The 144,179-nt window shown below is 40.0% G+C and overlaps 1 protein-coding gene and 3 non-coding genes across 4 annotated transcripts; 1 reads left to right on the top strand and 3 right to left on the bottom strand.

Annotated features, from left to right (window-relative positions):
- The first annotated feature begins 21,863 nt into the window (after positions 1-21,863).
- On the top strand, positions 21,864-112,546 carry LOC139213840 (contactin-associated protein-like 4). Its single transcript, XM_070844502.1, has 24 exons — positions 21,864-21,948; positions 47,767-47,877; positions 57,063-57,256; positions 61,290-61,437; positions 63,196-63,405; positions 68,824-68,999; positions 69,451-69,591; positions 71,621-71,888; positions 72,945-73,094; positions 73,472-73,643; positions 80,124-80,230; positions 82,221-82,340; positions 83,974-84,174; positions 86,322-86,484; positions 87,942-88,069; positions 88,383-88,553; positions 91,654-91,872; positions 98,794-99,033; positions 101,475-101,699; positions 103,430-103,563; positions 106,268-106,355; positions 109,431-109,649; positions 111,326-111,397; positions 112,227-112,546. The coding sequence occupies exons 1-24, from the start codon at positions 21,864-21,866 to the stop codon at positions 112,421-112,423; spliced, it is 3,939 nt and encodes a 1,312-aa protein (XP_070700603.1). The 3' UTR covers positions 112,424-112,546.
- Positions 73,879-73,961, bottom strand: trnal-uaa (transfer RNA leucine (anticodon UAA)). The gene has a single exon. It is a non-coding gene; the product is annotated as a tRNA-Leu (tRNA).
- On the bottom strand, positions 74,143-74,225 carry trnal-uaa (transfer RNA leucine (anticodon UAA)). Its single transcript has one exon. It is a non-coding gene; the product is annotated as a tRNA-Leu (tRNA).
- Positions 74,420-74,502, bottom strand: trnal-uaa (transfer RNA leucine (anticodon UAA)). The gene has a single exon. It is a non-coding gene; the product is annotated as a tRNA-Leu (tRNA).
- Positions 112,547-144,179: the final 31,633 nt, after the last annotated feature.

Below are 144,179 nucleotides of genomic sequence, written 5' to 3' on the forward strand. Positions count from 1 at the left end.
GATCAACATGAATATTAATGAATCAAATTACCACAATATGAAAAGGATCCTTCTTAGTGATGAACCCAGAGAGATTCATCACCAAACTCTGCTGCATTTTAGTCTCTTTTAGCTCATAGTTTTGAGTTTTATGACCCATTTATCGTATGATTCAGTCTCACCGCTCTCATTAACCCCATTTTACACCAGAGCTAAAATAGGAGTGAATGTTTGACTTAGGTGTCCAGAAATACAATTCCACATGAATCCCATTGTTACTCTGTGTCTACTGGCTGTAAATAACCTATAAGACATAAGCTTTAAAGCTGATCTAATCAATATTTTTATATTAACATTGGGTCAGATGACTGTATGTAATGTGAAAGGAGTCGCTCCTTGTGACAAACATCATCAATTCCCCTGCAGTTCCCCTCAAGTCTGAAAGACGGTAAAACTGAGCGTTTTAGCATCTTTCAGCTCATCGTTTTGGTCTCACGGCTCATAACTTTATTATATGGGTTCAGTGTTTCCAGATGCTGGAGGCAGCTGTTTTCGGCAGAAGAAGCTCTGATAAACACTTTGTACGGCAAACAGAAACAGTTGAGCAGCGAGCTGGTGAACACAGTGGAGCATTTAGCAGCTAAAGAGACAGATGCTACAAAGAGACTGAATATTGGACTTAGATTAATCAGCTGGACAGAAACACAACTTCAACATAACTCAATGTCTGATCCATGTGTTCATAGGTGATCGTTTGCTAACACATAACTGCATGAGGTGATGATGTGTCAGTGTTGTGTGTACAGCTTGTTGCACTCAAGTGTCAGGTGAGCAAGAGTACTTTTTTATTAACTAACGTCTACGTCTGATGGAGCTGCCTGTACACGTGCTATGAGTTGTTATTTTGTATTCTAGGAACAATCGTCATTATGTCAGCTGTGATTCATACTGATCATAGCAGCTTTTTCTTGTCGCCTCACTTGCTGCCGCTGCATGTGCAGCTGCTGCTGATGTCTCTCCTGCAGCGAGCTGCTGCTGGAAACAACTGATGCTGCTGGAGCTTTTGTAATGGAAGCTGAGTGCAGCGAGGAAATGTCCTCACCTGTTGTGGAATTGAGGTCAAAGCTTTCACAATGTTTGTTTTGTTCAAGACATTTGAAGCACATCAGCACGAATCAGCACGTACATATTACATCCTCGTCTCTGTCTCCCTCTCTATTTCGGCCCCCCCCCTCTTGGTGGTCAGTAATGGATGTTTACATGGAAGGAGAAATAGTTTGGTCAGATCAGTCCCGCTGCTGTCAGCAGGAGATCAGTGGAGGGGAAGCTAGTGTCAGCTGTGACAGGAAGAAGCCCTGCAGAGAAAAATGTCCAACGCTGACAGGAAGAAAGACAGAGGAGGAGTGAGACACAGAAAAGAGAGAGTGAGCTGATGAGAGATGGACAGACAGACAGATGGAGAAACATAGACAGGAAGATGGCAGCATACACAATGAGAGAGGGAAACGCCAGAGAAGGAAATTACATAATGTGACAGAGAAACTTAAATGGAGAATGTAGCCTGAGGCGGCGCTAAATGCATTAAGAGTTTGTGAAGAGCAGGAAATCATGTTATTACAGAGGACTGTGAAGCAGGTTATTAAAAATGAATAATTGTTCAAATGTATATGTGGGCAATTTCCTCTAATACAGGTTTGGGACCTAAAACCAGAACAGCAACACTGCAGTATTTTATAACATAACCAGTCAGACTTCAGCCCTGACTAATCCCACATTGTACTATTCAGACATTTTATAGTTCAGGCAAACCAAAACGGAACATGGAGAAATTAACTCACACAATGTGAAAAAAGAGGGGGATTTGGATGAAGTTTGCAATGTGCAATTTTTTTTATTACCACAGTCTAATAATTTTAATCACATACTGTCTTGTCTTCACCCTGTTTCCTCAGCCCAGCAGTCACCGCCGGACCTGCAACTCTTATAGTGGCTGGGCATAGGAAAGTTTTATAAAGGTCAAAGTCTAGGCAACGTGGAGGTGGAGAGATTTAGGAGAGGAAGTGAACACATTTAAATTAACTTTTAGTACACTGAATAAGCTGGAAAGGATTCTTGTTTCTTTTTCAGTTCGCACAGCTGCTGACTGATGCACCATCTAGTATCTCCGTCTAAGGGCTCTGTCAGACCAACATTTATAACAACAAAATTAGAAACCAAAATCAATACAATTTAATGTAACTGCTGTGATCACAGGATTGCCGTGAAAGCAAAGTGAATTCTTGTCTTGGCGGTGCTGATCTGCAGAGAGCACAGGAGAGTCAAAGATAGAGGAAGCTATAAGATGTGTGCTGTTTCGCACCATTTAGTTTTATATACGCCTGTTCTGGTGAATAAGAAGTAATGCTAGTTGAGCTTGTGTCCATTTTGCCATGAACCAATCTAACCAGAACTGACGGCAGCCTTTGTCACCACAACACAAATCTTCCACCTATTTTTCGAGACCAGTGGTGATAAATTTCTTGCTGGTGCAGTTTGGCAGCCAACCCAGACTTTTGATAGTGCCATCATGTCAACCAGTGATCTGTGGCTGGTTCACTTTCCTATTAGAAGGTTCACTTCTCAGTCTCGTCCAAATCCATCATTGTTGTCAAAGCGTTCAGTAATCTGTAGTCAGTCGCTCTGTCCTAATAGCAGGTTCAGTCCGCTGACCCTCTCCTCGTCATTTCACTCTACCGAGGCAGTTCCTCTCCTTTGGCAGCGTTTTGTTCCAGATGAGTGCGGCTGTCAGTCACAGCCGACGGTTTGGAGATGCTCAGAGGTTGTTAGGACTCTGGAGCCTCCCGCTGTGAAGCTCACGGTCTAATATCATGCTTCACAACACTCCTCAGGGATCCCCAGCTGGATAGAAACCTCGCAAATCAGTCATTCAAACAGGCGCTCACCCGCTCAGCCATTCACTGAGTCCTGCAGTGAATCTCTTGGCTAATGTCATGCTCCACAACACTCTCAGTGCCTCACAGCCAGGAAAATAGTCAGTTAGTTCATCAGTCAGTAAAACAGAGATACAGTCAGCCCGGGTGCTGAGACTATCAACCTTGAGTGCTTAACAATAGCGTTAACATCACACCAAAGGGCAAACAATTTGCTCTTTTTTTCTACACATAAGCACGGTGCTATAAAGGTAGGCAACTAAAGGATACTTTCCTCTATAGGAAATATTGTAATTGTGTGATATTACAATGCTGTTGCTTTACAATACAGGTGTGAATCCCTTTTACATCCTTTTTCTGCCATTAGTGACAATTCTGGCACTGATATAGTTCAATAAACATCCCTTTATTTCCTGCAGTGTTCCTAATGCACAACATCAGTCAGTCAGCTTGATGTCTTACTCACTGCTCCACAGTGAATAAAGCTGCTTCATGTTTAGTTTTGATCTTGTAATATCAATGTAGTTTAATAAAATACTGTAGCACAGTGTGTTGAGAGTGTTGAAGTTCGCCAAACTCCAAATCCACTACGGAGCAAACGCACTATAAGACAAGAGCAAATACGTTTTGTCAGCGCTCTTCGTGCAGTTTCATTGAACTTCACATGTAGGCGCCCGTCCCCTTCACACACACATTCAGGCAGCAGGCCTGGTTATTGAATTTAGATTTGCTAGGATTTCAAGCAAAATATAACTTGGCAGTTCTAGATCGACAACAAAAATGACTTCCAGCTGGACCCCTTTGCATAAATGTGCATGTAAGAAATGGCACCCATGCACCTTGCTGCTTCATTAATCAAACCAGAAAAAGTGAACCTAGATGTTCAGCAACTCCGGCAGCATATCTCTGTTTACCATTTCTTACCTCTGAGGAGACCTCTGTCCTCAGCTTGATTGGCCAGCAGTGCTAACAGACTCAAACATCCTCTCTGATGACTCTCTCTCTGTGTCCTAATAAAACATTCTGTGAAATTATTGGAACATCTTGTTTTCTCTGTGGTCAATTTCTGCAGGTAAACACCAGAGCACCTCACTGACTCACTCTCACTCTCACTGAACAAGATGTTTGTTTGAGCCTGCTATCACTTCAAAAGAGGAAAAACATGATTCATGGTGTATCCTCTGTTCCATAGAGATAATTTCCTGTTTGTTTTATACCTATATAGGTGTCAGCGACAGAACAGGGAGGATGGTGCTGTTTTGAGTTTGTCTCAGTTAAAACTTGATTCAGGATGCTATTTCCTTTCATTCTAGAAATAAATAAAAGGAATAACATAGAGATAAAGTTTTGGATCAACATTTGCTGAACACTCACTCACAATGTCCCGCTGTCTGATCAGAGATAAACAGAGGTTATACAGCCTTCATATGTTTGAGGGAGCTCTGCTGTGTCTGTATCTTACTGTATCTTAAAAGAGATGTTTCCACCTCTGTGGCTGTTGGTGTGTCAGGTGAGATAAACCAAACGCAGCCTCAAAGGTTCAAATAATTCACACTATTTTCATGTATATTTTTGCTCCTGTGTCATCGAGTGAATACATCTCATCTGAGTAAAGTGAACCGCTGCACAGCTTTATCAAAGAAAAAAAGAACATTTCCATTTCTGAGGCTATTGAACTTAAATCAGATACACGTCGAGAAGTGAAGACATTTCACGCTTTATTCAGACATTTTTCTTGCAAAGACTGTCTGAATAAGTGCAATAGTTATAAATAGTTTTTGAAAAAGAAAGAAATTATACTGGCTGTAGAGCTGAAGCATTTGTGTGTCGAGTGTCTACCTCACTTTGTCCTCTTCTTTGTCTCTTCATCTCCATCACTAATGGACCAACAGAGGCCAGAATAACTGGATCTTATATTAGGGGCCTAAAGCAAACAGCTACAACATTTTTCATGATTTTAGAATGAGATAAAAATGAAATAGCAAATATTTTTACGGTGGTGAAACAAGCAATGTACACATCCGACACAATACTACGAGCACAATGTAAATCCTAGTAAACCTGCTCCCATATCAACTGCCCCCCATCACCATATGAGTGTTTACTAATCAGCTGTACCAATGGTTACTTCATACAGTGTTAACTGTATGTCGTAGATGGGGTTTGTGCATCGTACAGTAAATTCAGTGTCTTTACAGATGGTCATTTACTTGGCTCGTCTATAATTTAGGCTCATGAGACACAAAGCTCTCAACTGAAACCAGCGCTGATGAAAAACTAGTAAGAATTACTTGTTCTATTTAGTTTGTCTGCACCAGAAGCAACACAGTGGGGTTTTTTATCAGCCCACACTGCTGTCATTTCAACTCATGCACACGTCACTGCAAACTAAACCACTTTTGTGGACCCAAAGCCATTTTTATACAACTTTCAGGCATAAATGTGCCATTACGTGTTGGCCAGATAATTCCAAACAAATGACCTGCTGCTTAAATGGTGTCCATACAGTTGATGACAGGGCCAATTCTGGGACACGTTAACACCTTTGAATGAAAAATAAATCTACTTATAAAACCAAATTAATGAATTCCCAACCGTGTAATTGCACACATGACTGACTGATATCCAGCATAGCCACTACCACACAAGTCTGACTCTAGTGCGCCTGGTTTTGTGTGGGTGGCTGCCTTTCTGTCCGCCTGTCTACCTGAACACAGTATTTCATTGCAACATTGTACTGTATGTGCCAAACTAATGATAAGATCTGGACTGGAAGTGAAAGTGTTGAAATGAATTCCTGCAGAATAATTTCGCCTTCCTCTGACTCTGCTGGCTGACCAGGCATCCATCCATCCTTCCTGTCTGCCTGCATAACACGTTCAGCAGCCAATATTCTGGATAATTGAGCTATTTTGGAAAAAGCTCCTCCTCTTCTTCTCTGCGCCACAGCATAGTTGTACTGATAGTGAGGAGGAACTGCACACTGGCAGCAATAACTGGAATGAGCAAACCAGTGTACACTCAATAACCTCACATTATAACAAAAAATAAATCTGAGTAAATCCATATTAAACTTGTGCATCATTAGGAATAATCACTCCCTGCTTTCTCTCTCTTTGGGCTGAAGGTTGGAGACTCAGAGGCAGATGCATACAGCCAATATTCAGGGTGGTAATTATGATCTGCATGATTAATTTCCTCACAAGTTGAGCTGCTTCCCTCCAATAATGGATGATTTTGGCTCTGATGAATTTCCTTTCAACAACATTTTTAATGAAGGAAGTGAATTGAAATGCTATTTTCAGGTTTAATGAAAGCCTGGTCCCTCTTTTCCTCAAATGAGGTCATTAACGAATAATAATGGTGCAGCTCAGGTGGAATCAATGTGCTCTCCTCGTAGCTGCACTGATCAATGATTTGATTAAGTCGCTATAGATGGAAGATATTTTCAAGTATCGATTGCTTATACTGTAAATGTCATGCCAGTAACATCACATATACAATTTATGGTCCTGATCAATAGATATGCTACTGTCTTCTCTGACAGTCCTGGCTCATTACACAGAGCCTCCTGAATTTCCACATTTAGATTAATGTGCAAACATCGTGGTCAATGAATGTGTAATTTCAGTCAAGGTAAATTCAGATGTGTTCCAGTAAACTGCCCAATGCTGATCTATGGATTAGCTGGTAGGATATTGTCATACTATAGTAAATGGGTGCTATGTGCATCACTGACAGTTCAATAGTAAATTCAGGAAAACAGTAAAACAGTACAGATGTTCTCATCTGTTATATCAAAATATGTATTATTAATATTACAAATTAATATTACAAATGAAAGAAATTAAATAAATTTAATTAAATGTGCTCTTGATTCGTGTACACACTGATTTTCTCTGTGAGTTTAGTCTTTGGTAATCAATTTTATCCCGTCATTACTTGTTGGTTTGCACCTGTAATCTGTGCTGCTACTGTAAATATAACGGTGGATGTGGATCTTTCTTTTTTTTTTTTTTTTAGTTTTTCTGCATATAATCTGCAATAATAACCAAGCTAGCTCTTATACTAGGTGTCATGAAATAAAATAATCTGTGACTAATACAACATTGCAGATTAAACAACTGCCAATTTCCTTTTGGGGTGATTCATGTATTTAGCTCCTCACTTAACTTCACTTAAAGTAACATAAATCGTTGTTAACTGATGTACCAGAAAAGTCTCGAAAATGTTGAAAAAAACATTAATTGACAGGTGTTTCATTTGTTTTTCATGAAAATATCATATCTTGCAATGAAACTTGTAGTGAGAAGAACAATATTACACTTTTTATGGCTACGTTTCAGGCACTAGCAGCACTTGGGTAAGGTGAGGGAGAGATCGTGGTTTTGTTTTAATACGGAGAAAGCCAAACCAAAGTATTCTGCTGACTAAACCTAACCACAGATGGGACTCTGGATTCAAACCCCAGTCTGTGGAGCCAAAATCCTGTGTATACATAGCCTACAGTATATAAATAGCTGTAGTGCTAGCGGATAAGGAAAGATCTCATGGATTGGACAGCTTGAGTCAAAGTTCAAGAGCAGTGAAATTTGAAGTTGACGTAGCATCTCTATGTAGTTTTTGTGGATTAGTAATGTGACTAGAGTCATTGGCATAAACCTCCTTCATATTTGTTGATATCTCAGACCACTGAATGCCTAGTCTATGCTTAATTTAATGTATTAACCCTTTGAAAGAAATCACTGGATTAAACTCATACTTGTCTTGGCAAAGTTCATGTTAACACTACAATAAACACTGATGCATATGCGCCATTTTGCATATTATGCTAAATAAAAAGGGACTTTTTTAGAGAAAGCAATGTTGTTTTTGTAGAATAACAAAAAGAAGAACAATATTTTACTCTGCTAATAATTGCATCCATTCCCGGTTTGATATTTCACGTTTAATTGTTCTAGGATTGCAAACGTGAAGATTACACTGTGACATCTTTCTTTTACGAGGAGTTGGTGAAAAGTTTTTATTCTATCATATGGATGTAAAAGCTGCCGTCTGTTGCTGTGTAATCCAGCAGTAAGCATGTTAATTCCTGGAAGAGACGAGGTGCAGTGAACCGACCAACAACTCGACTCTCTGAAGCTTCCAGGAGGCGGCTGCCAGTCCGATCAGCTTTGTTCCAAAACAACAAAAACCTGAGTTGCCCTGAAAGCCAACAGGATTAGTGAAGCTGCTGACTGCACTTGCCTAACATCAGTGTTTCAAGGATAAAACAAGAAAGTTATACTGAGCTCATTTTTAATTCCATTTGGATCTTCTTTGTTCTCAGACCTGCTTTCATAAATCCTGGCTTGTAAAAAACCTTCAGGCTGTATTTAACTGTTATTGGTCACTGTTAACTGTTATGTTCTGTAAAAACATTAATTTTTATAGCATCAGCCAGTATGAATCGCTACAAGGTGAGGGAAGGTCAGATAAGACAACTCACTCACACCCACAGATTTGGCCCAGCTTTGGTGCAGCTCCCTTTAACTAATGAGCTGCACTTTGAAAAATGACAAACATTTAATCTTAGATTTTTCTTTTTCTTTGTGTACCAGTAAGATAAGAAACACCTAAATGATTTCATTTGTAGTTTTGATGAAAGCTGTGACTTATTTCTTCAGCTCCAATGTAATAATCAGAACAGTCCTAAATGTAAGAAGATACTGATGGTATATGTTCAACATGTTCATCATCTTTGTTTTTAGTGTTAGCATGTTAACATTTGCTAATTAGCTTTGCAAACCAAAATACACAAAGGCTGGTGGATGCTGAAATGTAGCAGTTGTTCTCCAGCCACTCCAAGAGTTCAGGGATCATTAAATAATTCATACTGAAAGACATTTTACTCAAACCATGAGTATGGACTTCATGGTGGTGCTAGAGGAAAAGTCAGGGGATCACCAGACTCAGAGAGGCTCATCCTTTTGGGACCATGAGTGACTGCATAAAATTTCACATCAGTCCATCCAATAGTTGTTGAGATATTTCAGTCTGAGCCAAAGTGGTGGACTGAGCAACTGTCAGACCAACATTGCCGTCCCTGTAGAGCGACACCACCAGCGTGGATAAAAATTGTGATTAAATAGAAGGCATATGAGGCATGGACGGGAACCTGGGGAGCAAATACAATCACAGTCCATACTGAGCCATTTTCAATGATGGGTAGCTGTCAGGACATTAGGCATCACATCAGCACAGTTATATATAAATATGGTGAACATAATTTTGTTGCTGGGTCAAGATAGATGTGGAACATATGTCAGAATCACTGCCAATATTGCTCTGTTCTTTACTCAGCAAAGTCAATTTTAAGCAGGCATCTGACATTTAAAGGCAGCCTGGCAAGTCTGGAGCGGGATGGCTTCGCTCCACGTTTTCTATCAGCGGTGAGTCAGACAGATGGAAACACTTTTCATCATATTTTGTTGGAGAGTCTCTTTGTTTTCTGAAATTCAGAGTACAGCATGAAAAAATCCAGAAGAGCAATTTATAGAAAAATCTTGGGATGTACATTTTGCATTGTTGGTTGGAACGTTTGTTGCTCTAGCAGACACTTGATAGGCAAAAAGAAAACAATGTACGAGCACACAGCAACAAATTAGAAAGAAAAGCAGCAAAAGTGGAAATCTAATCCAAGACTGAGTGAAATAACTATTATCAGTAAACAAATGCCTCTGATAATGTCATCAGACATTAATGGATTTTCTACTTTTGTGCCTACAAATAAATGTGCAATAATCTTATGAATTTACCAAGTGTGAATTTTAAGTGATGCACAACATGTTATTTAATATTGTTTTGTATGTATGCATTGAAATAAAACGTAAAAACAAATCTCAAAAAAGCGTTTTCACTTGCATATTACAGTATTCTCAGGATCCAGCAGATCTAGCAGTGCTGATGTAGAAGACAGAGACGGAAAACCTGTAGTCCACCCAGCAGAGCCAGGAAGGGCCTCTCTGAGGAAGCCTGCTGCTGTCTTCATCATCTGACTGGCAGCCTGCAGGCATTTCACACCATCTGTCAGGTAAGGATTAAACAATGCAGGACTATCTGCTCCTGAGGCTCTCTAAATCTAGCACATACTATCAGAGTAAAGACAGGACTAAAATAATAAAAATGTCTTCATAGAAAGGTTTGATTAGATCCAAAACTGCAGCATCTATTAACAACTGTGTGTAAATAGCTGGACAGCAGCTATTCTGCTATTTACACACAGTCTGGTCCAAACTACGGCCCGCAGGAAATTCTAAAAATGTATTGTAATACGGCCCACACATGGAACCTGCACTGGACTGTGTTGTACTTCTTAGTCTCACCGCTAGGGGGAGTAACGGTCTTGAACGAGGCAGCTTCTCTATAAAATGAGTAATAGAAGAAGAAATGTGCTACAGGTGACCCAAAATGGCGGAATTAAGGAAAGAGAGCAAGTGAGTGTAGAAAGTTTCAGACGTGGTGTGCGATGAGAGCTCAGCTAATAACTAATGAAGATCACTTTTGCATTACGGAGGAGCTGCTTGATGTTAGCAGTCTAAAGAGCACCACGACGGGTGAGGATGTTTTTGAAGCTGTGCCAGATGCAGTTGGCATGATGGGAGTTAAATGGGACGAGCTGTGTGGAGGTATGACGGATGGGGCTCCAGCTGGGACAGGCCAGGGCAAAGGAAACTACGGTGTCCGCCGAGGGGCAAGAAAGTGGAGGTAAGACTGTTAATTCGAGCACCAGGTCTCTAGCACAGACTATTTCAAGCCTCCCTCTCTGGTGGTGGTGGTGGTGGGCTGCTCTACCATTCTCATGTGCGCTGGCTAAGTCGTGGCTCTGTGCTGCAGTGGTTTTATTCCCTGAGATCAGAAATGGACCAGTTTTGCAGAGAGAAGGACTCTTCATGAGCTCAGTGACTCTCTCTGGTTGGCATTTTTAGTGGATCTCACTGATCACCTGAACACACTGAACAAGAGCCTACAAGGCAAAGAGCAGCTTGTACCACAACTAATAAATGAAAGCCCACTAATGGAAAGGCTGTTTTTTTCTTGAATCATATTCAGTTATCAAGCAGAATTAACCTTCATTTGATTAATTTTGCCAACTTTAATCCACTAGAGGTGAGGCGATATACATCACCTCTAGTGGATTAAAGTTAGCAATATAGCTCACTTCTAGTGAGTGGCCCAGCTTTTCAGTTTTTAGTCGCAGTTTGGTTCGGTTTAGGCAACAAAACCTGAACACAAAAATAAATAAACAAGAAAGAATTGTGATATATTTCCTATATTGTTATAACTTCTATCATGTAAAAAGTACAAATAGCATTGTTGGCTACTGACAGTGGAGCAAACAGCATCTGCTTTATACTAAATATTCATGATTGGAGCTTATGTGCTCATATCTGACTTTTGTTTTTAAACACAAAAAGATATTTGAGTGGTTATTTTGCAACCCATGTCCAAGGCTGGATTGACACTTTGGATGGTGCATAATCCATCCACCTTTCTTCTGACTGCTATTTTTTGTTCTTCACTGTTTTATGAAACAGTGTCCTGTCCCGTTTAAGTTTTATGATCAACATAATTTGATTTAAAGCAGTCACAAAGCACAAGAGCTATGAAGCTAATAAATACTACAGATCCCAGAGCAGTGAGTTAAATTCTGAGTTTCAATTAGGTCCTGACATATGCTGCCAACCTGCTTCAGTAAATAATGGCAGCATTTCTACAATGCAGGAGGCTACAGATTATAAATTCAAGCTTTTAAACTGTGAATATGCTAAATCTGATCTAAGATGGAGTGCTGTGCTGTCAGTGAGGTCCGATGGATGCACACCAGGCCTCCCATCTGAGCCTGCACCTCCTCCTCAACTTGTTCTTTTAAGCAGACAATTCTAACTTTAGCGACAATAAAGTTAAAAAAACAAATAAAAGAAAACATTTCTGGCAAAGAAACCGAAATGTTTTCATGACTGAAGGCAGAATGTGATTTCATCGAAGTGTGCTGGCAGCCAACAGTATGGCTCTGGGGCACTGAGGCCCAGTGGGGAATAATCTGTGCTGCTCTGCCAAAATAAAATCTGTTAACATTAATAAATTAATTAACTCTTAATAAAATGGAATCAAGAGCGTTTGATACACATTTGCAAAACATGTTTGACACAGAATTACTTGTGACTATGAGGAAAAGTCTTAAATGGGCAGATCAATTTCAAACATCACTGTTTTTATTCTCAGCATGAGCAAAACACTATAGATCTTTGCAACATTTAAAAACAGAACTTTTGGTAACTGTAATGCCATTGGTATACTATTATAGCGTCATTTAATTGTGCAGTTTGCTTGTGAAGTACAAAATTAAGTATCTCAGTCTTTGTGGATTTAATCTCAGCAGGAATGGTTTCCAATTCAGGTTCAATTTACCCCCAAAAATTGCACTGCAACACTTATGAGCATGCTGTATTAACTTAAATTCCCTAAAGCACTGGGGCTTGCAACCCCTTAAAGCCAAGCAGTGTGGCCTTGTGGCTGGAGCCTTAGTGTGGACATGAGCTGAGAGAAATTAAACCAAAGACTGATTTTTACCTCAAATATTCTTTTATGTACAATTTTTAGATGAAGAGGCAACAATATTCCTTATTTTAAGAGAAACAAGTGAGAGTTAGAAAAATATCCTTTTTTCCTTTCTTAACCCAGTAATGGCTAAAATCACATTGAAGTGGCTGACAGGCTCCACTTACATTGCCTTAAATACCGTTAGACATGTGTCATTATCGGCCGTCTTTAACCTGCCTGGCTGCCACTTACTGTTCATTGTCTTCCTGGCAGGTTTAACACGTCACTCTGTCGGTGTCAGTGCTTGTATGTTTGACAGCCTGTAGTTAGTATCGCTTTGTACCCACTGTCTTTAAGGAGTTGCGTAATGTGCTCTGGCAGCTCAGTGTACGTTTAGAGGTCTCCCCTGACTGTTTAATATTTTATTTAGCACGAGCAGAAAAGCCTTGAGGGAGTTGGTGTATCTTCATCGCCGCTGTGTGATACAGCTGATGAACACGTGTGAGGGCATCATTGCCCAAAGCTTAAGTTACAAGCTTAGCCAGATAACCAACAAACAAACACCACACTTCTACTTCAACATAATCACCAATAACTACACTGAGTTACAGGTTTTTTTTGTCAAGTCTTTTGTTAAAAGATAAAACATGATACTTCAGTCTTCAGTTTATATTCTCTGATAAATTCGGCCTTCAGTAACTACAGCTGAGACTACACTCAAAAATCAACAAAATCAAAATCTGCAAAACAAATTTTTTTACTAATTTGCCACAGTGTTAAGAAACATGTTCTCAAATACTGTGATAACTTTAATTACTGGATACTACTACTAATATGACTACAAAATATAATAACCTAATAAATTCTGATGTAATATGATTAACCTACCTAGCAGTACCTAGTAGTGCTTTAAGTAGATGTACTCATCAATCCAGGGGAAAGATTGTCGATATCTAGCTAGTTTGCATATTTAGGTAATTAGCATGTACCAGATTAACGTCTCTCTTGCTCCCACTGTGTCTTCCTTCCTATCTCCCCTCTACCTTCCCTCCCCTTGTCCTGTGCACAAACACAAACATGCATGAGCACAAAAATAGACTGGACACAGTGGATAAGTGTTGTCTGGCTTGGTGTATTCACTTTGTTTGATTCCCATTTACAGAGCTGAGTGTATTTACTGATACTGGAATTTTTTTAATAATCGCTGAGTTTGACAAAAGGTATATGGGATAAAAATCGCTGATTATACATTTAAGTAAAATATCTGAACAGCTAGAAGTGGCTTGACACTTAGAGGTGTATGAAATCATTTTCCTTGCTACTGTGCTGCATCATTTTCATACCTTTGGTCTAAATATTTATGGTATCTTTTACTGATTTTTTTTTTTTTTTTTCCAATACTCATTCCATGGCTTCAAAACTGCTTTCAGGAAAAAAACTTCAAAAGGCCAACAGGAGTCTGCAACCTTAATTAGATTTGTGCTCAGCCTGCCGCATAGCTGTGCACCTGCACAAATAGTGTGGGCAGAAAGAGTTAGGGGACTAGCGAAACAGAGGGTAACAGCTCTCTATATTAGCAGCCAAGTGAGGAGGTCAGTGCCTGCCAGGCAGAACTGAGGGAAAAAAAACAACACCCTAAACACAACATCTTACCGCTCTTCAAATCTTGTCACCTGAAGTACACTCCATTCCCTCCATATGGTGTGTGCTATCATACTTAATTTCTCGTGAAAAAAGCGGCAGCCCTCACTACATAAAATGCAACTCCTCAGTGTGCAGTTCAGAGAGCAGTTGACTTCTCTCTGAAACTCGTTGATTCCTCTTGCTCGGCTCCCAGCAGCTTGATCTTTGCTCTGCTCTCAAAGAAACCCTGAGTGTCTTTTCTGTTTCAGCCAACTGGCCGGCCGGTCGGGCAGCAGGCCTCCAACAGCCTGCATCTGCTGCTGTGAATATAAAGTAGAGTCAGAGAGCATCGATCACCGGCTCGCTACATCTGCTATTCAGAGAGCGGACCGAAAAAAAAAACAAAACAGGGAAGACAGGGCTCAGAAACAGCTCACGTCATTTAGCAGCAAACTCACTCATCATGTCAGAGACAAAAAAAACACATTCCTCCTCCAGGCTGTGTCTTCAGTACTAGACACAATCATGAATGAATCATTTAATTTTTTTTTTTTTTGCACTGGTGAACTGCAATCAAACTCTAATACACTGTTTGTTTCTTTTTCTTCTTAAATTATTCTTCTGTACATTGCCTTTTTTTTTAAAATTTATTTATTTTTTATATTTATAATTGTTTTTGTCTATGTGGAGGGAAACGAGCAAAGTAAGATTTTCATTGTTCAGTGTTACCACCGTGTTTTTTTTTACTGTGCACATGACAAATAAACATCTTGATTCTTGAATCTTGACAACAGACATGATTATTGACATAATTCAGATCAGAGAGGACGCCACAGTAAACTGACTCAAATAAGAAAAAAGCTTTTGTTTCTTATCAATATTTATACACTGAATCCAACGGAATTGCAAACAAATCCTGAGTCAATGTTTTTCTCAAATATTCACGCTGGCTGTGCATGAATATTCAGCTCTTTCTCATTATGAGTTGAAAAAAGTGGCCCCAAATTCACTGTTGAAGACCGGGTGTGAGGGTTCAGTGAGCAGACTGTTGTCAGTGTGAATTGATAATTATTCATTGTCCAGATCAGTGGCTCCAAACCTTTTTTTGTCTGATGTACCCCCACAGCCCAGTGGGGATGGGAAGTGAGAAGTGGTTCCAGTTTAGAACTGGTTCCAAATATCCTTTTATCAATTCCTTTGATCGATGCCGACATGCTTTTCTGACAGCTCTGCACTGCTTGCTACTATAGAAGGAGACTCAACAGCTGACACGTATTTTTCTTCATTAGATCAGATTAACTATTTTGTCAAATTAGTTGAGCTGCTGTATACTTTTTCCATTTACCAGAAGAGCCCCCTGGGGTAGAGGTACCCCTGGTTGGGAATCAGAGGTCCTCATAATATCACTCACACGAAAGCCTATTCACTGCTGCTGTCCCATCTTTTCAAGAGACTCTCTACATATTATTTAGCTGTTATGACTTAATTGCTGGATCAGACAGCAGACATTTGCAACAGTTTATTAAATCTCTGCTTTTTTCCACTCATGCATTGTGGTGCATTTGGCCACGCGAGAGCGAGGTCGTTTGGACTCGGTGGACACAAATGAACAGTAAATTAAGCCTCTGCTCTAAGATAACTGCAGCATGGTTTGTCAGAGGTGAGAACTAAATCCAGAGAAAGGTGAGGATATCTGTGAGCCACCAAGCTTCCACATCTGACCAGATCAAAATGAACTGAGAGTAAAACAATTCACTCAAATTTAAATATTTACCCAGTATTTTTTGGAGAAAGACGCTGATTCTTACTCAATTGAGGTTTCTGATACAGATGATATCGAATTATACATCTCATTTAAGCCTCAAAACGTAGTTACATTGTGAGTTTTAAATAACTTAATGAATGCTATAAAAAAACTGGATGACAGATCATTTCTTACAGCTGAACGGAGACAAAACAGAAGTCTTTACTTCTGCTCCACCTTGTCCTGCTTCTGTTCCCACTTTGGTTAAGTTCTCTCTCTCCATAAGAGATCTAGGTGTCACTTTGGATTAGGCTCAGACTCTGGACTCCCTCTTCTCCTGCCGCAGCAAATCATCCGTGGATCATTTACAAGTGGTCCAAAACGCTGCTGCTCCCCAAAAGATTTCATGTGTCTCCATCAAATTCAGGATCAAATTTAAAGTCCTTGCGGTCACGTTTAGACGTCTGCATGGCCAGGCACCAGACTACATTAGAGGTCTACTGCAGCTCTATGTCACCAGCTGGTCCAGCAGGGCTCATACAGAGTAAAATTTAAGAACTTTTCAAGCATTTTTAAGGAACCTAAACCAAAATTTTCCACTCTAAAAGCCTTTATCATCACATGTAAATTGTTACAATAACTGCAACTGTGAAAGATAAATCAAGATCTTTGTTGTCTCACTTTGTTTATTCTATCAGCTGTTCATATTAACTTGGATTGTTTGTTTTGATCACGATTATTTGCTGCTTGCTAGCATTTTTCCCACGAGTCATTATACAGATGAGACACCAGACTATGCTGAAAATCAAGCACTTTTCAAGGATTTTAATTCAAGCCTTTTCTAAACCTTGTAAACATAAAAACTTAAGGAGCTCTTGAGGTTGTGGCTCCTAAACTTTGGGTCACGATCTGTGTGAACGCTTTTAAAAAGCAGCACAGGACCCATTCGTTTAGACTGACCTTTGTGCATTTTTCTTTTTATTTAGACTGTGTGCTGCTTTATAGCTATGCGCCTGTTGAATGCTTTATCTCTTCTGTGAAGCACTTTGGGATGTCTTTGCTCTTGAAAGGTGCCATGTAAATACAGTTTCTTACTTATAGTGAGCCAGCATGCACAATACCAACGAAGAATGAAGCAATCAAGTGGCATTTGGCCATCATTCATTTATTACCTGTGCTTTTTACGACTTTGACATGTCAAAATGTTACATGTTAAAAATTATTCCTGGTATCAGTTGGCACAATTCAGCTGACAACTATTTGTGCTCCCAAAAAACTGTCAGTCAATAACATTTTCCAGGATAATTATATGTCCACAATACACTTGCAACAAGACATACTGATCAAACAATGAACCACCTCAACAGGCTCTTTTTATTCCTCCTGGGTATTCAGGCTCCTCACCCCGAGCCCAGATGCTCTGTGAAAGAAATTCATTTTGACTGCTTGTATCTGTGATCTAATCTTTTCTGTCACCACTCAAAGCTCATGACCTTAACTGACACCAAGTAAATCAGAGCTTCCCCCTCAGGCTCCCCTCCCTCTTGACCTCAGCGGTCCGCCGAGACTGCCGCAGTTGATCCACCTGTCAGACTCATGCCTTGTGAATAGGAATAGATCATTAAACTCCTTCATTTGGAAAACAATTCATTATTGCACTTTTTTCTCCTGCAGAGAATAATGGCCTCACCTTTGAGGATACAAAGCAAAGATGTCCTGCTAAGACAAAGATCTCAATGACTAATTTCATTGGATTCATTTAATTAAGTCATTGCCTCAAGGTCTAATGGTGACAAAAACAATTTCTGCGAAAACACAGTTTGGTCAGCTACGATGAAAGGCACACTTTCTCTCTGACATGAAACAATTAGCCTTTCACATTGTTCTCATTGTGGCCCAGTTTTGCTCCCGACTGCCGGGAGACTGTCATCAAACATTTGATGCAGCAACAACTAATCTTCCCTTAACAAAACAGACATAGGATCACCCTACTGATTTTACTGTGAGTCATACTAATGACGGTGAAATTATTCGTCCAACAATGAAAGTATAACAAAAGTCACAGAGCAAGATGTGACATTGTGTTGTCACTGCACTCTGAAGCATTTTACTTAACTGAAGGACTTTTGGGAGCTTCAGAAAACAAAGCCGACCGAAAACTCCTCATTGTGACCAGTAAATAGCCTGTTGCATATCTCGGTCACTCGTCTGATTCGAACATTGAGCAGCCAGCTGGCTTCCCTGTGTGTGGCGTGTCCGCGGGCCACCGAGGTGTGTGACGCTCATGTTGAGTGTGTGTGTGCCCTTGTTTCTCACAGACTCTGGCTTTCAGTGTTATCTGATTCTCCTGCTGTGTTTGCTCTCAACAGGTTTTTTATCGTCCGATTCCCCTGCTGTCTATACTCTCAGTGGGTTTTCATTATCACGTTCCCCTGCTGGCTCTCTCTGCACGCCTTACTCTCCCCTCTCTGTTTTCAGGGCTTTTCCTTTTAAAAAGGTAGAAAACCTGCTGAATGCTTCCAAGAGCTCCTCTCCCATGTGGGCTCACAGTCACCCCTCTTGTCCACTGACAGGGGTGTGCATTGAGCTAACACAGAGCTGTTTCAGTCAGGTTTTCATGCCCAGTTGCGTGAGCTGCATGAAAAATGGGCCGTGTTTTGCATGCCATTACTGCTCCACACACTGAATATCAACTGGTATTCCTTTTAATGGTGGCAACTGTGCCTCTCATTTATTCTTAAGTGAATAAGAATCTTTTGAATGAGTTACAGTGTATGTAAGCAAAAACTTCAGATATGATGTCCCCATTTGGAGAAAAGAATAGATAAGGTGGAAGCCTTAATCCAAAGCACAGTGGTGTTTCTTCCATAGAGTCCATTATTTTCTACTCTGGGAACCCTCAGAGTGAATTCCTATGCTTCTACCATGGCCACATATTAGGGGTGTAACTATCATTCCCAGGGTGTCAAACACTGATGTTGTAACTCCCTTTGGCTTATGACACTGATACACAAGGCACCCTTCGGAGACACTCAGAGCAACTGTTCCAGCCATCGGTTTCACATCAGGACTCTGCAGCAGTCCTTCTTCTAAGATCCATTGTAATTTCATTAGTTTTTTTTTTTCATAAAAATTAACTAGTTTGCAGAATCAGCAGATCCGCTGACGCTAACAATGAAAAGCTTGGTTCGCACTCCACTCTGTTTTTTTTCTTGCACCGCTGATGTTCACGTTTTGGTGAAAACCACATACAGCCAGCAGCTTACCTGAGTGCAGCTGAACAATGTTGACATGCTGGTTCTTTATGGCAAAAAAAAAAAATCTTGCCAAATCACTTCATTTTTTCATAGTTTTTCATCATTTTTACCTAAATACTAAATCAAAAAGACCTCTTTGTTGAGATCTCACTGTTCCTTTTAAGTCTCTGTGCTGGAAGCAAGTCTAGCCATAGTTTGGTGAAACTGTGACTGTTAAGCAACAGGTAGGTGGCAGAACTGTTGATTGCAAAGCTGGAATGGTTTGAGACATTTCTTTGGATGTTTTGCTTCTTCTCCATCAAACAGCTACTTTTCTCCGTTAATATGAAAACTACAAGCTTTTGGTCGAGGTATCCACGTGAATAATGCAATGTCCAGATTTCCCCAATCTAGCAAAGATTGGTTTTGTCTGATGTCAGCTTATGACTCGATATTTGTTCAGCTTTTCTTTATTGTCCACTGAATAATTCTGCCGCTGTCGCCTCATGATGCCCTGCCCTGATCTCATGTGTATACTCGCTGAAGAGAGTTAGGTACAGTGAGTCAGCTGTCGTGTTCTTCCGCTGTAAAAAACACAAAACAAAACAGGTTCTTGTAGATCAGAAGTCAAGGAAGACACTGAGGAAGAGAATAAAATGTAAATGACTTGACACCTCCACCTCGCTGCAACACCTGACCTCATTCATGCTTAAATCGTCCACAAAGTTTCATGTCTATGCTTTTTTATTCGTATCCTTTCATTTGATTTACTATCATACAGGAAAAGACTCTCATAACCTGGGCAGGATCATGTGAATCTCTTCATATCTATTCCAGGTTCTCGTTATTTCCCGTGACGTCTGTCTGATCTGCCTCCCACCTATTTCTATAGTTGTTTGTCATCTTTCACTCTACTGCACATGCTTTAGACAGTGTGAGTGTCTCAATCATTTATTTCTATCCACAGCGAACAATCGGTACAGTTCTTGATTTTTGAACACCCTGGGGCGACGCAGGCCCGTACTCCATCTGCTTTCTATTCTGAAACACTAATGGTGTAATATTGTTATTGTCACTCATATCTGCTCTGTGCTAATCCACCTCCTATCCGTCCTGCTCCTTAGGAGAGTCTACGCTGTATGATTCCTTTACATGGTCCGTTCAAAATTGTCTCACGGCTTCAAGATGTAACCTTTGGGGAAGAATTGAAGACAAATAGACGTGTGGCAGGTCATTAGTGAATGCACTGGCAATTTTTTTCACCTTGTCCCCCTCTTTCATTTTCATGTAAGACTTTTAACCACACTGTAGGGATGGCAGTGACAGTCTGTGCACCACTGGTCCACAGTGAGATATCACAACAAACAGATACAGATAATAAATATCTAATGACTCAGGTGATCCACTGACTTTTCATCTCATGTCAGCAGGTCAGTTTGTAATCATGTAGTGAAATACGTCGACATCTACCAGAGGAATTGGCACAAAATACCTTGCAGATGTATGGTTTGTAAGAATGGAAAGAACAGGAACTTTGGATTTTTATTCCAAGGGGGTTGTACTAGCTCCACTGCAGCCTTGTAGTAAAACACTTAATTAGGTTCTTTTGTTGTTGCCTGCTTGGAAAGGTTTAACTGTTTAGTTAGTGAATACATTTTGCATTTTAAATTGCTTATTGCTTAAATTCTTATATTGGATTTTAATTCACTGTAACTTTACATGGGCAGTGGTGGAATAAATACTCCAAGTAAAAGTCTTGAATTGAAAAGTGTCCTACATAAGAATTAGCAGTAAAATGTACTCCTTAAAGTGTCAAAATTAAAAAGTGCTCATTATGCAGAATGGCTCCTTTCACGGTACTGTATTGTGTTATATTACTCTGTTTTTTATCTTTAACTAAGACATGTTAAAGCATTTTAATGGTGCAGTTTGCCACTGTGGAGCCAATTTTACTTACTATTGAGTGGATTAGTAGTATGGTACGCCTACTGCATCATTTAAAAAGAACATTTTTTTCATGCAACAAGTAACTATAAATGCAAATAAATGAAGTGGAGTAAAAAGATTCACCTTTGAAATGAGTAGTAATGTAAAGTAAGGTTAGCATCAAAGGGAAACACTCAAGTAAAACATGAGTATGTCAAAACTGTATTTAGTTAAATGTACTTGGCTACATTTCACCTCAGCAACTGTGAGGCTGGTGTCTGAACATGAGGCGCACTGCTAATTAGCAAATGTTTGAATGCTACCAAGTTAAACCAAGATGGAGAACATGGTAAACACCTGCTGAACACCAGGAAGTTTGCAAGATGCTAAAGACAACACAGGGCGAGTACCTGCAGTCTCACTGCTGCTGGTTCATGTTTTTTCCTCTGGACTGGTTTGTGTGTGTGTCGTTTTTGTTGCTTGCCATGTGGTGAAACTAAACCTAATTGCCTCTTTGTGGGCACTAAAGTTTCACACTAAACCATTTCAAATGGCAGCTCACTCTGACCTGAGTGCTGCATGTGAGAGTTCAGGTGTGCTTGTGAGAGTCTGCGCCTATTAACCAACCACAGAGCTGCTGATTACATGAGGGCACAACAGACCCCTCTCCCTCTCCCTCCCCCTCCTCGCACTCTCCTCCTCCTTTCTCTCTTTCCCCCTCCTCCCTCCTCTGTCCCTCCAGTCGGTCTGAGGAGATCTCTCTTGGAGCTGGAGAAGAGAGGTTGACCGTCTCTCTCCTCCAGCAAGCCGCCGGGCTTCTCTGCAGCCTCCCGCCGCTTCATCATGGATCTGGGGACTAAAAGAGTCGCTGGGATTATCGCTCAGGTCGCCCTGCTTCTGTCCAGCTCGTATGGGACAACCGGAGAAGGTGAGCAGGCTGTGCGCTCTTTTACTTTCCCCGGAGGAGACGGAGCGAGTCCGGGCAGCGCAGACCCGAGAGGTGCGGCTTTAAACGGGACTTTATCCCTCTGTCAAACCGCCTGGAGAAACACAGGGCGACTATTTTCTGGATTTTCATTTGTTTGTGTCGTTTACTTGATGTGTTTATTTGGAAAAGTACGGGGACTTTTTTCTTTAGGCTGAGGAATTTTTGCGCGTCTTGGTTACGCATCAGCGCCCGGTTGTAAAGGAGAAATAATGAGTGTTGGGTGGTTTGATGGGAAATATGATGATTGAATCTTACGTTATTTACAAGAACTGGATCGATTTTATGAGTGGACTGAGATTACAGCTCTTTGGGCTCAAGCATTCCACCTTCATTTACTCTGCTTTGTCGTATTTCAATTAGCTGGGCTTTTTTTTTTTTACTTCCAGGACTCATAGTCTCTCATGGGGAGCTTTGCGTAACTGAGGTGCCTTTGATCCGGACAGAAATACTCGCTCTGTATCTCAGCCAAAAGAAACATTTCATTGTGACCCAAACGTGTTAGAAGCCGGTTCATCCACTGTGTGCGTAAAACAATGTTATCGCTTTGTTTTCTGCTTAATTTGGTGCTCAGAGCAGCGTGGTGAGCATCCTGGGACTGAGCCATGTTTGTGCTCACACACTCCGGAGAGCAGCTGCAAGAGTGTGAAGGTGTGTGAGAGAGGTTGTAGTCTGTGCGGGTTTGGGAGGTTGCTGGTTGGATTACCTCAGTGATGGAAAAAAAAAAAAATAGGAGAAAAAACTGCCTGTATGAAGTTATTTCATGCCAATGCACCTTCATGTGAATAGGCAGCTTCTCAGGTGAGAACGTGCAGACATATCTATTCCCCTGCATGTGGAGGAGAGAGAAAGAAATGGGAGGGAATGGGGATGAAGGGAGGATGCAAATGCAGATGAATGGAGACGAATCTCAGTGTGTAATGAGACATACCTGTATGTAATTGAAGCAGATGGCTGTGAAAGTTCTCCATCCCTCACAACTGACTGATATGCCACCTGATCCTCTCTTTGATTCTCCTGTTTTGTGTTTTCTTGAATCCATTTTGTATTTTTATTGGCTTCCCTACGTTTTTTTTGCTGTTGAAATATCTATATCATTGGATCTTCTGGCACCTGATCTACTTTTCCCTTTCAGTCTCCCTCTGAGTTTTAATCTACTTCATACCCATCTGTCTAGTCCTCTCTGTGACAGGCCGTCTGTCACACGTCATCATGAAAATGTCATATGAAACAATAGGCACCGTAATCACTTGGGTCTGATGGTTCTGCTTCAGTTAAAAGGAAAGGCTGACGGCTGTGGAGTGATTGCTTCTACAGATAGAGGAGGTGATATAAGGAGGTGAATGCAGTTAGAACAGATCTGTACAGTTTTTTTTTTATACCTTCCTTTTCAAGAAACCTTTCCAGCTTCATTTATACATCTGAATTTCTGTCTCTTTACCACCTTCTCCCTTCTTTCTCTTTACCCCCTGCTGTGTCTCTTCTGTCTGGCCATTTCTGACTCATACATGCCGCTAACTTCTCTTTGTGCTCGTTGCCTTTTTCTTTGTGCGATCTATTCCTGCTGTTCTCTGTCAGCTTCTGTCCTCCTCCATTCTCTCTCTCTCTCCTGTTGCATCATGTCTTTCACTTCTCTCTCTGTCCTCACCTCTGCCCGGATCTCTGCCCTCTTGCTGTATCTGAATCAGAGAGCTGCTGCTGTGTGGCTGGATCTCTCCTCTCCTAAGTCTTCCTCTTCACCTTCCCCCTCCTGCACGCTTTCCTCCTGTTTCTAGGCTACACCATCTCGTTTCCCTCTCTGACCTTTACTGCCTCTTCCTGCTCTGTTCTGTCTCTTCCTCTTCTGGCGATTTGATGTTTTTGTCATCACCTCCTTCTGTGCAGCTGTTTCAAGTTACTCATAAGAGGATTTCATGACCCAAGCCAATAGAGATGCTTCAGTTTTTCCCCTCAGTTTCATCCCTGTCTGGGCGCAAAAGCCTCTGTAACCACATTTAAACCACAATGGGACACTAAAACCTAAAGGCTCAGAATGATAACATTGTTTTAGGGTTTGCAGCTCTTCAAAGCAGCTGTATCCACCCAACAGTTTTAACAAATGTGTACATTTTTTGTGAAATAAGCATTGAAGGTAAAAAAGATCTGCTTGTTTTATAGTTTGTTCTCATGCATTCCTGATCAAAGAGAAACTCCCACCATATCAGAGGTGGATAACACTGACAGTACTGAATATTTTATTTAATATTTCCTGTTGGTCGGTCAATCAGCTCTTAGTTCTTCTTCTGTGGATTTGGTTTCACAGTTTTTGCCCTGTCCATTCTCCCACTGATATTCTGTCTCCCTCTCCTCCATCTATCTCTCTGTTTATCTGACCCAGCAGCACACTCGTCATGCACGGACCATAAACCACAGCAGCATAATAAGTTAAGACTGCAGAGGTGGGGGGATCCAAAGGCGCAGGTTTCAAACTGAGCTTTACATCTCCTCCCCCCCGCCCCCCCCTGGAGACAGTTCACTGTTCATTACGGAGGTGGTACTAAATGACAACAAAGTAGAAATACATATTTTAACAGCCACAGATGGTGCTGTGTTGACTTGTTAGCCGGAGGAGTGAAGCGCAAGGGTTTATGTGATGAGATTCAAGGAAGTCAGCGTGTGAAACAGCTACCCGCAGGGCGGTAAAGTCACCGTGCATTTAATCGCCTTCTGATATTAACAGCATGATAGAATGACTGTGTGTTTTGAAATAGCTTCTTACATTAGGGTATGACTGAAGGCAGGTTGGCCCGGTGTTTGCAGAGACAGTAATGTAAGAGAAACTTGCGATCACTGACAGAACATGACATTGTTGGTCATGGGGATCTGGAGAAAGCTGAAGTTAGTTCAAATGATGATGCTTAAAGGCATAATTCATTTTCATGACCACTTGGGGGCAGTGGAACACGCAATAAGCAACATGAACGCATTATTTCGTTCATAGGAAACATTAGCAAACAGTTGCTATTACACATCCAGTAGATATGGAGCAACGCTTGTATTCAGTTTGAGTTGTGTTAATGACCACCTGATGAAAGCAAGTCTAATATCCTCCTTCTAGGTCTGTTCTTGTCTCTAGTTTGGTCGCATAAACTTTTTGCACTGTAAACAAGGCATGGCATTGATGAGAACTGTGAGACTGGACTACAGTTACGGACATTAAAGCTAAAATAAAGAGCTGAAAGACACTAAAACATATTGTTGAGCTGAGAAGAAACTGACAGAACTGGTGATGATTCTCTGTGTTTGTCACCACGACCAACTCCTTTCATGTTACACACAGTCATTTTATCAACATAACATTGTTCAGGGCTCCACAGTGCAAATATTTCATTCTCATTTGCCCATGAACAGGAAAAATAAGTTAAGAGCACAGTGTGGGAGCAAATATCACAACCTACCATTGTCTTTTTTGTTTCCCCCCTGCTGGCAATCATTGAAAAACTACAAGTCCTGCTGTGTCTGTGATAAAAGCAAATGCAGTCAATCATCGGATCCATTTGTTAATACTGCGGCTTCCACCTCTGCATCTACAAACTATGTCTTTAAGCTCTTTTAATTGACTGTAGCCCGACTTGTATCTGCTAACTAATGTTAACTTTACACAGTCCGCACGAATGCTGCTGTAAAGATTAACGTTACCGTAGTGTCATTACATTAAAGGGGACTTTATGTTTCTTTTCTGTGGCAGCAAACACAACACACTACCTTTTCTGTAGCTATTATACTGCAGCCAGAGCAGATATAATTAGCTTAACTACCGCTAATAGCATGAAATATCTGTGGTCTCACACACTGGAGAGACTCTATACAACTATATTTTAACAACTATATTATTATACTATCTTAATTAATACAATTATTCAGTGTTATGTTTACCTTTTATAGGGTTGGGGTGAGAAAATGCATATGTATCATATGTCATCGCAGCATAGCCTAAAAATAGGTATTATTTATAAGCTGTACCCACATGTACTCCTTGGGAAAGAAATGGCGTAGAGCTGGTGTATTTTATATTTAAGTGGGCAAACCTGCAAAGAGCAAGTCCAGACACTCAAATGAGAGAAGACGGCATTTATAAGCATCAATACTAAAATCAGATTGGTGTGTTTGTCCTTAGTGAAAAACAGTAAAGGGCATCTGTCAAGAGAAACAATTTTGTACTTATGCTTAAAAATCATACAATGTTTTGTAAAGGGATGGACGGACTAATTTTTCGGAGTCAGAGCTGCAGTGAACAGACCAGAATTCATGCCGCCTCAGGGCATGTTGTGCTCTGAATAAAGCATGTGGCTGCCATCGTAGATATGGTCCACATACAAGCCAGCTTGCCATGAACTTATTTGTATGCCCCAACATCCAGCTTTTACTGAAAGCAAGAAGTTATCACTTGATGTCAGGCTGCTGTGTACATTAATTGTAGACACTGTAGCACTAAATATAGAGGACGTAAAAAGTTAGAAGCCAAAAAGTGCATTATTACAATGTGTTCAACATCACATACCAATCAGATCTTGCTCCTCTTCAGTGTTTCTCCTGCAAACTGAGGCTGTCACCACCAGCTGAGCAGAAAAGGCTTAGAGAAATAAAAACTCCCACAAACTGTCTAATCTTGTAAAATAGTGTAAAAGTTATTCTCTCAGATGCACACCTGCACATGAATAACATGCATATAGTCACAACATAATCAAGGTTGTTGAATGAAATTGTAACTCAATGACAGTGCCTAAATGCTAATGATGAGCAGTTATAAAGTTTACAGTATTCATCATCTTAATGTAGCTTGTTAGTGTCCTAAACTTTGTTAATTAGCACCAGACAACTGAAGGACAATAGAAGCTGTTGGAAATGTTATTAGTTTTGCAGAATTTTAGTCTTAAACCAAAGTGTAGGACAACATTTTGTCCTGATAATGGCATTAGATGAAAAGTTTGTCCAGTTGATTCTGGGGGAAAGATGAATTTGTGCACTAAATGTCATGGAAATCCATCCAATATCTAGAACAAGAAGTTTGTGTTCACACCAAAAGGGAAGAGATGTGAGTAATGTAACGCTAATGACACAGAATTTGCCTGTGTGAGTCAAGCAATCAGATGCAAAAATTACACTTGCTTTTGGTGTGAACACACAGTAAAGGAGGAAATCTCTGTACTGCATGTTTGTTTGTCCGTCCTTTGTGTATTTTGAGAATCGTTCATCCAATTCACTTTACACTTGGTGGATGTGTTGCTAAGGACCCAAAGGAAAACTTATAAAACCACACTTAAACCACCTAAAACCACAAATGTTAACCCCCTGGCGGTGCTGGAAGAAAAGTCAGGGGATCAACAATGTCAGCAGGATTAATCCAATATGGATTTACATTGAATGCAGTCCCTCGAGCAGAGATATTTCAGTCTGGACTGATTGTGTAGACCCAGCCGTCAGAAAGACTCGGCATGGCCATCAATAGAGCCATCGTAGCTAAAAATGTGAATGTTGATGCAAAATGAAGCAGAAAAAATCTATTTTTTGCTGACCCTCCTCCAATAACAACAAAAGCTGCTCTTTTATTCTCACAGAACAGACAGACGCAAGCAGAGACTGTTTCTTCTGCTTCTCTTGTGTTTATTGGTTTTCTGCTGTGTCTCTAATTGTGCCCTCAGAAACTTTGGAGCTCTTGTGAGTTATTTTGTTCTGCTTTACTTTCCTCTTTCACCGAGCATTGTTTGAGCAGGTGCAACATTGGGTTTTTACATTAATTAGTGGATTATTTAATTAGTTTTGCTGTATTGTGGTTTTTCTCTGCTGCCCTCAGAAATCCTCTTGATTCTTTCACTAGTTCTGCTTCTTTTTCACTCAACTGTTTATCATTTCAGAAATTCAGTGCGTTCAAGACATGTCAAACTGGGTTACGCTACTCCACAGACTTGATGTTAATTGTTAAATCAAATCAAGGCTGCCGTTGTGCTCACACGCACACCAGCTTGGTGGGGAAAACTGTATTATTGATCGACAGGGCTTGATTTCCCCATAACTGATGCACCCTTATAATAAAAAACTGGCCTGTATTATTCAGTACTTGATTTGAGCAGATGCTGTGTACAAGTTAACTCTAATTAAAGACTTTGATACTCTTTGATGTCCAATTCTTTCCAGCTGTTATGTAAAGATGTGTCATATGTTAATTTTTTTTTGTAAATCTTTTACTACATCTACTTCACTTAGTCTTTTCCTCTGTTTTCCAGGATGTTTCTTGGCAATCCCCAAAGAACAAATCTGACCTTGTTCATAATATGGAGGAATATCTTTTTGTGATACGTTGGTCTGTTTTATAGGTGCAATACAATATATTTTTGAAAAGCAGTTTTTGTTGCAAATTGTTATTGTTGTGATTATGCTGTGATTGTGTCATGTTAATATAAACTGTAAAACATCCTATTATCATTGTAAAAGCATACTTTTAGCCAATACGAACAGGAATGGACACACAGACTCAAGCACGAGTACATTACAAGCACGAAAATCAAGGGAAAATGTAACAAATTTTGAGCAAGTCAACTAGTCAGGCAAAACGCTCCACCTCTCAAACGGCTGGAGGACGGCGCAAAACCGGACCAAAGGCAGAGCGTGACGCAGATTTGACTGTTAAGATTTCGGGGTGTGTTTGAATGAAGATATGACAAAGTGTCATAAATATGCAGATGCTTGTGGACATGTTCAGCTAGAACTTCATCAAACTGGTCAGTTGTGGTTGTTTTCAGCGAAACAGCTTTCTGTTGATGTTTCACCGCAGGGCCCACTAGCTACAACACTCTGCAGCTTGTGTTGCTTTGTGTTGTATAACATCACAATGTCCAGGTGACACGCTGTCAAGCCTCAAGCCAAACCCAAGATTACCCTGATGACATCAGCTGGGTAATTGTCTCAGACTCTCAGTCAGTAAAGATATTATCCAAATGTTTTCCGAAGCTGAGTATCCTTGTGAAGGACATACTTCGGCCAATTTAAGACAATCTCAAGCTGTAAAGGGCATTAATTGCCTCTTTGTGTGTGTGTGTGTGTGTGTGTGTGTGTGTCTCCTCGTGAGTATGTTTGTGTGTAATAAATTCATATGTGCTACTCTCTCCACTGTAGGTTTAAATTAATTGGATTGGCCCGGGGCGTTTCAAGCAAACATGAGGTTAACGTTTATGTAAGCACATTAATATGAAGATGTAGCCGCCTTGAGTGAAAGAGACATATCTGACCTGCTGCTAAACACAGTAATGTTGCTCTGTGGACTCTCCCTCCTCCTACAGTATACTTCCTCAGGCTGTAGTTATAAATTAGAAAGCTGCAGTGGAAATGCTTGTTCAAGTGCAGGAGTGGTCAGTAATCAGAGGGTGTTATGTACATTAAAGCTCCTGAGTGTGTATTTACACAGGACGGTTAGAGGAAGATTAAAACGGCAAAGATGACTAGGCGGGCTGTTTGGAAGGGGAATAAAACAAAGATAAGATGAAGAGATAAAACCTTGCTGATGGCAAATTCTGTTAAATCCATGAATGAAAGTCGTCGCACAGTCATAACAGGATGGAAAAAGTAACCGAAGAACAACAAAAGCGAATGAATGCAAAGTATGTGCCATTTGCATATAAGTGTATTGTAGATATAGACAAATATCTAGAATGGATCAATAACATAAAAGTCAGGGATGGATGAGAATAGACATGACGACAGATACAACAAGGGGGGCAGGTTATAATACACCAGAGAGCAAATAACTACTGAGGGATTAGACCAGAAGAGCAGGATGGACAGAAAACATGATTTCGACCATATTACATCGGTATCGACAGGCAACAACTGGATTAAAGAGTTTATTGCCTCAAAAGGAAATTATTTTGATAAGAGACGTATCTGACATTTAGAAGCCATAAACAAAAGAAAAAAAGGACCTACAGCTTGGCCAAACCAATATGTTGTCCTTCAGCCGTTTATTCCTGAGAGAGCCCACCCATTGTTCATCACTCACTTAATAATGACTTCTCTCCACATGTCATTTGTTTCAGTGCTCTGCCGGTGCCAGGGGCAAGGTCTAGCTGAACCTGTTTATCAGAGTGAATTGAAGGAGCTGAAAAGCGTCCTGAGAAGCAATGATGTTTGTGTTTCTTCTTTCACAATAATTCAGCATCTGTGCAGCATGTACCACTTGTTTCACTGCTTAATGACAAGAACAAGTCAGGTGATGCATGACCGTTATTAATATGGGAAGCACTTGGATTTAGGTTTTATTTCAGACCTACAGATCAGTTTTAAGGAAAGAAATTATTACCTGCAATAATTTAAATAAAGCAATTAAGAGAAAAAAAACATTATCCCTCGAAGGTACAAAACCCTCTCATTATTTTCAGTTGGTACTTGATTTTCTTCAAATGGCTCTTTATTTCTCTAAAACTGACTTTAGAGGACTGTGCAAGGTGACGTTGTGTGACTCACAGAGGCAGCCAAAGGCATTGATTGGCTACTTTGTGGGAGTCTTACTAGCTTGGGTCCTTGCATAGAAAAGATTTAATTAATGGAGAAGTGAATATAATCTAACTGCTGAAGTTTAGGATTTTGTAAAACACCAACTACTTTTCACAGCAACAGACAAAGTACTTATTTTAACCCAAACCAATCATTTCCCTGAATCTAACCAATTAATTTTTGTGCCTAAAACTAAGCAAACCTTAGCAAACCACCGTTATCTCAGTGGTAATGTGTTGCTCTGGAAGAAAAGAATGAAGAAATGATGCACTTCCTTGTTCCTTGTCGTTGTGCGGACACATTGTTCGCCAAAACGCCTTTCTTAGGAATTATTTGATGATGAAAAAACACAATGAAGTAAAAAGCCAGCAACAATGCTTTTTATGAATAACTTAAAAAAATAAAACACAAAAGGGGGAGTGAGCCAATCTGCCCCTGTTCAGCGTTAGTAGGATGGACTTTTAGAACAAACCTGTCCTGTGATCTGGCCTTATAAATGAAAATACATGTAGGCCCTATGCTGTAGCTCATAGTTACAACCGATGGTGCGTAGAATCAATAAAAATGGTACTCATGTAGAAGTATTGTTACTTTATAATTATACTTACTCAAGTAGAAGTAAAGAGAGCCTGAAAACCAGACACATGACAAAATATGTGCTGTTAAACACTTGTGAGCTCTTAAAACAACAAGAAAAAAAAGTGCTTCACTTAATAAATTCACATAGGAGAGGCTTGGATGCAGTCTGCATCCTGTGTGTGCATGTGGGCTTTTAGCTATATTTATTGGGACAGTTTCTGGTATAAAAACAACCTTCTCGGGAGCAGTAGTCGTCCTGCTGACCAGAGCCTGGTCGTAATGAGGCAGGTGTGTGCATACATGCATTGAGTGACCGTGGTCGGGAAGCAAAGAGGCGATGTTTGTTTTCCTCCAGGGTCGAAGTCGATTTCTGCATCAGGGCTACATTTACTGCTACACTTGTGGTGTAGTGGTCTGCTACACTTGCTCAACCGGACACAAACGCCTTAAATGTATCGGTAGAAACAGCGATGAGTGTGTAGCCCAATGTCATGGTGTAGAAGTACATATATTTTATTGCAAATGAGTGAGGAGTAATAACTTGATAAGAATAAGGAGTATTCTGCAAAACTATTCATCTCAGAAGGGCAATGTATTAATAGAATGATGATCTACATGTAAAGGGGTAAATGTAACACGTTACTAGCAACTTCTAGTTACAGCTGGACATTACGGACAGAAATGACCCCTCCAAGGTTGAGAGCAAAACAGGGTCACGTTACAATCGATAAATGGCCCAGCTGTGATGACACATGACCTATGATTTATGCATATAAGGCTGTCTTCTCAAGCAGCATCTGCAGTGAAGCAGAAATGAATTTTTTTTGTCTAGTAAGTCATTAATCATATTCCTCATCATCCACACATGACGGATAGATGGTTGCACTCACTTTCCCAACCGTCATCTTCAGGTATGCTCTCTGTCTTGCTTCCTTCCCTCATCAGTCTTCCCTGAGGTTTTTATCTCCCCTCTGAGCTGATATAGACCCACTGGAGTGTGTGCTGTAATCATAGCCTAATGACAGATAATCTCAAGAACACTAAACGACTCTGATCCTAGCCTAATGGCAGATAATACCACCGCACTCTTACTGTGTGTGTGTGTGTGTGTGTGTGTGTGTGTGTGCTGATTTGCATTTTCACCCTCATTCCTGAGTGTTAAGATGATGGTGGCTCGTGGGTTCACAGGATTCCCCAAAGAGTCCTCCAGCAGAGAAGTTTAGACCTAAATCTGTCATTAGTAGTCAGTTTATTTCCTGCCTGCAGAGGGAAAGAAAGACGTCCTGCCCTGCCTCAAAGTCAGTTTAAAAAGCTGTTTGGGAGTCAAATGTTTCGTCAGGTGAAAGAGACTGTTGGGAAAGTTGTGGTGAAATTCATTCGTATTCAGACAGGTTCTACACTTTTTTGCCGCCTGTCCTCCAATCGCCCTGTGATCAGGCCACAAAGACGCAGGCAGGTGATCATCATTTCTATGCCTTGATCTTGTTATTTGTATTTTGACTAATTACATCGAATTAAAGACATCATGGTTTGGTTCACATTCACATGTTTGAAGATGAAAGCAGTCATGAGTAGCTGGAGGTTGAATGGCAAACTCAAGGGTGTTATTACTCACCCAATGAAGGCTATTGGTTGGTTATTTAAGCTGTGGAGGCTCCAGGGGAATATTAGGGGTGCTTGATTAAATCTCTGAGCTCATGAAGTATCTTTCATCTCTTCCAGGAATAACGCTGAGGCTGGTGCAAATTCAGCAGCCTATTTCAGGTGTGGCACTGTCCTGTCTCGCAAGAATGTATTGCTTTTCAGTGAGCCGGTTGTTTGCTCTGAGAAGCAGATAAACCAGTGAGTATGAGCTATTGGGTGTGAATATGGTGAAATGTAAACCTCCCGGTGCTTTGTGATTCATGAGAGGGCAGCATCAGCGAGGACCAGGATGAGGAAAAAGGAAAATAGCTGAGGATAAATCCTCGTCATATTTCTTCTTTAGTGTCATTTATGGTAATGTGTGCAGACAGAGCGGAGCCATGAATGGGATCTGATGAAGTCAAGGTTACAGAACAAATGTGGAGCCACCAGTCATGAATCTGGATTTATTAACCCAGGAACTGGTAGTTAAGTGAAAGGCTGACAGAGCACTCCAGTCCATCCATTTGCTATTAGGACCTGCTGGACTGCTGGATTTGTTCAAGGCTGCCCCCGGAAGAAGTCTGGCTTCCAAAAAATTAGGCCATTTATCACGCGAGATCATCATCATCTCAGATGCCTTCAAATTCACTTCAGATTCTGAACCGGCTTCGATCTGCAGAGGTCATGACACTGCTGCGACACTGCTATTGAACCGCTGATCCTCCAGTTAGTGGACGACCCGCTCTGCCTCCTGAGCGCAGCCACCCCAAAGTGTTTGTTTTGTAAGAAATGTGCATCTGAAGTTGTTTCCCTCAATGCTGAGTTGAGTTTTTTTTTTTTTTTTTTTTTTACAATTGTGAGCAAAAAACATTCTCACAATGCTGAAAAGCGAGAATAACTTATGCAGCTGTCAAAAATAAAGAAGGTGAAGGCACAGATGAAGTGAAAATCTGATATGTGAGTGATTTATTCATTACTCACCAGCATTATTCAACTCAGCTGTATGAAATATAGATAATACAGCAGAACCTTAGATTACATTCAATAACAGTATTTCTTTTTAATCATGTCATTTAAAATCTGGCTCTCTACAATCTCTGCATATGTCAGCAACAGTATGGTTACAGCTCAGATTTCATTTCATTTCATACAGTTTCTAACATTAATTGCAGATCTGTTACAGAATGGAAACTCTGGTCTCCTGTATGTCCGCACATGCCCATCCACCATCACGTAGTGTTGCTTGCGAATATTAAGGTCAATATTACAATACAGACACAATATTGTCAGTAAATTGTGCACTTCCTATGAAAGCTCAGTAGCTACTTTGTTCATTTCCTCATTCATTGTATTCCACAACAATCTGAGATCATGTCAGGCTATTTATTGCCATCGTTTTTTATTATTAGTTTTAAATCTGTGTAAATGTTATTAATAGAATAATGATCCATATACAGTACAGCACCGAAGTTCTGGGGATGAGCCGCCATTTTCTTTTGCACTGCTGACTCCTGCTTTATAGAAGGAGGCTCAGTTCGGTGAATGTCTTTTTATTTGTTTGTTTGTTTCACCTTGGGTTAGTCAGCACTTTTTGAGAAGATGGATTCTTTTGTATGTTGCTTTGGCCTTGGCTCACCCTGAATTATATTGCCTCACTTTACTGTCACATTTTCAGCCCGACGCAGTAATAAATTATTTCACTTTCATTACAATCCAGTGGTCAGACTTTGGTTTGGAGACCAGGGAGGGAAGAACCCTTTAACTTTTATGTTGTGCTCCTGACCTCCCCAGTCGGGGCAGTAACAAGCAGTCAGTCATCCATCATTATCGGTGATGTTGCCTTTGATAAATGAAACTAGCATTTAGTTAATACATTGTGTCTTACTTGTTGGTAAAAGCTCAGTATTTTATAGGTCTTACTGTTAAATGTGACTGATACAATTATTATTATTATTATTATTATTACACCTACCCCTGTGAGCCCAATGAAATAACTCCTCCTGCAAAACACATTTGGCAGCAGATGCTTCTGGAACAGCAAACCCAGAAGTTTGGTGGCCTCTGCTCTCTATATCGCATCCCACTTGTGTTTGCTGATAAGAAGTGTTGTTTGTACTGGCTGTCGTCAGAAGCTGCTGTTTTGACTTAGCCATTGCCTTTACTCTCACTTACTACTTACTTACTACTCCTACTAAAAATGATGAAATATGCCCTCTCCATCAGGCCACAGAGAGACAGGTGGCGTCGCTGAGCTCTGGGGACACAGACTGCTGTGGGAATTTTAATTTCACATTTTCATATGCCCTCCCTACATTAGAATAACACATTTCACCTTGAAAATCTTAAAAGTGGCTTGCTAATATGCGACTTATGCGCTCAGCATTTTTTTGCAAGGCTAATTGGCAAGTATCTGTCCGCATAACTTCATACGGCACAGTCCCTGTCACACACTAGAATAGATGCTGATCACAGCTTAATGCTGTCACTGCTGTGTATTTTTTATGAAGTCAGTATTGCGTGACCACAGCTCTGCAGACTGCTGCTCTGTGGCGACTGCTGATGAGAAGAAGCAGGCTCGGTCAGTTTGCATTAGAGAGGAGGACGGAGCTGAGTCAGTGGTCGTTAAAGACAAAAGGGAAAGGCTGAATTTCAACACAACAAGACAGAGCTAAACACACTGAGGTGAAGGAGGAAGAGGAGGAAGGAGGGTGGGATGCGGGAGAAGGAGAGAAAGGAGGATAAGGAGGATTGAAGGTGGGTCATGGGAGGAAGAGTAATATAAAGTCGGACAGGATATATTTTGGGGGTCAGAGTCTGCAGGATGTCTTGTAGAATTCCGTCTGTATGTCTCGCAACTGCAGTGACATCTTTGGCTTACTTTCCTATTTCTTCCCTAAGTAACTTTGCTGTATGTGTGTACCGGCCACCATCTGCTTTCTGGGTGCACCGCCTCACATCTTTGAGATGGTTTGACTTCATAAGACGAAGCACGAGGCAGAGGAGGGTGTCAGGAAGTACAGCACATATGAAGGGAGGGGATAGTGGGAGAGGGAAAGTGGTTTTTGGACAGTAAAATGAGATAAGAGAGGGGAAAGCTGGAGAAGGTTATATGTTAGTAAAAGGTTAGTGGGGAGAGCAGAAGGGTCAATAGAGGGGACGTGAGGAAGAGGGAGTGTGAAAGAGGAGATACAGGGGGGATGAAGAGTTTTGCTGAGAGAATTTAGCAGTTCCCTCCCGTCTTTTTCCCTGCAGCGACATTCTCAACTGCCTCTACAATTTCACCCCCCGCTAGTTTTTGAGTGTGCGTACATTTATGTGTGTGCATTTTCACGTATAACTCTTAGTTTTTCAGAGCCCTGCAAGTTGTGGGTTTTCGCAAGACTGCACTGGTATTAATATTAATGCCTGGCCAATAAAAAAGTGAATTTACTGATATTTGATATTTGAAGAAAGAGTCTCTTTCAAACTGGGGTTTCCTCTCTCCTTCTGTGTCCCTCACATGCGGCTCTCAGCTCTCAGGGAATTAAAACACTGAACCAGATTATTGAAATATAACATACAGTGCTTTTACATTTTACATTGGATTGCTGCCTTTACAAAATGTATTTGCAGCCATGTTAAGACCATGTACCTCCTCATCAATCAATCAATCAAAGTTTATTTGACCTCCCACATAAGAAATGTACTGTACATGCCATTAATTACCTCATATTATTGAACATATAATTTAGTTGTATTAAATAACTTAAAATCTGCTGATATTTAAAATAATCTCTCACTTGCTCAACCACTCATTTGCTATGCTCAGATACCCTCTTCATTGTACACTAGTCGTTGAAAGGATTGTGTTTTTGATATGCAGGGTCGGGTCAGTTGTTTATTCCCCTAAAACCTGAGTGAATAAAATTTTTTAAAATGGCGGTGGCTTTTGACAGTAGTGTGGATATTTAAAAATGCTCAGTTTGTGAAGGATGTCCCGTGTCGTGCTTGTGATGATTATATCCTACCAATAGGTGGTCTGCAGTTTTTTCAAGTCACCTTGTAGTATTAACTCAGCTCGGTTGGATCCACCACCAAGGTGATGCGAAAAAGTACCAGGAACTATCCTGATATAAGTGAGTAGAATTAAGTTAAGCTGGTACCATGTGATGGAAAAATGTGAAGTGTTATTGAATGAAATAAATTGGACAGGTTAGCTTTATGAATGTAAGTAGGACTTTTATTGAATGCAGAACTGTTGGGGTCAGCAGAGTTACATTGTCATCAATTTAAGATTAAAGAGTTTGGCAACTATCTGGATAGAATTATAACTTGAAAAATAATTTGTGAGGGTATTCAGAGTTACTGTAGGCTACATTCCTGCTATCTAAGCTAAACCATGACTTGGTTATAGCATGATTCATATCTATAATTATACCATACATCATAATATATCTTTGATATATTATGCCTGTAGTTTAATGAAAAAAAAATTGCACCACACTCAAGAGGGAGTTATATCATATGCTTATATCATGTGGTACCGACGCTTAGCGTATTAGATGAAATTATGTCTCATTCAGCACAGTACATTGTGTTATTATGTGCGGCAATAGTGCAGTGATTAGAGAGGTCCATAATGACACTAAATCCCCTCCAACTACATAGCGTACGTGACCCTAAACCCTCCACCAGTGGAGGCAAGAGAAAAGATAATGTTCCTACAGGGAATTGTTCTCTGTTATCATCATAAACTCAGTCTGGAAAAACACTGTTGTGAACAGATGTACTGTAACTGAACACTCAGAGTGGTCTGAGGGAGCAGAGTGTAGCTACTGGCTGGTGGTTATTAAATCTTGACCAGTCGTATCACAACAGCGTGATGGATTTCATCTCAGTGTACCGAGAAACAAAACAGTTATTGTTTTAATTGTAATGCAATTTCTGCAAAAGATTAAATTAAACATGCAAAGTAAACTAATGTGCGTAATACAAGTCACCTACAATCCCGTGCTCAGCATCTCTCTGACAGGAGGTGGAGTCTCTGCGATGTGTGGATAGTGTGGCTTATCAGTTCATGTGCTATCTGGTGTAATGGTTTCATTTTTTTTCTCTTTCTTTTTCCCGTATTCTGAGAGAGCTCCTGTGTGTCTTCAGCCTGATCTATTCAGGATTTCAAACTATAAAAGTTTGACTATTCATGAAACTAAGAAGATCAGTGTGTCCAGAAGGATGTGACCAACAAACTGTGAAAGGAGATTTTCACCAGCCACCATGTCCTTCATTTCTGACGGGCGCCCTAATTCTAGTCTATCAGGACTTTTACCCCAATTACTAGTTTTTCAGTGTAAAAGTTCTGCATCAATGCTACTCTCTCCTGGGAAGGACAGAAACTTCTCTCTTAGCTAGTAAAGAAATCTAAGTAGCCTTTTTCGTTCCCAGCCTCGGGGAAGCTGAGCTCAGAGTGTTTGAGAGGCAGGAGAAGATGGAGAATTATCAGCAGAGAAGTTCTTTAAAGAGCACTTACCTTGTAATGTCTCCTGAGGGAGGAGGGCTGTAAAGTAAAACTAAGGAGATGCTGCGACTGCAGCCCTTGTTGTGGTGTAGTGGAGGTGTAAAGAGGCTGTACACTCTGCACCACATCCTGTGTAGCTTTTATAAAACTGACTGGATGATACTGTTGAGGTTTTTTCACTTTAGCAGTGCTTTGAAGGTTAAGGTTAGGAAAAGGTGTTGATTTGGTTAGATGTAAATAAAAACAGTGTGTCTTGTGCTTCAAGTCACTCTGGATTTGTATTTTCTGTATTAAACTTAGACCCCAATCTTTCCCCAACCTTAACTAAGTGCTTAACCAAGAAACTCAAGAAAAAGACAGCATTTCATCATGAAAATAGCTGATAGCCGAGGTGGAGGGATGGGTCTATATGCTGGAAATCAGCTGTACCTGTAGAGGTGTGAGATTTCACTGGGAAACAGGTTTGTCATACGCTGCGCTGGCTTCAGTATTTTCTACATTATAACACCATCAACTGAAGCACTGCTGTTTTTCCCTCCATTTTGCGTGTCCCTGTTGTCCTATCCAATGTAACGTCTCACTTCTGAAATAGATTAATTTTGCTAAACTGTCTGGATGATTTGAATATCTCCGTGCCTTTTGCCTTTTTTATTTGGAGATGTGTTGATGTTTTTAAGAGGCAAATGCATTCAAATCACTTACTTACTGCTGCTAGTGGATTATTGATATTTTATGATACGTATCTCCCCCTGGAGCCGTTAATACAAGTGATGTAGCCTGCAGCACTCCCTCTAAATCTGCATAATTCTAGCATTATGATTGACAGCGTTTGAAGTGAGCCCTGGTGAAAGGCTTGTTTCCCAGCAACTTGTTTTATTCTCCATGTGCTTGTGAGTTAAACCTGGCAGTTTAAAGATGAAGAGATTTAAAATGCTGCTGTGATGTAGCTCATCGCCGTTTTGATGTCTGTCTCCCACGCAGCCACCCACGATGCTGCTCAGCGTGAGGAGCCTTAGAGCGACGGATGATTGTTCTATCCTTTGCAAAGCAGCGGTAGATTAGTGTAATGCAGAGTGGTGTTTGCATTCAGATGCATTTGTATTGCTGCTCACTGTACGGATGCGGTACTTTGCATTAATGAACCTCGTGATGTTGACAGATCATGTGACACCAAGGAGAAAAGCTTTTATTTGACTTTGTCTCCTTAGACAGCAGCGTCGATACTGCAAAAAAAAATACCTTCACATCGTGCATTACAATTGTGGAGCTGATATAATCAGTATTTGAGTGTCATGACCGACTGAGATGGATCATGTGTGTTCCAGTCTGGGTCAGTTTGTGCTTCAGTGTGTGAAGCTGTTTAACACTCGACCAACCGACTTCTCAAATTCAAAAAAATATGTTTGAACCATTATACAAACCCTTTCAGAGCTGAACTACCAGCCTCACAAAGACGTCAGCAGATGTGTTCAACGTGACATTAGGTTATAGTTTAGAAAAATGAAGTACGACCAGACAAAGTCATAGATCAACGTTTGTTTCTTTGTTTTCTTTTGAACAGACAGAGCTGAATTACAAATGAATAAAGAGTCATGTTCATAAGTAAAAGTAAAAAAAACATTATGATAAAATCACTCCCTGTTGTTCCCATTGCAGTTATTTTTAACATAGTTGATTTGCAAGTGTTGACAAAACAATTATATTTAATAACTGACAAAAACTCATTTCAATCATATTTTTATTTTTCAATTCAATATCTTTCCTGTGTCAGACTGTTTTCGATAGATGTCGCCTTCTGTTGTGGTACAGAAAACCAAAGTGTCCTGTGTATTTCCTCTACTAAAATAGTTTTAATGTGTTTGTGTTCAGTCTTAATAGGTTTCAGTAGTCTGTTCCCATCATAACATTAGACAATCCTCAGGTGATTTATAGTAATTTTAAAAAGCAGTATCCCAAATTGTGTAAAATCGTTCCTTTTCTGTTGGTTCAGTGTGCTCGAGTAAACTGCATGGAATGGCTTGGTGAGGCCTTTGCTCTTACAGTCTGGCTGTAGATGGTCGGTGCCATATGCTGGTATGAGGCCTGATCAGATTCTCTCATCCTGTGCTATTAATTATGTGTCAAAGCAATGCTAATTAAACTAGGAGAGGAGAGCTCCTGCCATGTCCTTACCTTCAGGGTATTAGTTAGCACAGTACGCTGCTCTGCATTTCAATTAATCAATTAACAAGTCGGGCCACAGGCAGCTTTAGAACAGATACTGGCTCCTGTTGAATTATTCAGCAGTTTTAATCAGCTTGTTCTATCTATCATGGCTAGAATATCAATCTAACATAGCGTATAAATTCAGTAAATTAAAAAAAAAAAAAATCATGAAAAGTATAACTGTTATTTTTGGTCTACTGTTCATTTTTGTAGCTGATGCCTGTTGTCACAGATTCTTTAATAAGGCCATTCTTTTTGTTTTTCTCATTTGTGGGTAGTCTTGCACTTAGTTAGGTGAACTATTAGTCCTGTGTGTCAATCACCTCTAAAAATCTGTAATTTAGTGAAAAATTAGATGAATGACATTAATTCACGTTGAACTGAGAAAATTTGAACTTTGCATTGGGTTGATTTGTAGCAAGTGGGAACAAAAACATCTTTAAGGCTCAGTCGCACCAGCAGGTAAAACATTTTAAATGAAACGCAGTGATCAGACCGACTCGCAGGAGCAAAGTAAATCCTGACAAAACCTCCACCTCAAGTTCAACTTTGCGCTGTTGACCAGTAGCAGGCTGGAACAGCATTGTCTTATGAGGGAACAGATGGCTCAAGAGTCCAAAGTGGAGTAAAATTTGTATTGTAACATTTTGTATTTGTGATATTGTACCTTATTAGCTGTGTTGCATGGTCCAGTTATATAAACCTGCTCCCTTGGAGCATATATTTTCCATATAAAGGGGAAATTCAGGGGAATTCAGTTTAGTTACACAGGAGTCTTGTAGATATATTCATTTTGAATAAAAACTTGAACAAAGATTGCTGTTAGCAAGCTAGCTAGCTCAGAGAGATTTTTCTCCCTTCAGTAGGCCAACTCATTATTGCGTGAAATAAATGATGATTTATGGAATAATAAAATGATTAAATGAACAAAATACCAGTCCTGAGTAAATCGCACTGTACAGAAATTAAAAAGAAGCTCTGAGAACTATTGTGACTGACTAGCACTAGCATGTTCCTGTCTGCCAAGCATTTTAGCAGTTAGCCTGTTAGCTTCAGTACTTCAACCAGCTCTTCTGCTAGTCTGTGGGTCACCAAGCTTCAAGAAAGGTCTATTTAGTGTGGATGTGTGGATAAACTTTTGGGTGTGACCACACCATTACTCAGAAATGAAGGCTTATAACATCAGTTCACATTTAGAAGACATTTGTACATTTTGCCTGTATAATTTAAATGATGTCCAACGATCAGTTGGATTCCTGGACAAATGGATTGACAGAAGAAACTGGTCATCAATTAATTGCTTATTTACTTTTTCTAGAAAAAGCAAAACATTTATGGTTTCCTCACAAAATATGTAAATTTGCTGCTTTTCTTTTTTAATTCCATGTCATTATAACTTGATTCTTTTGTAGATTGGACAAAAGTAAGACATTGCTCTGAAATCTGTCTTGAAACCAAGAGGTTTTGCTGGTGTTTGTACCTGACAGCTGACATGAAATGGGGTAAACAGATCATTTTGAAATAGGCCATCCCACTCATGGTGCCGGATGCTGTCGCTCTCAGTAGAGACTCATGTTGTGAATCTTGTGTGCAGTGCAACTTAAACTTATAAGTCAACTTGTTAAAACACTGAATTTGTGCTACATCAAGTCACACAAACACACAACATTATTTTTATCTTTCTTCAATTTTTTGCAGGCTTGATCTCTTCAGGTCAAACTAGAGGTAAAAGTTGGGTTAATTAGTAAAATGAACATTGATGTTTTCTGCTTGAGGATGATTGTTAGTGCTCTGGAGCAAAAACAACCACTGCTGGAGCCTCATTATCCTGCTTACTGATACATGCTCCGAATGGCCAAATGAGTCGGCTCGGCTCATACTGAGAAGCACTGAACTCTGGGTTTGTGGGGCTTAAAGAGCTCTGAAGTGCAGGACCTTCTGTTCGTTGGTGTTTGTTGAGGTGATGGATGGAGCTCATCGGTATTCAGGGTCTCCAGCTCTGTCATGGACTCTGTGGGCACTTTGTTATTCAGCGAAACAGTACAGCAGTGGACAATACAACTGAATGAGCCGTGTTCTCCCTCTCTGTCTGTCCTGTGCCGAGTATTAGTCTGCCTATCATGTCAGTGGTGATTAATTGTGCTTGACAGTACCAAGGCCTCGGCACTCTGGAGATTTTTTTAAATCGTTTGAATCTTTGAATCTTTTTGCTGCCATCACATTCACAGTTTATTCACCCCAACTGATAAAACTGACACCGTGGATGAATGGATGAGCTGTAGGAGAGAGTTCTGCATCTTTGTCTCTCCCTAACTGTGATTAAACATCAATTTGATGGGAGGATATTTTATTGAGATGAAAAGCAATGTCACTCAAATGTCAATATCATGGTTTCTTGCTCTTGTTGGCGGAGTCCTTTATTACTCTTCTCTGACTCTGAGAAGTCATCTAATCAAGACAAACCTCAATCACCTCTCATGTTTTCATCATGTCATTGTGCTTAAGTGCTGTTATCTTGAAGTAAAACTATTTTTCCCAGCCTTCTAGTGTCATAGAAATGTTTTGTCAGCTCTGCTGTAAAAGTATTCTAACTCTGACATCTTGAATCCCTAACTGTTGGTTGCAAGTAATGTTTCTTCTTCAAAAATGTCAACTTTTGTCTTCTGCTAACCTGGATGGCTAAAATGCAAATGCCAGGAGAAAAATTGTTATTTTGTGAGGTTACCATCCATAAGACGTTGAGGCTGACTGAAAGAGAACAGATGTGCTTTACTTTTCAAACAGTTTGTGGCGGGAGGAAGGTGCAGTAGTTTAACATTCAGGAAAGCTTTCTGTTCAACACAGCCAGGGTCAGTGTCGAGGATCAGTGGCTGCGGAGTCCAGCAGGTATTCAACATTTAGCTCCGTTTTCCTCTGAGCTGTCTGTGTTTGGGCTCCACTGGTCACACCGTCAGGGACGTCCGCTCTTAAATGCCAAAGCTCCTCTGAGGAAAACCGGCTTGGTGTTTTTAAACTCCTCTGCCCTGCCTCTCACTCTTTTGAGTGTTACCTCAGTGAGGCTGTGCTCTCACCACACATCTCCTCAGGGATTACAGCACTTGGCATTGGAGAGCTGTTCCTCTCATTTCACCTCCGCAGCCTCCTGTAATTCACCTGCTTTTCATTCTAAGGGCTCCCCCACCACCCACAGGAGCAAGTGTCCATCAGGCCAAGGCCTGCTGGGATAGAAACTATCAGGAGTAGATTCAGAGGACCAAAGAGCGGCTGTCTGATGATTGTTGAATAGCTTTGCCGCATTAATTAAATATGATTGAAGCTCAAAAGCACTCCATCTCTACCGTTTCTGGTCTGGGCAACTGTAGATCAGGATTCTTAGTGATAACTGCTGTGGAAACTAAATAGACTCCAGATTCACTTAACACCAGATTATTTCATCATCAAAGAGAAACTGTTGAAAAGCTACAGTGTCACTGAGGCCAAGCTGGAGGCACTCAGATGTTGTCAATGCAGAATGTAAAACTCTGCATAATCATATACGAAAGATTTAAAGGCTCTAAGTGTAACATTTAACATCATTAAATCATTGCCAACCACACTGGGGTATAATCTAATTAATATGGTTGGGAATTTAAACATCAATATTATTGATAAAAAAAAAAGAAGGCAGAAGAGAAACTGACCTTTTAATGGTACTGATGTTATTGTGGTTACTCGCGGAAAAACCTCTGCAAAATGTACCAAATTACTTCACCAAATGTTGGAATGTCTTTTACAATTTGCAGGCACATCCTCCATGCGTTGTGAAAGGGACAAAGTAGCCTTTTTTTTCAAAAGCTAGTGTTTCCGAATAATTTGACAGTATCCTTTTAACAAGAACAACAACATTGTCATTTCAGCTAGTTTCACTAATAAATAAATAAATGAATAAGATAAAAAAAAAGACAAACCCCCTTAGTGGCTGTGGCAATTATGATTGCTGCAAAGAAGGAAGTCAGGTGATGTTATTATAGATGAACAAAGTCCATGTTGGGAGGAGGTTGAGGACGACAGAGCGAAACATCTGGAAACTGCTGTCGTCTGCTGTTTCCAACCACAAGCTGTTTTTAGGAAAAAAAATCGAACTTTAATCAAGAAGTCATCATAAACCACATCATGATGTTCCTCTAACTGAAAGTTAGATTATCGCATTGTCATATCACAGACAAGATTGCTATATTTTTTCAGCTATGTTGTTTTGTAATCAGAGACCTGGGACATAAGTGAGCGAAAATTAGACTTAAATTTGCCTGGTGGAAACAAACATGACCTCCAATGAATGCTAATGATTGCTCTGTATTTGCTTTTTACTAACACGTCCGCAATAACAAATTGTGAGGGTGATTATATGTCGCTGTGTGTACGGCTGGTAGTACCGTCTCAATGTGTTTGTTTTTAACTGTGTGTTGTACTATTATAAAGTAAAATCATGAGTTGGATGAAGACCTTGTGTTGCTGAGATGAAGTACACTGATGTTGACAGAGTAATTGAAGCCAAAGTCTTGCTGTCAGAGTTGTGGGCCGCAATCTGAACTGTGGTGTGAATCATAGTAATTGGCTCTTGTCTCAGCGGTGGAGAACAACCTTCATTAACAGAGAGGCTTCACATGGAGGCAGCGTTAGTTTGGCTTTAACTTACAGTTTGGAGCTGGAGAAGACAATTAATAGAGACTATGAATATTTGTTGAGCTGATCATGCTGTGTGCATGTATGTGTGGGGTACAATTGCGCTACAGGCTGCTTTTCTACTGTTTGTTTAGTGGTCAGAAAATCATCTCTCCAAAATATAGATGATCTAGCTGTAAAAACAGCTGCACTGCAGCATTATTATACAATAAAGTCTTGCCTACATTACTTGTTGGCAGTGTTTTTTTGAGTGTGAGAGACAGAGTGACTTTATTTATAATTAAAAAGTGTAGTTAGTGATTCTGGCGAAAGATTATTGACATTTGACCTCAACGGCAAAACAAATAAACCCTTTATGTCAGTTTTCACTGGACACCACCCTTGACCAAGTTAAAATTGCAGCCCCCTCCCCACAATATCCTGTAGAAATATAACTCCATAAAGTTGATACAAGTTATTTATGCCATTAACAACCAAAAGTGCAAATAATTCAATATTGTGTACTTCAATTCAAACTTTAATGTGTTATATTATATAAGATGACCCTTGTATTATATAAGATGACAAGATGTAGTAAGAATGAGAAGTTGTATATTTGTGCCAATGCGGTAATTTTCACCTATAAACTTTTGTCACAAAATATTCTGCCCATTCTTTACTTTGAAACAGGAGCTTTCACTGTCATTTAAATGGGTGAAGCTGCTGTAGGATAGTGACAAAAGATTTGTTCTCTGGAGAGATAAGGCAATTAAAAGGATAATTATTGCATATTATGTATAGTATGAGGTTTTAATTGCAGTCGATCATCCACAAACCATTAAAGTGTGTGAAACATGAAGAGGTTTCATCTGACAATGCTGATTTGTCTCCATCAGTATCCTGTCTGTAATAAACTGCCATTCTTCTGCACAGCACGACATAATTACATCATTCATTCATTCAACTGGACATTATTACACATTACACTGTTCATCCATCTAATATGGTCCCAGTACAGCTAAAAGACCTGTATTCACCCGGGGACTGCTGAAGGTTCTCTATAAGATATGTCAGCATCTTAGGCCAAAACAAATGTGAGTCTCACCCTTTTCTCCCTCCCTGCCCCCACAGCTCCATAGCTGAGTCTCTTGTCCGTTCCGTACACAACCACTGACTGACACCACTTCTTAGCTTTTTTGCTACTGTGTTAGCTCAGTAGCTTAGCCAAGTCTGTCGCTGGGCAGCAGCTCTGACTCGTTTTTCAGCTGCGTTTCTCTTTGCTACGAGTTCACTCACTGCACTGCACAGTACCTCAGATTACAACACACACACAGTGAATGTGACTTCTCTGCTCAGGTCGCCATCTTTACATAGCAAATACTTGTTTAATACTATATTAAATGTTCTGAATGTTGCATAGAGAACCTTTAAACGTGCTTCTCAATGACTAGTCTCCACTCTGCTACTCATGTGCTGGTATTCATCAAATCAAGTTTTTTGTCTTTCATGTCATTTAAAGGATTTAGAAAAACTATAAAACCTGACTGAACAAACTCTTAAACTTCAAGGCTTTTACCTCTTAGCATCAGTGAGCTGTGCTGCTGTTTTCTTTTTTTACTATTCAAGATTTTTTTTCACTCAGGCTAAGATATGGAGAATAATCCACCACCAGCTGTGTCAGATATTCTGATATCCTTAGCGTGGTTTTTACTGTTGATCTCTGCTCTCTGAGCAGCTCAGCTGTGGTTTTTGCTTTCAAGAGTTTGGATGATTATTTATACTCATGCTAAGAGAGGAGACATTCCCGTCTTATCCTGCTGTTGTGAACTACTTTCTGTTCACTGAGAGACTGGAGTGTACCGTCAAAGGCCCGCTTTCACTTAGCTGACATTAAACCTGCAGCTCAATGATAAACTCCACTCCTCTTCAGCTGCTCAATAGTATCTGTAGAGGCTAAGAAATGTGATGCTCCTGCCCTGTTACTTCTGGTAGTCTGCATCACTCAGGGTAAGTGTTGTGGAGTGTTAACAATCTCCACTATTCTAAAGAAAGACAAACGGACGCTGTTGAGTAAAAACTTCTTATTTGCAAAACTTTGACTTAACTGTAACTTTTTAGGGGCTTGTATGCCTTTAAAACACTGACTTATTATTCATTTTGCCCAGACCAGCATGTCATTTGTGAGCTCAAAAGTCATATTTTTAACATGTATAGTGCACATGATCTGTGTGATCCTATTATGTGTGCTGTTACTTGCTGATTGCTTTGGACCAAAACAGATCACCAAGAAATGTAATTATCATGTTGGGGAAATGTGCACGTGATTTACATGCACAACAGTAGCAGTGTTTCAACAATATCAGCTACAATACAATATTTGATTCCCTCTGCAGCAACATGATGCCATTGATAAAGAAGGTAGATCAGAGTGCCATGTGGCAAGAGATCCTTAACCCTAAAAATAAGCATATCTTTACGGAAATGTTTTATGGAAAAAGGTTCTCTTCATTTCCATCTTTCCAAGAAAACTCTGCAAAACCTTCTTGGTCAACAAACAGCCTGTTTAAATTTCCCCGTCAGTTTGCTTGTGCTTGGCACAGAATTTCAAAAAGATTCGATTTTCAAATCTTTCAGTAAATGTGAAGCCCTAAACCCTTGTGCTTTTTTTCTGCTTTGTGTTTGGTTGACAGAAGTGTGTGACAGCGCGCTGGTGTCCAATCTGCCACCGTTGTCCTTCAGAAGCTCCTCCCAGCTGTCCAGCAGTCACGCGCCGGGCTTTGCCAAACTCAACAGGAGAGATGGTAAGGAAGAGTTTGACTGAGGGAATTATTAGGTAATATATTTGACAAGATTGTCGATAATGCATGACAAGACTGAACTTGCACATATGGCAGAAGTGTAGCTGGTTTACAGGTTCAGACAGTTATGTTATTTCTTCAGGATTACTGGTCAATCGGGCTGGAAGTGGCCATTTTGAATGTCACCAAATGTATGGTATTTCTTATCATCTGTGCACTTTAACATATGCTGTGCTGGAAAGCATTCCTCTATTACCAATGAGCTGCTCTGCAGCAAAGGAGCTCAGTGCAGGAAAGACTTTGTGTAAGGTCAGAACACAAAGCCTAACAAACAGGGAAATTTTTACTGGAATCACAAAGACTAACAGACCACTCACCAGTTTAGAGCGAGAGAGAAGATCAGGATAATTTCTAGCAGACACAACAAAATAAAAGCAGTAGCTGCTTTGTCTCATCTTTATTCTCTATAGATGCCATATGTGTTGCCAGAGGGATAAATGGGAATATTCGTTCATCCAACTTGAAAACCCAGCAGATAGTCCTGTGCTGGATGCTGATGTGAGGCTTTGACAAAATGAAGTTCATGGTCTGTTGTGGAGCTTTCTGCAGGGAACAAGCTTCACTGCCTTATCCCAACATCAAAGCTCAGAATCAGCTGGGAGGGTGAGATGGGTTTAATCTGGATTTGAATGATATTCACCACCTGGGAAACTAAAGGAAGCAGAGTCTGCAGAGCGCTGCTCGGTACTCACTTATTTTGATGGTTGAGACTTTAAGAAGCATTGCATTTACAGCTGTATGCTGTTTGTTTGCATATCTATGCATGAACAACATGAATATCTAAAATGACAAGGATATTACAAAAATGTTATTTCCATTGTAGTTCTTCAGCTGCAATGGATGGTGACGGCGGTTTTAAATATATAATATAATAAAAGCTTTAAAAAAAACATAGCAATGTTTGTGCCACATGTTTCAGCACAGTTTGTTCTGTCATTAGCTGAACTAAAGACATTAAAAGTTTGCCAAGGCAGCACGACTTCTTTTTTCGTCTCTGAGGGCGGACTGGATGCTACATGATTCACCATCTCCCTGAGGTACAGGAGGCAAAATACAATGAAGGAAATTTTTGTTTGGTTGATGCACACAGGCTGGCACTGGAGACAGGGTGAGGTGAGGAAGAATTTATCGTTGTCTTATCAGTGAGCCTGTGAGCCAAAGCATCACTCTTGCTGTCATGACATACCGACTTGAGTGAGGGATCCAGAGTCACAAGTGTGACTCTGAAAACAGCCCAAAAATGCAACTAAGAAAAGATGATGTCTCTGTTCAAGTTGGTGAGGCATGTAGCAGCTAATGAGCCAGAGGTTTCCCTCAAGGGGTGGTGGAGACAAAAATGGAGCAAAAAGAGTGAATAATGGCTGTACATTCATCAGGTAGATACAAACATCCGCTCCAAATAAGTGTTAATGTTGCTCCCTACCTGCTGGATGTGTAATTAATCAACCGTTTGCTAACATGTTCACCATGTCAGCTTGATATCCATTATAGCAACACCAGAAGATGGCTTTACCCTTTAAACCATATCTGTGCTAGCATATTTTTCAAACCAAGAGTAGTTGGGAGATGGGATGTAAATGCCTCAGAATACCTGTGAAAATATTCACAAGATAATAAAACCAGATCCTCATTAATACTAATCATGTCAAGAAGAGAAAATGCAGGGATGACGAGTGGGAGTGTAATGGATCAAGCTTCATAACCTTTCACTTCACTAGTGCATTTTTCCAGCTCTACCTGCTGGTAGATTAGGGGAGCTGTTTGTATCACACTTCTTCCCCAGATGTACTAATGGTTCAAAGCTGACATGATTCCAGCTGTTTGAGGAAAACTGATGAATTAACGAAGATCTCCATCTCATTTCTGTCTCCTGCTGTTGCTGCTAACTTGCTGCCTCCTGCAGATGTTCTCATTGGAGCAGCTTGGCTTTCAGTTCATTTACTCAGTAAATGAACACATTATCAGAGCCCTGAAATACCACCTACGAGATAAATACAGCTATTTTACATGGGCGCTTTCCATCCTAGATCATCAATTGCAGCACCAATGTGTATTTCAGAGGTCTGACATAACACAGTATCGCTACAACTGTTCCCAACAGAACATTACAGCAAATTATGTGTTGTCATAGCGTACATTGCATTTACAGTGGAGTGACATTTTAAGTTCAAGACTTGGCAGCAGTGACCTATTTATTCCACATGGTATGGTGGCCACGAGGAGTGATACATTATGTGCACATTGTCATTATCATCAGCAGCAGCAGCAACAGCAGCAGCAAATAATAATAATAATAATAATAACATGGTTTTGCTTATTTTTCTCGAAGTTAAAAAATGTGATTATGAAAATGCTTGATTTACATTGATGACAGCTTTAATTCTAAATATAAAATATACTAGAAAATGAGATATTGACAACTCCAATACAGACAAACTGTATTCACACATGCATGATCCCAATGCTCACTCTGTCCTTTTGATGGATACTAACTCACTCCTACTCAGTCTTAACATAAAGCAGCATTGTCGTTTCCTCCATTTGGAACCAGCCTTTGTAACTGCAGCCAGTTTATACAGTCTACGCTATATTGTGGGACTTAGTTGGGACCTATGGTGTGCTTAACAGATTATGATGTTCTGAGCAGACAAAGCCTTCAGCTGAGATGGCCACAAGTTCTCTCTTTGACTTTCTTTTTATGCCACAATGCTTTATCACACACAGCCCAGTGGTGACGAATGTGTTTGTGTCTGGTGTGGTGATGCACACTTTTTTATTTTCTTTTTTTACATATCAGTTTCTTTTGAAAGGTGGGGCACTCAATATTTTGTGCATGCACATCATTTTTACATCTCGGCCGAGAACTGGCTGCGAATCTCTGACAGGCAGCTGATCTGAGATGAATGTCTCTTTCTCTTTCACCAAAAACCTGCAGGATGGATAACCCACTATTTTGGGCACCCCACCACTCTTATTTGCTCCTCGGGCTGTCTTATTCTTCATTTTGATTTCCCATCTTCACATTTCATCTTTCATTCTCTATTCCCTTTCCATATGTCTGTCCTCCTTCCTTTAAATGATCATATCTAAAATTATCCTCTGCTTTTCTGTGCAGACTGTATTCTGTTCTAAGTTTCAGTCAGTCTGCAGTCACATTTTCATCAGTACCCAATTCTGTCTTCTTGCCAAATGTTAATAGCATTCTTCTTGTCTATTGTATATCCCGGGCTACACTGACAATTATCAGTAGTGCTGCTGTAATCATGCTGGAATAGACTTTGAACAGAATCATTGTGCCACAGTAATCACTTTCTAAATGAGTGAGATTTAAAAGTGGAGTCAAACTTTAATTGGTAACCTGCTCTGGTTGTGTGTATGAATTGCCAACTAATCAAGTATTGATTTGCTTGTGTGTGTGTGTGTGTGTGCTCAGTGTACTTTATTTAAAGTTCCAGTGTTCCACTCGAGTTTCAAGTGGAAATGTTTTACTTTGCCTGCAGGAGGCATTTGATGTTTTCCAGCTTCCTGCTGCATCGAGCCCATTAGGCTCTATGTCCGTCTGACATGTTATCAGGCTGCTGAAATTACCATCCAGGCTTTCTATTCTCATGTAAATTATGAGCTCTTACTCCAGGACTGTGTAAAAACAGTCTGCATGTTACCTGTTTCTCCTCTGTTCCTTTCAGCTACCTGTCTGTCTGTAGATCTGTCCGTTCACTTTTCCAGCCGTCTCTCACTGTGACGGCTCACCGCTTGACCCTTCATTTTACCCACATCTCTCTCTGTATGTTCTTGTCTGTCCGCTGAACCTGTCAGGTGGAATATCAGTGCATTATTAATGATTCAGCAGTCCTTTCTTTACTTATCCATCCATCTGTTCCTTATGTCTAGAGCGTACTTGCGTCAAGCTTGGTTTGCCTTCAACAGTGAAGTAGAGGGAGAGCTATTCAGCCTGACCGGCTCTCATCCTCACCTGTTACATACACTACCTCTAATAACAAGAGAGAGACAAATTGAGTGGGTTTCAGGTGTCAGAGTCCTTACAGGTGAAGAGGATAACTGAAGTATCAGGGATGAAGACTGTGGTAAACCCACCTCCTCCAAGATAGATTTAAAAACAGGCCTACATTTATGGGTACGCCTTATTTTACTGGTTCATCATTTCTTAATCGTTCAAAGTGTCCTGGAAATAGATGCAATTTGGCATTAGTTATCAGGAAAACAGAGACAATGCCCTGTCAGTACTTGAAGTTATTGAATTATAACTAACATAGAGGGAATTTTACATCAGTGCACAGTTGTGATAATGTGATAATGCAAAGTGGGAAAGCATATAAATTGATGACATTGACATATAATCATCAAAATGACACTGACAACATGCACACTGGCGTCATCTTGTCCAGAGAAACTACTGTCCACTTTTTATTCACTGATAGAAAGAGACAATTGCAGAAGCTGAATCAAACACCATGACTTGAGGGGAGAGAACATATCCAGTCCAAGCTGACCAATCGTAGTTCTTGTATTGTCATTGTGGGATTTCTGCAGCCAACTTATTACATTTTTGAGGTGGTGCATTGTACTAGCCTCTGTGTAGCCTGCAGCTGTCACAGTTCAAGGTACAGGCGACCCAGAAGCAGGTACACTGCCAGAGCCAGCTGAATTAAAGGGACTTGGAGTGATCAGCAGGTTTGCAGTTGGCAACATGAAGGCAGGGTGAAAAGGCAAACAGGCAGAAGATCTTGAAACACAAGAAACAGAGAACGTAGAGAAACAGCTCCATATGACGGCAGCACAGCAACACTGACAGCAGGGAGAGTGAAAGTGTCTGCTGGGTACATAAACTGAGACTAAACGAGGGAACGAGGGGCAGGTGAGGGGGTGACTGGTAAGGGTGGGAAACTCTAAGGGCATCTGGTGGACGGGTGGAGAATGACAAGATCTAGAGACACCCATAATAAATGCAGGGACTGAGAGGACTCTGAGACAACAGAGGGAGAAAGGAGGACAGGGCAGATGTCATCATGACTATATGCTACAATAGCAAAAGCCCCATAAAACATAAAGGTATATGAGCATCATGGACATGGAGAGGACTGCCAGATTTTTGTCTTGGTTCACATGCGTTTTCCTTTTAAACTTGGGTTTTAATCTTATTCATCATATTTTAACCTGTATTTTGGTTTCTGCCTTTTTGGTTTTTGTATAAATTGATCAGTTTTACTGCTGCACTATGATTGTTTTACCCTTTCTGTGAGGCACCTTCATATTAGTGTGCTATATAAATAAAATTCATTTTTACAGTGTTATCAAGTAGAAGTATTTAAGTTATCAAAATGCCTCCCTTCTTTTTTTTTTGTTACACTTGAACTCATGGGAATATTAAATATAGTAACATTAATTTACATAGATTTTCAAATAAAAACAACAAATACACTGTTCCATATGATTTTATTATATTTTATACTGGCAAGAAATACAGTATAATGATCTTTACGTTGCCACTGACTACTGTCTCTGATTGGAGAGTTTTGACTTCTAATTGGCTGGTAGAGCAGTGATGTCATCCTCCTGGCCGTCATTAAGTGGGACTGTGTTTCTCAGCGGACAGTCAGAGTCAGTTCCTTGACAGACACCAGGGGAGAAAGAAACCAGGGAGATCTCTTTGATTTAAAGTGACAGCCGTGACAGGAAGTGTTCAGACCGTCAGCCATCAGTTCACTTCTGTTTCAATTATATCTGACAGGGTGGACACAGTAAATCTTTGTAATGCTTCTCGGTTGGTCTCTGAGTCGTTTCCCTCTGATCTCTCTCTCTCTTTTCCTCTGCAGAGTAATCTTCATGAGTAAAGGTCAGAGTGTCTGTTCTTTTCTGTGCTTCTGTCAGTGGACACGTCTGTTAGTCAAGTGCTTATTAGCTTTGGCCTTTAGCTCTTTTTAAGATCAGCCTCCACCAGCCAAGAGAACGACACTGCTGCATTTCACCGCTGAGCTTTTCTCCTCAGCCTGCCATCACGCATTGTTCCTGCCATATTTGACTGGTAACAAAAATAAGAGAATACGGACACTGTTCATTTTCCAATTTGCGATGACCACATTTAAGGTGGAAAGAAACAATTATTACTCCAACATAAAAATAAAGAGCAAGGATAGATAAAACCATAATCAAAATATCAAACTAACTATCATCTGAAGAACCACAAGTGGCTTTGCAACAAAGCTGACCTTTTGCTGCCAGTAAATTACAGTACCTAAGATGTAGTGGACCCAGTATTATACCATGAAATGTAAGTTGTCCCTCTTGATTTGCAGCTATTCTATTTGTTTTTTTTTGGCATTTTGTCTTTATTGGACTCCTCACAGAAGAAAGCCTCAGCAAACACAAGCAAATGATGTGGACCTGAACCAGTGACATTACAGTTAGATGGCATTTGCCTCCCTGAAAGTTGTGAGTCTGTGAAGGTCCAGTTGTTGAGGAATCATGGTCGGCACATCTGCATGTCTGTGAGTGTCCACGTAATGTAAATTCCATCATCCGCCCAAGGACCTCTGTGTGGACACTGCTGCGCTGTCCCAAAATGTGTGACCACAAGGACTGTATGCTCTAAAGTCATGCAAGCTGTGCATGTGTTTGATAAAACTGATTCATGACTCATTTTTCTTATACTGTCTGTGTGAGCTCTATTCCCCATCTCTATTATTATCAAGTGGTGATTGTGCTACAGTGGAGCAACTCAGGACTCTTGCAAGAACATTATAGGGTCATGACAGTTTGCCCAGTTAGTTCAAAGCCTTGGTGACATCTTATCTTTGAGTCTCGTCAAAGATGTGGCTCATCATTAATTCTGTTTCTGATTTTCATGGACAGAATTTCAAGGCTATGGAGTGCAGGGTTTGGTGACTTCAGGACTGTGTCTCTTCTGTAGGTTCTTTTGTAGGCTGTAGAACATGGAAACTCCACACAGGAAGACCCCAGGCTCAAAGTGAGGTGTCCAATAAAGACTGCAGAATTGAACCTAGAACCTTCTTGCTGTGAGGCAGCGGTGCTAACCACTGCACTACCATCCTGCCAGTCAGGCCCATATGGCATTAACCATTTGGCCGACTGCTGAAAGACAAAATAACACAGAAATGTCTCATAGCCAATTCTTTTGTGATGGATTTGAGTGGAAAACAGACTTTCTTGGCCCGTTGGCATCACGTGGAGCTTAGATCTGACTTCAGCCTCTATCCCAAAATTGAACAGCTCAGTACTGTCCTCTGGAGGTTTAGGATAAATTCTGTTTGTAGCTTTGTTTCAAAATGCTTCCTGCTGCTGCAACAAAAAGCAGACAACAGCATGGTAACATGAGGACATGAAGTGACATTTAAACCGTTTGTTTTCTGTTTGTTCTTTTAATGCGTTCCAAGAGCTTGTCAACCCCCAGTGTTTGTGTTTGTGTGTGTGTAGCCTCTCCTCCTCCTCTCTCTTACTCTGAATTAATGATGCTCCATTTGTGTGTGTGTGCTCAGTGGGACACTGGTCAGCAACCTCCTCCTTCAGAATCGTCCATCTGGTGTTTGAGCTCTTCGGCCTGACAAAGCACTTTCCAACACACACACACACACACACACACACACACACACACACACACACATGCACACACACACACACTGGCTCCTGGCTATTTGTTTCTCTTGTAACAGTTGTCTCTGTGTCTGAAAACACACACAAATTCAATGACAATGAGCTTGTATGTGGCTAATCAGTAACACCACAGCCTTTACTGGTAGTGTTTTGGGACAACAAACACTGTTATTAGCATAATGTGCAACTAGGCAATACAATAAACAGCCTACTGAGAAACTGCACTTTTAAAACTTATCAGCATGTTTCACCAAACCCCCTTTTAATTTTCTCAACCTATTGACCTAGAACACAACCGATCAATATGTTACAACACTGCTCTTTATTGGTGATATGTAATGCGGGAAAGGATACAAACCTGCAGGGGTACTGCAAAACTAATCAATGCTTGGCACCACAACCTCCTATTGATGATATTCTATATAGCAAAAGATCCTGACTTGCAAGCAAACTGTACAACTAATCAATAGCTCACGCCACAGCCTCTTAGCAATGCTATATTTGGGAAAGGATGCAAATGGTCAAATCAATGCAGGGTTCTGCAAACCCTTACAGATGATGTTTTGTTTTGGAAATATGGTAAGAGGCTGTACAGTAATGTTTGTTGTGAAATTGTTTGTCATGAAGTAAATCCAGTAAAACATCTTGGCAGTGAGGTCAGAGAAGATGCAAGCGGAGGATGCTGCTATTGGGATATCTGGACATTTTAGAGAAGAAAACATTTAAATGATCTTAAACATCAAAACATCTTCTGGGACGGCCATTTTCAGCTTTGATGCATCATTTCTCTTGTCGCTGTCAAAGAGAACCAAAGTCAGTCCACCTCTGAAATATCTCATCAACCACAGGAGGTTTTTCAGCCTCACAGAGCCACTGGCATGACTGTAGACTCTGTAGTCTGTAGTCTTGTTCCTATCCGAGTCATTTAGGAATGAATTGAATCCTGCTGAACAGCATTGCATTGTCTCAAAGAAAGAAATCCGAGTATACAGCATGAAAAGATTTGGAGAGTTTTGTAAACTGGAAGATTGTCAGAGATTTTTTTATTCTACTGAATGTCTTTTGGGTTATGAAGTCAAATGGACTAACTATAAATGAGTATTAGGAAACATTGTGTGTAACATACAGCAGCAAACTGAGTGCCTAACATTTTTTTAATTTAATTTCCCACATTAAAACACTCCTGCAGTATCCTGACATGAAACAAATCATCTGTTCCAGCACAACAAACGAAATACACAACACTGCATTCAATTACTGCACTGAAATGGGTTTCACAAAAATGTGCTTTATTTTGGCTGCGTAACAACAAAATGCAATGTTAGGTTATACTTAAAGGTCAAGCAGTTCATTCCTCACACGCATATACACACACACACACACACACACACACACACACACACACACACACACACACACAGGTGACTCAAAAGCTTGTTACATCTTATACCATGTACATGAAATAAATCAATCTGTTCTTTGATCTTCTCTCCCTGCAGGAGCTGGAGGCTGGTCTCCTCTCATCTCAGACAGGTATCAGTGGTTGGAGGTCGACCTGGGCGAGCGGACCAAGATCACTGCTGTCGCCACGCAGGGCCGTTACGGCAGCTCTGATTGGCTGACGTCGTACCTGCTGATGTTCAGCGACACGGGACACAACTGGAAACAGTACAGACAGGAGGACAGTATAGGGGTGAGTCTGTATTGAAGTAAACAGAACCACAAGAGTTTCCAGTAACAAATAGTATCAAAAGCCATGTAAATCACACACATAGTCTGAATATTGTAGTGAGCGCTATTGGATATGGCGCCAACCAGACATCAACTAAACTCAGACCAAAAACAGCACAGTCCAGTGGCTAAATTGAAAAAGTTAGACTTTCTGCTGAACAATCCTGCCTTTTTGTGTTCTAAGTCTATGCTTGAGAGTCCCTGATGTGCTAAAGCAGTTGTTTCCTTGGCTGTATTTTTTCATTTAGTGCTGTTGTCTGTCTAAATACAGTCTCATGGAAGTATTGTTCAACTACAATAGATGTTATCATTCAGCTACAACGGATGTTACCTCTGATGTCAAATCAAGTTAAGTAAAGTTTCTTTACACAGCAGTAAAAGAACAAACTATTTCAAATAAACACATGTACAGGAAACATCCCCTGTTTGTTTACAGCCATGCCTCAGTAAAATACAAAAAACAACTGTTGGAAATAGTCACACCTTTAAGTCTCTTACTACTTTAATTTATACTTTGAATGTTGGCAAATTATGACAATTTCAGGCTGAGCATTCGATCTCAGGCTAACAGGGAAAAGCTACTCTTTTACGCATTTTTAGCATTTTGTTGAATTATCAATGTATTTAAATACAATATTTTTTGTCAACAATGGTTAAATCATGATTGTATGTATGACCATTATGATATTTTTACAAACCAAGACTTTACTGTCCTTCTAACTTGGAAAAAAAAAGAGTACGGAGTACAGGGAGGGGTTTAATGCTTTGGATTTCTGGATTAGATTGAATTAGTATTCTCTGATATTCTCTGAGATTACAAACTCATCCATTTGTAAGAAAAAGCTCCAATTCTCTAAGGAATAAAAAGAAAAATAGGTTTTTCTTTTATCAAGGAATGACATAGCTTCTCTTTGCAGTGCTGGATCAACATCATCACACCACAGATGCTGTTGTTTGCCATGTATTATGGTTGCAGTGGTTGACCTACTCAAAATATACTTTGCAGTCAGATTTAGAGTCTGGATTAGAGTCTGGAGTCTGAAGAGGCTTTACTGTGAACTGGGCCTTTTCAGAAGAACACGATACAGTACAACAGCGTATTAGGGCTGCGAGATACTTTAATATCAGAGATTTCTTTCTTGCAAATTTATGACTTTATAATCCCAGGGAAGTTTTTTCTGATAAATGTACAACTTTAATCTCAGAAATGTACAGTTTTGTCTTGGAATATTACCCCTGCCTCTGACAATATAGATCCCATACAAATTAAATACAAGCAAAACAGAGGACACAAGTGCTAATCCAGTTCTGTGGGTAGGCGACAGTATCAAGTAATAGATGTAAAAATGAACACCACTCGGGCTCATTACACCTCATTTCCTGGACTGCCTCGGCGTCATATTTACAGTGGATATGATGTTTGGCAGCGCTGGTCTGCAGGGATCAGTCCACCCTGAGGAGATAATCACAGTCATCAGAAGCCTTTGACTCTTTTTTAATAATGGATGAACCAATCAAAGGACTCTGCTGACTTTGCAGACCTGTTGCCAAAACACTTAAGCTGCTGTTGATGGACATAGAGCGGGAAAGCGAGCGTCGCTTTCCTGACTGAGACCAGGCGGTGCACAGACAAATACTGAAGTCAATGAGGAAACTTTTTAAAGAACACGTTTGATGATTTGTACTTTTGATAAACAGTATGGACTTATGACTTGAAGTGGTGTTCATGGCAGTGTTCATGGAAGATAAAACATGTATACAGTATGTTTTGCCTGATGTGTTAGTACATATTCAGTGTTATTATACATTGAAGGAATAGTTTAGCCATTTTAAAGGTGTTATGAGCCAAGCTATTTCTTTGGTTGTTGTACAGAATAAACAACACGTCAGTCAGCTAAGTTAGCCAGTTACTGGCAGTAGCTTCGTACTTTGTGTACAGACACATTATTCCCTAAAATGTCAAACTTTTCCTTTAAGACTGACATATTTATGCTCTGCTTCATTGCAATGAGGCCAAATTCAAGTCGAGGGCATTTTCATTCAACCAGCAAGATAGTAAACAAAGAGCTGACACAACATCACACACATAGTTTGAACATTTTTCAGTACAAAGAATCTCATGAACTGGTGATTTAACACAGGTAGCTCCCAAAGTGCGTTTTAACGGTTATGTCAGAAACTCAGCTGGTCTCTGTAGAACTGATTAATGAAGAAATCAGTCAGATGGACAGCAGAGGCAGTGAGGCATCACCTCACACGTCCTCGTAGCATTCCCATTCAGCATTTTCCCGTCGCACGAGTGTCATGTTGGACTTGTATTTGTCCCACCGTGGTGATGGTACATGGTTCGGTGTACAGCCACAGGAATACTAAGTAGTTTTGATATTTGTGTACGGAGCGAACAGTGATGAATCCTGTCAGCACAGGAGAGTTGGTTCAAAATATGTTTGAGTGATTCACTTGCATGCTTACACCAAATCAAATAGTGCAACAAGCATGGAAACTTGACACTCACCCACTGTGAGCTTGGACATTTTTCCAGCAGAAAACCACATTTGTTAAAGTGGTGCACAGAGGAGCTTTTCATTAGAAGTGGAGCCGAGGCAATTTCCCCTCATATGGAGGGACAACTTCTCACAGCTTAAAAACATGTCCATCTGTCACTGCATAAACTGAGCACAAGTCATATTTCCCAGTCATATTTCAAAGTGTTTCAGAACTTCTGTGTATTAGTCAGTTGATCTTACGGAGTCTGTCAGAAAAGAAAGTTGGTGGCAGAGCTGCTAGATCAGCCACAATATATTTCTTAGTGGGTTCCTGTTTCTCAGTTTTTTCATCCTCTTCACATTTGTTTCTTTTTTGAAACTCTGAGGGAGAAAAAAACTAAGGAGAGGCAGGAGACACACACACACACACACACACACTATTATAAGACTACTTTAAGTTACGCAACAGCGTGTCTCCCTTCATCATATGAGGAGACCCAACTCCACTCTATCATGGTTACAGAGGAATAAATAAGTCAATTATGTGTCTAAGCTTTTATTCAGCAGTGGGAGAGCCAGTTAACCTGCATGTCAACTTCAAGGGAGGGATGTAATTAGGATAGATTACCAGATGGCAGAGATGGAAAGAGATGAAAAGAGCAATTCATCAGGCAGAGCCCAGAGTCAGAAAGGAGGCAGGCTGATTGGTTCACTCTTTGTATTCCAGATTTTGCACAAAACGTTGTTAATCCTGAGGCACATAGTATAAAAATAAAGCACTTTAAATATCTGCCAGCAAAAAATGCCAGCAAAACAAAGTATTTGCACACTGGAAATGCATTTGCACAACTGCACACATGCCCAGAAATTCAGTGGAAATGATTCATGTCATTTGCAGATGTTTTCATTATCAATTCAGTTGCTGAAAATGCTTATTCCAATTTCCAAAAAAAGAAATGTAGTTTACAGTGATATAAAACAGAGAAAGTGAATCCTTATAACTGAGCTGCTAGAGCCAGAGAGTTTCTGGCATTTTAGCTTTTGGACTAATCGATTGTTTATCGGTTATATCAGAAGAGTGGTTAGTCATGTTAAAACCAAAAAAGGAGTAATGCTGGAAATGCCCCCCCAAATGTAGAAAGATTGCAAAAGGTTTTTATGCTTGGCTGAGAAAAGTTGTTGTGAAAAATCCAACGTAGTGCAATGGAAACTGTCTTAGTAAATAAAGTATGACGAACATGAAGCAATAGGACTCAACGTCGACTAAAGCTTTTAACTACTTCACCATGCTGTGCTGCCTTCTCCTGCAGCAATTTAACGGCACTGGAGAATTAGCAGCACCATCTGATAGTCTTGTATCCGACTCCTGATATTCATGTACCAGTAAAAATGCTTTAATTCACATTTTTTTATGCTTGTTTTTCTGAAAAACTCTGTCAAAATTTGTGCTATATTTGGATGGAAACCTGACTTCATAGATAAAATGTAGTCAGTTTTCTTTGTTTTCAGTCTTTTCCAGGCAACAGTAATGCAGACAGTGTGGTTCAGTACAAGCTGCAGCAGCCGGCGATCGCTCGCTTCCTCCGCCTCATTCCTCTGGACTGGAACCCCAGCGGGAGGATCGGACTCCGGCTGGAGACCTACGGATGTCCTTACAGTAGGTCTTTTTCTTCTTCACTGGACTGACTGGACTAACAGAACGGACAGATGCCACTTTAGGGTGGTCTATATCACCATGGCTACACAGACTGCACACTTGTCCTGCTCTGGAGCACCTTATATTCAAGCTGTTGGATCCAAATGTGCTTTTTAGTGATAAAGTAGTAAATTCAGCATTCCTAGAAGATCACACTGCAAAAATCTGATCTGGAAATGAAAGACAAGTGGATTAGACAAGTAATAAAATAACGTTTTCAGAGGGGAACTGTTGAATTACTGTAATGAAAGGACAACATTTATTAGTTGTGAGATTAGTGATATAATAGAAGTAAACACACTTCAATCAAATTGCAGGTAGGTATTAAGTAATGGTAGTGCACAGTAATGAATATGCATGCATGAATTCCTTCATAGGATTCTCAATATTGATTGACTGAAGAGATTTAGAAGAAGGTTATCCCCCCTTATTGAAGAGAAATCAGATAGTAGTATAAAGTAGCAGAAAATGGAAATAATCAAGCAAATGTAACTCAAAGTTCCTCAGTACATAAGTAGAGTAAATGCACTTACAATGTTACTCTATTATTTGCAATTCACCTCCAGTAAACCATTAATGTTGCAATGTTCTGCCAACATATAGAGGTATGTTTCTTTTTTTAAAAACTCTACTTATCCAGAAACACCTTGTAATGTAAGTTTCACAGTTTTCATACTGCATCACCTTGTTATTTTGAATATGTCCACCTGTTGTGTTGTCGGTTTACATCAAAACATCGCCTAGCACACCCTTTTAGTATTTCATACACCAGGACACACAAAGGCTGTTGCCTCCCCCGACATGTTTTAATTCCCACCTCTGTTATTAACAGTGACAAACATGTCATGTTTCACACCTCCTGCAACACATTTTGTCAACGATTTAATTGCTTCAGTTTCTGCTTTGTGTGTTTCACAACAGATTTGCAGTATTAACTCTGGCATCAACACAATGAAAATAAATCTACATTACACTTAGTTTTTACCCAAGCATATGTACAATGTATTCCTTTTCTTCATGTTTCACAACAGCTTTTCAATGTTACTGCTATCCCTTTGGGGGGAAATATCAGCTTCTTAATTATATCAACACACCATATAGGTTTTAAGTTAAAAATACTTCTTCTCACTTAAGAAATGAAAAATCTGTTTTTAATTTGCTGATAGTAGATTTAAGGTCATGTTATGAAGAGCATGTCACAAATAAATTGTGCAAAAATATGAAAAACATCTGCTGCAACAAATAAGTCAGCTCCCCGACTATTATGTCAATGAAGTTGTGCAAAATAGGACAAGATTATGCTGAATGCGCTTTGGCAAAACAGGAGAATATCCACCTTTGTCATTTCTTCAGTAGCTCTTCTTCATCCTCTCCCTTAGTACAAGGTCTATTTTGGGTGCTCTCTTTTGCATTCATTTAAAAAGTCTTGAAATAATTTGTTTTGCATACTTTATGTACATGTATGCTCACAAATAGTTACAACCTCTTGCTTTTTTTACTTAATAGTTTTGTCAAAACTCTTTAATCAGCCACAGCTTAATCCAAATCCCCAACAACAGCAAACGGTTTATTAAATGTGCTAAACTGAATACTGATCTATTTTTTCTCCTCACCAGCCATTGAGCACAGACTCAACTATTGGTTTGAATGCTTCAGAGCTCTTTAACAGTACAACGTAACATGCTGGGCTCCTCCACCTGTCTCTGTTTTGTCTTTCAGCCTCCGATGTGATGGGTCTTGATGGCAGCGGCAGTAGCAGCCTGGTGTACAGGTTGAGTCCTGTGCTGAGGCAGACGTCCAGAGATGTCATCTCCCTGAAGTTTAAAACCCTGAGGAATTCTGGGACGCTGCTGCACGCTGAGGGAGAGAGAGGACTCAGCCTCAGTCTGGAGTTAGAGCGAGGAAAGTTACAGCTGCTGCTCAGACAAGGTACAACACACCAGATACTACTGACAGATGCTGACATGTATTCATAGATACTGTTATCTGCTGCATTAGAGTATAACACTAAATTCCAAACTGTATAAATACCAGATCTATCTGTAGAAGGAAGGTTGAATATAAAAGGTACCACAACCAAATGTGCCTTTTTAGGAGAAAGGGCAGAGTTAAGGAGCTTATGTTGTTGGCAGCTGCAGTTAAAATGAAAAAGTAGCAGATGAACACAGTTCTTCTTTTAAGAAACACAGCATTTCCATCTGTGTTATCCAACAGATACAGAAACTCCTGTCTCTAGTAAGACCATGTTTTGTTTCTTGTTATGTACTGTGAGACACTTTGTGGATGTGATGGTACAGAACATGTGTATAAAGTGAAAAACAGAATGAACCCCTGTGAAATAACTTCATTGGTTGTGGTTGGGTGAGATGGACGACATGCAGGCTGCAGCCTGATTGGTTTAAATCTTGGCTCACGCTCTGCTGCTGCATCTCTGTCTGGTTACAGCCGTGATGGATGGTTCCCGTTCACTGTTGCATGTGTTGGGGCCGGACTCTGTGAGACTTGATGCATGGTTTACAGACTGTACAGAGGGTGTGTGTGTGTGTGTGTGTGTGTGTGTGTGTGTGTGAATGGGGTTAAACTGTCAGGCTGCCATGCTGAATCATCACCATATGGCTAACCTCTCATGAAGAACCCCATCTGGCTGCTGAAATACTTTCTCCATCCATCCATACATCCATCCCCTCACAGCTTCATTTCTCTCCACTTCCCTTCGTCTTTTCCTTCTCTTTCTCCATTTTATAGACACTCCTCCATTTCCATGTCTTTCTTCTCATCTCTCCCTCTGTCTACCTCCCATTTTTGTTTTTCCAAATTCTTTCATCCTTCCTTTTCTGTGTTTGTCAGCAAGTTCTCTCCAACTCTCTTTAAGTATGAATCCAGTAAAGACAGATGGGGGCAACGGATTAAGGAAAGAGGACATTTTTAATCTTTAATGTAGTCCCCTAAACACTTCATCACATCAAATGGATTAAGAAATACATTCTCCAAGTTCCCTAACCCTTGTGTCAATTATTTCTGGTTGATGATCTCTTTTAATATACTATATCAAAATGATCGTTCTCTTTTCTCTAAAAGCATTAAAATATTTTTGATTACTTATGTTTCACACCAGGGTGTTTACAGAAATGTATGCAATTAAATGTGAATTGGAATTATGTCCATGTATTATGCCCTGCTCATGTTTAAGCCTGAAAAATGTGATTTATATCACTACATAACCAAACCCCAGTCATATATTACACTTTACATCACATTACAGAAGTTAAAGATGCCCTAACTGGGATTTCACTTTGATATTGATAAATGCTAGGTCACCTTAAACATTGCTAAAGTCATTCTTAAAGGCGATTCCATCTTAAAGAAAGGATATGTCATCTCATAGGAAGACAGTTCCTCCTTAAAGTCTGTGTCATCTTAAAGGAAGACTGCGCTGCCATAAAAAGAGGCTGCAGCTCAGTGAAAGGAAATTAAAGCCGTTCATTGACATGATAGAAGAGGAGCTCTGCTTCTGCTGCACCAGACCAACACAGAAGACAACAAACAGGCTTTCTTATTACTTTTCCTCCTTTTTGTTCCCCTACTTTTCTGCTCTAATTACCATTGTTTGTCTCCCATTCTTTCATTTTCTCTGTATCAGAAAGGGCCATTTGCCTTTTATAGCTGTGCAATCTGCATCTATCTCACCATGTTTTCTGTTTTTCTCTTGACATTTTGTAGTTCTCCTTCCCTTTTTTGCTCTTTTTTTCCTCAGTCGGATGCCCTTTATCAGTCTGCCTCTCATTATTTCTGTCTCTGCCTTCCTTCCAATCTTTTCTACCCCTCTAGTTCTTTTCCATCCTCTCTCCCCCTTTCTCTCTTTCTCTCCACAGAGGCTTTTTATGTTACAGATTGTGTAATTTAGGTCATCGGCTGTGTGCATTGACCCTGAGCCCATGCTCTGCTCTGGTAACACTAACACATCCAGGTCTGACCCCCAGAGCAGATGCAGTTCACTTTATGAGGCAACTATGAGTAAAAGCCCTGCACAGAAACATCAACTCTGACCTAGATAACAGAGAAAAACAGTATTTTAATTTGAAACCTAGTGCTAGATTAACAAGTTTTTTTTTTTCAAGTAATGTAAACTGTTGAGTTTAAGTTAGAATTGGTTACATTGAATTCAGTATCCAGCCTGCAAGCCATGGCACTGTAGTCAGCATACTGGAGAGTAGGGACACTTTTCTAGTCCAGGGCATCCCTTCAATTAATATCAATCAACATTAAATCAAATAATACAGGCCCGTGTTCAATGACTACAGATTTATGGATAAATATTTAACTTAAATTAACCTAAGAATACAATTAAATGTGCTGATATGTTAAACATGTTCTTTTCATTTTCTTCTAAATTGGAATTAAGTTATTTTAAGGTGTACAAGCAAACAAAACAAATTAAAAAAGTTTCAGGTATTTTCATGAGACATGGGAGCCTGTTGTTGCACAGAATCTCTGATGTGAAGAGAAAAAATCCTGCAGGTCTGAATCCACTGATCCACTTTTGTTGTCTTGTTTTACCAGGGATGACAGGGCCAGATCACAGTTTGGGAGTGTGCAATACCACAGTGAATGATATTTGTCTTCCACAAGCAGCCAAAACCTTTCTGTCCGTTAAGCCTTTACCCAAGTAGTGTTCTGTCTGATTTAGTTTAGATAGTCGGCTTAGATTCATCGTCGTCTTGGTGAGATTTATCAGCATTTCTTTGAGCTCACCACATCGTCCGCTCTGACGTCACAATTTCTCTGACAACCTCGAGGTGTCGTGTCATTAACTGCAATATTGTTTGTTATCCACCGATTTTTTTAGATTTATTGCTTTTTCTTTCTTTTAAAATGTATTTTCTTTTTTTTTCATGAAACATACAATAACGGAAGAACGATACGATACATTTAGCAGCACCCTTGTCCCATCCTCAAGGCACCCCAGGGTGTCACGGCACCCACTGTGAAAACTATTACTGTGTAGGGCTTTACAGCATTTCATTTTCTGCTTCAAGAACATTTTCTATCACACTTTATTCTTTGCTGAGGCTTTTGAGTTTGGATTTGTGCCACTGCAATTTTGTTATTGTTTGTCCACCATCTAAGATAAGATGCTTTGTCAAGGGTGACAAAAAGGTCTCCAGTGTTTTTTTTTCTCTCTTTCCTATTAGTGCCATTTCACTCTGCTTTACATTCATCACAGTGTTCTTTGTCAGTTCATAACTCAGCCCAGTTTTCCCTTTACTTTAGTTATTTTAGGAAACCGACCTTGTTGAGGGTCAGTGGTTCCTGCTCCGTTGCACGACATTAGCTGTAGGCTATGGCTAAGCTTGTTTTCACCAATTGAGCACATATTTGAAAGCTAAAAAAACAGCATAACTAGCTTGATAAAAGTTTTGGACTAAAATCAGTTATGCTCATGTCCTCTGCTGCCAATGGTTTCTGGGATTCTATCCTAAGAACGCAGAATCACTAATGTCTTTTGTAAGTTAGTGAGAGTCAGTCCTCTCACCCAAACTTCCTTATGCGAAACAAACCTTAAAAAGATGAGACACAGCACAGTAGTGTAAGTCTTAATGGTGTATCTGTGTGCTAAAGTATTTGCTTTCCCAAAGAATGGTTGTACATTGTGTTTAGAGCTGATTACAGTGGCAGCAGTTCCTGAGAAGTGCCGCTGTTGTCTTCTTGTGTAATCTGATTTAGTGAACAGCTGCAGTGAATTTGCAGACAGGATATGATACAGTGTTACTTTGGAGGAAGAAAGTAGAAAGTGTTCAGCAGAGGCTGCAAGAATGAGGAAAGCACATCCAGTCTGACCCTCCTCGACATTAATAGAAAATGCTGTAGTCATTAGCAGTTTTTTATTCATCCAAAGAATTTGCTGAGAATGCGCTCTCTTCTTCAACACTAGATCTCCTTCAACAGTCTCACCCGTGACCAGCATATCTCCAGATTTACTATGCACATTTATACTCCAAAGGTGAAATATGTTTTAATTTTTGACATCCTGTGACCTTTTTCTGCACTACCATCACCCTGATCTTTAAATTTTCTATATCTGATGATCCATTGCTTGTTAATTTTTCCTGCACACATTCATGCTCCCCCCTAGGAAGGGACCTATTGATTTTTGGTGACCCCCCCCCCCATCACATTCACATCACAGTCTTGCTCAAGGACTCACTGACAGTAGGTGTTACACAGGAGACAGCATTGCTTTTTTGTATTCACCACCAAGATATGTTGGTCCAAGAAATACAACTACAGACTGCCCTGTCAAAAACCTGCACATGCAATCATTTCTGACACTTCTGAAAACGGTATGATTAATTTTCTTCCCTCAGTACTGCTAAAAAATGTTAAATCACAGAGGGAAGCAAAGACAGATAGTGACAGAGAAAAGGAAAGAGAAGGCTCTATATTCTAATATCAATTCATTTTCTCTTTGTTTGCCCTCTGATGTCTCATATTGATTCCCACTTTCTCTTTCCAGCCATTCAGCCAGAAATCAAATCATCCATCCAAAGAAACTCTCAGTCATAAAGTCATCCTCCTCTCTTCTCTACCTTCAACAACACCAGACTTGTTTTTGAGTCTTCCCATCGTTCCTCTCATATTGATCCCACTGTCTCTTTCCACTCGTCCAGACTGTAATTTAATAACTCGTCACAATAACTGTGTTGACAGGACAGACGTCCCCTGTACCACGAGGTCTGCATCCTAACTTTCTCTCTCTGGATGAAGTTGTTTTTCTGAAACTGACGTCAAATATATCATCGAAAAAAATGGGCTGATAAATCAAACATACATTTGTCCATCATCCTCCAAACTGTCTCTGTTTCACTCTTTGAAGTCGGACATGTCTTCCCCAAAAGAATACAAATACATTTTTAATGGCTGACTGTATTCAGCTCTTTCTACAGTTCCTTCTCTCAGCAGAAACACAAAGTTTCACTTGCAGTACTTTGGGGGGATGCAGAAATGGATCCACTAATTTGGACCTGCTGGTGCTCATCTATCATTAATGATGTCTCACTATGTTTCCTCTGCAGTTTTTCAAACAAGGGATTATCACTTTTGGCTCCAGTTCTCAAGTTCTATGCAGATATCCTGTAGTCCCTAATGAGATGAGAGAGGGTGACCTCAGTGTAATCCTCTCTGTGGGATACTGAGAAAATTAAAATATTCATCAAAATAAAGAAGCTTTATTTTTTGGCCTGGTCTCCTAGCAGCAAGTCAGATAATGGAAAACAATCTTCATACAGAGATAAAAAATCTCAGCATCCTTTCTGCTAACTACTTTCTCCTTATTGTCATCTCTTGCAGGTAGGACTTCTTCCTCTGAACCCCGGCATCTCGCCTCCCTCGGCAGCCTGTTAGATGATCAACATTGGCACTATTTAGCAGTGGAGCGACGTGGCTCTCACCTCAACCTCACTGTGGACAAACACACAGAGAGAGTTCAAATCCCTGCAGAGTTCAACCACTGGGACATCGAGCAGGTGGGAAAAACAAAGGGAAACCCATTACACACACACACACACACACACTAAACACCACATACAACGTGTTTCTCTATCCTCCTGAGACCTTCCCAATGGCACAGTGTATGCTGCAACTAAAGAATACCGATCTATTCCTGACCCTAACCTTAGCCAAAACCAAACAAATATCTACACAATTTTTGTTCAATAAATGTTGATCTACTGGGGCCCAGCAAAATGTCCCCGCAAAATACTGTTGATCCCACAGTCAGCTCCCAGGTTGCAGGCCCCACCAAGTAAGTAATACAAGAACACACACACACACACACACACACACACACACACACACACACACACACTAAAGACATTATTGAGTGATGGTAACTGTACAAACACTGAATGTTCTAATATCATTTAATGTGCATTAAACCTTGTGTATGTGTCTGCATGGTTTTGTCCACCTATCCAGCTGAGTATAGGGGCAGTCCTCGGTTCTCAGAAACCACTTTTCTCCAAGACGACCTTCCATGGCTGCCTGGAAAACTTGCTGTACAACGGCCTAAACCTGATAGAACTAGTGAAACACAAAGACCACCAAGTTACTGTAATGGTAAGTTAGTTCAGCTAAACACAGCCACCACAACAACCACCAACTAGCTTACTGTTGACTAGCTTAAAACTAAGCTAACCCACACCACCTGGTTCACCCATTGGGATATGTTGCAATATTACTACATTAACTCTTTGACACAATTAAAAGAAGAGGCACATATAAATGGAAGTTCAGTTTAGGTGAATTCGGTTATTTGCTAACTTAGTCACTAGTGACTAGTAACTGTCACTTCTTAGATTGGTCATTGAAACATGGAATCAGTAGTCATGCTAAAATAATGATAAAAGTAGAAACTGTGAATTCCCTGAAAGAATTCCCATAAACATAAATAATGGTACAGTTCAAAATTGTAATTTAGCAGACACATCACATGCTAACTCAAGAAAAGCTGCTGAACATGTGAACACTGTAATGAAAGTAAGGGCAATGAAAAATGGAAATTGGAAATGGAATTTAGACAATATTGTTAACAAAATGCACAATGTTACACAGTAACCTATACTGAAGTCTGTAAAGTGATGTGAAAGTGTGTCGGTGTACTTCATGTAGACAACAACAGCTTTGTGTTTTTAAATTTCATTTTCTTCTAACCCTCTGGATCTAACACTGTGGATCAATCAACAAAGGCCACTGAAATCTGTCTACTACCTTTGAATGTCACCCTTCATAAAATTCCTTTTGGTCATTCAAACACTGATGAAATATTCTGCTTGTTGTCTTGTTTGACTTCTTTATTACCTTAACCAATTATTCAACACAGTGCATTCGTAACCAAAGACTAGCATGTATGTCTTTCAGTGGTTTCTGGTGGATTATGTTTTATTTTGTTTTAAGTCAGGGGTTGTTTGTTTTGTATTGTTTTTTTCTTTTCTTTTGGTTTTTATTGGTCACTCTTATGTGAATGCATCCACCCTGTGTGTGTTAGATTCCCTTTGACCTCACTGGGACTCAGTCTTAGTGGTGAAATATTGGCTTCAGCACTCAGGTGCTGGCTGCTCTAGATGCTGCTGTTGATGCTAAATGAAGCCAAGACAAAGGAGTGTAGATGGGGGTGAGACACTCTACACTCTAATGCCTCCTCATCTTGGCCATTAGGACCTTCAAATATTTCTACATTCACGATGAGTGGAGCAAGCTCATCAGGGAGAGGCTGTGAAGCGTTTCTGCTGGGAGTAATAAATGATCTCTCATTACAGTAAAGGCCCAGAAAAAAACAGGAATTCTTGGTAAAGAGGTTCAGAGATTTCACATGCATGACTGAAGATCTAATAGAGGCAATTTTATGTTGCTGCTGCGGTTCCTAACGTACTGGCCACAAAGTTATGGCCCAATTTAATAAAGAGACTAAATGGTGCTTCATATGGCTCTGTGAGGGGACATTAATACAAAGAAAATAAAAGTGTGGATGAAGGAAAACTGATGTGTATTCGTAAGACTTTTGAGGGTTTTTAAGGTAACTTTTTACTTTTTGTTGTGCAGTAGTAGAATTATCATACATCACTTTAACCACACCACAAAGGGCTTTTAGATGTCATCTGTGTTTCCGGAGCATTATAAAGATGGCAGACTGATATTCCCAGCAGAGAGCTGGGACTGTAATATATTACTGCTGCAGCCTTAGCAGTGGACCTGGTGTCATTACCACTATTCAAAACAATGGACTGTATCAGAGATGTCAAGATGTTGTAGTACTGAGCATACTGTATGATCTCATTCTTTAATTTTCATTCTTTATCTCTTTTACCTCCCACGGTAGGTGACTTTGGTATTTTCAGTTTGCTCTCCTAATCTTATTCTAAGCCTTGCTGTTATCATTATGGTAATACTGGTGTCCTCTTTAAGGAGACTTGCTGATGAGATCATTGTGACATGAGGTCACATCGGCACGCCCTCTGCAACTTATTAATATTCATGTTTTATGTGGTTTTATCTCTCTAGTAATCATTTTTTCTGTTCCACCTCTTCTCTCTCTCTCTCTCTCTCTCTCTCTCTCTCTCTCTCCCCAATCGGCATGTTTCTCTCTCAGGGCAATGTGACCTTTTCTTGTGCTGAGCCAGTTTCCGTTTCTGTGACGTTCCCCGGCCCCCAGAGCTTCCTCCAGTTGCAGAGGCCGTCAGCATCCACGTCAGATGGTGTTTCTGTGCGGTTCCAGTTCAGGACGTGGAACAAGGCGGGGCTTCTGCTCACCTTTGAGATGTCTCAGGAAGGGGGCGTGGTCTGGCTGTACCTGAGTGAGGCCAGACTCCGGCTACAGGTTCAAAAAGCTGGCAGAGTGCTGCTGGAGCTGAGCGCAGGTCAGTCCAAACCCAAACCCTTCACGACTACGCCATCAGATCCACCCATAAGTGTGTTAAACAAGTTAGCACACATACTTCCATGACAACCTAATCCTGAGCTTTTAATAATCCATAAATCAGGTCAATAAAAGTATGAAAATCTGAAAATCTGATTTTTTTTTTTCAAATGGCAGGTATTCTCTAACAAATCCTCTCTAATAATTAACAGTTCACTAAGCCCTCTTTACTGTTGTTAGACTTGTTAAGCTTTATGGCATTTACAAAGATAACAGTGTTACAGTTGCTAAGCCGTGATTGCTCAATCACAGTTCGGGAAGGGGTTTAGCAAAGAGTCAATTCTAAGCGTTTGTCTAATAAACTGGAGCTAAGGTCTCTCTCTCTCTCTCACACACTAACACTTGTGCTGTGTTCAAAAGTACAATATTTACCTTATGACCTACTGCATTATCCGTATTGCCAAAGCTCTTGTCACACATCCACATCACTCTAGGAGATCGCTGTGCAGCCAATGGCACTGTAACATGACTGTGGTGTGTTCTTGTGTCCAAAGTATTGTCAGTTAGAAAAATAGAGGCGATATTGGGATATTGATTTATTCCTGCAACTCCAGACAACAGACAGATTCACAAGGCAGACAGGTAGAGCCCGGTTGGGTGGCTACTTGTTGCAAGTCAATCACACAGAGGATGCAGCAAGTCAAGCTGATGCCTGTGCCACTCCATTTGTGCCAAGTCTACCTACCATCAGGCAGGTTTTACTCATTTCCCAAATCATTTTTTAGTTCTCACTGACAACTGTTTCAGTGAGAGAAAAACATGATTTCCAAGCTGTTTCCAAATAGCAATTTAGTGCATGTGTGGCAGGTCTGGTGTGATAATAATAATAATTTGGCCATTACTACATGAGTGCCCATGCTTGTCCTCAGTCTTGAGGAAAAAAATCTTGCACTGCCAATATTTGCTGCAGGTCTTAATGGCTCGATGCCAACCATGAACACATGGTGAAAAAATTGGATTTTCAGCAGGGTGTGTTAATGTGTGTTTTGGTTCCCAGGTTCTGCTCTGAATGATGGTCAATGGCATCCGGTGGAGCTGAACTCCAGACGAGGTCGTCTCAGCATCACTGTGGGTAAAGAGGAAGGAGGAAGTGCTCAAGCCAGCCCCTCTTTTCCTGTCACAACAGAAAGTCACCTTTTCTTTGGAGGTGAGCGTAGAACAGGTCAACAGCCATGTGGAGGTACATGAAAGCTAGACTGATGTAAGATCTAAAAATAGTTGAATGAAATGCTGTTCACACAAGGTGGTCACTAGAAAAACTATAAATCTCTACCTATAATTCAGCATTATATTTTGGCTGCTAATGGTGAAATTAACCAATCAAGATCAAGGTTTCTCTATGTATGGCTTCCAGTATTCTGAGTGTCATTGTGCAGTTTACATTCTTAGACAAGAGTAATAGTGTTCAAATATGTCAGCTTATCTCTAAAAAACAGTTTAATGTGAGAGGATAGTTTCTATTGTTTGACTGAATAATCATTGTCATGTGGACTCCTAACTGATGACCCTCTATCTTCGTTTCAGGTTGTCCTGCTGAAGACGACAGACAGGAATGCAGAAACCCCTTTAATGCCTTCCAGGGCTGCATGCGTCTCTTAATTCTGGACAACCAAAATGTGGACCTGATCACAGTACAACAAAAACAGCTGGGAAGCTACAGCAACTTGCAGATAGACATGTGCGGAATCATAGACAGGTCAGTTTCCAAAAAAGAATATGAACATTTGTTAAGACACATTTTTAAGACTCCCCCAATGTTCTGCACATGCTACCGAGCTTTATCAGAGACATTTTGCTGTGCTGCATCATCCAATGTAATAGAACTTCACTCCGTAGAAGTATGTTAAGTATAAACCAAGAAGTAATAACAAAAGGCCATTCCAGGAAGATGTTTCATTGGCGGGACAGTCACTTAAATACACAGAAGACATTACCAGGAGTGGGGTTCGAACCCACGAGGGCTTTTGCCCATTGGATCTTAAGTCCAACGCCTTAACCACTCGGCCATCCTGGTGCATTTTGCTCTGATCTCTTCACACAAAAAACTAATAGATGTTGCCATATGTGGAAGACAATAATCAAGAGCTTAAAAACAATTGTTAGAAGTTCACTCAGAGCATCATGATTTTAAATCTTAAATTCCACATGATATCTTTCAAATATCGTCGTGATCTGAGTCAATGATAACATCAAATTACCAGGAGTGGGGTTTGAACCCACGAGGGATTTAACCCATTGGATCTTAAGTCCAACGCCTTAACCACTCGGCCATCCTGGTGCACTTTGCGTTGATCTTTTCACACAAAAAACTAATAGAAATACACAGTCCCTGTTGCCATATGTAGAAGACAATAATCAGGAACTTAAAAACAATTGTTAGAAGTTCACTCAGAGCATCATGATTTTAAATCTTAAATTCCACATGATATCTTTCAAATATCGTCATGATCTGAGTCAATGATAACATCAGATTACCAGGAGTGGGGTTTGAACCCACGAGGGATTTAACCCATTGGATCTTAAGTCCAACGCCTTAACCACTCGGCCATCCTGGTGCCTTTTTCCTTAGCTAGACCTGTTCTATCAAACTTTCACATTTGAGCAACAGTCCATGTGAGGAATAGGGGAGGCAGAACACTTTGGCTTAAATGCCTCTTTTGGAACCCATCGTACGATCATAAGTCCCCTAACAAACATGCCATGTGCTGATGCTACGATGCATAGTTCCCTGTTTTCTCTCTAACAACATTAAGATTTTTCAACAGAAGATGCTCCAAACTTCAGACACTATTCTTTGAAACTTGTAATGGAGCAATATATTCATGCAGACTGTGTATAAGACTCACATAATGACATTGGTCCTTTGAAACTTTGAGAAGTGCTATTATTCTTATGTTACATCTTCAATTTTTCACTGTGTAGAACTTATACCAGGACTCGGATTTGTTGTCCTGTCAAACAGGAGTGTGCTTTGTTGGTTCTTAAGCAGAACTGTTTCTTCTGTCCTTGATTGTTTTGGCATATGACATGTTGTTGAGAATCGACTTTTTGTTGTTTTGAAACATCAGTTTTCTTTTCCGGTCAGAGCAGAATATATTTGTGAGGTGAAGTGGGGCAGACGGCAACATCCTGGGAATGCACGGACACAATCAACTCTCAGGGTACCTCCGTTGTGAAATTCATAATTATTGGTCAGTGTAGACCAACGCTGTAACAATTGTATTCCTGCTGATATGAGCTGTGAAATGAACAATGAACAGTGTGGCCAAAAGTGTGTGGACACCAAATCCAACCTTTTATTTATTTATTCTTGGATAAGTAGAGGCTGTTGTAACAGCAAACTAATGACTATGATTTTGAAAAGAGATGTTAATTTCATCCATTTTTACTATATTTGTGTCTTAATTAGCACATTAGAGTGCCAATGGAGTCATCCCCACACAGAGATATGTTAGACATGTTAAACAAAAGGTTTGTACAACCATCATCATATCAACATCTAGCAATACAGTCATGTATAATGGGGACCGTGAGAGAGAAACAGAGACCATTAAGTGACTATGAAAAGGATCGCAAGGGGCAAAAACATGAGTTTATTGTCTGGCATGGCAGACAGAAATAGCAGTGCACAAAAGTGTCAGAATACTTGCTAACTATTATTTAGAAGAAAAAAAAAACATTCATGTAAGTAAAGCATCTTATGTTGAACTGAAGTTAACTGAACTGAGAGCAATTTGGACTTCATGATGACTGATTTCAATGTAAGTCACTGAGGGAGAGAGAGAGAGAGCAGAACAAATCGTTTGCTGTTTTGGTGTCACGGCAAATAGCAGCACAATTAATGAGACAATTACGGCAATTATAAACCCTCCTCTAGGGCATAGCACACACACAGACAAACAAACACACAAACAATATATACAGTAAACACCAACGTACAGACATATATTGACCCAACCATGTATCTTGGCCAGACAAGGAGAATCTGCTCGAGGGGTTTTAATTAAATGTCTCTGTTTCTGCATACATCAGAGTTTTATTCAGCAGAATCTAGTCCCTGCACAGATCTGACTGCTCACTGAAACAAACCTACAAAAAAATCCTGTTTTTCAGTTAAGAGAGAAAAAAAATCTACCATATGCTCTGTTGCTGTTATCCTGCTGATTGAATTTTGGGCCCATGGGATTTATTGTACGGTAAAGTCAGGTGGAAAATGGACTGACACAGCTTCAATGTGGTCATACTTCAGAGCAGGTTATTATATCTGCAACTGTATATATGTGTGCGTGCGTGTGCTTTATTGTTGTTGCCAAGAGCAAAGAGTATTACTAGCCAAAGTAAATACTCCATTAACAGCGCAAATGGAGCTCATACCCACAAAGAGCCTCTCCATTACAACATAAGTTCGATACCATATGCTTTGCCAAACCTGCCTGCTTATTTTAGCTCACCTCCTAAACATGTTAGCTTAACATGCACAAGGATCAGTGTTAAGATGTGTGTGTGTGAGGGCGCATGTGTGCATGCTTTGTGTTTCATTGCCATCAACATCATTACAGTAGTCTTTTTTTAGATTTTCATATCCATAATGCTTCTCTATTCACTGAATGATATGACAGCATACTGATTCCAACTCTGTTTTCATGAAGGTTTTAGCGTTTGCCGTTTCATATTCAGTAATCGTTGTCACTTCCTCCTTTTTCTCTTCTTTTCCTTCTGATCCTATTGATCCCTCTTCTTCTCCTACCTCCTCCTCTTCACTTCCTTCTTTTTCTTCCTCTGGTGTCTGAGGGGATTTGAGGGGATGAAAGTAAATGTCCGTCTCTCCTTCTCTTCAGCAGTAGATTATACAGAGTTGTAATGTTTTATTTTGATCCAAACTGGATTGTGATGTGGGGAGGGGCTGTGTACTGTCACACACTTGAAGCTGCGCAGCAAGCTCATTATCAGCAAAAGCAGGGTGCACAGTGTCTCAGGGAAGATGGGAATGTTGTTCTCTCCAGCACTGGGATCAATGTGAACGGCAAGTGTTGAGTTGAATGTTTGGTGTGGTCGGGCCAACTTGGCCACATGGTTTTACAAAGCACTGTGGGATAATGAGCTGAGGGACCCTGAGTTAGTGCTTAAGGGGGGGCCTGTGGGGGCCTCAGGGACAAGTATGAAAACTGTGTTTCTAATGAATAACATTTCTATAGATGTGTGTTTTAGATGAGGACGTTTGCAGTCTGAAAAGGGGCTCAGTTTATCCATATGTGACATTACATTACACGTCTCTGCGGGAAAACTGGCTGTCAAAATCCACCAGTGTTATGTTTTCATGATACATGTGTGTGTGTGTGTGTGTGTGTGTGTGTGTGTGTGGGGGGGGTCTTCATATTCATCTTTGTCGCCAATTTTTATTATTATCATCATCATCGTGGCTGAACAAAAAAATTAATGCCACCCCAAGGATCATTTCTGGTAATGTTTCTAACAGATACCAGTCACTACCTGCACCCTAAAAGTCGACATAAAGAATTAGAAAGCAGCAGACAGCTGTAGTAAAGGTTAATGTTTAATGTGAATTCTAAAGAGCTCACATTAGATCAAAGCAGTTTAGAGATAAATGGAGATTAAAAAAAAAAATTCACAGGCTGCTGAGTCAGGATTTTTATCTAAATACTGGGGCGGTATCAGATTCCTTGTGATCTATTTTCTCTTTAATATTCCTGCCAGGGTTTTGCCAAACACAGTGCCTTTAGGACTAACACATGCATTTCTTAATATCAAAATACAAACAAAAACATGCAGACCCCAAAATAGCAACACAATATCGAGAAACACACTGTAAACACTCACAAAGACTGAGCTAAGAAACGATGAGATGGGATTGCAGTGATGTGGTTACTGTTATGTGTCTTTAAATTATTTTATGTGTGTCTGTGTGTAAGTCATACCCTGCTGGGGGAATCCATGGCCGATTTTTTTCTTGTTGTATCTGACAACAAGAAAAAGGGGTTTCAGAAGAGCCAGGGACAGGATCAATATAAAGAGAGTTTGGAGCACATTGCTCACAAAATAATATGATATTTATCAAAGCTCCTGGTGCCCACACGTCAACAAAAGGACACACTGAGTAAAGTGGCTGTAATGTAACGTGCAGACAGGGAACAAGTTTTCTCAAGCAGAGCAACACTTACCAAGCAAGGTGCATCCAACGGTCTTTGAAATACAGCTAGTTCTCATCTTTTTTGCCCTCTCTGTTTTTTTCTTTCGCTGTTCAGTAGATTGAGGTGAATTGATGTCTTTATTGATCCTCCCAGTGAAAGTGGAGAGCAGATCCTGATCAGATAAACTGACATACCCTGTGTAAGAGGACTTTCCTCTAGGTTCTGACACAGAATCAGCTCTGTGTGGATCAAGAACCTGACTTTAAACACTGAAGGATTTTAAAGAATATCTTCACCCAGTCTTACAATGGAAGTGGCACATGACATTATTATGGATGTAGCGGACGTATTGTATTATAATATGTCAAATAATAGCATTCAACTAAAAAGTGTGTAAATAAAACATGTTATGAATATATCTGGTCTATGTTGAAACACTTCAGCATTGTCATTGAATTTATAGACCGTGCCACGTACACATCTGTATTTTTTGTCAAGATCCTCTGGGTTTTGTTAAGTTAACAGTTTTTGTCTCGTTTCATGTTGTCCTGTTATTTCCGGTTTTATTTTGAAGTAACACTGTCTCCCTCTCGTTTCAGATGTCTTTACTTCCTGTCCTCATGTGTCCCGCTGTCTGTGATTGTCCAGCCCCTCCCTGATTGTTTCCACTTGTTCCCCATTACCTTGTGTATATATAGTCTGCGTCTCCCTTTGTCCTGTACCCATGTCATGAAAACCAGCTTCCTCGTTCCCTTGTGTTTCATTCTCAAAGTTCTGAGCTGAAGGTTTGCTTTTCTGTTGTTCACTTTGTTTCAAGCATAGTCTTGTATTGTCTTTATAGCTCCAGTTTTTAAAGAGTCGCTTTATGCTTAGGGTAGTCTTAGTCTTTTTCGCCATTGTACGTGTTGTTCCTGCTTTGTTTAATACATTGCTTTAATTTGAAACTTTTCTGAGTCGAGCGTTTGGGTTCACTGTCTTGTTGGCCCCAGAGCGTGACATTTTTCTGTCAATTTGACAGAGGTTTGGAGAAATGTAAGCACAAAAATCTGTTAAAAAAGCTGAGTAACAGCAGACTGTTTTACTGTGGAGAAGTTGTTTTTAACCAACCAAAGTCCAGGAGATACTGCCAGCAACTATGAAACAGCTGTGAGGAAGTGAAATGGTTTTTAATCTTCCTGAAGAAGTGCAAGTGTTTCAGCTGAATTGTCTTTCCATTCAACATTAGAAGCATTAGAAAACAACAACCTCCCACAACATGTTGCTGAAATGGAAAATATGACCTCCTCTAAATATTAAAGATAAAACACTTTCTCTTTCCACTAGTTCCCGATCCTCCTACACACATTTGGCCACGAAACAAATAACATGCTTGTGTAAACAGTTCATTTCATGAAAAAGCTTTATGTAACAGACAAATTTTGACATTTATCTCAAGCGCACTTTGTTATTGTGAGGTTAGTGAGAGTTTGGAAGCATAATCACTCTCCAATATCATCTAAAAACAGTGACCTCAAGAGGTCAAAAGGTTTCAGCCTGAGATTTCCCTGTCAAACTTTCCACAAACACAGTAGACCTGCTCACTCATTGAAACAAAAATGACTCAGCTAACACAAAAGATGCTTCAGCTGCTTTTTCAAACAAACAAATGAAAGATTACTCCTTATGACAATGAACGAATGAAAGGTGTTTATTGGCATCGGCTGCTTTTGTCCTCTTTGAAAGGTTTTTGGCTGTAAAACCTGCAGAACTGTTTCCAAATGTTCAAGCTGCCAAAACAAGCAAATGGATTTTTCAAATCTGCTGTCTCACTATATATAAAGAATGTACAGTACAGTGTATTTCTCTTTTTCCCCTCCTTGACAGCAAAAATATACCCTTGAAGTTCCTCCCGCACACACATATTAGGATATTGTTGTGGGCTGAAAAAAACAAAAAAGATTCTTGAGAAACTTAAACTTAAGCAATTTCTTGGCTGTCTCCACCTCTCTCTCTCTCTCTCTCTCTCTCTCTCTCTCTCTCTCTCTCAGGTGTTCTCCCAGTCGGTGTGAACATGGTGGGCTCTGCAGTCAGTCCTGGACCGTCTTCCATTGTAACTGTTCTGACAGCGGCTACAGCGGAGCGATCTGCCACAGCCGTAAGTTACCAGTCAGTCAAACGTCAGCACATACAGTAACCAATGCAAAGGGGGGCCAGATAGAACCATTAAAGCGCTCTCAGACCCTAATGACTCACCAGTTCCTCCCACTCTTTTTGCACTGGGTATCGGCCCTTTTGCCTTTAAGTACCCATCAGGTACAGAGCACTCAGCAGATGAGCACATAGCAGCTCCATTGCTTTTTTCACAGAGCCCCAGAAACCAACCAGTTCTCCTCTGCTGAAATACTATTGTGCCCTAATACTATTTGCTTTGACCAAATAAGTATAATATGAAACTAAATGATAAAGCAATTCAAAATAGACTTTGAGACAAGACACAGAAGTTATATACTACTTTTCTGTTTCTCAGATTTGTTTTAAAGGAAAACTGGATTATGCTGCCTGGTTTATGTTTGACAGAAACACTGTATGTAAATTGTAGGGAAATGGACGATGTGGCACGCAATGTGCAGTGTGACACTGAAGGCTGGGTTACACAGGTTACACATCTCATGAGTCCCACGTATGGTTATGTTTGGGCAAGAAAGGAGTTTAAGGTTAAGGTTGGGAAACGATAATGTGTCCTGTTAAACGTTAATAATATAAACACGTGACTCTTTCCCTAACTTTAACCAGGTGCTAAACATAAAAACAATAAATACTGCTTTAGTTGCTATAAGTGGATAATGTAATGCAAGAGTGGATAGATGAAATATGTTGTCAGTGTTTTGCATAAATGCGTCCTAATTATGTCAATTTAAACCGTAACTTCTTGCTCTCCCAGTGTCTGAATCAGTGTCCAGCCCCGTCGATTAGAAATTAGAGAGTTATGACAGATGAAATGGAAATTAAACTCAGGTGAGCGAGAAAATGTGAATGCAAGAATAGCAGATAATGAATGTCCTTTTGCATACAGGGATTTTTGTGTGTGCTAATTCTCGCAAGGCATAGAAATTGTATTAATAAAGCGACCTGGAGACTGCTAGTAATGTTCTGTGTTGCTACTTTTGTGTGAGCTCTCATTGCTAGTCTTTTATTCTGTAAGAGACTTTTAAAGTTAGCAGCTCCACATGAGCTTTACACTTTGAACTTCAATACCCAGAAAACCTGTAATTCTGAGTTCCACAGCAATTACAGTCGTACAGATTTTTCCCCTTTAGCGTAGCTGCTGCAAATTGAGACTGATGATAGGTATAAAGAAAGACTGTTTCTTGGTTTTTATTGTAGCTGCAGCCTGGGGACATGCTTTTTCTAACAATCTGACCCCTTTGTGAGCTTTATGTGTCAGCTGCCCGGTGCCCCCACCTCCCACTGCGGAATATTTATAAACCCTGTTTGTAAGTGAGAGATATGATGGAGGTTAATGAGGCTGTAGCTGTGACTAAATGCTGAGTAGATAAATTAAACTGCAGCAAAGTGTCGTTTCCCTCGAGTCAAATCCCCGACACGAAAAGAAGAGAGTTTCCCATGTGGTTCCCCTCTGGTCTCATTTTTGTTGCTGATGTTTCTGTGAAAACCTTTTTCTAACCTCACTGAGGGAATGTGGTGAATAAAAAAACCTTTGGCTGTGGAGAAGAGGAGAGATAAACCAGTGAGGAGAGTGTGGGAACCTTTAGATATGGATTTGACTGAAAGGGCTTGATCCTTTCACCACTGTGGATCCACTGACGGAGACAGAGAGGAAGATACAGGGCTTATAAAGGTCTAAAGTTTTATTTATTGAGTCTTTGTCCTCCCATCAGTCTTTACTGTCCCCTCCAGTTAGATTAATCTTTACTTTATGGGACGCTGGTGCAGAAATAAAACTTAACATGATTTTCTTCACTCAGTGATTCAGTGGTGATACCGACGTATGAAGCAGCACCCATAATCCCCCACAGTGTGTAATCTCATCCCCTCACAGCTCCTTTGTGCGTCTGCCAGCTGATGTGTTGATGTTGATGTTGATGTGATTCACGCTGCAGCTGATCTCATTATTTTCCTCCCAGCTGTGTACGAACAATCCTGCGAGGCGTACAAACACAACGGCAACACGTCGGGACATTTTTATATCGACGTGGACGGCAGCGGACCAATCAAACCGCAGCTGGTCTACTGCAACATGACAGGTGACACACACACACACGCACACACAAATTCCCCTTCATCACTCAACATTTTGCATGATAAACATTTACATAATTAAACGATGATGCTCATATCATCACGCTCTGATCCACGCTCTGATCCCCTCTGTCTTCCATGCCCCCCTACTCAACAAAGCTCTCCCTTCTCTTCCTCACATTCATCTCCCTGTCTATACATCATGGTGCTTTATATCATTTCTATCATGATGATATAGAACTTGTGGATTTTATTTTTCCCTCCTTTCTTCATATACATAATTTTTGCCACCTTTAGGATTTACATAATTATATACATTTGAATAGTGATGATTCTGTCATTATTGTGGCTTTTTCCTCCTTTTGCTCTCAGTCTGTCTTTGTTCATCATGACCTGACTTGTGCACATTGTTGAAGGTCTCATTCTAAAACCCTTTTTTTTTTAAATCTGCCGCTGTAACAGCTTTCCACAAAAAATTGGAACTTGACTGCAGGGATTTGCTCCCATTCAGCCTATAAGAGCATTAGTGAGGTTGCCCACTGATGTTGGGTGACAAGGCCTGGCTCACAGTCTGCGTTCCAGTTCATCCCAAAGGTGTTGGCTGGGGCTGAGGAGATCAGGGCTCTGTGCAGGCCAGTCAGGTTCTTCCACACCAAACTGGGAAAAAATAGTTTTTATGTTGAAACACAAAGGTTAAAGGCATCTAAAATATAATCGTATGCTGTAGCATTAGGATTCCCCTTAATATAAACAGCCTCAGCCCAAACCACAAAATATATTGCCACACCAAAAGCATTTCAACAGCAGCATTAACCCTAAGCCAAGCCCTAATGTATGAAAATATACTCCACAACTGAATTAGCTTCATGGGTTAGAGTTCAGTTTTTTTTAGACCTAACAGCTGAACACAGCTTTTCCTCAGAGATATCAGCTGATAAACCAGGACAGTCCTCAGCTCAGCAGATGACTGGAGGAGAGAACTGTATCTCTTACTTTTAGAAACACAAGCTGTGCCTCCCAAACTGAAAAACAGAAAGAGGAGAATGAACAGGAACACAGGGCTGGTAAACTTTTCTCAAAGTGCTCAGTTTCCCATGTTCACCTTGTTGACTGCTGTCCATAATGTTACCACATAGACAAGTCACTTTACACGTGAGATGCACAGGTGATGTGAGACTGGATGTTTCCTATGAGTTAACAATGGAAATCCATCCATCCATCCATTATCTATACCACTTATCTGCCAGGGTCACAGGGGAGCTGGACCTAATCCCAGCTGACTTTGGGCGAGATGCGGGGTACACCCTGGACTGGTCACCAGCCAACACATAGAGACAGACAACCACTCACGCTCACACTCACACCTATGGACAATTTAGAGTCACCAATTAACCTGCATGTCTTTGGACTGTGGGAGGAAGCCGGAGTTCCCAGAGAAAACCCATGCAAGCACGGGAGAACATGCAACGATGGAAATGGAAAATATAGCAGTGTTGTCTTTTTAGAGTATGTAAGAAAAAAAAGAAAAATTCCCTTCCCTTGCAATTTAGAGTGCTGACAAAGCCAAAATAAATTCCACCATAAAATGTAATTTGCATCAAAGTAATGTTTGTGTTTTCTTTATCTTTCCATCTGCAGAGGAGCACACATGGATGGTGATCCAGCACAACAACACAGAACTCACCAGGGTACGACCATCTACTGGTGCGAACCAGCTTTCAGTTCACTTTGACTACTCGGCTAAAGAGGAGCAGCTATTGGCCGCCATCAGCCAATCAGAGCACTGTGAACAGGAACTGTCCTACCACTGCAGGAAGTCCCGCCTCCTCAACACTCCAGGTAAGCCCTATTTGTTTGGTACCTGTTTAGCCAGCTCTTTTACCATCCTGGCTCACATTTACCTATCAAGGATACAAACCTCAAAATGTAAGTACTGAATGGTACAGACATTTGTTTTACATTTTGTGCTGTTGAACCTAAGTTTATCAGAGTGAGTTATGAGGCATCTGTCATTTTGTACGGAAACAAAAAGGCCTAAAGAAAACAATCTAACTTCCTGCAGCTCTACAGATCTGTCTCAGTCTACCTGACAAAACATAATGATTGTTACGCTCCTTCCTGCAAATGTAATTAGGCTCCGAGGATTTTCTTCCCATTTACCAATGAGCCAGACAGATGGATTGTGTACAATTTGTTTGAATGTTTCCTTCTTTTAGAATGACCAATTAGTTTGTCTGTGTTTCCCTCTGTTGTTTTCTCATGATGTCTCCTTGTTAAAATGCACAAGTCATTAATTGATCATGAAGCTGTGACTCACTGAAAAACCAAGAACAATGTTTATACTGGTTTTCACTTGTGACCAGTGTTGGGACGGTTACTTTAGAAATGTAATAGGTTTGTCATTTCTAGTTACCCTGGTAGAAATGTCATAAGTAATGTAATTATTTTAATTACAACAAAGTAATTTAACTTTTCACATTTGATTACTTTTCTGTCAGATGTTTTAAACTGGGCAATAAAGCTGAAAAGTCCTCAGCACTGATTACTGTCAAACCTGTTGATTTTGAGGGCTCCGTGTTTTAAGGCAGGTCATGTGGGTTGACGCCTTGACACCTTTTAGGTGAGGTCAGTCCTTCCTGGTTGACAGCTGCAGGAAGCAGGGAGCCCTGTCCCTCCCCACGAGGGGCTTGTGACCTAGAGCTGGCTCAGAAATAGCAATAATTCATGCCTCTGGTAAGGGCTAGCCAACACTGCGGAGAGGCCCAGTGATACGATGCTTCCATACAGAGCAGCCGTCCTCAACCAGCCGAGTTGAAGACAGCATGGGATGGTGTCATACTCGAATTTGTCTGACACAAATTATTAGCCAGAATTATTCAATAGTGAAAATGTACAAAGCAATTATATTCTACATATAAGTTTCCTACTGAAGAATATTTCAGATTCAACCTCTTTGTAGTCATTCAGTTACATGTTTTTTCCTCTCTAACTGTGATGGATTGCAGTTACATGTTATCTAATCAAATGATGCCTTTACATGTAATTAGTTACTCCCCAACACTGCTTGTGGCAAACACCAAGTGGACAGGAAACTATTTATGATTAGCATTTGTGACTTTACATAAATTCAACATTTGTGTTATACAACATAATCCAAAGACAGTTGGCAGGAAAACAAGACAGGAACAGATCAGGAAAGAGGAAGGGAAGGAACAAATGGATGGATGGGGGCAGTGCTTCTTTGTACTTTCCGTGTACTTTGTGTAATTGCTTACAGTAAAGTGTAATTGTCGAAAAAGCTTCAGTCTGCACTTCAGCATCACAAGAAATGGACATACTTCAGTGTTGTTATGCCTGAAAATACAAGTTCCAGCAAAATACATGAAATAAAAGCAATGCAGAGGGACTTCATTGATTTTTTTTTTTTTTTTTTTTGATTTTTTTTTTTGGAAATGAGGAAATGGATGGACCTTTCCTAGCCTTAACTCACAATGTTCTCATATTATTGATGCTCCCAACTCACAATAGAAGGCCTTTTTATTTCATGGCTTCAGTGTTTTGTCCAAAGTGTTTTCGGTTTCACTATAAGGGCAAAGGTATATAAAGCAGTTTTTCCCAAGGGAAGACAAAGCAACACTCAGCAAAAAAAAGTTTTGTGTTTGTGTATCATCTTTGTATGACTGATTCACATGTGGTGGTCCAGTATGAAGTCATTATGTCCATAAAAGTGTCGCTTGCATGGTTTGCTATTTGCTTTGGTATCCTACAGCAAACTGACTTCACAAACAGCACTCTTGGTTATTTTCTTTCTGCGCACATTTTTGTTTGTTTCCAAAAAAAAAAAACAAGTTATTCATGTGAGGATAAAGAATGAAAACCCACAGTTCATAGTCTAGAATAGGAGGCTGAAGCTAATTGAACCAACATATTTTCTGATGCATGATAAAGTACGTATGTACCAATTGTTGATGTTGTGTGTGTTTCAGAGGGCTCTCCGTTCAGCTGGTGGCTCGGGGGTCCCGGTCCTGGTCGTCTCCAGACTTATTGGGGCGGCGCTCAGCCAGGCAGCCAGCAGTGTGCCTGTGGCCTGCAGGGCGACTGTGTGGACCCACAACACTACTGCAACTGTGATGCTGACCGCAAAGAGTGGTAATGAGTTTAATAAAGACATATTTATACATTTTCCTCACCATTTATAGTCACAGGGTAATGGCTTTTTCAGGCTATCTTGCTTCGAACTCCAGGCAGTAAAGGTATTGACGATTTAAGTACATAATATTAGGAATGAGTTCATTAATGCATTATTGGGCTTTTCCAAAAATTTTATCTAATAAAAATATAAGTTTTGAGGCAGATTTGACATAATGACAGTTTAATGTGCTGATAATTGTATTACTTTTGTCCCTTGTTGGTGTTTTTACAGTTAGATAGGAGACCTGAACATTTTATTGTCATTTGTAAATAAAAATTGGATTGTATTTTAAATGAGGAGATACCTAAAGTTAATTGTATTACATTTAAAAAATGTTCAAAAGTTGGGGAACGATAATTTTTTTTTTTTTTTTCAATTCCACCTCAAAGTTCTACTGTTTGTGTTGCAGATCAGGAGACGATTTGGAGAACTAAACATTTCTGAAGTTAAAACAAGAAGACGATTGATAGACGATGAATGAAAACTTGAACAGTCTTCTTTCTGAATATAAGAAAAGAAAATTCATGTGATAACTGAGAAATAGTCTCCCTGATTGAACGCTTGGTGATCTTAATTTTTCTAGGACGCTGAACATGACATGAAAACTGTATACCACTGGACATTTTTAGCAAACTGTCCTTGTTTGACTCATAACTTTGGCAGCTATGCATACAAATTGACTGGGATAAATTGAGCAGAGGAAAAAACAAAACTGTTTTAACCTTTCCTCATGCTGTAAGGAACCCTGCCTTCACTTCGCTTCCTTCCTTCTATCATTTCCCAATCCAAACAGTTTGTGCAACGCTGTCTCTATTTTTACAGGGCAGAGCTGCCACTGCTGCTCTTCAATATTTCATCAGACCCTCAAAGTGCTGTATACAATCCTCCTTCCAGTCCTGAATGTATTTTTATAGATAACTTTGCTCAGCAACAAGGCTAACAGCCGGATTATCTTAAGTGCATAAAGCTGCATGTGGGCGTAAATGGACAGGAGGTGTCTTGTTTCTGGAGTAGCTGTTCCAAAAACTGCCAGGGATGGATGTTGACTGTCAGGACGGTTATAATTCAGTTTTGGAATAAATAGGTCCCCAAGAGATTGCACCTACACACTGAAATGTTTATGTCAGCTAGTTACAAGATGTAATATTGTCACAAGAGTGATGTAACATTAAAAACAAACATCAATAAATCTTACATGTCAATAATTTATGTTTTGTGAGTAGAGTAGAGTAGAGTGTAGAGTGAGAGTAGTGATATCCAACATCCACCATGTCCTCATCCTCCTCCTACTTAGTCATCTTCAACTTTGTCCTCCTCTTCCTCTGCATTTGCTTCTTTTTGTTGAACTTCTCCGTCATCTCCTTCTGATTTGACTGCTTGACAGTTTTTGCTTCCTCTCTTTCTTTTCCTCAAGGGCTGAAGACTCGGGCCTGCTCACCCATAAGGAGAGCCTCCCTGTACGATCACTGGTGCTGGGTGACATACAGAGGCCGGGGTCAGAGGCCGCTTACAGGGTGGGGCCGCTCCGTTGTCATGGAGACAGTAAGTCCAGCTCTGGTTGCCTAGTTACACATGATTCTGAGAGGACAGAAATCTTCCTATTATGGAAATGACGGATGTCTGACACTGATATTTATCACTGAGGTTTTGTTTGAAAATATAAAAGGTTTCCAACAAATCCGTCTTCAGTTTTCATCACATAGAAACCTTCTAATTCAGTTATTTCTGGCCAAGAAATGCCTTTAAAACATGAATTAAAACAAATTAATTTAAAGCATAGTTAGATTTATTATGCTGTTTCTGATTCTGATACCATTTTACAGTCTCACAGTCGATTTTCATTTTGGTTTTTTAGAGAATTTCTGGAACGCTGCTTTTTTCGACAAGGAGACGTCGTACCTCCACTTTCCCACCTTCCACGGAGAGCTGAGCGCAGATATCTCCTTCCTGTTTAAAACCACGGCCTCGTCCGGTGTGTTCCTGGAAAACCTGGGCATCAAAGACTTCATCCGGATCGAGCTGAGCTGTGAGTACGAGCTGGAGGATAAAGACTGAATCCAAATCAAACACACAGTTAAAGAGGATGTGTGTGTATTTATTGTATGGCAGCAAAACGAATAAACTGTTAATTTATGTCTATTTATTGGTCTTATAGTGGTCCAGTTAGAAGATGCAGTACCAAGCTGTTTTTTTGTCTGTGTGCTCTTGTTTTTATTTCTTTGTTTCCCAGTGCTAGGATGAAAGTTTTTGAAATTGTCTGGATGCCGCACAGTAGAGGATGGTAACATTTTTCTACCCATTTATCCTCCAACTTTTGAGGTTGACAGGCTGGTTTGTATGGAGTTTGTGATTTCTTTTGGTGCTTTAAGTTACATTGTTTGTTGTTTTCCAATCAATTTTCTTCCCCCACAGACTGCCGCTGAATGCTTTGCACAGTCATACACTGCAGTGCATAACGTGTGCTGGCCCTAAAGGAACAGCATTGTACTCACAACACAACTAGTGAAATGTAACCAAGATAAAATCTATAAAAAGGGGAACTCATTATCATTTCAGTTTTGTTTCATATATTTAGTTGTTTTATGTGCCCTCAGCTGCATTTTAGCTGTGACCCTCCATTAATAACTGTTTCTTGCATAATGCATACATGTATGGGTGCCATAGTTTGTCATTTAGATTATGACAGTAATAACCAACAGGGTGTGATTTAGTTTATGGGTGGCATGGAAATGTGGCTGAATGTGTGATGTATATTTATAGCCTGCTATATATTGAGTCATTTAAAATATAGCTGTATTACCCAACACGGTGTCCTTGTCATTTTATGGTTATGACAGTATTGCGGATGGTATGAGGTACACATTTATGGGCAGCAGTGGTGTGTGTCATTGAGCACGTCTTCTATAGATGCCTTGAATCAGTTATTAGAGTCCTTTTGAAGCTCTCACACTTCAATTACCTTTTTAGTTTGGTTTAGTTTCCTGTTTTGTGATTCTTCTTGTGTTGTGTTGCCTCTTGGAGGAAGTTTCAGAACTGGGACTTGAAGAGACACAAACACAAATGTGCACACACACACAAACAGAATTTAATATGGGGACACTGCTGCACCATAGTCTCTCTCCTCCGGGAAATCATTGTCAGTGTGGTTGTTCCAGCTCTGAATACTGGCGTTCTGTTGCTGGCTGCCTACGATCGCTTTGTAACACCGTGCTGGGATCTGAGAACAATGTCAAAAATGAAGTTACAGTAGGATGTTGGGATATTGTTTCATCTTGCTCTGCACTCCCATAGTAATACATCCTCACCTTCAACCAGTACAACATGAAGGATGATGTTGTGTTTCGCCTGCACTCTCCTGAATCTTTTGCTGTTGGTGGAGAGGACAGAGAGGGCTGAGCTGACAGAGGAGGAGATACAGACATTCAGCATTGAGATGCTGTCCTTGGTGCTGAACCTGGTCAGTGCCAACGTGGCCAAAGAGCTGTCCGTGGTCCTGACTCTTGACACTCAGAGGGAAACTTTGCTGAGGCCAGTGGTGGAAGGCTTATTTTTCAGGTCTTATATACTTGTAGCAATACTACTAAAGTTATTTTATTTCAGATTTGAAAAAGCAAAACAAGATATTCTTAACAGAATAATTCTATAGTCGCATTTTAATGTTGTGTTTAGCTGTATGCTATGACATGAACTATAAAGTTAGCTAGTGTAACATATGGTAATGCGTCACAAATGAGCTTTTTTTTTTTTATTTTAATGGATGTGAGGGTATTCCATGTCACAGAATTTCATGTGCACAAATTTCCACCTGGTCTTCAGTTAAATGTAGCTTAGGAAAAACGATAATATTTCCCTGTGAGTTGCAGTGAAGTACCACCAGTGAGAACTGTACCCAGTCTGCTTAGTTAGAAGCTCTTTTGGACTTGTTGTTTTGTTGCGAGACAGTAATTAAACTATATTTCATGGAGCCCCACATCTCCCCCTGTCAAAAACTTCTGTTTCTTTCCCCATTTGTGGATTTTGCGGAGATGGACTATAGGAGCTGTGTAAAAGTTATGCAGCTATTAAGTGAAGATTCATATCAGATTTTAATGCCTAAATCACAAAGTGAGATCTCAGCACTGTCTCATTGTCATTAATTTTGATGCAGTCTCGGATCCCAACAGCAATTGTCTGATGAACATTTCGCCTGCAGGGGCAAAGGCCAATATTTCTGGGCTTCCATTGTAGCAGCAGATATCTGGATACCAGATAACGGATATCTGGGCCAAGGCTTCTTCTTTCTCCGACATTTAGGCTAATCTCTTTAAGCAGATATCTGCATAAGAGTGCAGATAAATCAAAAAAGCTAATAAAAAACGAAATAGTTGTCAGGCAATTGTTGTTGGGTTCCAACACTATTTCAGCCAATGACTTCCACCTCTTTTGCTCTCCACGCAGACTATTGATCAAAGATGATCAGTCAATAGAACAGATGAGCGCAAACCAGGATTCCAATACCAAAAAGTTTGTTCCTTGCCTACTGGATGGATGATGGATGGATTTTGATGCTATGAACTTGTCCTGTTTGCACAAATGAAATGCTGGTGCTGGGTCCGTGGCCTTCTCTGTCCACAAGAAATGACTGGCTACTTGTCTCCTCAAACATCTGCAGTGTCAAATTTCACAAAGATATAACCATTATTTTTATTTTGCATTGCTTAATCCAAGAATTTTTTTTTTTAATGATTGACAGATCTGGATGTATGTCCTTTATCAAGTTTGGCTCTGGGAGGAAAAAACTTTTGTTGTGACGGTTAAATGAAACTACTATATTATCTGCATCTTTAGTTTGATTTGTAGAAGTCAAATTCAAAAACCTCTTCATACACTGAGATACATCATCAGGCAGTTGAGTATTTTTTAGTTTGCGCCTTTGTTTAACAAACAAATGGTCAGATGACAGCTGAAATTAGTTAGTATGACAATGAAATATTCATCCAAACATGACTCGCATAGTACACTGAACACGTTTTTTTTCCTCTTGATATTTCTTTACGTCCCCTTCCCTTCTCTGCCTCCTTCTGTTTCTCCATTATCTACATCTGTCACCCTCCTTACTATCACTCCTACCTCTTCCCCTCTATCAGCCTCCACTCAGGTGGTTTTCTCCTTCGATGTGGGTAACGGGCCTCTGGAGGTCCGTGTTGAGTCGAGCGTCCCGCTGAATGACAACCGGTGGCATCGAGTCCGAGCAGAGCGGAACGTCAAGGAGGCGTCGCTTCGATTGGATGGACTTCCTGCCGCCACGCAGGAGGCTCCTGCTGACGGACACTTTCACCTGCAGCTCAACAGCCAGCTGTTCATAGGTGAGCAGTCTGATTTACTCCACAGACAGAATTCTCCATGGGCTGGTTATCTTTGTTGATTTTCTTTAAAAGGGACTATGAAAACATCCTCTCCTGATCGTACAAATCTGTATGAGTTTTCATGTGAATTTTGGCCTCATTAGTCTCAGTGTTGGTGAGTTCAAGGTCCTTTCTCAAGTCTTCTGGCACAAGTCACTGTCTCTTTATATTCCTATTACACACAACACACACAATTGCCTCGTTTCTCTTATCCTTTTTGTGCTCCAGAGAACCAGTAGTTCAGTGTTTTTCTGTCTCTGCAGCTCTACTTGAAGTCAGCAGCTTGATCACAGAACTTTAATTGCATTTAGTCATCTGTACCAGGCATTATATTTCCTACAAAAAGGATTGCGGTCAAGTTATTTATATAACAGGAAAGCCTCTGAAGGCTTTACATAGACAGAAAATAATAAAAAACGGCACTCAGTTGAGTTTCTCTTTTCATAAACAGTTATGATTACATTCACTATTTCTCAAGAATTAAAAACATGTGTATCCTTATGTGCCCTGAGGCCCTAATGTATTGAATATGTTAAGAGAGACAATTTTTGTAAAAATATTAAACCTACATTGTCTACATCTGTCTTTGCAAGGGTATTGCTATGTTTTGTAGCACATTACCGCCACCAGCTGTGGAACATAGGAATAACACACAACCAGGACATGTAACCTGTGAACAAGAGATACTAAGACAATGGGGACACATCCACTAAAGTGTTGCTCCATCGTGCTACCAGTCGACAAAGACTTTTTTTAATGAACACACAAAAAATGAGTACATCTAACTAATAAACACTCAACAGATGTGACTTGCAATGAATTATCAGGCTGGAAAGACATTAAATAAACTCAACAAATCCTGCCGAGGTTGCCTGCCACCATTAGCAGAAACCCTATGGGCACAAGTTAAAAAGACAACCTCAGAAGATTTGTGTTTTAAATGTTAAGAAGGACATAATTAGCATTTCATTTCAACAGCAATAATAAACCTACCTGGAAACAGGTGGTTGGCGCAAGGCAGTAGGGGATAGGACCCAAATGCAGATGACTGAGGCAGAACTGTGCAGTTCAATACATGAGAGCACAGAGTGATGAAGCAAAAAAGGGTTAAAAACAGAGAGGCTGTGCAGGACAGGCAGACAAATCCCATAAGGAGCCGGCAAAGAGCCAAAGTCCATAAACAGGCAAAAGGTCAAAACTGTGTCAGGTTCAGCCTCTGGCTGAGACACAAACAGATTGTGACAACAACTGCTACCAGATTTCTGGTCATATTTCTGTATATTAGAATTAAAATTATAATATTTGCAGTTAATGAGGTGTGTAGTCTATGCTGTTTGTCTTTACAGAATTCTGACTTCTCTGCATCGCTCCCTCGACAGCCAAACGAAAAAGTAAGGTTTAGAGATCAGCTATCAGTAGCAGGTAGCACAGAATGTGATCCGTAGTGCTGTTTATCCCAGTCAGAGCTGGATTAAACACCCAGAAAAGGACTAAAAAAATTTTTCCTCATATGTTAATCTTCTCTTGGCCGACTCTTGTTCAGCTTGTTCAGCTCAGCTGTATTGGATATGAAAGGTGCTGAGTCAGCACATCTATTCAAAAGGGCTTCTGCTACCTCTTCATCCACAGCCATCTAAACACTTCATAAACTGAGATCCAAGCCCAAAGACGGTTGCAAGTCTGGCATCTTCCTACAGAGTCCAACATATTCTAAAAGAAAAAAATAACCTGCTAAACTGCTATTGGCCAAATGCCATCAGCTGCTCAGCACTATTGAATTTGAAAGTGCTGAGTTGACGGTTTCTTACCACTGAACATAAAAACCTCACTTTTAATAAACAAGCATGCATCAGTGAGCACAAAACATATAATGTAGTGTGTGATGCAAGTTCTTGGATTGGAACCTGTAAGTTATTCATTAGACAGCCATGTAATTAACCACCAGTGAACTGAAAATCTCTACAAACTCCATCAATACTGCAGCCTTGTTTAACTCAACAGTTCAGTTCAATAATTTAAATTCTGTTTTGACCTCTCACCAGAACTACAGGTGAAAAAAATGAAAATCCACCATCTATCATCAGATTGTATCATTCTGCAAATATTTTGCATGTCATATGTCATATCGGTAAACACACACTTAGGAGGGAAAACAAACCAACAATCATTGATGAGATTGGATGAAGGCAGCAGCAGCAGGGAAATCGAGGTGAATATTGATCCGCTGCATGTGTTTAGCTGATAATCTGCTCTCAGATCAGCCTAAACCTGAACAAGTTTCCCTCAGAATTATCAGTGCAACACACTAGGGTGAGCCTCACATCTGTGTGTCTGAATAGAAATGTGCTGCTGCTTTTTCCCAGAATGGTTTGATAATGAGCATTTGTATTAAGATATTACAGTAAACAAGGAAGGTGGAATTTCTGCATTCCTGCAAATTAAATCAAGATGTCAAAGAAGAGAAACAAGTATAATGTGCTATCTGTTAAAGTGTCCTTGAGAAAGCTATTCAGGGCAATTGCATTATGCCTGAACTGTAAATGTTAAGTTCACAATACATGTGTAAACGAGCATTATCATCAGCTCAGCATGTATGCAGTCAGAAGTCATAGCATTGCTGTGCAAACTATGAGAGTATGTACATTTTAAAGATGAGCCTAATCCTGCCTTCAGAAAGGAAAAAATGTTTACTTTTTGTTTGGATTCCTAATCCTTGTCTGCATTTTGAATATATAAACTATATCATCAAGAGCAATGCACTTATTTTAGGTCTGTGTCATCGTATCACTTAATACAGTGTTGTCCTCTATGAATTCATAAGCCACGATTTCATCATGTATTTATGAGTCTTAATTATTCCTTGTATAGATTCATAAGGCAGTGAATTACATAGTTTAGATTAATAACCCATTTCATTGCCTTGCTTGGATTTATAAGCCATAGAATTGCTTCTCCAGTTTCTTTATGGCCTGATATTTGTAGGTGTTAAATATCCACACACGGTAGTTTCAGTTGAAATATTATATAAGCAGCACTTCACATGAATTGCCGTATTTCCTGGTTTGCATAGATAACAGTTTATTGGTGCTGCATTGGTGTCCGTGTTTTCTGGTGAGTTGTGATATTTATTTGTTGCATCCCGTGAGTGCTGCCAAAAGACAGACTTTTCATTTTTCATTTAGTTTAAAACAAAACTTGCTGTAAATTACACTGTTTTTGAGATATGGTTTAACTTCAACTACACAAATCCTCAATGTTACTGCAGAGGCACTATCAAATCTTCATATATATTGTGGCGATGCAACAACCGGCGCAACCTGTACTCTGACAGTTTGGTGTTTCGTAGGTTTTGTAACATTACTTTCTTACTTAAGTGCTGCAATAAATATGTCATTAACCAAACTGGTTTGTGGTTCCAGAAGATTTCATGCTTTTATCTGTTGTCACTGTTAATTGAATACATTTTCGGACTGTTGGTTAGACAAAATGAGAAATAGAAAAATTTTACTTTGGTTTATTCATCTTTGAGTATTTTGTATACTAAGAATCTACAACCACACTTGCTGTTTTGTGAGGCTGTTCAATGGCACAGTGATGCTTCAAGCTAAATGCTAACATCAGCACGGTAACATGCTCACATTAAAAGGTGTTAATATAGCAGGTATAATGTTTACCATTGTAACTATCTCAGTTTAGCATTCACAAATTAGCCCACAGCTGAGGCTGATGGGATTGTCGCCAGTTTTGTAATATTTAGTCATAAACCAAAGTAATGGAAAACGGAATATTGACACTAGATGAAAAGTCAGGGGATCAGTTATAACAATCAATCAATCTTTATTTATATAGCTCCAATTCATAACAGCGTTCTCTCAAGACGCTTTCCATAGAGAGCAGGCTTAGACCAAACTCTTCCAAAATCCACCATGAAGGGACCATGAATGAATTAATACATTGTTGTTAGTGGTTAGACCACAAACTCTCACAACAGAATTTGTAGACATATGCACAGGAATGGACATGCTTCATACAAGCAGACATATGCCATCAGTGTCTCTGATAAGTAATGTATGGGTAGTTTACGCTTCGAATCCTATGCTTCAATCTGGTGTTAATATTAAGGGGCTTAAAGTGATGCAAGAAGGATTTACTTCGCCTGAAGGTCTCTTCAATGTGTGAATGATGAATGACATTTTGGGTTTATACGTGCAGCAACTACAACCAGACTGTCTCGTGTATTTCGCAGATGAAAAATAAACTCAGCCAAATTGAAGCTCAACTTTGGTCTAAAAACTCTCCTCCTCTCATCAACCTCATGGTGGCACAAGAGGGAAAAAGTTATCAAAGTCAGTGTGATTCATCCTCTGGGAACATGAATGTCTGTTTAAAATTTCATGGCAATCCGTTGCAGTAGTTGTCGAGATATTTCGGTTTGGACTAAAGTTATGAACTGACTGACGGATCGACACAGCCACCACTTCTACTAAAAACTTAACACTTAAATGATCACAAAGAAATATTCATTAGTTGCAGTCTTACTGTACTATTTGATCATTAATTCTATCCATGTGTGTTTTATTGCATAATATCTTGCTTTCATGTCAAGGCTTACATGAAAGCAGAGGCTGTATTGTTGGAAATGTGAGTTTTTCTTCTGCTAACTCCCCAGTTTTGGGTTCATTTTCCCTTTCTGCACTTTGCTTTCTGGGCCTGCAGGTTGGGGCTCTTTGTAATTTAATCCACGCACTTTGCCTTTGATGATTTACTTTGATCTGTTTCACTAATTGTTTTTCTGTTCACTCTAATGTAGAATGTATGCTTCGGTACATAGTGTGCTCTCACAGTATCATCTCTTGTTAGAGCCGAGGTTGTATATGGGGTTGAAATTCCCACTGATCTTGAAGGTCTCGCTGAAAGCTTTGCTCATTTGGTCAGAGGTGGAGTTTATCTGCATTTGATTTCTTTGATCTTTCCTTTAATCTTTACTCCAAAAATCCCACATTGTTGGTTTTTTTTTTAAATAAAATGATTTTACAGTCCCAGAAGGGATTCCTGTAAGCACCGTCTTCACTTTGCCATCCTTGTTTAAGCTAAACCCGTACTGCAGGATATGTGGTTGAAGCCCTCATGAGGTAAGCACAGCTATAAAGGACGTATTGCTGTTCAGAGTTTCCAGATTCTGGAGATTTCTCACTGATGTAGGCAGATTTAGTGTGTCTATACACTCTGAAATGGAGCAGTACACCTCAGTCAACACCTCAGAATCAACCTTCTTACAACAAAACCAGCCACACACTGTTTTACGCTTGTTTTATACTAAGTGTTCTTGGGTTACATGAAAGGCTGTATGAAAAGCTTTCCAACCCTCCCTAGGAAAATCTACATCCCATTTTAGTTTCATACAGGTCTGTCAGAGCCTGCCATTGGTTGTTTTGCTTGTCAGTCAAAACATAATTTCTAGCCAACATAGACACTTTTGAATAGATCCAGTTATCCTGTGGGGAGCCAATAGTCAAGCATCTGCATTTAAAGACAAGTAGTGGCCAACATTTCACTCCACACAAATAGTTACTACCTTGCATGATGATCGGCGTTATACCGATGGTAGCCTCGCCCCCAAATGTCAGTATTTGAAAGTGCCGTCACTCGTAAGTTGTAGTGAAATGTTGTGTTGTCATTTATTTAATAGCCTTCGAATTGAATACAAGACTGGACAAGCAGAAGTTATTAATATTTTCTGATTCTGTCAAAAGTTGTGTACATCAGTAATATTTGTAAAATTATAGAAGCACAGATGTACCAAATAATATCAAAACCTTTCTAGCTTAACAGTGATTTTTAATCACTATGAAGATATTTGGATTTCAGCCCTGTGATTGACTGGCGACCAGTCCAGGGTGAAACACATCAAATAAATGATTAAGATTCCTTTAAAATGTTGTTTCATTATTAAGAGCAGTTATTCCCAGTAGGACAGATACTGAGTGACCAGAAGCACTGTGTTTTCTGCTCTCATTGAGCCATTTTGGTTAGATCTGGCAACCCATTTCAGTAATTTACCATTTATGACTTGTATCAGAGCAGTGAGAGGGGCCTAAACAGAGCTCAGCGATTTATTGGTGTGCAAAGCTGTTGCTGAACAGAAGGAAAGTTGTCAGCGTTGAAGGCTGAGAGCAAAGTGCTTGCATGTCTGCACCCAAACAATAACAATTTCAACCTGTGATCTCTGCAGAAATGACAGGTTGTCAGGTTTGAACTTTTGCTGTGCCATCACATATCAGAGCTCAGTAAATGTATGTGTGTGAAGGTGGACATGTATTTCAGATATTGTTTAAATGTCATCGGGTTTTTAGCTGCTACAGAAACAACAACTGGCAAATAGCAAGCGAGATGCTGGAGAGGGTGGAAGGTAAAGTTGGAGTTTCAAAGGGAAGGAAATGCGCCCTTCTGCTCAGCACAGACAGACATATGAGCAGACACACAGTCATTCAGCTAGAATGATGCTATACAGACAGACCTAAAGACAACTGATAGAAGTTATGTCTCCAATTCAGTATTCCACCTACAACTTGTTGCTTCATTGTTGTTTCTTTGTTTTGTCGTTTCATAAGAAGAGTGTTGGCAGTTTGGAGCTTCTGGTGGAACAGAGGCGACGTGGATCTGCTTTAGATGACAGCAGGTGAAAAGATGAAAAACTAGGGAGAAAGAAAATATACCGACTTGTCAACACACAAAGCAATAAAAGAAAACCCGGGACAAAGAGGACAGATACAGGAATATTTGCTCTTTGACGCTGATTTTAAAAAAACAGTTTAAAATTCAAATCCTCCCACAGAAACATTATATGAAAAACTAAATGCACTGCAATGTCTATGTTTTCAGGAGGCACTGCTTCCAGGCAGAAGGGCTTTCGGGGCTGTATTCGCTCTCTGCAGCTGAACGGCGTCACCCTGGACCTGGAGGAGAGGGCGGAGATCACACCCGGGGTTCAGCCCGGCTGCCCGGGTCACTGCAGCAGCTACGGCTCGCTCTGCCAGAACCAGGGCCGCTGTGTGGAGAGAGCCAACGGCTTCCACTGTGACTGCAGCCTGTCAGCATACACTGGAGTCTTCTGCCACTCAGGTACACACACGCATACTGTAGAGGTGTAAGCAAGTCATATTGCCGTACCTGCCAATGTCTATATCTTGGTAATAGTTTCCTTCGGCTGATCTATGGTTAGTGTTTTCATAGATCCTCACAGCAGCATGTCCCACCCATGAAAGACCATACAAGCTGAAGCATCTATAATTAAAGTTAAATGGTGCCTTAATGGTTGTTAACAGACATCAGGTTCTGTTAACATTCAATATTACAGCAAAGCCATTAAAAAAAATATTTCAAATTGCCCACATTAATATTGCATTGTTCCGTCCATGTATACTTGCTAGCTTTGTATGTTTTCAGTGTCTTTTTTTGGCTCATTGCTACATTTCTTTGTGTCCTACCTCAGCCAATTGTTGATGAGCAGAAATGACTCACTAAAGTGTGTATTGTGTCGCCCACATGCTCACAACTGTGTGTCCTTGTGCACACACACAATACGAACAATAAAACATAGCACTGTAACATTTCTAGTGGTCAAAATCCACACAGGGTGCTTTTAAGGTCTGTGGACAAAGGCCTTTATTAAGCTGAAGCCATTAAAATGATTTATTCTGTCATATATATAGAGAGAGATATATCTTTAGCTCAAACACACTTTGTGCCACCTACTTTGAGCTACCACCTATCTGTCTCTACGAGATGTGTGTAAGCACTTACAATGTGCAGCACACTGAGCACATCGTGGCACCATCTCCTCCTCTGCTTTGCATTTACTGCAGTTACCTCAACATCCAGGGTTAAAGATGGTTTGATGTTATGTGTCGGCTTGTGGTTCCTTTGGGAGGAGACATAGCTGAAGCATATCACTCCAGTTAGTGCATATAGGCACAGGTTACTTATTTATTTCTATACTACTGTAATAGGGTATACTGACATTGCACTTTTTCACAAAACCCAAAAAAGGAAAAGCAAAGAAACATGAGATAAGAAGAATAGACAGACTTTTGTTCAGAACTTTCACGTATGAGTGTTTTTCATTGCAGCGAACCTTTTACTGCACTTAACACTCATCAAGAAATACTTAGCTCCCACATGACATCAAAAAGGTCTCATGCAAATGGTGTCTGTTTGATGTGCTGGAGTCTATTGAAGTCATGTGCTTGATGTTAAATTCATTGCACTTATAATGCGTCATCACACTGAACTTTAGATCTGAGTTCAGTAACTTAAGTTCAGCAGTTTCAAGACTCAAGACTTTGCTCGCTACCCAACAATTACTGGTATCTGCGGTACTTAACTTCTATCTACGTCAACAGGCTGAGGCACAGAAAGTACATTTTCATTGCTTTGAAGCATTTTGTGCTTAGATAACGTGTTTAGCAAGTACAGCTCTGTTTTCTGACAACTTAAAACAGTTTTCTGTAATTAATATAAAGTTGAGTGATGGTATTTGGAGCGCAGTAACCTTGTGTGGCAGTGTCAGTGTTGTTTAGATGCTGCTAATATCTCATTGAGTTAAATAACCCTGAGCGATTTATTACAATATTGATAAGTAGATGAATTGTACTCTGCCAGGGAAAGGTTTATTATTTTCCTGGTAACGTCAAATTATTCTACTGGAGGAAAAACAAAGATTTTGCACATTTTTTAAATGCAGGATAAAAAGTCAGTAGACTCCACATCCAAGAAATCTTGATCAATAAAAACTACTGATATTAGGGCTGTGAATACCAGCAGCATTTTAATGGTTGGTTCTGTTTTGGTTTGCATTAAATTATAATATGCATCCATCCATTATCTTCCACTTATCCCGGGTCGGGTCACTGAGGCAGCAGGTCAAGCAGGACACTCCAGATGTCCTTCTCCCGAGCAACACTTTCCACCCCCCCTGGAGGACCCTGTGGCGTTCCCAGGCCAGATGAGATATGTAATCTCTCCAGCAAGTTTTGGGTCTCCTCCCGGTGGGACGTGCCTGGTAAACCTAAAGAGAGGTGCCCAGGAGGCATCCTGACCAGATGCCCAAACCACCTCAGCAGGCTCCTTTTGATGTGAAGGCACAGTGGCTCTACTCTGAACCCTAAATTCCCTAAAATGTAAATATAAAAAAGTAGTTTAGACACAAGATGGAAAAAGTACTTAATTCACTTTTCATCAAGGAGGTAGACTTGTCAAACTCTTACTCTAGAAAAAAAAAAATGTAATTAAAAAAAAAAATCAAAAAGCTGCCATTTATCTCAAGGTCAGATCAGGAGGTTTAAATTTATAGTCTTCATGAGTCAAAACTGACAGCTTTATAATGCTTTCAGGGGATGTTTTAGGTATTTGTGTATCCAGCATGGCTTTAAAATAGTACATTATTTTTTATACATCTTGCAAAATCAGTTAAATTTTTTTCCTCTCCATTTCTGATACTGCCAGACCAAAGTCTATACGACAGCCTCTTACCTCTCCGTGGCTCTCTCTCTCTCTTCCTCCAGAGGTGTCGGCCAGCTTCAAGTCGGGGACGTCCGTCAGCTACACCTTCAAGGAGCCATACGAATTAAGCAGGAACAGCAGCGCTCTGCCGTCCTCCATCTACTCTGACATGACGCTGAGAGGAGAAAACGTCTCCCTGAGCTTCAGGACCAGCCAGAGTCCAGCTGTGCTGTTCTACGTCAACTCGTACTACAGAGAGTACCTGGCCCTGCTCATCAACAAGCACGGTGAGGAGGCTCTTATTTTATAGGAGTTTGTTTGGCCGTTGTCAAGCTAAGGGTGGAGCATCTTATTTTCCCTTTTAAAATAGTACCTTAGTACTATTTAACCTTTAACCTTGACTCCTATCCTGCAGCATTTATTTATTTCCAGTGTTTCTGAACAAGATTGCACACTTTAGGTGTATCACTTTTTTCCCCCTCGCTCATGTCTTTCTTTTCCTGTCCTTATAACCAGTCATACTTGAGGTTCAGTGTTATTTATGAAGAGCTTCTCATAAGCTTCTTTTCCTGTTCGCCTCCTTCTCCTTAGCAGTCTTGTCTCATCCTCTTTACATGTCTTACCCCCCCCATCCCTCCCCTTCTAGTTAATTACATCTCTTAACTTCACAGCCTTTTCCTTCTAGATTGTCGCTCCCCTTCTTTTCACATTTTCAAAACTAACATCAAAAATCTTGTCAAGACTTTTCCTTTCCACATTTCTTCCTCCCTCAATTTTTTCCAATTACTCTGCGAATCTCCTCCCAACCTTTCAGTGTACCTCTCCTGTTATCCTCACCCTCTCCCATTCCTGTCATCTTCTCCTGATATTGACCTCTCCTCGTTTCCTTCCCATCCCTCTCCTCCTCCGCTGTGCTCTGTAGCCTCACCAGATCTATCAGGATCTATCAGATCTTTCCTCTCTTTGATTCACCCCGTCAGCCTCTGCTGCCTTTTAATCTGTCCAGCCGGGCCGGCCATTATACTTTGTCTCAGTCTGTAGAAAAGTGTTCACTGGTCTCATCACAGAGACTTGATGAGTGATGCTGAGAGAATAAAAGTTTGGTGGGCTGTTAATGGGTGGCAGGTCAGTGTGCTGCTGAATAAAACAGCAGAGAACTTGCTGATGTGTTTTATAAACTTCTGTGCGAAATTATTATGTTGTGAGTTTGTAGTTGGAGGCACTTTGAATTCAAAAATTACATTTTCAGCATCCAGGAGTCTAAAAAAAAAAATCAGCACTTTGCTGCTAGATTAGCTGTAAATTGATTTTTTCCAGTGTTAATGACTCAAAGAAAGCTGATGGACAGTAGGACATTAAGGTTTTCATGCAGGCCGTGGAGTCGTCAGGTAAACGCATTTAACTGAAGCACCCAATTAAATCTCTGAGAGCTGTCTCTTATTTGGCTAATTTCTTATTTCTTTTCCACTCTGCTGCAGTTAAACCTCCTCAGCCCAAACGCAGACATTCCTTGTCTGTCATTTGTTTTAAAGAACACACATTTATTATCAGGCACAACAGCTAACTGGATGAGCTGCTACACCAAATTATTTCATATTGATAAATGCATCTTTACAATGAAAAGAGCATGTAATACTCTTTAAGGAATTAATTAGTATAATAAATGTTAAAATATATGCATTTGAAGGACGACTTGTAATTTTTTTTTATCCTTAAAATCTTACAAGCTCAAAGGCATCCCAAGGCTTTTATTAAATCTGCTCTTAATCCTCCAAATATTAGTAGAATTAATTAGATTTGGAGTTGTGTTATTGATAGGGAATTAACGGCTAATCCTCTTAATATGAAAAGCTTTACTGACTCAGATACTCATCACTCAGATTCATCACTGCAAAATACGTCCTTAAAAAAAGATAAGTGAAGATTAGAGAAGATGACCTGGATGTTTTCATCAAGAGAAAAAGTTTAAATTTGAAAAACTTTGTCTATGTCCGTGCGTGTGTCTGCATGCTTGAAGATAAGCTGGAGGTGAGATATAAGCTGGACAGCAGCAGAGATGCTGAAGTGTTGAGAAGCAGAGTGAGGAGCCTGGCCAACGGACAGCTACACACAGTTACCATCAGGAGAGTGACAGACTCTGTGTCTGTGCAGGTAACACACACACACACACACTAAACTAGTTATTTTAAGTGTTGAGTAAATACATGATACCATATTTTGGCCCCAGATGTAGCATTGAGGTGAGCACAGGAACCAATTCTTCCTGCAAGTTTACATTTGTGCAGGCACAGGTCTGTGAGGACATATTGTGAGTTGAGCACACTCCTGTGAAAGGAACTGTGTAACAACATTTTTGCAGTCAATATGGGTTCTCTCGCTCACTTTTAGCCATCTCAAGATGAGAGTTGAGCTTAATTTGTTTAGTGTGAAGGTGCTTACTCCTTTACTCCTCCCACTTTCAAAATAAAAGCTGTGACAGTGACATTTTGTAACCACCAGACAGAGACAAAGAGCAGCATGCCCTGTATTAATCTTCAAAATGAAACCTGAGCTCAGGTATATGCAGCTGTTCCATCATTCTGTCACAGTGCAGACTTTGAAACCTGTAATGTTTAAAGAGACATGAGCTCAAAGTCAAGATGGGGGCATATCCTGTTATCAGTCAGATATAGTACGATCCTTTTGCAGTCCCAAATACTCTGAACAGGTGGAAGCAGTGAAAACAGAGAACAGACTCAGAAGCGAGCATGCATGAGAGTAGATTTGTACTCCCAAAAACCAACAATGCTCTTTATAATTTGGTTTTAAAAAAAGGTTGGTAGCAGAGTTGATTTTGGTATATTTAAACACTTTCAAGACAGGAAAAACAAATCCATCCATATTCATCCATAGTGTTTCAAAGACTCAAACACTCCAATACAGCTAAATGCACATTTTCCTTTTGCCGGGAACACAATAGGCTGGTAAAATTTGAGACTATTGACTGAACTGGTGTGTAGCTGTTAATGTTCAGATTGTACTGTATGTTCATCAAGTTTTGTGCTAAAATGTTTTTGTAGCCGTCATCATATGAAAACAGGAACAGCAGGTCTTAATTAATGAACAGTGTGCTGTTTTGTCAAACTTGTCCTAATTATCTTACAAGAAAGTTTTAACCACATGACACTTTGGTTTATTTTAAAGTATTAGTTGTCCCACTTTTGAGATAATGACTCATCTGCTGTCACTCAAGGTACTAAACACTAAACCGTCAGAATACTGGAACTGATGTTAGATAAACGATATTGCAGATGAGATTTGTGGGTGTTTGTCTCTACTTTTTTTAGCCCCTTCTCTACAGTGCTGTGTCGTTCCTCACAGCGATAATGAAGCCCCAGTGATGACAGTCTAGCTACGGCAGGGCAGTAGGGACAAACTACACATTAGAAGAGCTTCAGATGAAATATGAAGTGTCTTAAATTGTATCTATATCTACTGAATGTCTTATCTTGTTAACAACAGCCTGGGATGATATATGAGGTTAACTTCGTCCGGCCAGGACCCAGCAGCCTTGTGTCTATATAATTATAAACACCCTGAGATGAAATACAAGGTGACCTCGTCTTGCATGGGTGCAGCCTCCTGATTCACTGTGTTGTTAGGCTCCAGTGAAATATGAGGTGTATCTCATCTTGCCAGTTTCCATCACCTTGAATCATTATATCGTTAGCAGCGTACTCCGGGGACATCAGGTGAACCTCGTGGAGAGTTTCAGTGCACCGTTCCCTGATGGCCAGCAGCATTCAGTCTCCACACGGGTCTCACAAGTGGACAGTATCATATCCTCTCCCATGAGCAGATGTCCCATTGAAAAATGACTCACTGAAGTCTAAATCACTCTGGGCTACCAATATGCTGTGTCCTTCGTTTTCATACCGTTATCAAAGAGGCCAGCGTCCAATGTTTTCCTCCAAGAGTTTCCAGTTGATCTCACAGCATGCTCCATTTAGTCCACTGTGTTCAGACACCGGAGAGGAAACTTTGTAGGTTATGATATGTGGAAATTAAAACAAAACAAAAATAAATCATAATTTTCAAGCAAAGAAAACTTCACCTTGAGCTCATCTTTCAACAGCTTAACCATTTATAGGTGTGTCAATTTATAAATCTAGATTTAGATTAAGCGGGACATGTCCTAGATGTTTTAACTTAAATGAGGAGGGATTTGTATTTGTCTTAATTTGCACCACCTAGGAGATAACCCACATTTACTCAAGTCCAATCCACTAAAATGTTGACACATCACTGATACATGATAGAAAAATGTATACCAATGAGTTGAAATACTCTAAGACATACAGGTGTGTGTCACAGCACTAAATATCACATTGGTAATTAGGGAAAAAAGGTTTACATTCAAGTATGCAGCCCCAACATAGTGCTATTTCAATCAGAGGTTCAAATCAAGTGATAGCTGATTGAAGTAATCAATCTTCAAGCTTTGGTGTTAAATGGCTTTCAAATGCTAAAAATTCAGATTGAAACTTCACTTTTGGTTCTGACTAGCTTTCCTCTCCACAGCCACATGGTGAGACTCTGCAGAGCAGCCCTCATTAAAATAATCTCCAGTGGAGAATTTCACCCTGGATGACTGAATGTTTTTTACTAAAAGTATGGACTCTGTCACTCATGTGTCCCACTGAGCTGGTGAGATGAAGCGTTAAGGGAAAGCTGAACACTGCTCTGAAAGTTAAACTATGAATTAATGGCATTCCAAATTCAGATATCACCTCCATTAAGTTTTTATTTAATTAGTCAAGTGAGGCAACAAAAAAGTATATACTCATTAATACGAGGAATATGTTGGTTGTTCCAGATCGACCAAAATGCCAAAGAAGACTTCAACCTGACATCTGACGGAGAGTTCAACGCCATCAAGTCGCTGGTGTTGGGCAGAGTGCACGGTAAGTGAGGAGGCAGTACTAGTAGAGACAAAACAGTTATAGTTAGAAAGCACTTACATTCATTTGAACAACAGCTCTGAGATGTTTGCCCTTATCTGACATGCAGCATGTGCTTTCTTATATGAAAAAATAGAAATAAATGTAGCCAAACCATTAGTGCTAAGATGAAATTATAAATCAATTTCAGCCTGAGTGCTAGGCTGATAGGCTGAGTCAAGATTTAAACAGAAAAACTACTTAAGCAGTGAAGCTGAATTCAGTCACATAATGTAAAAGTTCTTATGTTTGGGAGTTTAAAGTGTAACACGTGCATAATTAGTGCAGGAACATCATCTTGACCAGACCATCCTGTTGCCCAGTTATTAAATAAATATCAGCGCCATAGAGATTGTTGAAATGCTATACATTAGCTCACAAATACAGTATGTTCGTTCACTTCGACTGATGGGTTCTAGATTAACGTAACACGCTGCGAAAATCCTATTTTTGCTGGACTCACTGTTTAAACTTCTCAACTCGCTGCAGTGATGCACAGGTGTACTCCAGGACTGTGTGACATCACTGTTGGGTGCGGTTGTAGGTGCAGCAAAGCAGACTCCTGAAAACCCCCATCACCAATGCTGCCTGTGGTCAGGGGTGAAACAAGCTTGACATGCTCAGAGAGGACAGTGAAATACTGCTTTTCAGCTAGTTTTTGCATTTTTAAGTTTGCAACATGGGTACATCTGTTGTTTTAGATACATAATGTCAGTTATTCAATGAATTTGATTTTCAGTCCAGCTTTAATCCAGGAAGTTGGACTATTTGGGCAAAGAAGTCCATTTAATGGGCACTGTATTACAAAGTGTCACCAACCTAGGTTGTTTTAGTGCTGTGCTTTATCCATTTAGCTGTGTTTAGTTCTAGACGGGGACCTGTAACAGAGTCGGGGTGAGACAGTAATTGGCTCTGTCATGGCTCCATCAGAGACAGACTGTGATATAAGCTGTTAATAACATGAGGGGCTGAGAGGCCGCAGGCTGCAGTCGCAGCTCTCTGATAAGACAGACTGCACTGTCAATTTAAGAGGAAAAACGCTGGCTATTTGAAGTACAACATGAGTCAGCTATTTAAAAAGTCCATCAGTACTATCATGTAATACCATGTAAGAACATTAAACATCCACAAATTCAGTCTTTTAATTTCCATCATTCAGCTTCTTATTCAAGTCTCTTTTTTACCAGAGTCTCGTAACAGAGTGCAGTTTAAGGAAATATGCAGCAGTTTTTTTGTTGTCATTTTAATGAATATGATGCAGTTTGTTAAGTTATTTTACTTGTGTGAGTGCTCAGCATTGCAGTGCTCGTCTACATGAGACCTTAACTAACCTCAGAAAATTTTCATTGGATGCCAAAAAAAAAAAAACAAGCATTCTTTTGGTTAGTTCACTAGTCTTTGACTCTCACAGGCTGTAACTGGTGTTTCAGTGGCTTCTCTTTATCAGTGGTTGAAGATTGTAATTACTTGCATTTGTTGGCAGGACATTGATCAAAATATTAAGATAATAAAAATTATATATGTTATAAATATAACAAATATATATTAATATTCAGTTAAAAATTATCAGTTTAATTTCAGAACATATTGGTTTTTGGTTTTGATCATCAAATATCCATTCCTGTCAAGAACAAATTCATTTCATAACACTGAATCAGTTACTCCACAAGCTATGTAGTGTTTGTGCCTCTCATGAAAGGTAGATTTATATAAAGAGATAGAGATATCTCAGAGATCTTTTGTATTTTTAGCTGCAAAGCTGCAGTATGGTGAAGACAGCTCAGTGCGTTTTAACCCCGTCATGTCAGCATGTGACCGGTCCTCCCCTCTGTCAAACCAGAGGAGGCAGAGAGTCAGATCAGGATCAGAAAAGCAGGGGGGAAAGTGTATTTTCTGTCGTTTCCTGCCAACCCTGTCATCCATCAGGCTAACTAATGGACCTGGAAGGAATACAGAGAGACAGAGAGGGGAGAGAGGTGATGGAGGAGAGAGTGTATCAGCTGAGTGGAGCTTACAAGCTGCAGTAATGTTTCCTGCTGCTCTCATCAGCATGCAGATGTGTTGTGGTAAAGCCAGTCACCTCTCAGTCATCTGAACAGACACTGATGCAGCTGTTTACAGCGGTAACGTCGGCTTTCGCAGCTGCTGTTTACACTGCTGTGAAGGAGAGGAGGTGAAATGAGGGTGGCGAGTGTCTGCGTGTTTGGTATTCTTTCTGATTGGACGGTGATGAGCATCATGGATCCTCAGTCCTGCACTCAGAGTGAACAGATTATAAAACAATGCATCTACAACAGATAAACAGAATGGTACTCAGCATAATGAATGAATGGCATGTTTGCAATTGCTTAATCAGTTCAAATAAATGTCCTCACAATCAGGGATAAAAGGAGAATCTGCAGCAAGGTCAATGAACCTGTTAGTGTATGTTTTGCATTGGGTGGGTTATCAGTTAGAAAGACCACACAGTTTCCCAAAGGACCACCAACTGACTCTTTAGAGCAAGACACCAAAGCCATTCTTGATGTGAATAAGTGGAAGATTTCCTCTTGATTCCTGTAAATTATTGTTTTCAATAGGTCCAATATGATAATATCACCGGTATTCATTCTGTGGTAAAATCCTCTGCAGTTGTGATGCTATTTTACAACATAATGGCAACATTTACTATGAAAAACTCAAAAGCCAGATTTTATTCTTAAAAATCACCATGTATTTTACTCTAGTACTTACAGGCCATTCATTTAACACATAGCTGACAAAAATTTGATGTAATTATGCCTCTTTCATCTCAGTTGGTTCCATTTAATTTAATGTTGTTCATTGCAAATAATAGTGACTTAATGTAATTGCTGAGAGTAGAGGTAAAAATGTGTATAACCAACTGCTTTAATCATTGTACCATGTTGAAATAAATGGAGATAAATGGAGAGCAATGAAGGTTTTTAATGAGCAGTATTGCTTTTTACACTCCAATTTGTTGATCGTTCAGACAACGATGATACATGTTCAGCTCTTCTATTCCATTTGTTTCTACAGGGTCTGATGATCTGGATCCAGATTTGGCCCGTTTGGTGTCTCTGGGTTTTACCGGCTGTCTGTCAGTGGTCCACTTCAACTCCATCAGCCCTCTGAAAGCAGCTCTGCTCCACCCAGACACCAGCCCCGTCATCATCACCGGACCCCTGGTCCGGTCCAACTGCGGCTCCTCAACTTTGTCCAATCCCTACGCAGCAGAGAACACACACCAACTGTCAGGTAGGGGAAATTCAGTGTCCAACTTTGCAAAAATCGTTTGCATTTTCAGACATGAGGCTAATAATTGGGATTAATTTTCTGTTTCCTCAAACATGGTGGTCAAACCACATAACGGTTAGGACTGACTATATTTGGATGACCACAGCTCTTTAAGTTTCTATGCTACAAATAAAAATATCAAAACTAAACTTTTAGTCAAAGAGTCACAAAGCAGGGTAAATTACAATAAAAGACAAATCAGATTAAAAAGTCAGGTATACAAGACCGTTCTGTATGCAGAAGCTCAGAACTTGGATAACAGGCTCTATAAGGACAATCACAAGGATCAGTCTGATATTTTATAATTTTCTTTGCGTCAAATTTAATGAAGACCAAAAACCAACAATGAAAACAAAAATAAAAAGTATTGCCTATGTAGCCTAAGCCTGATATATCTTATTCCTTTTGAGTTACATCGTTGTCTAAAAACTGTTAACACACTGGGTGACATGTGCCTTCATCACCACTGTACTTTAGTCACTAGAGGACCAAACGTTTAATAATGTGCTGGTGAAAATAGTCCCCAACAAGTACAATATTTGTTTTAACAATATCTTTAAAAAACAAACCAGCAGCTGTTTTAGAAAATGAATGGGCTTCTTAACTATATTTATGGTTTTTAGATATTTATGAATGGTATTGTCCAGAAATACTGATGGACAAATTCATCGTCAGTTTTTTTTTTCTTCTTGATTTGTCATCAAAAAAACAAAAATGTAGAATATATTGGCTTTGTCTTGCAAGTGCTAAAAGAAGAAGCCAGTCAGTGAAGCAGACAGTGACGATGGTGCTGTGTTGTACACGGTGGAAGTCATTAAAGTATCTCTGGTTACCTTGTCAAGCCTGAAGCCCATATTATGTAGCATGACAAGCTACACTGCTCAACTCATTCAGACTTGCCATGGTATTTGGTTCTGCTAACACTTACCAGTAAAGCCATTACATTAGTGTGCAAATTGAGCAACGACAAAGTTCATTCGACCGTGTAATTGATCGGGAGCTAACAATCCGATTTTTAATAGTAGTCATGGAAACTACAATAACTAAAAATGATAACAAAAGTGTACATTTCGTAGGACTAATGTCTACAATACTATGCAAGAAGAAAGTTTGTGATGACATTGCTTAATTACACCTGATAGCATTACATTATAAATTGGTTACCACATTATATTCCAATGCCGCTTCTGTCTCTGCTTTGGGGTTTCATCTATCTGACCAGTGTGGGTCTCCTGTTGTCTTTCCATTTTTGTGGGTTGAAATTGCATGAAAGCTGCCTTTCCAGCTCATAATGGGCTCATTAATCGACTAGTATCCACCTTGTTTTTTGGAGACTATTGAAAGTTTGATCAATGCTTTAATTCATTTGGACCACAGAGGGGGGTTTCCTCCCTCAGGGCTCATATTCATCCAGTTTGTGATGCTTTACTGGAGTCCTTTTGAGAGCTGGTGTAGTATTCGCAGTCTACTCTGAAAGTGATGTTCTGATCTTGTCTTCTGTCTGTCTCTTTCTGATCTGACTTTTCGCTCCCTGTGTGCCTTGTTTTCCTGCATTTCCTACTTACTCTTAATCTTCTTGGTGCTTCCTGTTTTTGTCCTTCCTCCTTTCCACCACCACTATTCTTTCTCTGCTGTAGACCAGTCTGGTTCAGTGGGTTCAGGTCAACCTTTAGTCAATGCCATCAGGACTGACTCGGCTCTGATTGGAGGTACTGAATCTTTTCACTGTATTCCATCCTCACTGGTATAATACCAGGATCTTTGGTTTCTGGTACACTTGACTAACATTAGTGAGCCAATCACTGATTCCCATCTGTCAAGTGTGAATATGCAATGGTGCATTTTCTAACAGTGACAAAGTAAGTTTGCTGGGTTGAACAAAGCTGTGGGCAGATGTTGAGCTCTAAGAAAGAGTAAAGTGATGTGCCAGGCAAGAGTCCATTTAAAACCAATTTAAAACTTTGTTGCTCTGCCAGCACAGATTGATTCAAAGTGAAGACTGAAAGGTTCAATCTATAATCGTGTAGATAGAAAAAGGTGAGACACAGAGAAAAGTCATTTAAAACTGTCCATTAAACTGGCCTGACTCTGTCTCGTTGCACAAAGGGCAGTTCACCTAATTAATCATGCAGGAATGACTTGCTGATGGGAAAACGTTTTTGGCGTTATCGTAAGAAACATGGTCTATTTATAATGTAACGTAGTATTAAATTCATTTGAGATGTATTTTGGAATTCCAATTAAATGAAACCTGCTTTCATATTCCCAAAGGGCTCAACAGAGCGAAACAGCCCAATAGATTCAAAAGATTTAAAATGGAGTTTAATGAACTTGAAAGTTAGATTTGCAAGATAATCCAAGCATTTGGAAATTAAATAGCAGCACATTGGGAGAAAAAAAAAAAAAAAAAAAAAAGGGGGCCTATATTTTGTTCTGATTTTCAAGTAGTTCATTTTAGTCTTTGAAGCAATCATGCATATGGAAGACAATTATCCGATATCTCAGGCTTTTACATCTTGAAATTCCTCTACCTGGCAGGTGTCATAGCAGTGGTGATCTTTGTGATCGTGACCGGCCTGGCAATAACCGCCAGATTCCTCTATCGGAGGAAAGAGACGTATCGAAACCAGGAAGTGAAGGGAGTCAAACAGGAAGACAGCCAAGATTTCCCTTTCAACAACCAGGCTGAGTCCCAGAACGTCTCCAGTGAAAACCCAAAGGAGTATTTCATTTAAATGGAAGCCTGATGACCTGATGAACTGATTTCTGGGGCAGAGGTTGCAGACAGGAGTGACCTACCATGCCTCAGGACTTTACACTGCACTCAGAGCCGTTCAGAGACTTCACTGGAGGCTGTGGCTCCACATCACATGGAGACGAAAACAGAACTCACACAGCGTTGTCTTTCTGTTGCTTTACTGTAAATTGTGTATTATACTGATACAAACAGGCAACAGTTTTGGACTTAAGATGTTGATATCCTTGTTTCAACTGTAAATATTTAAAAATGTATTTGTTGAATTAATGTATTTGTAACAATCTCTGGCTAATGTCACTTTGTCATTATGGAGGTGTTAGTATTTGTAGGATGAATGGGTAGGAAAAATGTGAAGCTACAAACCCCAAGCTGTCCTTGTGCTTGGGTTTCTCTTGGAAATAGATGGGTATTGTATGTAGAGAGAGGGGAGACCTTTAAATTAGTAGCATATTGTTTTTTATTCCCTGGACGTTCAGTCATCATGCCTCTAATTGTGATCGTATTGTTTTGCCCACCTTTAACAGGGTCACCCACCAACTCCAACCATATTGATATTATATGCAAGATGTCTTCAACTTCCAACAGTTTCTTTCCACTATCCTTCCCACTCTTTGAAAGTTCTCACATTGCAAGATCTGTGGTGGAAAAATATATAGGATTTATTATTAGTCACTGATTTACTAAGGTTTAGAGTTATAATCCAAAACCTCATCATAAACAGTGCTTGTAAAATTAAGAGTTATCTCCCAATTTACACACAGTATAAATACTTCAGTAAGGGTTTTAGCTGGCACTTGAGAAGAATCATGCCAAAAACAAAAGAAATCAGTTTAGACTTGAGAATGAGAATTGTTGATGCTCACAAAGCAGGAGAAGGATATACAAAGTTATCACAGCGTTTCCAAGTGTCAACAACTGGAGTGAGAAGCATCATCAAGAAATTCAAAGAGAGCCACACTGTACAGATCAAGCCTGGCAGAGGTAGGAAGCGAAAAATTTCAAAGACCCTGGAAAGAAAACTAGTGAGAGATGTGTCTAAAGACCCCAGAACAACTGCCAAGACACTAGTGAATGACTTAGCCAAGTTGGGAATTGTAGTCTCAAAGAAGACAATCACTAGAGCTCTGCACAGGAATGGACTGCAATGTTGCAGACCAAGAAAAACTCCACTTCTGCAGAAGAGGCACCTTAAAGCCAGACTGAGGTATGCTAAGGACAACCTGGAGAAAGATTATGCATACTGGAAGCATGTCCTTTGGTCAGATGAGACGAAACTAGAGCTCTTTGGCCATAGAGACATTGCTTATGTTTGGAGAAAGAAGGGTGAGGCAAATAACCCAAAGAGCACCGTCCCCACAGTGAAACACGGTGGTGGGAGTATTATGCTGTGGGGATGCTTCAGTGCGTCTGAAACTGGGAATCTTGTCAAGGTGGAAGGAATCATGAAGAAAGAAGGATATGTGAAGATTTTGAAAGAAAACATCAAGCAGTCAGCAGCAAAACTGGGTCTGGGTCGTCGCTTTGTCTTCCAACACGACAACGACCCAAAACACACGTCACTTCTGGGTGTATAAATAGCTAATATGGTCGCCGTTTCAGCTTGTCCTATGTTCATGAATCAGTTAACGCATATTTCAGTCCTCAAAACAGCTACTTTGTCAGAAATGTAGCAAATCAACTGGTGTATCTGTTTACAGTGCAGCCAAACAAATTACCAAGCAATGAAAATTACAGTACTTTAAAGAATGTTTGATACAGATATGAGTATCACAGATAGCAAACTAACCTTCTCCCCCACTCACATCAAAATGTCATTAAAACTGCATGACTGAAGTCACAAAAGGTTTATCTAAAGCGGCCTCTTATATAGTGAAGCCTGAACTTATGAAGATTTTTCAAAAAGCATCCAAGTCGAGTGCAACTTCTTCCCTTCCTATTGTTCAAACAGCTCAAACTAGGCTCCTAGTCTGTAGGCTGAATTAATTTAGAAAGAACTTTCGTATGTGAATGACTATGTGTGTTTGTTGCAGTGAAGGTTTGACATCTCTGAGCCACAATCAGGGTTGTGGTAGATTGACACTAACATTCAGTTTATCCCCCCCCCTTCTTTCTTTTCAAAGCATGGTGGCACTGGCAGGAAATAGTTGCATCCATGAGCTTTGATCATTTCTAGACTGCCGTCACATGGGTGGTTCCCTCAAAAGCCTTTACATCTCGCTCACTTTGCTTTTTCTTTCTACCCCTTAAGGCTTCTCCCTGCTGCATGCCGCCTGTTGGGAGATTCCCCTCCCAGCTCTGAATGTCTCTGAAGAGTAAAGCTTTTAACACTGGCAGTAACACAGACTCTGTAACATTGTGGCCGTCTGTCCCTTCATTCACTGCACGCAGAGACAGTTAATGTGTTTTTGTAATGCTAGTCTGCTTCGGTCTGACAGGTGGATTGTGATTTAATAGAAATCAGAGAGATTATCAGAATGAGACAGGAAGATAATCTGAAAGAAAGTGTCAAGCAGACATGGATTGAATGAAAAATAACCTGATATTAACACTTGAAAATGAAGCAAATCCCCCTCGTGGTAATTCAGCTCACGTGTAAAGCGCGCTGCTGATAGAGCGAGGATGAGAGTCAGAAAGAGGATCGACAGCAGCTGTTTTTCCAAACACACACACCACCGTGTCTGCAAAACCACAAAAGCACAGATGGGATTTTAATGACAAAAGTTGCAAACATTTCTAAGTGTGTCTTTAAATTTGATCCATGTATTTTTGTGTAATTTCTCACCCCACAACAAGAAAACAGCTGATGGCAGGCATTGTTGTCTGCTGCAAAAAAAACTGAAGTAGGAACTTTGCCTACATGGATAAAAGTGCAGCTGGGTCAGAAAATTTCTGTCTTGCAAGGAAGAGGGTTGTTGTACTCAACTAATGACCAACTGTCTTTACCTTTCTGATACAGAAAGGAACAAAACAGTTATAAAGTTGAGTCACTTTTGAGAAACACACAAGTGTGTCTGTGGGTCTCACCGTGACACTTTAAAGAGAAAGAAAGCAGAACAGCAAGCAGACCTTTAGTTATCAATTTCCAGGCTCAGCCCAGTCCCACTATCTGCCAAAGCATCATCAATATACAGAAAAACTGTTGCAGATGCAAAACAGTTGCATATTTGGACCAACGTTTGTAAACCTGCAATCCTTAAAAATCAAATCTTTTTGCCAGTAGTGGTTTGGCTTCTTTATGGTAAGGTTTATAGTCCAGCTGAATGGTTCTCAGTGTAACTATAATAATATAATGGTTCTAAGTATTGGTGGAAAGCAGTGATGTCAGTGAGTTTGAGATATATGCCATAAATAAAAAAATATATACATATATAATTATATATATCCAGGAGGAGGATTGACCATATTCTGTTTGGTTACATACAAAATTTTGTTTGATGAAAATAAAATGTTTTCCAGAGAATGTGACTGTATGATTTTCATTTTATTTGCTTGTCCAAATAAATTCTCTATTCATTGTAGAGCATGTACTTTCTACACAATGTCAACACACTTTTAAAACTTTTTAGAAATTGCCAATCATTGAGCTCTTTTGAAGCCGACACCTGTTGTGTCATTTATCCTTCAACTATGAGTATAATTATGTATCAACTCATCTCCTTATTGTTGCTTCCCCTCACTTTAGTGTGGACACATAACATCTGATGCCTGTTAACATGTTTCTCTGCAGACCAGAGATGAGGGAACAGCTGCGAAGCATCCAGGAACAGAGGATATCAAAGTGATTCTCTGTGAAGCCTGTTTAAACAGTCTGATGCCCGAGATGAGTGAACTGCCTCAGATCAGTTCTGTTTGATTCATGTAAATCTCCTCGTATTGGTTGTGATCAGAGACGAGATGTGAAGCTGAACTGAGTTGTCAAACATACGGATCAACAAATCTAGAAACTAGGACGGAATTTGATGAATATGCTCTCATCTTTAGACAGCGTGGTATACAGTTAATGTTTGATTTGGATGATAAATATCACCGTGATCCATCCTTTACTCTGTCAGCCAATCTGCTTTCGAATTTGTGAATTCCAAAGCTTAAATTTGGGAAGTCAACTGTGTATAAAGCAAAAACAATGGAGTCTGATCTCCACAACTTCGATGTTGCTGCTGAACCTCAGACTAGGCCACCACCCTAACTGACATGTTGTAAACCTGCATCTTGAATATGATGGAGGTAATGCTGAGGGATAGTGGACTTAATGTCTTCAGATGTTAGTGTATTCATGTAGAAGTAAATGAAGTTAACATTTTCAGACTAGTCCAGCAAATGAAGCTACTCATCATCCATCATTGAGACTCAAACATGAGTAAATATTCGATTGACTTAGGTGATAAAAAAAAAAAAAAAAGGGTCTTTTGCTTTTTGGGTTTGAATTTTTTGACTAACTATTCTTACATTAAGGCACACAGTCTGATGTCTTACAGGGCTTTTATGAATAGAGCCTTCAGTGGATAGAGTTTGTTCAGTTGTCATAAAGATGGCTCAAGCTGTCATTATGTTTGGTAAAGTGATATTTTAAAATGTGTTTTTAGCAAAATGATGACTGACAGGTTTTCAGTTTGAAAACAAGAGCATAGGGAAATATAGAGGAACAAAGGTAAAGTGGATTAGAAGGGATTAAGATATTTTGATTTCCAGTAATGAAAGCATGTCATCTTTGGTAACTATTGTACCACACCCAAGTGAGTCTGAGTGACACCTGCTCACTCGCCCCTCTACATTCAGAGTTAATTTATAAGGCTCAAAATGGAAAAGTAATATAAAGATTAAGATCTTCTGTCATTTTATTAACTGGAGGTGCAAGCGGAAACCTGAAAGAACTATGAATATAGCTGGATAACATTGACACTGAAGTGATTTTAAATAGCCAACATTTACTGCTGGTGCTGTAATAAGTCTGATGAATAATGTGCTCCATCACATTTACCCATTGAAAAGTAATTTAATGATTAACATCAGCTTTTGACACATGTTTGAAGGAAAAGGAACAGAATAAATGATTAATTTCAACATGGCAAACAGCCAGAGCTTTAGCTGGAATATGGCCTCTCTACTGAAATGGATTACATTTTCTTTCAATTCAAGTGCCAATATCACTATTTGTACTTCACAATCTACCCACAGAAACTTCACTTTGAAGAGCACAAAAATGCTTCTTTGTCCAACTCACCATCTTCTTTTTGTGCAAGATGATTCCTGTTATGACAGATATGCAAGCAACAAAAGATGTCTAATGTTGACTTCAGTGAAAGTAAGCGTGTGAGCCATGTAAAGCCTCAACTACACGGCAGTGCCTCATTTTAAGGGTCCATTTTCTCTACAGCTATTACCATTTCAGCATAATTGCTGCAGTTACACACTCCCACACTGTGATAATATCTAATTTCTGATATACAGGTGGACACTGCACATTTAATGGTCCACTATGATCATTTAATTTCATCTGCCACAAAGTCCACATATATGAGTCAAGCTTTGCAAATAAACAATCCCTCAATTTAAACAGTTAAAACATGCAAAACTTTTGGAGCAACAGGGATGAATTAGCTGGATGATAAAGTCATAAACCACTAGTGTCACATTAGACTGGAGCTATTCGATTCATCCAGAAGGTTAAGGTGACATTTACCAAAGCTTAGACTTCTTAAGAGCAACTGCTCCTCGTGTAGGCATCAAACAACCTCCCACCACCTCTCAGGGCTGTTAGAGCTAGCAGGATGCACACTGCATGTACAAAATACCTGGGATACTTGCTTTTTATGACGTGCACTGATAAGATGAATTCGAGTAAAAACCATTTCCTCGTATTGATTTCTCTTATCACATTCAAACCTGCCACAAAAGGAGAAGACAGATAAATGAATCAGGCGATATGGGGGGGGGGACTTAATAGCTTATAGAAGTTCAGTTTATATTTTGTAAGGTCAGTGCAGACTAGTGGTGTAATAAAACTTGCTATACAATATAATATAAAGGTCTTCACTATGTGTAATCGGTGCACAGCTATGCAGTGATAATAATAATAATAAAACAAGAGTTAGGTAGGCCTATTTTGAAATGAATTAGTAAAGTTGCAAGCAAACTGGATTCGAAAGTATAATGAGGATCATAGGAAAACTAAATAAAAAATTCGTAATAACAAAAACTACAACAATAACCAGATAAGACATGTTGGCAATACCGTGGTGTGCTAGAATTAATGACAGGCCTGCACTACTATATAGATACGCATACTGATTATTCGGTTAATAGGATTCAAAAATGCATTTCAGTTTCTCCCAGAAATCTCAGAAGCATCAACTTCTTTATTTTGGTCGTCAATGAAGGTGGTTTAAAGTAAGATCTTGTTTTATTACACAGCAGTCAAAAACTGAAGAGTCTCTCTCTGCGTTTCTACTTTAAGCCCTCCATGTTTTGTCATGGCGCTCTGCTGGAGGGAATCGACCCCTGCTCTCATAGCAGGCTGCTGCTGATTATCCAGCCCACCTACACTTTACAGTCTGAGCAGCTGTGGAGATTCAAACGGATGAGTAATTAGATGGCAGAGTTTATCCTGCTAATTATCAGCCCACCTAAATCTGTCCACTACCATTCAATCCTCCTCCATATCAATTCTCTTATCTAACAAAATTCTGTAACAGATACTTCATTTCATTCACATGTGGGATGGTTAATTGAGAGCGTTGTTAGATTTGGTACCTGCAAAACTCATTAAAATTTTATGTTGTGACGTCCATGACCCTGAAAATATGGTCAAGTACTAAACCAAAATAAAGAGTTCACACAATCTTCTGCTGTACCTCTGGAGAGAAACAACAGCAGTGGAGGACAACTTTTTGAACGTGGCTTTCTGCAGATGATGTGCGTTTTGTTTAAATCATATTCACTATTCACTCTCGCCTTCCTCTCTAAAACATTTCCACCATCTCTCCTCACAGAGGAGTCAGCGTTCGTCCTGATACATATCAGTTACCACAATCGGGCCACCTCACAGCCTCGCTATCCAATAATAAATGGAGTTTCATCTCTGCACACTCTTATCAGGCAGGTGGAGAGCTGTGAGGAATGGGGTGGCCTTTGATACAGCGGAAGCCAGACGATATTAACATCACTGTCTCTCCTTTGTGGCTCCTCTGAGAAGGCCACAGTTTTGTCTGCTCAACTATAAACCTCCAACACTAAAAGTCAATATTGATTTGATTTTCATTACAAAAGTTTTAAGTACAACCTTTCCTCAGGGTTGTTTCGCTTTCATTACTGAATTTTCCTGTAGGGATGGGCGATACCAACATTTTTCCTTTCTATACGATACCATTAGTTTCATACTTTTTCATCGATACCAATACTTTGGTATTGGTGGTGAATCACATGATTTCACAGTGTTCATTAATAACTTTAATGCAAGGGCAATATGAAATGAATAAAACTCACGAACATAAATACTTGAAAGAAATGCTCATGCAATTATAAAAATAGATCAATGAGTTAATTGAATAAAAATAAGATGAAAATCTTTTTTAAAGTATAATAAAAATAAGATTTTTAAAATTGAATTTTTCTCTCAGCCATCCATGCTGCCACGGCGCTGCTGAGCTCACTCTGAGCAGCGGAGGGAGGATTGAGGCAGTGCTTGACTGAGGCCCGGGCTGGTTTTCACACAAATTTAATGCCTAAAACTCTCAGAAATGAAAACAAATTGCAAGTTTTGTATTAGCACAGTGTTAGTGATATTTAAAAAAGTACTGACTCCAAAATATCGATTGGCGGGCATTGAAGTATCGAAACCAGAGTCCATTTTAATAATGGAATATAACAGCCAGATGCAACACTGACTCTTATGCATTTTTTTGTTTTTGAACAGCAGAACTCTGCATCAAGGAAGCACAGAAGTATTTGTAGTATCAAGACAAAAACAGGTTAGATGAATCCATTCTTGGTTTTGTGCATCTTCATGGGATTTGTTGATAAAACTAATAAGACAACATTGTACTCTGATGACACTTGCTGCTGGAAGGTAAATTAGTAAGAACAATCTGACTTTAGAGGGGTGAAGCTCATCAACACTTCCATTTTCAATATGCACTTCAAGCTCTTGTACCTCTGTAGATCTCCAACCTACTCCATCATCAGTATCTTGGAGGCATTCACTTGCTGATGAGTCTCATTTACCCCACTGTTCCTCTATTACATACACCTACATCCCGACACTTACACTGGAGTCCTGTTTTGTTGTTACTTAAAAACACAGAGTGCAATAATACCATTTTCAGCTCAGAAAGCCCTTTTCAATTCTTTGCCTTTCTATCTGCAATTCACTTCTTTTCTAGCGTACCTCTTCAAATCTTGTTTGTTTCTTGTGCTATTGTTTTCTGCCATCTTTGCTTTGAATCTGCATTTTGTTACATACTGAATATCGATCAGTGTACCTTGCATGTTCAAGGGGCCTGAAACAAGAACGAAACAAAAAGTTGAACAAAGTTGACTTCCTGACCACATGGGGGAAACGTGTGATTGTCTGCCCCGCCCTGATGGTTTCTACCTGTGCCTCCCTCTCTGGTGTATATATTGTCTATGTCTTCCCCCGCCCTGTGCCAGATCGTCTTGTGCCCTTGTGTCGAGTGTTCCAGCATCTTAGTCAGAGTTAGTATCTTGATGAGAGTTTGAGTCTAGTCAGGTAGTATTTGTAGTGAGTATTTTTCCATTGTGTCTGTTTGTTGGTGTCTTGTTTTTTGTTGTTCTTGTACAACAACAAACTGCACCTTTTTACCATCTGTTTGCCTCACGTCAAGCATTTGAGTCCATCTTCTTGGGTGTGCTTCTGGTCATAACATTGGCTAGTTGCTGTTGGAGCAATTTTACCTCAATGAATAAACAGCTTTGTTTTAACATCTGTCCTGCATTGGTGTATTTTTGTGGCAGTTAAGACATTGTTAAAGATGCTCTGTAAATTTCAGCACAGATTTAATGTGTTGTGATTGGAATACGTGGTACATTTCTTTTCCTCCTGATGTTTGTGTGGACAATTAAACACCACACAACATCCAGGTTGGCAGATAACTGAAATTAAATTTTAAGTTTAAAATTATAGCCAATGCAAACTTGAATGGACTTCAAAGCATTGGAAGAAAAAAAAAAAAGGTTCTAGTAACAACTGAGTGTAAATAGCTTTTCTTCCAAATCAATCATGTAAATCTCTAATGCACCAATTCTAATCAGTGTTTGACAAAAAGTTCAGCAAAGTTGCATTCTGTCCACATTCAAGAAACTGACATTAAGTTACTGTGAAAAAAAATAAAAAGGTGTGGCAGGGTGATGTTAACGCTGATGCCAGTCAAAAACACTTGTCAGGGGGAAATAATTACAGTTTTGCCACAAACTGACACTTGTAGCACCTGCTATTTGCCCCAATTTGGTAACCCCTAGAGAAATATTTACTGCTGAAGCAAGAGCGATTTTGCTGCTGAGGGAATCATTAGTGCCATCCGGGGCATGCAGTCTGAGTGGACACAGCAGCCCCTGAGAAATATCGCAAAACTTCTCACAATTTATTCACCCAGTTTGAAGGCAAGAGAAATGTCTCCAAATAATGAATTAAACATAACGGCAGGTAAAAATATATTGGTGCTTACAGGGGGAACATGAATAATGCATTTGCAAATGGATCTATTTAAACTGAGATAGGTTTTCTCTGCTCATTTGTGTGTTCACACAGGAGCAGCACAGCTGAGATGGAGCTGACAGCTACAGTCTAATTTCCCCAACGGGCAGATTTGGCCCTGTTGAAATGAGGGCTTTAGAAAGCATTCCCATCTCTGCAGGATATATATAGCATGTGTAAAGGAAGTGTTGGTGAACACCATGTTAGTCCACGTGTTTGTTTGCCCCAAACTAAAACGTGGTGAGTGTGTTCGTCACCTTCAGTTGTTGATTCTTAATGACATAAATCCTTTAACAACGACAGCCATGTCAATATTTGCCAATGCACACAGATGCCAAACACAATGAGTATCAGCAGCAGCAGCTGGTAACAGCCAAGGGGGCTGAGAAAGTGATGGATGCAATTTAATTGTAACATCAGGTAGATTTGATCCTCTCAACACAAGGCTTTTGGGGAAGCATTTCCAATCCGGTAGGTTATGCATAACAGACGACCCAAAGCCCTGGGCTGTGGACAGACACTGGGCCTCAGAACACAGGTGTCATCTACCCAGAACATAACATGAGACACTGAGATTCATTTCTTGATAAAAAGCCAGCACTTGTCGTTTGGTTTGTAATAAGCATAGATAATAAGCCTGGTTGTATACAGCAAGGTCACTTTATTTTGAGTCACTAACTTCTTTTTTGTAGGGTCCCATGACAGTAAGACCTGCTCAGAATGGTCCAAGTGCATTATGTGACCAAACTCAAACTGAGTTTGATGCAGCTTCCCTGAAGAATACCAAACTGCATGTGTGCTGCCTGATATGGACAACAGGACCTTGATGGAGTTCTGTGTGTGTGCTCTTTATGGTCCCTGAAGGCAATCTGGCCTCCTTTTGACATCAGTTTGTAGTTTTAAGTCTAATCAAGGAACCCAGAAAAAGAAAAAAAGACCTGATGCCTGATTTGATGCAGCTTCAACTCCATTAGAGCTTAAGTTTCGAGGACTTGTGTGATCCGGCCATCCTGGAGCCAGCTCCAGGTAATGCTTAGGTAAGGTTATGGACATGACAAGTTTGAGTTTGTCCACCATTTTAGATTGATGTAAAGATCAGCTCAATATCAATGTCAGCAATTTAAGTTTTAATTAAAGTTTTTTTTGGAATCTGGATATTTCATGGAATAAGCCTAAACTGAAAGTGTCACTTATTAGAAGTGTTAAAACAAAGTACACCAATTTAATGTGCTGCCCATTCCCAAAACATCCTAATTTTATTTGTTCAGATAAAAATAAAGCAGCACTGCAACTTAACAATTGTTGTTAAAGTTCTGAACACATTGCACAAGGAGGACTTTAGTCATTGGCCATCAGCATCAAACTGAACAAAAGGCCAGCCTTACTTTATATGCAGTCCTGCCAGAAACATACGAAGCATCCCATTGGATGATTACATCCCTCAGTGATCAGGCTCTCATCTGTGTCACCTGTAGCTCCACCTGTCTTCACTTTGCAAGTGATCAGAGCCATCTTGTGACCCACTTTGAGGTCAAACAATGACTCCTGTGGCGCATTTTACATCCAAGAGATTTTGAGGGAATATACACTATAAATCAATCTCGTGTTTTACACCAAAAATAAATGTATAAAACTTATTTCTGAAGAAAATGCCTGAGATGTAGAGTCCATTTGGCAATGTTTCTTTCGTACCCAAAACACTAAGTCATCTCACTTAGAAATGTTACTGGTGCTTAAATTTGCTTGATACTGTTTGAATAAAGGACACAATAGTCTTTCTGCTGTCCATGTTGAATCACAGTTTTGGTTATACAGAGAAAGAAAACATGGGCAGCGAAAATGAAAACTTTCTCCAACCACTAAGTGAACCAGTATAGGTATAAAACCACATTGCTGCTGTTCTGATGTTGATAGTAACTCGGTAAGATAATGTTCATTTGAACAATGTTTCAAATCCATTGAGGCCATTTAAGAATTAAGACTTGTTATCATTTGTAATAGTTAAAATTATCTTGAAATATTTTTTCCAAAATTTGCATCATATATGAAGTTTATTTGTAGTTATTAATATGACTTGTCTTTATTGACTTTTAATGAGATACGAATCAAAGGATAGTATTGGAAAAACATTTTTCTGCTCTTCACCATTGGAATTTTTGTCTTGATTTGTTTCGAGGTTTTACTCTTTTTTTTAAGATACCTCAAATGTTACACATTTAATGTCTATAAATGTCAATTCAAAACCTTTTAAAGATGTTACACATTTTTTTTGGGATATTTTTGAAGACCACATATGGAAGAAACAGGAAGTGTGTCAGATGACTCCACTGCTGATTGCTAATTAGGAACAACAGCTGTGGGAGGGGGTTTGGTCTATAAAGTGAAGTGTGTCAGTTGTGCTCAGTTTGCCCTGTGAAACGGCAGCTGAAACATTCCTGTCCTAAAAAACCTTCTTTTTTTTTTATCATGGCAGCCTTGGCTCATTATTATGTCCTGTTATCCCCACACCAATGCATGAAAATAACAAAAGAGAGATATTGAGAGAACATTTATGTATGTAAAACCAAAAAGTAGTGCTGGTGAGATGAAGCATTGAAGCTTTCCAGCAAATTGGTTTAGAAAAGGGTTAATTTCTCGAGGCTTCATATGCACATGAAACCACCTGATGGCCCAAGTGTGTAAAACAGGCAGCTGTGATCTTAACCATGTAATCTGTGATACACTGTATTTTGTGTCAGTAACGGCTGTTGGGAATGACTATAAATAATGAAAAAAAAAATGACCATATGATTTGTTTATATCAATATAGTGTATTTTCTAGTGAGTGTATTAGGCCTATACTGTTCCATGTTTCCATGTATGTGTTACTTCGATGCTTTTAATGGTTAGTTTGGATCCAAAGAAATATTTATATAGCACACAACAACACAAACATACTAACCGAATGAGGCAGCAGCAGAGCAGCAGTTTCCTGTGTTCTGTGTGGTAAAATCCCTGTTTTAGTGAATGTAGTCTGGTGTGTGTGCAGAGAGCGATATAACAGCTGTTTGTGGTTAAACCAAAAGGATCTTCCAGGTCTCTCTCTGTAGGGATCCTTTCCATGATGCTGTCACACACTTAGAGTAACACTCTGAGCCTGTCAGTGGATCAACCAAGCACTTTTAGTGGACCTACTGTGATCAGGTGCAGTTGGCAGTCGACTGAGGCAAACTGGACCAATTTTTTTTTTATTTTTAAAGTTCCACTTTAATGTCTGACTGAGCTGCAGTGAAACGAGGAAAGCTTCAGTGTGACTGCAGGATTAGTTGGTTCTGTCATGAGGAAACCAGCTGGAGGTTCCTGCAGGGAGACTCTGACCCATGTGACGACGTGACACCTCTTCGCTTCACACCGTCGCATACTAAGAGCAGAAGATGGGCCGCATGTGTCGTACATCCTGATCACACACCTGAACGCAACACAAGCTGATTTGTAACGCTGCAGTAGGAAATATTACATTATAATTCTGGTTGAAATAACCCATTTTGTCACTATAATATTTATTTGAAGGTTTCCTTTAAAAACAAATGTGTCTGAGTGCCGTTCCCTTTGTGTTTAGATTTTTTTTTTGGCCTGTAAATGCACCAGTGATATCTAATTATATGAAAACACACTTTGTCCGTGATTCCTCAATTTAAAAAAAGAGCTGGAGCTGGAGGCAGGACGTGGTTAGCCTAGCTTAGCATAAAGAGTGGAAGCAGGGGGAAACAGCCAGCCTGGATCTGTCCAGAGCTCAAAAACACACCTGTGAACATCTCTAAAACTCATAGACGAAAACACGTTGTGTCTGGGTTGAGTGTGAACACAAACAGAAATGTAAAAATAACAGTGGTTTCAGGGTGAGTTACGTGCTGGAGTGACCTCATCTCACTCTTGGAGAGAAAGCTAAATAGCACATTTTTGAAAATGTTGAACTGTTTCTTCATGCTACAATTAGACAATTAAATTAAAATGACATGTCATTTTATTATATGATACATATTATAATATTATTTTTATGTGCAACATTAAATCAAATCAGATCAGCTGATACTCAGTAAACAGTCCTTGATTGTATCCCAGTATGATATGAACAGTAAGACACCAGTCTGAAGAGTTCTGAACGATGCTCTATAGAAGAACAACTACACAGGAAATCAATATTTAATTTCTAATTTAAGTTGAGCTTCTCTTTTGCTGTTGCTAGTTTTGAATAATGTGACTACTTTTCGTGCCCTTGTGCGTAGGTCTTGTAGGCCAGAAGTTGCATCAAGAGACTTCTTCACTACTAAATTTAGTGAATGAGCAAAGCAAAGTGCATGTCTTAGATTTAAACTTCTGACAGAGGCAACCACATTAGCATCTGTCACAATCGAGGTCACTTTGCCTTCAGTGCCCCATTCCTCCATGAGAAACTTCATTGCAGCAGTGATGTTACCAGCTGTATGAGCTTCAGGGAAAGGCAACACTCCCAAAAGCACTGTGGCCACCTTCGCAGAGTCATCCACATAATGGCAAGTCACTGCTAGATATGCATCCATATTAATGGAGGTCCACATGCCAGCAGTCAGGCTCACAGCCTCTACCCTCTGCATGACAGCCTTGGCCTTGGTCTTCTTCTCCTCGTATTTCTGGACCACCATGTTCTTTAGAGCCCGTCTGGATGGAAGTGTGGCTCCATCCTAGGAATTATCCAACTCTCAACTGACCAAAACTCTCCTATCACAACCACACATTTTGAATGGAACCTGTGGGGTTTATATTGCTGTCAAAACCTCGCGCCAAGATCGGAACCAAGTCAGTGGTACAGCTGGGCAGCGAGGCTTTGGACATCATCAATGACGTCACTCATCTGAAATGATACAAGCCTCGATATGCGCATGGCGGAAACACTTCCTGCATTACTCGACACACGCTTCGAAGCATCGGCATCGCTACCAAAAAGCGTTCTCTACTGAATCCGTAATGGACAAGAAAAAAAATAACTGGGGGGGTTTGTCTGAATGAATGTAGAGAATATTTTGACTTTGTCATTAATCTTTGCCTGAATTTCAGAGGGATGAATGAAGTAAGAAATCCATCTATTTCTATCTAGAGTTTTAATATTTTGTGAAATTCTTTAAAGTATTCAAATAACAAATTAATTCCTGTTAACTGGCTGTACAAAGATTCTTGCTAGTGAGGGATTTCAGTCTAAATAGTAAATCTAATTTCACTCATGTTCACTGCAATTTGTCTGCCTTGTTCTGGGTGCTTGATCACCAATGCATCTCATCCAGACTGATTTTAACTTTTTTGTTTTACCTTATTCCCATCACTTAATTTAAAATCATTAATTAAAAATTTCTTTCAGCTCCAGTTTGTGCTGCTCTTTGCTCTCATCTACACAATCACCTGCTCAGCTGTGTTTTTGTTTGAAGAGCAGGAAAGTAAATCTCTGGGGATTCACCTGGGAAGGAAAACAACAACCTGGTTTTGCTTTGGGCTTTTCATGTTGTCGTGGTTTGACTGAAAACACAACCACACAATAAAGCAGCTTGTTACAATAAACCCTCATCAACTCTCCTTGTTCAACAGGCCTGCTGTGGGTTCACTGTTTACAGCTTCAGTCTCAGGGGGTTTTGATAAGAGTTGGCACGGCTCAACACTCCTCAGGGTTTCACAGCTTCAACAACAGTCTGATATGAACAGAAATTTGACTGCAAGATCAGAATCATTGGGTTTCTAGACAGAAATGGTTAACTGATAGCTTGGAAAGGAGTTTATTTTGTTAACTTCCAGAGACCAATGCATGCACAGACTCGCAGTATTTTTCATTTATTTCTGCCTCTTCCTGTCAGAGCACATAACAGATCTGAATGTACATTATTTCATTATCGTATTCAGCAGAAATATCAGCCGTCGGCGACAAATCACTTTCTCTGCCCAGATGGAAAGTGTCATGTATTTAACATCAAGTGGAAATGTCATGATCACACACGCGGCTAATTGGAGTGAATAAATTCACGCATGGCTGAAAGAAAACACCTGCAGAAGTAATGAGATCTGATCCACATTCATTCCAACATTTGGTTTATTCACATTTGCTGCATTCTGATATGGTCGCACTACCTTTGCACTAGATCTGGGCAGGCCTGCTGTTCTGAAGAAGCCACTGAAGTTTGACACAGTTTGTAAAAACACAGTGAGCTTATTCTTACTGCAGTTTGCATAAACTGAATACTGTAAATGTCATTTTATTTTGAACACTGTACAGAATGATGCAATTTGTAGATGCTAATATAAGCTAAAACTACAGGACACTGACATTTTGATTACGCTAATGGCTTTCCCAACCATTCCTCATCCGATCTTAATCCCTGTTACTAACATTATGCATGCATAGCTTATACCAGCAGGTGACGCAGCGGTTTGCTGTTTCAGCTGTTTGTTTACTCAGACACAACCCATCACTGCAGGTTGATTTATTTTATTTAGGACAATAATTTTAGTTGCAGCTGAGTGTGGGCCAATGAGTTGAGTTATTGAAATAAGACAGTGAAAAGTTGTAATTTTCTGAATTTAATTTATTGAATTTAAATTAATCCTTTTTTTTTTTTTTAGAATTTTCATAAGTTTAGGGGTATTTTTTGCACAATTTGACAGAATATTTGAATTTAACTAATCTCACAATTTATATTTAAAGTGTCATTATTGCAACTCTCAAAGATTGAGTTATCAAACAGTTTAAAGGGAATAATAAATTTAATCTTCCTCGCTCAGGAGCCTCTGTTTGTTCTTGTCGTCACTCATTTTTATGATCCTGACGACCAGATGAAGGGCAATCACTCTGTGGCCTGGCGGTCTGTGTTTTCAGGTGAGGTTTCATTGTTGATTTCCCAAGAGCCTCTCATCTCCTCAATATGGCCCTTTTGTTGGGTTTCTCAGACTTCCATTACTCAGCAGTCCAATACCAAAATATAAGGATCAATAAATGTTTCTGCAGCTCCATATATTGTTCTCCAATACTCCTATTGTACCTGTTGTTCTCTTCAATACCCACTACTATTCTGCTTCTCCTATAATATTACTTTACTTTTATAAAAAAAATACCCGAGGTCAAAGATCAACCTGATCATTAATTTTTAGCCCATTCTATTCACAACAATAAACATGCTCATTTGCTTGATTGCATGCTTTGGTAAATGAGGCTCTGATCACTTGAGTTTGGCTTCATTTTACAAATGCTGGGACTTCACTTTAATTGTACTGTCTGTGGAAATGTTTAGATGATCAACATCACGTACAGTTATGAAGCATGTTGTTTTGATCTGATTCAATTTGAGGCAAACTCTGAAAACATAACTCGCTCTGGTTTCATGCCTTGACTTTTGAAACCCACATTACATTTCAAGAGAATGTAATCACCACTCTCCTGCAAAAAACAGGAAGATTGGGTCTTTGTACTGCTGTGAGTGCAAATGAATCTGAGCAGCTTGAAGTGATCCTAATCAATTTAGCAGAGTTTTCGGCAAACACCTTGACACCTTGAAACACCAGATGACAAATGTGTTCCTGTGACAAGAATAACATCTGTGATTCCTGAAGGAAATGCAGCACGTCTGCAAATTAATTCTGTAAATGTGTGTGAAAGCAATTAAACTGATCTTCTAAAATCCCGGAGAAGAGTGCCTGCTGAATCCCAAAAATGACAGAAGAAAAGCAACAATAAGAATGTCACAAATGGTGTAATCATCTTAAGTTGCAGTTGTACATGTAAAATCATGTTTGACAAGTGTGAATTAACACAGCCCATTTGTATCTTGTTTTAACACAAGGGTGACAAATATAAAATTGTTAAGTACAGAGAGAGAGAGAGACGGACTATTGTCATTCAGGTATGCTACAAGTGCATACAGAATGAAATTTCGTTGCATTGGCTCAGCACAGTATGAAAATGTTATTAAAAAATGCAAGTGCATCCCGGGGAACTTTGTGCTGCTGACCACCTCCTCAGCCTGATAAGAAGTGGAGCGTGGCTGGGCTGGTTCTTCCTGAAGTCGACAATGATCTCTTTCAATGATCAGGCTGTTGTCTCTGCACCAGCCCACCAGCTGCTCCACCTCCTCTCTGTAGGCCAGATCTTTGTTGTCCCTGATGAGTGTCGTGGTGACTTCTGTGAATAGAGTTTGCTGTGAGGAGTTCTTAACCAGGGGTTCTCTCCCCTGGTTGCAAAACATGCTGGTGGAAATGTGGGAGAACTGTTTTCATGTTGGTCTGGTTAAAATCCCCAGCAACAATGAAAATGCCCTCGGATGTGAGCGGATTGCAACTCACTGATAGTCCTGTAGAGAACACTCACAGCCCCCTTTGCTGTGTACGTGCCCCCCAGCACTAACACAGCGATGGTAACTAAACTCCCTGGGCAGATAGACTGGTCTGCAGTTTACAGTCAAAAGCTCAATGTCCGGTGAGCAATGATTTGAGACAATCCTAACATTATGAGCCCATGCAGCCACAGCCGAACAGGGCGCAAATCTGAATTAGGACGGTGACAACTTCTACTTAAGTAATTGTACAAGTAAGATAGAGAAGATAGTATCCTCTACTAATGATGTTACTAAGGAATTTGGAGCTCAAATACCAATGACTGAGGAATGATTCAGACTTATTGATTGATTTTGATTTGACACCAGAAGACATGACTGAACATTTACATGCACTACAGAAGAGAGAGACTAAGTGGAAGGCATTTGTGTTTGATTCCTCAATGTTGCAAATAGCGGACCCATGGGCAAGTAGGAATTTGTGGTTTCAGCAGTTAACTCACTCTGTAAGATTGGCTACTAATATGAATTGTCCATGTATGGTGAGAGTTCCATCTCCAGGAACATGGCCTTCAATTTTGGAAACAGTACCGGAACCGTTCGCTCCTGACTGTCAAAATGATGCATTATCATGGCTGCTGTATAATCAACTATCAGCAACAGATATTTGGATGGCTTTGTCAGTACATTTATTTAGACCTAGACATAATTGGGTTGGTTGGAGTGGTGCTGCCTATAGATAACACTCCGATGCCTCTGTTACGTAGGAATGACCTAGGTGACGAGGAGGAGGAAGTAGAGATAAAAGGTGAAATAGTTGATAGATATCTGGTTTGATTAGTTCACTTCATTATAGTCTCACCATTTATTGTTGATGTTGTTTGAAGATTTTTGGTATCAAGTATCCACGTGTGGGTTTTTGTTTAACTTTCTTGGTTGGTTTATTTTGTATGATATTCTGACGACTTGGGGTTAGTGCCAGTGAGATCACTTGGCGTAGAGTTGTTTACACTCTGACGGGAACTTCATATGGTTCCAAGGGGGGAAATGGCAAATGGGAATCATAAATTGGCATATTGTGAAAGTAAAAAACAAAGTAATTATGGGAATCATAAATTGGCATATTGTGAAAGTAAAAAACAAATTAATTTTTTTTTAAAAATGAATTTTTACAGTATATTATGCTACATTTGATGTTTTTGCAAAGATACTGGTTGGTTTTTTCTTTCTTCCCAGGACGATAGCTGGGAGACCAATTTGAGAGTGACTGCTTGTCCAGGGATCCCTACAGCCTAAATGGACTCAAATACTCACAAATGGACAGTAACTATGGATGGGGACCCTGAACAAGGACATTGTCATGAGTCTGATTTAGAATATCATGGACAGTATATTCAACAGTTTGGTATATCTGTATGGTTTCTTATACATTTTACAAGTATTGACTTTGCTACTGAGTGAAACCATATGGTGAGGTAAGCATTTCTAAAGGTATGAAAGATGACATTTAGAGAAGCTCGGGGAAGATGTTAATTTGGCTAGGGGATACTCTGTCTGTAAGAGACATGGAGCCTGTTAGACAACTGATCTTTTTGTAATAAAACTGTTTTTATGCAACAAGTCGTTGTCAGCGGATGTTTTCCTCCCATCATCTGCACATCATCGGCAGTCCCAACACATGGAATCAGAGGACCGTTATGGAGACAGATCTCTGGAACAGGTCTGCATGAAAGCAGCCTGGCTTGGACTCTGGACTCAGTCTTAGTATTGGGTCTGTTCAGGCCTTTGAGCCCCTGCTGCTGAATCTATGTTCACACTGCAAGCCCAAGTGGCCTGAATCAGATTTTTTTTCCCCCCTTATGTGTAAAATATATATTTGATCATTATCTCAGCAGGTGAACCTGGAGCAACTGGATGTGAACATTGAGGAGAACCAGGTTGTTAGCACTGTGCCCACCATGAGTTCAAACCTCAGCCTTTCAAAACACTGATACCCAAACAGAATGAGCAACTCTGCAATGATTAATGCTACTCTGCTGTATCGACAAGGAAATGTTTCAGAGTTCCAGAAACACACAATAAGTCAAAAAGGGTGATAGAAGAATAAAATACCTTCCTGGAGTGAAAAGACGGAAGAAGTCACGGAGTGAGATTGGAGGATAATGTCACAAAAGGGAGAGGCTGACGTAAAAAACTGTTCTGTATAAAAGGGCTCTGTGCTGAGGAGGAAGAGGAGAAAGGGGAGGACTGATGGTCGAAGTCCACATGTCCAAAATGACGGGGTCAAGAAAATGTGTTCACATAATCAACTGGACTGTTTTTTTTTTTTAAATAAACTCCTTAATGTCCAAAGGATTAAAAAGATTAAACATGTTTAAGACAACTGATTAATTTGAACATACAGACAGAGTCTGAGTTAACCCCTAGTCTGTGAAGACCTCTCAGCTGATGTGGTTTCAGAGGCTCACAGGCACAGTTGGAAGTTCATTAATTATTAATTAATGAAACTGTTGTCTGATAGAAAAATACTGCTCCATCCTTTCTGAAGGCTAATTGTCAGCTGGCTGCAGCCTGTTATGGGCTAAAGAAAAAGGTTAGAAAGTAAGAGGGGGGAGATAGCTGAGAATGAGATTAAATAATGCAAAATGAAGAAAACTTTGGGTTTACTTTGGGTCTAATTATGCAGATTGCAGTATCAAAATGGCTCCATTCTGTGAGACCCATAATAGCATGCATATTAATTTTCCAGGTAAATGAGTAAACTGACAAGAATGGTAAATATTCAGGAAATTAAAAAAAAAAAAAACTGAAATACTGCCTAATGTTTACAGCATGGTTGTAGCCATGCTGGAGAAAAGGAAACTGTAATCAAACCCTTTGAGAGCATTTCTGATAATGACAATCAGAGCGGCTGAGTGGAACTAGTAGAGAAGATCTGCAAGCGAGGACATGGGAACAGAGAGTGTGGGAAGAAAAGTGAGTGGTGGATGATGACAGGTGAAGGGAAGAACAGAACTAAAGATGAGAAAGCCAGTTAAAGGCACTCAAGGTGAAATATTAAATCCCACTTTGTCTTGAAGTGTGTCTGCATTTGCCTCCTTCACCTTCCCCATTTTGATTTCTCTAATTTGTGCAACTTTTCTTTTATGCCCAAGGACTTTCAATAGCTTGTAACTTTTTTTTTTTTGCCTCTGTAAACATCTCACCTTCATCTCTCTGGCTATATCCATTTTTGTTTTGCCATTTCACTCACTGGTGTACAATGTAATGAGTGTGCCCACTCTGCAGATGTAGAAAACATCTTCAGATATACAACACACTCTGAAAGGAAACAAGGTGAAAGGGAAGACTGGAAGTTGTGGATGGAAATACAGATGTCTACATCCCTGTGAAATTGTTTAATATTCTGTAAGTGACATTCTGGACATTACTATAGCATGAATTTACTATTTGCTATGTAAAGATGCAGTGGATTATTGGCGGCCTGAGCAGAGAATGTCACTCTCTCACTGTTTTGGTCGTCAAGATGAACATGTGCCTGTTAATGCATGCGAGTCCGTCAAAAGTGAAACCAAGCTGAAAAACAAGGCGGAGCTGCTGCCCAGCGACAGACTCCCCGAAGCTACTGAGCTAACGCAGTAGCACAAAAGCTAAGAGCGGTTGTCAGTAGCAGCAGCAGGAACTGGAGGAGCGCACATTTGTTATGGTCTGAGATGCTGAGATATCTTAGACAACCTTTTTAAATCTCCAAACTATCATGTCATTTAAGGATTTTATGCAATTTACAATACACAATTTACGCTCACACAAAGTGCTGGTAATTTTCTGTAATTGTTACTCTCTTCTATGTGAAAATGAAACCAGTTAATTCAAAGCAGCTTTTCCAGAAACACAAACAAGGACAAGCATGATCTGATTTGGACAGTCGGGGGACAAATGAATAACAACACTGAGGTGTATGGCAGCGTCGACTGTCAGAGACACTAATCGGTTTTGCTGCCTGAGGTGGAAAACAGAGCGGCCGGTCTGCTGGATCCACGGCTGCTGCTGCAGGTGATTGACAGCTTAGAGCAGGAGGCTGTGCAGAGGCTGCGGACCTGTGGAGAGGTTTGTTTGTGGGCCAGGATGGTGCAGATTGAGGTTGGGCTGAGATCAGGGCTGGATGTGAGCCCCTGCTGATGCCTCTTAGACATGAGGCTCTGCATAATTTTTGAATGATAACAGCTTTTCTTTGCAGTGATGATAATCTTTGGCATATTTAGTTTTCACAGCCTACACTTTTCACATTGATTTTTTTTTTTGTTTTAGTCCATGAGATGTAGACTTGTCTTCAGGTGGTGCATGTTGGTTTTTGCTTGTACTTGTTCTGGAAACAGCCATCTACTTTTTTACTTCTCTTTTGTTCACCATCAAACACCATAAAACCCCTTTTGTCCATTTGCTAAACTGAACGCTTTACAAGGAAAACAGTACAATCAGAAACCCTTAAACTGAAACACTTCTAAAAGCGGAGAGTAGCCATCCAAAAAAACTCCACAGTTCTTGAGATTGGATAAAAACTGTAGTAGTAGTGTAGTCAGATTTCCAGTCAAAAGCTGTTGAAATTGAAGTGTTTCCAGCATAAAGGAATATCCTGCATCATTGGTTGTTCAGAGGTTCCTACATACAGAGGGAAACCCTGTTAGTTAAGAAAACTAGAGCCACCAATACGTCTTTAGATTTCTTTTTCTACTGAGTACTTGACTCTCCTTTGGCCGTCGGGGGTCACACACATTCCTAAACACTGGAATATCATTAAAAGTGACCCACCTCTGAACATCAGCTCTGTGCCTCCACTGAATCTTTGTCACAATCTGAGAAATCAGACGGGCTGTAATCAACCTGCAGCTTTCTTCCACAGTGGTCACTATGCACAAACTCTGACGCCAACCTGGAAACTGACTGGCACCTCCCACACCTATAGGATTCCATTAGGTTTGAAACCCTGTTCAACAAATTATCCAAAAACAATAGTACGTCTGGTCTGGATTTACTACATGTGTGTGTTTGTCTTTGTCGAGATGGATTCTGACGACGGTGTTGAAACGTTGCTGTTTGCATCATTAAAGGATGAATTAATCAGAGAGCTGCAGGCTCTTTTAGTCTTTTAGAAGTTTTCTGTCCTCAAACTGAGAAACTCCCAGTTCAGCTGTAATTTGCAAGAAAATGTGTGGAGAACAGTGTTTTATTTGAGGAAATACTTTGATCCCTATGTTTAAAGTTTTAATCTCATTGTTTTTAGGTAAAGGTTGAATTGCATTAATTGCCACTTATGGCCAATATGGTGATTAGAGAAAAAATATTAATAATTCTGGCTGCTCAGTGGAAGGTTTTAGGATGGCTCATAGATTTCCCCTCCCCACTTGATACAGCAGCCTCCCCTAAAGCTAGATACATTAAACCTACTTTTGTTAATGGGACAGTAGTGCTCGAGGAGCAATTGCAATCCAAAGTCAATAGGAGAGGCTGTTTGAAACTGCTTTTTTTTTTTGTGTGGGAAGAAAGACAAGTAAAAAAAAAAAAACTGTACAAAACAGCATCTGTCTTATTCTTTTGAGAAGTCTCTGTCCACCTTAAATAGCATCAAGTATACTTGGAGTTTAAGATTTAGCTCATACACTGGGTTGACATTAACCAGCATGTCCTTAATTACGTCAGCAAAACTAGTGTCTGACTCAACAGGATGTTGCAGTTTCCTTCACTTGGTCCAACTGTGCTAATTTAGACAGCAGGACATCAGAGTTTTATTATTGCAGACATTTGGGATTAAGACAGTGAAGTGCTGTGCCAGAGCTTTGGTTCCACACTTGAATGGCTCCTTTAATTTAAAATATGCCACCAGATGTCACTGTTCTTGTGGAAAATGAAGCACCAAAACTTGTAATCTTTTTCAGCACAAATGGAAAACCCATCCATCCATCTTCAGCCGCTTATCCGGAGTCGGGTTTGCGGGGGCAGCAGTTTTAGCAGAGATGCCCAGACTTCCTCTGCTCCAGTCACCTCCACAGCTCCTCCGGTGGGACCCCGAGGCGTTCCCAGGCCAGCCGAGAGACTTAGTCCCTCCAGCGTGTCCTGGGTCTTCCCTGGGGCCTCCTTCCGGTGGGACATGCCCGGAAAACCTCCCCAGGGAGGCGTCCAGGCAAATGGAAAACCCCAAAGCATAATACACCTTCAGCCACCCACCACTAACATCAGCCATGAACTAACCCTGAGGAAGCTCCTCCAGACAAACCAAATGTTGGAGTGTAATCAATTAAGATAATGAAATAACATTCCTTCTACAACAACAACTGCTAACATATTACTAAACAACATTATATAATTGTCCTAACATAAAAAGTAACAATGTAGATTGTTTAGGGAAGTTAAAACAAGATTGCTGAATGAATTTAAACGCCCCTCTTTATTCAAAATGGCACAGTCTGAGCTCCCTCTGCTATAAGGTCTCTCTCGGACACTCATGTCCTGTTCAGACCCAAGACCAGCACTAAAATGGCTGACTCCTCCCACAAAAAAGCAAACTGTGGTTACTTCAACTCAAATATAACAGATGGGTGATGAAGCCTTTTGAAGCTTTTGGGGTTTCTTTCAATTTATTCCAAAATGGATTCGAAACTTCGGGGCCTCGTGCTCAGAAAAACCAGTGATGTCTGGTTACATACTGAAGTGGAAGCAGCCATTCAAGAGCGGGACTGATTCAGTCCCATATGTCTGGAACAAAGGTCCATAAAGAATTAGTGCTGATTCAATTAACATATATATTATTGCTTCAATAAAACCAGGATTGTGGTTTTCATTTGATGTTTAATGAACATTTTCTACTTTTTTTTTTGATGGTAGCCTGGATGCTCTATGTCCACTATGGTGTCATGATGGATTGCTTGTGCACGGGCAAAGTGAAAGGGGGGTAAAAAAAAAAAACCTTGCCCTGATGGCACAGTTTTTTGTGTTTTTTTCTCTCAGGTAAAAATAAGATTTTCTCCACTGAACTTGATGTATTCATCTGTTCATCTTCTGGCTGACAATATCCCCAGCTGTTGACAAAAAAAATACCTTTCTAGGTCTGATTCTCTCAGAAAGGGATTATTCATAATGGAACAATGCTATTTCAGACTCATTTCTTTCAGCAGTACACAGTAAATGTACAACATACAGTAACCCTGGTGACTTGCTGCTGTGCGTCCACATGACGGTCCCATGACGTCATTATGGGTCATGATGCTGATGGCTCACAGTTATTAATAATAATGATGATGCTGACACATTCTCTCCTCCGCCTTTCCACTGCAGCTTGAGCATTACTTTGGTCACAAAAGGTGGCCGCAGACAGGGCAGCTGCTGCTTCTAACATGGGGAGTTTGCCTGCCAAGCTGTTTTTTTTTTTAATTTGGCCAGTTTAGCACCCATGGCTTGAGGCATTTTGGCACATTGTACTGCAATAAAACACAATATTTTTAGAAGTGGAATGGTTTTAGATCCAGACTCCCTTTTTCCTCTGACAGCTTAACGGTGGTTTGGTTTTGGGTTGCTTCATACTCCTCAGGCCTGATGCCTGTGCCTAAAGAGGCCAGAGCTGCACCGAGTGGATACTTTGCAGCATAGTCTGGTGTCTACCTCTTAATGAGTTTTAACTGTGCCTTTTTTTTTTAAACCACAAGTCTGACATTCAATTGGTTGACACTAGCAACTATATCCAAATGGGTGCCAAAACTTGAAAAACTGTCAAACCATAGAAATGAAAGTTTGAAACTTTGTGTCAGAGCTTATGTCAAATTGTGTCGTGACCAATGTTGTCCAAAGTATTAAAACAGTTTGCTTCAGGACAACAATGTGAGCAGATTTCCCAAAATATAGAATAATTCATGACACTGACTGTTTTTAATTAATCTACTTCTCCCTCCTGGAGATTAACAGCAGGTTGTTTTTTTTTTTATAGAAGAGAAAAGGCTTTTTGTTTTCTGTCTTGTTGACAGTCCACCTCTGAACTGCTTCTCAATCATTTGCTTTATTTTTGTTACCACTGGTCTGTGTACTCAGCCTAAAGCAAGAAGAAAATATTATGTGTCACAGGCTCTCATAAATCACACACAACAGCCCACAGGTTTGTGGGAACATCCATACAAAAATATTTAACTGCATTAAAAACAAACCGTGTGTGTAAAGAGTAAAATGCCAGACTAGGTACTCTAATGGGGGATATTTTGTGCCCAATTCAGTTACCTGCTGCCTTGTATGAAGTCCCAAGGTCATTTTGCACCACAGACTGTGTCCCTCAGTGGGTGGCTCACTGATGTTTCTCTCCATCAGTCATGTTTGGGACGATTACATTGGACTAGAAATATTGACAAAGTGAAGAGAGATTGGACAGAAACTTGAGCCTGGAGCTGGATGTGAAGGTCAGAGGACAAACAAGCCCAAGGTCGATGAGAGTTTGATAGAGCCTTAAGAAAAAAGCTACAGAAGAACTATATGTCCAGTGCACCTGGAGACACTTTTATTATATTACTATTGTAATGACCTTCAGCTGGTCAGAGGGGTTTTACTTTTCCACCATGTCTGACCTGCAGAAGGATCTTGTCACCTTCCTGCCGTATCATCAGGTCTGCCTGTTATCCTCAACCTTCAGCAGCTTCTCTTATTTCCTCAATGGCTGGATCCCACCACGACCATGCACTGAAACATGCTGACGGTGTGATATACAGGGTCTCCCAGGGTGATGAGCAAGACACTTGTAGAGGGGTGAGATCTTCTGTCCACAGACTGATTGTGCACCCACCATGATTCCTTTACACGGAAAATATCTGGACTTCTTTCACCCAAGTGATTTGGCTCTTAGGGTGGCAATGTCTGTTTCATATCATTGAAATAGAGTACTGGACAAATTGTATGAAAGACATTATACAGACATTCATATTCCCCAGAGGATGAATCCCACAGTCCCTTGATTTAAATGCCACTAGCAGGTTAAAAAGTCTAACTATTAGATGGATTAACTTGTTATCTAGTCCTCAATAATCTGGTCTTCCAGCTACCATAGACTCAATTTTCAAATACAAGATGAGTTTAAGGATACTTCACATTCACATATTTAACTACAGTTTCAATAAAACTGTTTTTTTTTTTTTGTACACATGGCAAGAAACAAGAATTCAAACTGAGGTGCTGAAATATATACAGTATTCCTTCCTCCGCTGACCTCCTTTCCATTTACAAGGCAGATAACTCCTATTAAACTCCACCTTCTCCAAAAAGAAATGGATTTTTCCTCTGGTTATAGGACAAAGTGTGATAGTTGGTCTTGTGAAGCAGTTGTGTTATAATCCCTTCTCTCAGTGTTTGCTGAATTGGAGCTGAGCCAACTCATTATCATCCTGTTGGAGAAAATATATAAAGTAAAACTCCCATTATGGAGGGAAGAAGAAAGTAAGTGAAGGAGGGATGAGAAGAGAGTGGGTTATTTCAAATGAAGAAGTTAAACAGGAGGTGGTTGAGGGTGAAGGAGAAGAAGAATGGAGGCTAATGAGCTGCAGCGTCACAGCAGGAAAGCAGGACGATGTTTATTCCACTCAGACTTCTAATGACTTCTACCGAGGAATGAATTTTTTTTTTTTTGTTTTTTCAGTGGCTACAACTTTTGAGTAAAGGTTTCGAGGCTTTAATGACTCGCCAAAGATTTTCCCAAACATTTACTAATGACTTCTACAAGGACTCTTACGACAGAGTTTCACTGACTCTCACTAATGACTTTTTAGTGATATTTATTGATGACTTCTTAGGAATTAACAGACATGTCAAGATAAGTATGTGATAATTAGCAAACTTATTTTAAAATGGGTAAGAAAGGACAAAAACAGTGTTGGGGTTTGTTACCTTGCCTCACAGACTGGCACCAAAATGTTGTGCTTATGGTACCTTGTATGGGGCAATTTGGCTATCAGAGATAATTAATAACTGTCTAAGATAAATGATAATTATATACATTAATGGGACTTCTCATGTAGCTGTGCTTCACTTATGTAAATTTTACAAGGGCTAGTTTACGTTTGAAATTTGTTTTTGCTGTGGCCTCAGAACTAACAATGAGTTAATACATTCGGTTGAGTTGAATCTGTGTGAAGTACTTTTACGATTATATTTGAAGTACATTTGAAAGTGAGTACTTTAATACTTTTACTTCTGTGGAAATTGTGATACTTTTACTTGAGTACTTTTTTGGCAATTTATCTGTACTTTAACCTAAGTAAAGAAATGTAGTACTTCCTCCACCACTGCTAAAAACATGGTGTGAAACTTGTTTGTTTCTTGCCAGCGATGGCACGTTGCTGTGTCGTGCTAGACGTTGCCGGTATCGAAGCTGTTTCCGGTGTCGAAGCAGCTGCTGGTGCTGGGGCAGTTTGTTCAAAGTGAGCTTACCACCAATGGGATAAGAAACGTAAAAGATGCCTAAAGTCACTAAACACTCACCACCCTCTAAGGTTTCCAACAATGCCGTGGTCGAGGCCACTCTCCCTCCCGTTGCTCGCCGGTCGGTGCCCGTAAATGGAGTCCATTTGGTTGAACCACTTCCAGTCCTCTCTGTTCGACCCACTCCGGCCGTTGTGGTCCTTGATGGTCCGTTAATCACTTTTTAGTTTTTTAAGCTTTTCTCGACATTGCTTTAATGTCCGCTGGTACCCGTGAGCGGCCATCAGCCCGGAGACCTCCTGGTATACCTTCTCATTTCGAGTCACTCCGTCTAGCTCTCTCTGGATTTTCTCGTCAGCCACCAAGCACAGAAACGTCTACACCTCGTCGTTGGACCACGGTGTTGGTTTGCGTATAGCCACTTACCTCGTTCACAGAAATAATAAAAAAGCACGGTTGCTGTGCCAGGGTTTTAAAAACGGCGGGTTTGATTCTTGTGAACGAGTCGCTCTCATGACTCATCCAGTGACGTCACTCCCTGGCCAATCAGTGGCCTGCAGGAGTGTGGGAGACCTCTGGCAGGAGAGATCTCCTCCAGATGAGCAGACAGAGAGCACTGAGCTCAGCTCAGTTGACCCTCCGAGGTCCAGAGCTGAAAAGAGACACATAAGAGGGCGAACTCTGGTTTTGTGGCCTGAGGTTGTGGGGTCATGTGTCCCCCACTGGCCAATGGTGGCTGTAAAGCATTTAGCACCTATGTGTGAAAACCTGAGGACTCTGGGAAACTGAGTTCAGACAGGGAGCCCTTTGTTCGAAAGACAGAAACATGTAGTCCTCACCATTTTCTGGTGAAGCCAAGCATAAGTTAAGAGTCACCAGGACTCCTCAGTAAAACTATATGGATGACCTCATTTAAAACTGCATTGGTTGTTTTAATGATTTTGGTCCTTTGGGGAGACAATTATTCAAAACAAGCTGAGAGAAAAAGTCAGACAATTTATTGTCTGAAATTGTTGGCTAACATTAATCACAACAACTTGATTATATTCCTACAAATCCATGCAAAAGCATGTATTTTGAGTCATGTTTGTGTCCACATGATAAGTCCAATATTCAGCAGACATTTCCTAAAGTCTGTTTCGCCCATTTAGCTGCTAGATGCTCGACTGTCTTCACCAGCTAGTCTCAAACCCACAGCACCCTACCTGCCCTGCACTAAATGAGTTAATCTTCACTCTTTGCTGCTAACAGCCGCATGCTGTGGCTGGAATGTGTCATTGAAAGCTGTGAGACTGAACCATACAATAAATGTGCTGTAAAACCAAATGAGCCAAAAAGGTTTTAAAATCCTCCTTACACGAAGAGTTGAATTGGTTTGTCTCTACAAGCGACCACTTTCACTTTATGCAGTCATTTGATCCATCGCTAATGGCCCAGAATACTGACTGCAGACAACAGGATGTTCTTCACCCATAAAACAAAGGACTATCACATTTGAAATGTGTTGGGAGAGCAGATGCACCACAGCAGAGTCTCAGGGATTATTCAGAAAAAGTGATGGGAATAAACAGGTTGAATGCAGACTGAGCTGTCAGACAATGATCCATATATACAGTAAATGAAATGTCTGGAGAGCTGTGAGCTTCTGATAAAGGCTCATAACACACACACACACACAGTAGCCTATAGACCAGCTCACACTCACAGATAACACTCACACCATGCACACATGCACTCTATCACAAGCTCTGTGTGTTGATACAAATTTTTCAGCATCTTCCTATTTGAATAATGGCTCTGCTGAGGACCCATGTAGATACAGTATATCAGTAGAATTGCATTAGATGCAGTATAGTATTTATTTATTGTTGGAGACATACAGCCTGTCTGCGCCTCCTTCTGTTAGGTTGATTTCCTCCATACAGACTCATGGTATCTGTATTACATCTTCATGGTATACTTTTACCACAGATTTGAAACCTTTGCATCTTTCTGTGCACATTTCAGTCTACTGCGCACATTTTGCACATTGCTGTTAATTCATACATTCACTTCTCAAAGACTCTCATATCAGCATTACCGTTCAATTTTGTGCCATGTTATATATTCGTTTATATTCAGCCATCCATTTTCCACGGCTTATCCAGGAGGCTGTTTGTTTTGTTTGTTTGATGTATTGATTTATTCATATGCTGAAGTGTTTGGGAGCCTTCAAACTCATGCACTAATACTTAAAATGGACCTTCTGAATTGTATTTAATCTAAAATGGGCTATTCTGCAACATCAGTACTTTAACTTTTGGTGCTTTTACCTTTATTTTACTATAATATTTCTAGTCTGAGTTGCCACGTGCGGTACGTCATGAGGCTCTCCTGATCCAGCCATCCAGAATGAAGGATCTGTGTGTGTGTGAATTGATTGTAATCCCAGTCACCAGCCCTTTTACATTAGATTTAAATACGGCCTCAGATAAATCACGTGTATCTCAGCAGCTCCTCTCAATGTGGAGGATCTGCAATTATCTTTCGAGTTAATGAAACGATTTATGGAATATATAAACTACCTCTTACTTCCACATTTATATCATGCTCTAAATCTTGCTGAGGAATACATTTTATTTGTAGAAGTAATAAGGAGCCACAAGCTACAAAGCCTGCCTCTGTGCTCTCGTGCTTGGGAGGCATAAAAGGATAATGTTGCCTTGTTTTTTTTTTGCTGCTCCTGCACTGTTGGTTGCTCGCTTGATTGGGGATTTATTTAAGATCTTTCTTTACTGTTCCACTCCAGTGAGTCGCTTTGCATAAGAGCATTGATTAGACACCTATAGAAAGATGTAGAGATGGTGCCTGAGCAGGGAGAGATTCAGTTCAGAGCGAGCCGGAGGAGAGCTGAACTCAGAGCAGCCACAGAGGGGCTTGTGACAGACAGACTGTTTCTTCCTGCTTGGCTGCTTTAACGACAGGCAGCAAACCCGTTCAGCAGGACAAACAAATCACTGGGACAAACCTCAGCAGGCAACTGCCATCACACACAGTCAGTGACACACACTAACACTGCTCCCTGCTGGAAAATCTGTAACTCTGCAGGGGTCTTTGAATAGAAATCCAAGTGCACACATATAAAAACTGAAGGGTTCATCTATGCAGAGAGAGAAAAAAAAAAGTAACTTCTTGTGGTAATGGTGGTAAAAATACCACACACACTAACACTAAGCCAAATGTCCATCCTGTCAATACACCTTTCAAGTCTCTTACTC

This window comes from Pempheris klunzingeri, chromosome 15 (assembly GCF_042242105.1).
Source record: "Pempheris klunzingeri isolate RE-2024b chromosome 15, fPemKlu1.hap1, whole genome shotgun sequence".
NCBI lineage: Eukaryota > Metazoa > Chordata > Actinopteri > Acropomatiformes > Pempheridae > Pempheris > Pempheris klunzingeri.

What these genes read in the sequence shown, in the direction of transcription:
- LOC139213840 (XM_070844502.1), top strand. Translation starts at nt 21,864, where the DNA reads ATGGATCTGGGGACTAAAAGAGTCGCTGGGATTATCGCTCAGGTCGCC. An exon ending in ATGTGCGGAATCATAGACAG is followed by an intron (nt 73,644 to 80,123) that starts GTCAGTTTCCAA and finishes TCTCTCTCTCAG; the next exon opens with GTGTTCTCCCAGTCGGTGTG. An exon ending in CATCCGGATCGAGCTGAGCT is followed by an intron (nt 88,554 to 91,653) that starts GTGAGTACGAGC and finishes CCCCTCTATCAG; the next exon opens with CCTCCACTCAGGTGGTTTTC.